Source organism: Oryctolagus cuniculus, chromosome 11, assembly GCF_964237555.1.
Source record: "Oryctolagus cuniculus chromosome 11, mOryCun1.1, whole genome shotgun sequence".
Classification (NCBI taxonomy): domain Eukaryota; kingdom Metazoa; phylum Chordata; class Mammalia; order Lagomorpha; family Leporidae; genus Oryctolagus; species Oryctolagus cuniculus.
This window is the reverse complement of record NC_091442.1, coordinates 57,889,550-58,033,728: the sequence shown is the minus strand read 5'-3', so window position 1 is coordinate 58,033,728 and position 144,179 is coordinate 57,889,550. Positions and strand designations below refer to the sequence as shown.

Below are 144,179 nucleotides of genomic sequence, written 5' to 3'. Positions count from 1 at the left end.
TTTTTGAAGATACTTATGTGTTGGTTTTGGGAATTCAGACATGGAAAAGATAGCAATTTGCATAGATTTTACTTCTTGTAGCAAAGTCTAACGATTCTACTTTATATTTAATGTTTCACCGTACCCTTTCCAAGTCCAATACAAGTTACTATTCCTTTCAATAGCCCCTTATACTACTATCTCGAGACTTATGCTTAGTTGATATTTAATCCAATTGCTCTAAAGATATATAGGTATTTGAATCTAATGGAAATTGGGATTGTTTGATAATTCTAGGATGTTAGTCACTTCCTGAAATAAGATTTTAAGATTCTTTTTACTGTTTCTTTGGAAGACATAGCATTTAAGGCATACTATTATTACAATGAAAAAATATTAAGGAATTCAGAGTACATAGTTAAAAATTATTATTTATTATTATTGCCATAAATATGTCCCTGTTGAATTACAAACATTGCTATGTTAGTATTCATTCAATACCTCTCTGAAAGTCAAATTTCAAGGTAATATTTTAAAATTACATATTATAGAGTATATATAATGTGTAGGAAATTGCTTTAATGTATGCAATCTCATATTAACTTGATTATACCTTCAAAGACCATGTTTTCAAGTAAGACTCTTTCCACAGTTTCCATGAATTTTTTAAGGGTTCCATCAACCCAGTACCAGAAATAAATACTTTGAATATCAGCATTAAAGAATATATCTCTAATAAGTCTAAAATTTATATGCCTTTACAAATTTTAGCAGGATGCACTTTGGTGTCAAAAATTTCAACAATAGGCATAGAGATTGACAGATTATAAGCAATTAAGTCTGTTCTGATTAAGTAAATAAAATAAGAAATAATTAACTCTGGGGCTGGCCCTGTGGCATAGCAAGTAAATCCATCAGCTGCAATGCTGGCAACCCATATGGGCACTGGTTCGAGTCCCAGATGCTCCACTTCTTCTTTTTTTTTTTTTTTAAGATTTCATTTATTTATTTGAAAATCAGAGTTAGAGAGAGAAGGAGAGACAGAGAGAGAGGTCTTCCACTGGTTAACTCCCCAATTGGCCACAACGGCCAGAGCCAGGAGCCAGGAGCTTCTTCCAGGTCTCCATGTGGGTTCCAGGTCTCCATGTTGGGCCATCTTCTGCTTTCCCAGGCCATAGTAGAGAGCGGAATCAGAAGTGGAGCAGCCGGGGCACAAACCAGCGCCCATATGGGATGCTGGTGCTACAGGTGGTGGTTTTACCCCACTACATCACAGTGCCGGCCCCTGCTCCACTTCTGATCCAGTTCCTTGCTGATGTGCCTGAGAAAGCAGCGGAGGATGGCCCAAGTGCTTGGGTCCCTGCACCCATGTGAGAGACCTGGAATAAGCTCCTGGCTTTTGGCTTTGGAGTAGCCTAGCTCCAGCCATTGTGGCCATTTGGGAGTGAACCAATGGATGGAAGATCTCTCTCTCCCTCTCTCTCTCTGTGTAACTCTGCCATTCAAATAAATAAATAAATCTTTAAAAATAAAGAGATAATTACCTCTTTGATAACAATTTTAACAACATTCCAGAAAAATTGAGGACTTTTTAAAACCTGTGGTGTGCCATAGAAGTTACTAATATGACCCAAAATTTTAACTTTAGCTTTCCTTGAAATTTATACCTGAGTTCATGTATTTTCATTGCAATGGTATCATTTATCACTTGGTTATCTTAAATGCACATAAAGGAAATAAAACATATGGACTTTTATTATTTATTTAACCAAATGAGAACAAAACACTAAAATAAATATGTGCAAAATTTTAAACAAGGAAATTAAAAAAGGTAAGATTTATCCATTGCATACTAGTACTTGCTTTCTGCTTTATACATACAAAATATTTGACTCTTGTGTTGTAAACAAGGCAACACTCCTTTACACACCCCAATGTCTTCTTATCTTATAAAATATTGATCTTTAGCATAGTTCTAATTCTTATTTTCTCTAAAAGGTTTATTTATTTGAAAGGCAGAAATACAGAGAAAGAGAGGGAGAGACAGAGAGATGTTCCACCCACAGGTTCATTCCCCACATGGCCACAGCAACCTGGGCTGGGCCAGGCTGAAGTCAGAAGCCTGGAACTCCACTCAGGTCTCCCACGTGGGAGCAGGAGCCCAAGCACTTGGGCCATCTTCTGCTACTTCTGCAGGTACATTAGCAGGGAGCTGGCTTAGAAGTAAAGCAGTCGACACTCAAACCAGTACTCGTACTGTGAAGGAGCTGCAGGTGGCAGCTTCATCAGCCGTGCCGCAGTACCTAACACGGTTCTCATTCTCACAGTCCTTTGCTTTAAGGAAGCGGATAAAGAAAACCAGTTTTCTTGATGGAACAAAAACTTCCAAGTAATGAAGTGGAGCTTTATCTATGTATCTGTTAATGGTGAAGTATAGTTAATATAACAATCCAGAGTTCTATGTAAAGAAATCTTGAGAATTAACAGAAGATTTGCCTTATTCAGTAAAATACATACAAGATTCAACAAAACTAAGACTACTCTGGTTTTTTATACATTGAAAATTGACTAGAAAAATAAGAAGGTGCAACAAATGAGTGGCTAAAATAATGTCATCAGGAATGTTGGCTCAGCTTAATGTATAAAATTTGTCCTGCAAAATATGTTTATGAGATAGTTTTACTGTTAACTCTACAATGAAAGTAGTTCTCAGGAGCCCAATTCATAGAATCACTGTAGGACAGAGGGCTATTGATGATGCCTCCGCAGAGTTGTGTTACAACCTTGAACTGGTCACAGAGAAGCAACCACAATGTGTAAATTGTTTCTCATAAATAACGAGTTAAGAGATATATTGTTGTATAAGAGGCAAATGATGCAGCAATACAGTAGACAGTATTTAAAAATCACTTAGGGCTACTGGGATGGTTCTTGTTTTTAGGAAGATAGGATTAGCTATGAGGTTTTCAAAAGCTTTTAATTTTGCAGTAATTTTAAACATAAGTTAGAGTCACAAAATCATACAGAATTGTTGTATTCCATTCACTCAATTCCCATGAAATGCAAAATCTTATATAACCATAGTAAAATTGTCAAACTAGAAAAATAATTTTGATATAATACTGCCGAGTATAGTGAGACTACCTCGTTATCTTTAAAACAATTACTGTCCCATCTTTCAGAATCAAATCCAAAATCCATGAAGCATCTAGATGTCATGTTCCTTTGTTTTTTCCAGTAGTGTTGGGTGGAGATACTTTGAAAATGTGCAAATATCCACTTCCTTGCTAAAACTTTAATCACAAATTTTGGTTTTCTACACTGTTCTCACCTGCAATAATGGTGATTTTATGTTACCTAATTTCTTCTGTATTTAATAATTAGATTTTTTATGAAAAAGTTATATGTTTCTTAACTTTTGTTGAATTATACAAACTTTTATTTATAATTGTATGCAATAATGCATGTTATTCTTTGGTTTATAATCTGATACAATTTATTTGATTTCCAAAATATTTGTGCCTTGGCCATTGGCTGTTCTTTCAGGTTAGGCTGCTGAGTTTTTTCAATCTGATTCCATTTTATTCATGAAGTCTTCCTAAGGCCTGCCAGAGATGAGAAATCTATGTATGCACACTGATTCATGGATGTACACAAATACACGAGTACTATGTACATGTATTGTAAGCATATATAGTTAATTTTCATTGTGCATGGTAATTAAGTTCCACAAAAATCTCCACAAACTCTGGAGTAATAATACAAATCTCTTGATTCTAGGGCAAATGAGGATTTGATTTCTGCAAGCCTCTGGTCACAGCACTTTCATCAGCCAATACTGTTTGTTGTTGCATACAGGACGCGGGTCAAGCATTCCTAATCTGATAATACAAAATCTAAAATGCTTCAAAATCTGAAAGCTTTTGGTTGCTTACATGATATCACCAGTGCAGAATTCAACATCTGGCCTCAAGTGGCAGGTTGTAGTCAAAACACAGGTTTATAAACTAATGTATAAAATTACCTTCGAGTTATAAACTTGTATATTCAGTTTATATGAAATATAAGTGGATGTTTTGTTTAGACTGGTCACATCCCTAATATAGTTCAACATGTACGTGCAACCACTACAAATTAAAAAAAAATCCTGGATCCAAAGCACTTCTGATCTGAACATTTTAGGTATGAGTTAATCAAATTCTATATAATTAGTGTTATAAAAATTAGTTTTCCAATATCCTTGTCAAACAAGACAATCTCATTAATGTTGAAAACTCCTTCTATAAAACATTTTATTATATGTCATTTCAAAACCTCTTTCACAGTCCACTTGTCTGGAAAACTTGCATTACCTGCTAATTTAACTTTTTTCTATTTTATCACTGAAGCATGTAGGTCAGTCATCACTGGTTCAACATTTTTCTCATTCTGGGTAACATGAACATGAATTTGCTTGATTTCAACCTCAACAACAATGCTTTTTTTAAAAAAAATCAATGTTCATCTCATGAATCCACAAATTTAGCTGTGCTCATCTTTTCCATAGCTTTGTTTTGCACTAGAGATGGTATTTTTGCCTTTTCATGGTAAGCTTCGCATACAGATTGGTTAGCTTCTCTTCCTCTTTCTGACATCCTGTGTTGGTGAGGTCAAGGCAACTTCAGCCTTCTGACAAGGTCACAGCAGAAGGTTTGTCTCAGCAAGGCTTAAGAAGGACAGTTGTGGTCCTCTTGATGGTTTTAGGTTTGTTAGGAAATACACTCTGCATAACAAAGCCGGAGCTTATTGGTGGCCACACTAATGATTCCTAATTTTAGGGAAGAGCGCTTAATTTAAAAATCCCCAAAATGTCCACTGCTTTGTAGAATTTTATTTTATTTTTAATTTTTTTTGACAGGCAGAGTGGACAGTGAGAGAGAGAGACAGAGAGAAAGGTCTTCCTTTGCCGTTGGTTCACCCTCCAATGGCCGCCGCGGCCGGCGCACTGCGGCCGGCACACTGTGCTGATCCGATGGCAGGAGCCAGGTGCTTCTCCTGGTCTCCCATGGGGTGCAGGGCCCAAGCACTTGGGCCATCCTCCACTGCACTTCCCTGGCCACAGCAGAGAGCTGGCCTGGAAGAGGGGCAACCGGGACAGAATCCGGCGCCCTGACCGGGACTAGAACCCGATGTGCTGGCGCCGCAAGGCGGAGGATTAGCCTAGTGAGCCGCGGCACCAGCCTGCTTTGTAGAATTTTAATCAAGCAGAATATTAGTTTAGGAGAAGGAAGGGGTTGATGCTTTACGCAAGGTTGAGCTGTTTGTGGGTAAGAATTAAAAGGCAACAAGCTCCCTTCCCACTAAAACAAAGACAGATGTTATTAAAGCTTTAATTTAATATGTGCTACAAATACAACAATGGTTAGGATGTCAAAACTGTGGCATAGATCTAAATAAACCTTTAGATAAGTACAATAAAGAAATTAAAGAGTTACAGAAAGAACTGCAAAGGAGGGAATGTATTTTAAAAAGGGCCTGCTTTGAACATTGGGGCTTTTAGTAAAGATTAAATTAGGAAGGTAATATTCTAGCTTGTGTAGCCAATTTCTGCTTAGCTCGACAGCACTCCAGGCCTTGGCTTGTGTGGGCAGCCTGTTATCTCGTGCCTGTCTATGATTGTAACCCATGCTCTGAATATGCCCTTGAAAATCAAAGAAACTGTAACTAGATGTAGACATAGAATCTAGAGGCAACACAAAACACAAGGTCAATGGTTCTAAGAAAATGGACAACAGACTTGTTATTGTAAGAAGAAAGAATCATTATGTGACATGATATAAAAATCAAGTCTGGTGCTTGAGAGCCAGAGCCACGCCATCAGCCTTGCTGTGAGTGTGTCTCTCACTTATTCCTGCACCGATGCCTCCATACCTTCAGGAACTCCTGGACTGGCTGGAGTTGGACTCAGACACTGTGTTATTGATTCATTAACACTGAGCTCATGAACAGCAGTCCCATAACTCACATCTGAGCAAAGGTTATCTGACCCATGCCTTTTTTTTCCTTAAACATTTACAAAATTTAATTAGTAATCCCTCTCAGTGCAAAACTATTACATGTACACGTATACAAAGCCTTCTGATCAAATCAGGAAAATCAATGTCTCAGTTTCCCCATCACTACCTCTTTTTGGGGTCTTAGAGTTCCTCTCTTCCAGCTATTTATAAAATATATACTATTGTAATTATTGTCCCTCATCCATGTGTGCTGTAGAATATGAAAACTTAACCCTTCCAGATGACTGTACTTTGTTACCCTTTATCCAACATCACTTTTCTCCCTTTCCCCTCCATTCCAAGTCTCTAATAATCACTATTCCACATTCAGATCAGATTCTCTTTTTAGGTTCCTCAGGTGATCTTTTTTTGTTCCTGTATCTGACTTCACTTAATGTGATAATGTCCTACAGTTTCATTTTGTTGCAAATGGTAGAATATCATATTTGACATCAAAATACTTTTCCATTGCATATATATTTTATATATGTGTATATATGCCACATTTTCCTTATCCATTCATCCATTAATGGGCATTTAAATGGATTCCATATATACCTGTGAATAGTGCAGTAGTAAGAATGGAAGTGCTGGTATTTCTCTGACGTGCTGATTTCATTTCCTTGGAATATATTCCCAGAAATGAGATTCTTGTATCACAGGGTGGTTCTATATTTAGTTTCTTTTAAAGAATTTACACACCATAATTCCTATACTCACTTTCCCACCAACAGTGGATCAGGGGTTCTTTTCTTTCAGCATTTGTTATTTATATTTATGATAATAACAATTCTAAGTGGTATGAAACAATATCTTACCGTGGTTTTGATTTGCATTTTCCTGATGGCTAATGATGTTGAGTGTATTTTCATAAATTTGTTGAACATTTGATTCCTTCTTTTGAGCCATTTTTATTCATATATTTGACCTTTTAAATTTTTTTTATTTTTTATTACTGAGTTTTTTGAGTTCCATATTTATTTTGGATATTAATCCTTTTTAAAAAAAGATTTATTTATTTATTTGAAAGAGTTACACAGAGAGAAAGAGAGGCAGAGAGGGGGAGTTCTTCCATCTGCTGGTTCACTCCCCAGTTAGCCGCAACGGCCAGAGCTGTGCTGATCTGAAACCAGGAGCCAGGATCCAGGATCCAGGAACTTCTTTCAGGTCTCCCACTCAGGTGCAGGGCCCAAGGACTTGGGCCATCTTCTACTGCTTTCTCAGGCCATAGCAGAGAGCTGGGTCGGAAGTGGAGCAGCCGGGTCTTGAACTGGCGCCCATATAGGATGCCTGCACTGCAGGCAGTGACCTTACCAACTATGCCACAGCGCCACCCCACGGATATTAATCCTTTGTCAGATAGTTTGCAACTATTTTCTCCCATTCCATTTGTCGTCTCTTCACTCTGTGATTTCTATTCAGAGGCATCTTAGTTTTTATAATCCCAGTTGTATAGTTTTCCTTTGTTGCCTATGCTTTTGGGACTTACCAAAAAAATTTCCAATCCTAATGTTTCTTAGTCTTTTTGTTACTTCATAATTGCAGGTTTTACATTTATGTCTTTGATCCATTTTGAGTTGATTTTTGTATAGGGTGAGGGGTAAGATTCAAGTTTCAATTTTTTTGTTCATAGATTGACCATTTCTCCAGGGCTGCTTAAGGAGAGGCTGTCCTTTTTCCTGCTACATTTCTTTGGTAACTTTGTTGAGAATCAGTTGGCTGTGGCTGTTGGAATTGCTTTTGGGGTTTCTATTCATTCCATTGGCTCATGTGTATATTTCTCTCTTTTTTTGTTTAAAGAGATATTTATCTATTTATTTATTTCAAAGACATAATGACAAAGATAAGGAAAAGACAGGGGGACAGAGGGAGAGACAGATGGCGATCTTCCATCTGCTGGTTCACTCCCCAGACGGTCTTGAATACCACAGCTAGGGCTGCTCTAGGCCAAGACCAGGACCCAGGGGCTTCATCCAGGTCTCCCACATGGGTGTCAGGGGTCCAAGTACCTGGGCCATCATCTGCTGTTTCCCAGGCACATAAGCAAGGAACTGAGTTGCAAGTGTAGTAGCCAGTCCTGGAACCAGAACTCTGACATGGAACAGTGGTGCACAAGCAGCTGCTTAACCCAGTGTTCCATAATGTCAGTCTGCATTGTCTGTTTTGATGCCAGATCATGTTATTTTGGTGATTCTGGGCCCTGCAATATGTCTTGAGACCAGGCGATGTGGTGCTTCCAACTGTACCGTTTTTGTTAAAGACTGCTCCTGTTAAGTCATAACACAGCCTTCTTGCTCTTATGAAATGTAGACAGCAAGTCATTTGCTGCCAATTGAAGTGAAATTACCTAGAGAAAAAAACCCCACAAAACAATGAAAAATGTGGCATTGACTGGATGATGATAACACCACTTGTTTAGCGTGTGAGAGCTGAAGCAAGAAGACAGCGCATAGTTTCATGTAACCTCAAGTGAAAATGTGCATTATGAGTAACTCAGTTTTGTTTCCTTGCTCTGTGTGTTCCTAAATGACTGTAAAAGTGGAACGAACATTAACTTTGGAGTTACAAATACACTTTTAGTCCCAAGGCAAATCAGTAAGTATGGAATCTGCGCATCATGGGTATCCATTTAAAATTTAAATTTAGGCCTGCGCCTTGGCTCAATAGGCTAATCCTCCACCTTGCAGCGCCGGCACCCCGGGTTCTAGTCCCGGTCAGGGCGCCAGATTCTGTCCCGGTTGCCCCTCTTCCAGGCCAGCTCTCTGCTGTGGCCTGGGAGTGAAGTGGAGGATGGCCCAAGAGCTTGGGCCCTGCACCCCATGGGAGACCAGGATAAGCACCTGGCTCCTGCCATCGGATCAGCACGGTGCGCCGGCTGCAGCGGCCATTAGAGGGTGAACCAATGGCAAAGGAAGACCTTTCTCTCTGTCTCTCTCTCTCACTGTCCACTCTGCCTGTCAAAAATAAATAAATAAATAAAATAAAATAAAATAAAATAAAATTTAAAATTAAAAAGTTCATAACGATATTCCAACCTCAGTGCCCAGGGACAGAGTTCAATCTGGCATTTGTCATTTACTTCTTTGTAATTTCTTTCGTTGGTAGGAAGTACACTTGTTTTGTAATATATTCATGTATTTAATCAAATATGGTAAACAGAGTAGTTTCAGAATTGCTAGCTAATGTGCCTATGAGAAATAAATTTACTTCTTTTTTTAAAGATTTATTTTATCTATTTGAAAAACAGAGTTACACAGAGAGGTAGAGAAAGAGAGAGAGGTCTTCCATCCACTGGTTCACTCCCCAAATGGCTGCAATGGCTGGAGCTGCGCTAATCTGAAGCCAGGAGCTTCCTCTGGGTCTCCCACATGGGTGCAGGGCCCAAGGACTTGGGCTATCTTCCACTGCTTTCCTAGGCCATGGCAGAGAGCTGGATCAGGAGAGGCACAGCCAGGACTAGAAGCAGTGTCCATATGGGATGCTGGCACTGCAGGCAGTGGCTTTACCCTCTGCACCACAGTGCTGGCCCCACAAATTTACTTCTTAAAATATAGTGTTCCTAATCTATTTTTCCTTCAGTCAAAGCATTGATTTCAAAATTACTTAGGTCAGTGGCTTTCCAACCCAGGCCTTTAGTATTGGTTATGCTTGTAATTTGTAAAACAATTAGATCCATTTGTTACAGTAAGCATTGCTTTTTTTTTTTTTTTATGCCTAAAGCAAATTTTCAGTCTGAAAAAAGAACACTTTAAAATGCATGCCATTTTCTGGCCGGCGCCGTGGCTCACTAGGCTAATCCTCTGCCTTGTGGCGCTGGCATACCGGGTTCTAGTCCCGGTCGGGGCACCAGATTCTGTCCCAGTTGCCCCTCTTCCAGGCCAGCTCTCTGCTGGGCCAGGGAGTGCAGTGGAGGATGGCCCAAGTCCTTGGGCCCTGCACCCCATGGGAGACCAGGAGAAGTACCTGGCTCCTGCCATCGGATCAGCACGGTGCGCCAGCCGTGGCGGCCATTGGAGGGTGAACCAACGGCAAAAGGAAGACCTTTCTCTCTGTCTGTCTCTCACTATCCACTCTGCCTGTCAAAAAAACAAATAAACAAAAAACCAAACAAAAAATGCATGTCATTTTCTAAGTGCCTTTTAAAATATATATTTCAAGAATTATAAGAAAAAAATAAGCAGAAAAAAAAAAAACCAGAAACTGTAACGTTAGTACATTTCAAACAGAATGTTCTCTCAGATCAATTTAAAAATTAATGAAAGGGCCAGTGCTGAGGCTTAGTAGGCTAAGCATCCAGCCTGTGGTGCCAGCATCCCATATGGGTGCCATTTCCTGTCCCGGCTGCTGGTCTTCTGATCCAGTTCTCTGCTATGGCCTGGGAAAGCAGTAGAAAATGGCTCAAGTCCTTGGGCCCTGCACCCACGTGGGAGACCTGGAAGAAGCTCCTGGCTCCTGGCTTTGGATCAGTACAGCTCTGGCTGTTGTGGCCATCTGAGGAGTGAATCAGTGGATGGAAGATCTTTATCTCTGTCTCTCCCTCTCTCTGTAACTTTGCCTCTCAAGTAAATAAATAAAATCTTTAAAAAATTTGGGAAGTGAACCAGCCACTAGTTTCTGAGTTAGTGCGGCAGAACTTCCCTGAGTTAATAATACTGTTGCATATCATTGTAATATTTCACTGTTGGATACAAGAAACCATTTAGAGTTAAGAAAACACTAGGGGCTGATGTTGTGGCATAACAGGTTAAGCCACTGCTATATCCCATATCAGAGTGCCTGTTGGAGTCGTGGAAACTCTGCTTCTGGTCCAGCTCCCTGCTAATACACCTGGAAAGGCAGCAGATGAACCAAGTACGTGAGCCCTGCCTCTGATGTGGGAGGCCTGAATAGCGTTTCAAACTTCGGGTTTTGGTCTGGCTCAATCTTGGCTGTTGTAGCTACTTGAGGAGTAAATCACCACATGATCTATTTCTCTCTTTTCCTGTTTCTATGCTTCTTACTCTTTCTCTCTCTTTCATTTTGCTTTTGGAATAAATAAATAAATCTTTAAAAAAGAAAGCATCAAGCTGTTGATACGCATGGGAAACTGGTCACCAAGGTCCCTCTGAAAGCTTACTGAGTGAAAGATAGCATTTTATCCTATGTATGTCCACAGTGGAGGATTGGGTTGGAAATCTAGAAAGGAGAGAGAGGTTCATATGTTGAATAAGGAGTATAAGATGTAGCTAATACTGTTGAAGGATTACAGTGCTTGTATCCATGGTTCTGAAAAATGAATCAGAAACCCAGATGTAACTGTTTGTTCCAATAATTTGTCAGAGCAGAGTCATGATAATTTAAAGGAAGTCATATTGATAATAAAAACAGGAAGTAGGCATTTTAAGACTTCCATCCATTTGTTTATTAATTTAACAAATATATTTTGAATCACTATGCTATAATAAGCCATTTGGTGAGCACAAGTGAGCAAAATTTTCTCTATGCTTGAAAAATGTGCATGGCCCATTAGTAGAGTCAGTCAAAAAAAAGGAAATTCTAATATATTCTGAAATTTTCTAGTACATTGGTGAGGGCACTGCACCATTCTGAATCACTTATGGGATCTTATGGAACAAAATATAGAAATAGATCCAAATTATCAATGGACCAAGAAAGTGATGGGCTTGGTAATGATAGCACAGGAGAGCTAACATCAAAAAAGAGTTGTAGGAATTTTCATTGTTTAAGGATATAGAGGTTTACTGTATAAGAGAATGCTTAAATAATATCTATAATGAATTATAAACTACATTTTCCATAGCTATGGCTGAGGTTGGTGGTGTGGCTAGTTCAGTGTTCAATCCCCAAATGACAGTCTTTCCCAAAAAGCATCAAACAAAACAGAATACATTGAGCATTTATCATATATGTCATCAGGCATATAACCATCAGAGGTTAGAAACAGAATTTTTGCAGTATTCTCAGTTTCTTTAGCTAAAGTAATTTTCTGCTGTTTAAGAGACTTAATGTTCAATTCCAAAGAGACAATTGCCCTTGAACATTTCATTTTCTAGGGTTTGTTAATTTGGCAGAGATATTTGCCTAAGCCAAACTTGGTGTTTTGGATGTGCTCATTTCACACTTTTGTGGGAAAAAAAAGAGGCCTAGTAGCATTTAATACTGTAATTCTAAGATTCCATTGTATATTTTTATTTTGCTAGATTTCTTACCTCTCCTGTGTGATGGTACAAAGGTTTGCTTACTGTGGCATAGCCGTGATTTTAATCACTGTCCTGGTAAGTATCAAACATCTGTAATTCCTTGTTTCTGGGGATGATGGCTTTCAGTGCATCATTCATTCAAAGGAGGAGAAGAAATACATGCACGCTTCTATCCTGATACTATTCACGGCAAACTAAAAGCCCCGTGTCTCTCTCAGGGAAAACCATTTTTGTTCTATTCAAAGTTACAATCGTCAACCAAGGTATTCTAATTCACACAAATACATTTGAATGAAACATTTGAACTTTCAAATATTTCTAAAACAATATTCAGCCTTATCACATTTATTGAGTACAACAGTGAGGGGGGTTTAATACAGAAATGGGAAAACATACACATGTAACTATATCATTGTAAGGAAAGATGTTTGGAGAGGGTGTGCATAGTAGAAAGCACTTAGAAGGATTTTGTTCTTTGGACACTGCTAATACTTTCATTTACCAGAGAAGAACATAACCTTTTGGATGGTATCCTTAAAAGCTTGCTTCACTTGCTGGTTCCTGAGGGTGTATATGAATGGATTCATCATGGGAGCAACAGAGGTGTTGAGAATAGCTACTCCTTTGGTCAGTGACGCTCTTTCTTTTGCAGACGGATTAGCATACATAAAGATGCAGCTTCCATAAGAGATGGAGATGACAATCATGTGAGAGGAGCAGGTGGAAAAGGCCTTTTTTCTCTGACTTGCAGAAGGGAGCTTCAGAATTGTGCTGATGATGAACATGTAGGACAGGATTATCAATGCCAAAGTGAAAAGCAGAATCACTATTGCAGAGTAGAAGCCAATCACTTCCAGGAGCCATGTGTCTGAGCAGGATAATTGCAACAGGGGGAAATAGTCACAAGCAAAGTGATCGATGACATTGGAGCCACAGTAGTCTAACTGGAGGAAAAGAATAACAGGTGGGAAGATGTTGAAGAATCCTGCCAGCCAAGCACAAAAGACAAGCAACATGCAGACTCTCTGATTCATGATGGTTGTGTAATGCAAAGGTTTGCAAATGGCTACATAGCGATCGTAAGACATGGCAGTCAGGAGGTAAAATTCAGTGATGCCCAAGAAGATGAAGAAAAACAGCTGAGCTGTACAATTGTTGTATGAAATAGTTTTGTCTCTGGTGATAATTGTACTAAGAAATCTAGGTATGGAGACTGTTGTAAAGGTTATTTCTAATACTGAGAAGTTCCTGAGGAAGAAATACATAGGGGTCTGTAGATGGGAGTCCACCAAGGTGAGAGTGATGATGGTCAAATTTCCGGCAACACTTAATATGTATGTGATCATTAGAAAGAGAAAAATAGCGACCTGAAGGTCTGGGTCATCTGACAGCCCGAGTAAGATGAACTCTGTGGGCACTGAGTGGTTTTTCATTCTGTCTTTTTCATTTTCCACCTTTGAACAACAAATATGTGTTTCTCCTATGGAATGTTAGCATTTCTAATAGGATATGCATTTAAAAATATACATAGCAATGAAGAAATCATGAAATAAAATTAAAATGGCTTCTCTCCACCGGTAACGCTCTTCTATTTCCATTGTACCTTGCACTGAAGTAGCAAATATTAACTAAGTTAAACATGGATCCTGGCTAAAACATTCCATTGCTAACATTCAAACAGAACCCATTCCTTTAAATTATAATTATCTTTGAAAATATCTACCTATTTTTATAAAACAGGTGAAAATATCTTAATTGATTTTAAGATTCCCTCAATATTCTGAAAACCCTCCTGTAATCTAGCACAGTCTAAACACAGAGTTCAAAATCTTTCCAGGTTGTGGAGGAGTACCTTCATGTGAAGAGAAATCAGTTCTACAGAGGTTAGTAAAGTTGGACGGGCGAGACAGTGTCACCGTGATCATCACCTTATGTAGAGACTACACCAGTGTTGTGTTGCCACTGTCTCCCAGTGTCGGTACTTCACGCTTTGGTTGATGCTGTGAGCATCCTATTTCATTCCTATTCTAACAAAAAAGCTGGAAGGAAGGCAACTGCTTTGCTAAAACCACTCATGGCCCAAACATTTTAAATCCTACATAGCGCAATTCAGATTCCCCATGCTCTACCTCTTTTTTCAGCATTACTGTGATAACTAAGTAGATGGTCAAAATAAAGTCTCCTGGGAAGCAGATATTCTTCAGAATAGAGAATGATTTAAAAAAAAATTTTTACTCCTAGATCACCTCCACCGAATCCCGAGGCCAGAGGCAGCAGCACACGGAGCAGAAGCTGACAGAATGTCCTCTGATTCTGCAGAGGTCAGATGTACGACCTGGTCCCAGAGGGCAGTCCTGTGGAGATATCTCTGTGACTTAGACTCAGTGCTGCTCGTTGTTTTTGAAATAATCATGCGATCGACCTTAGTGTAATTTAAAAAAAAAAAATTGGCAGTGACTCACAATAAGAAATATATTTTACTTTGATTTCATGTGCATTTATATACAGACATCATTCCACATAATAGAACCTAAATAAAAGGTTTTTAACAAAATATTTACTTAATGTGAAAAATGTTATTCTATCACAGCATAACATTTAATCTTAGAAAAAAAAGTGTGCAATCCAAGACTTATTATGGCCCTGCTTTGGGACTCCATTAAAAGTTTTCTCAGTAATAAATAATTATTTGATTTTTAAAATTAAAGAGGGTGACAATCCGTTCTCATGTGTAAAAATAACATTTTCAAATGTTTAAATAATATGGAATAATAAAATTATGTTAATGAATAGCAAAATTACTTACTTTCTGGTTCTTGATAATTCACTCTGGAATTCTGTTGGTCTGGCTTTCTCAAATATTAAAATAGTGTCAGAGCTGGCAAATTGACTTGGCTATTAATTTGATTTCCTTTATTCTCTCAGAACAACTGTGGTGATTTAGCTTTTTTATGGCTTTCAGGAATTATGTATTTTTTAATAGAAGATAGTGATATTTGTTCAATGATGTTCTTAGCTCCTTACAATAATTCCTGTAAAGTTGTTGGAACCTTGTAAGACACTGCAATGAGTTCCTGCTTTTCCCCTCTCACATTGGATCTGCATATCAACACAGGGATACCTGGGTTGATTAGTAAAACACGCTTCTGTTTGTCCCTTTGCAGGTAGTACAAAACACTTATGAAAATATTTTCTTGGCGTTTGCACACTTGAAATAAGTATTTTATAATCCTACAAGTATACACCAATCAAATCTGAGTAACCATTCCCAAAGCTCTAGAGAAGTGTTACACTGCTCTGCAAGTGCTGATTTGAGCAATAGAAAAAAAGGACAGTTCCTCTCTATGAATGTCAGACGAATGGCATTGAACATAGTTTATCCGAGTCTTTATTCCTGACTCAGGGGAATTCATTAAGTAAACAATGATTGCCAAGGAGAGGCATCATTAAGAGATACAGATGCATCATTGATATTGGCCTTTTAAAATATTGATAAGAAACTGTAAAAACTTTTGATTAAAATTTGTGGAGCACATAAATATGAGAAACTATGTATGTGACAAGTTGATTTAGACTTTTTGTTCTATGAGTGTATCAGTCTGTATTTTTCTCTTAGAAAAGCTGTATCTTTCTTCAGTAGAGTTGCCATACTAATTCCCTTTGCATTTTGGCAACCAAGAAAAAAATTCTATTTACTATGTCATGATGACATGGTAGCAAATGATGCTTTGGATTTCTGGTATGACTTACCTGTTTCCTGAAATGGACAGTGTTAAGGACCTGTAAGGGCCTTTATCCCTGTGTTGGTCTCTTGCACCTAATGAAATCCCATGCCTATGACTAGGATCATAGTGATATTTGAAGTTGCATTTACTGCCTTTTGACATCTACTTTTGTTAAATCATTTTTTATACTTACTTGTTTTTTTTTAAAAAGATTTATTTATTTATTTGAAAGAGTTACACAGAGAGAGAAGGAGAGGCAGAGAGAGAGAGAGGTCTTCCATCTGCTGGTTCACTCTCCAATTGGCTGCAATGGCTGGAGCTGTGCTGATCCAAAGCCAGTGGCCAGGAGCTTCCTCCGATTCTCCCATGTGGATGCAAGGGCCCAAACACTTGGGCCATCTTCCACTGCTTTTCCGGGCCATATCAGAGAGCTGGATTGGAAGTGGAGCAGCAGGAACTCAAACTGGCACCCATATGAGATGCCGGCACTGCAGGCAGTGGCATTACCTGCTATGCCACAGCGCTGGCCCCTATACTTACTTATATAACAATCTCTTAATGTGAGAATATTTGTGAATCAATAAAGTAAATAGTTGGAAATTTGGGGTTAGGAATTCCCAAAATTGGGACAGGAAAAATTTAATACTCATATTCTATATACACATATAAATTATGAACCTTATATTTAACAGTTTATCCTGTTTTCTTTGCAGGTAAAAAGATAATCATAGGGCAGCTGTGTATACAATTCCAGAAACACACTGATCCAGATCACTGATAAGATAGAAAGATGTGTTTAGAAAGTGGGGCAGAAACAAGGAAATAGGATAGGATGAGCAAGTCACTGACACACAGGAGAATACGAAGTCGTTGTGCTGTATGGGATTTATAACATCCATTTTAAGATAGACATTGAGATTATTGATTCAATGTATTTATGTAGAAATGATGAAAATAATTTCCTACATATGAAAATGTTATTTCTTTGACTTTAGTTTTTACATAATAATGATTATTTTTCTATTTTCTTTTGTAATCTCTTTAACAACAACACATCTAGCAATCTCTTTTTAAATTTTGATTACCAGGTATATACTAATAATGTAATTTATCTCATTTTTTTCCTAACAAGCAGTAACAAAAACAGTAAGACAAAAAAAGAAATTAGTTAAATGTCTTCTGTCCATGAAATGTGCATTTGTGAGCAATGTAGTCTTTGGTTTTTTTAAAGGAAAACAGTGACTTTCAGGTGAAGAACAATATTTTATTTTATTTTTTTATGGTTTTCCATTTTTTTATTTTTCCAGAAACCTTTTATTTAAGGCATACAAACTTCATGTATTTCATAAATATAACATTAGGAACATAGTGATTCTTCCCACCATACCAGTCCTCTCACCCTCTCACCCTTCTTCGTCCTCTCCCTCCTATTCCCATTCTTAGTTTTGACTAAAATCTATTTTCAATTAACTTTATTTTTATTTTTTTTAATGAATATAAATTTCCAAAATACAGCTTATGGATTACAATGGCTTCCCCCCCCATAACGTCCCTCCCACCCGCAACCCTCCCCTTTCCCACTCCCTCTCCCCTTCCATTCACATCAAGATTCATTTTATTTTAACATATCGTGTCAGGCTCATTTTTTTCTCCATGTTATTTTTTCTTAGATCTTTATCTTTGTTTTCTAAAATATTTATTGATTTTTGTATTTGAAAGGAAGGGGGGAGAAAGAGAGAGAGAGGAAAGGGAAGAGAGAGAGAGAAAAGAGAGAGAGAGATCTCATCTATCCATGGGTTCACTCTGTACTAGCCTGCACCAGCCAGGACCGGGCCAGGCCGAAGTCAGGAGCCAGGAATCCCATCTGGATTTCCCACATGGATGGCAGGATCCCAAGAACTTGGGCCATCATATGTTGCCTCCAAGGTGCATTAGAAGGAAGCTGGATGGACCTTGAGAGCTTGTTTGGAGGTTCTAGCAGGGGAGCGCAGCTACTCGTATACCCTTGACCAAAGACCGGTCCTCCTCCAGCGGGGAAGGTCGTCCTCTTCGACCGAGCGCGCAGCTTCGGGAGGGATGCACATGGAGCGGTGAGGGAGGAAGGGGACACCCGCCTAGCCAGCCAGATCAGCCGAATCTACCCTGGCGATCAATGGGGGAAAGGGGAGGGTTGCGGGTGGGAGGGACATTATGGGGGGGAAGCCATTGTAATCCATAAGCTGTACTTTGGAAATTTATATTCATTAAATAAAAGTTAAAAAAAAAAAAAAGAAGGAAGCTGGATGAGAAGCAGGAGTGGGACTTGGTCCCAGACACTCTGATGTGGGATCTAGGAACCCCAAACAATGGTTTCACACAATGCGCCCAATGCCCACCCCACCTCTTTACCACCTTTGTTTCCCTTTCACCTCTAGAGCTTTTCAGCATATCTCCTAATATTTCTCAAAAATAATATACAGAGCACAAAAATGTAATGTATATGAGTGAAATTGACATTTTGGGATTTGATTATAGTATATAGCCCTTGCCTATATTCTTGGAATAGTGGTTTTTGCTGCTTATGACTTGTTGAATTCTTTATTAGGTGGTGGGTTAATCGTGATTATAAAACAAACTGAAAGAGTATCATTGTGAAAAAAAAAGAATTGTCAATTAAAATTATTTAATTACTTAATTAATTTAGGAGGCAGGGAAAGGGGAGAGAGTGATCTTGCATTTCCATCTACTGGTTAAACCTGCCCCCCCCCCCCCCCCCCCGTGCCTGTATTAGCCCCAGGCAAGACTGAGAGTGCAGCTGGAGGAGGGTGGCCAGGAACTCAATCCAGGTCTCCCGTGTGGGTGGCAGTAGGTCAGTCACTGCAGCCATCACTGATACCTCCCAGGATCTGTGTTAGCAGGAAGCTGGAAGCAAGGGCTTGAATAGAGAGCAAAGTTGAGCATTTCAATGTGGGGAGCAGGTATTTTCACTGTTGGGCCAACTGCCCCACTTTTCACTTTTAATTTAAGATGATTTATCTCTGTTAGGGTCACATCCAAAGTTAATTGAGCGTTTGCTTTTTAGAATCTATCCAGTGGTCTCCAAAGTACACTTAGGGTGATGACTAACAGGTCTATGTCAGCAACACACAATTCTGCTACCAGATCGCGCTCTGTGAAAATAGAGGAAATTCTCAACAAGATGGTGGAATAGGACTTTGCAGAGAGCATCGTCTTGCAGGAACATCAGTATGAATAACTATCTCCACATGAAGATACCTTCACAAAGGCTAGGGAACCAGGAGGGAGATCACAATACCTGGTTAAACATAATAATAAGGCAAGACCCATTTAATGGGTAGGAAGGAGAGTTTTACATTGTCATCCTTCTCCCAATACTAAGCAATGTACCTTGGAAAGTGCTACAGTCTCCTTGAAATGGTTCTTTTCTCACATGGGAAACCGGAAGAAGCTTCTGGCTCCTGGATTTGGATCAATTCAGCTCTGGCCACTGCGGCCATATGGAGAGTGAATCAGTGGATGGAAGACCTCGCTCTCTCTCTCTGTTAACTTTGCCTCTTAAATAAATATATAAATAATCTTTAAACAATTTTCCAGGAGAAACTGATTTGTAAAATGAAAACTCAAAAATTATCATATTATTTGATATCCATTGGACAAAAAATTATGATTATTATAATTTAGTAACTTTCTGGTATTTGTAGTCTTTGTAAGGACTATTTTTTAACTGACAATTTTTGTGCTTATGGAAATATTTCAGTGCTTAATAAAAGTAGAAAGAATTAAAGTTGTTTGCTATCCTCTAAGCAACTCTGAAAGAATCTTTTTTTAAGGACTTATTTATTTATTTAAAAGACAGTGTTATGAGAGAGAGAGAGAGAGAGAGAGAGAGAGAGAAACTTCCAACCACTGATTCACTCTCCAAATGCCGCAACAGCAGGGCCTGGGCCAGGTCACAGCTAGGGCCCTGAAACTCCATCTGTCTCCCACGTGGGTGCAGGGGGTCAGGCACTTAGGTCATTTTTCACTTCTGCATTAGCAGAAGTAGATTGGTAGCAGAGCAGCCAAGCAGCTGAGAATTTTACCAGCACCTAAACAGGACATTGGCATTGCAGGCAGTTGCTTAACTCACTGTGCCACAAGGCCAGACTCCTGAAAGAATCTTTTGAAGAAATAAAATCTATTAAAAATCCATGGAGCTGGGGCCGATGCTGTGGCGTAGTAGATTAAATTTTTGCTGTGGCGCTGGCATCCCATATGGACCTAGCTGGAGTCCTAGCTGCTCCTCTTCCAATCCAGCTCCTTGATGATGGTTTGGGAAAGCAGTGAAAGATGGCTCAAGTGCTTCGGCCTCTGTATCCGTGTGGGAAAACTGGAAGAAGCTTCTGGCTTTGGGTTGGCCTAGTTCTGGCCGTTGCGGCCTTTTGGAGAGTGAAACAGTGGATGAAAGACCTCCCTCTCTGTCTCTTCCTCTTTCTTTCTGTAACACTGCCTCTCAAATAAATGAATAAATCTTAAAAAAAAAAATCCATGGGGCTGGCACTGTGGCATAATGGGTTATAGTACCAGCCCCTGTGATGTCGGCAAGCCATATGGGAACCAGCTCATGTCCTAACTACTCCACTTCCTGTCCAGTTCCCTGCTAATGGCCTGAGAAAGAGCATAATATGGCCCAAATACTTGGGCCCCTGCACCCACATGGGAGACCTAGAAGAAGCTCCTGGCTCCTGGCTTCAGCCTGGCCCAGCACTGGCCAATGTGGCCGTTTGGGTAGTGAACCAGCAGATGGAATGTCTCTCTCTCTTTTTCACTCTGCCTTTCAAATAAATAAATAAATACTTTAAAAAATCCTCAGAAAATATGAGTCAAAAATAAACCAATTTAACTCAGTGGAAGAACAGGTGTATTATGACATATATCAATGTCATGGAAAAAAACATAGCGTTGCCTAATTAAACCAAAAGGAAATCTGAAAAAATTTAATCATTTACAGTGTCACTCTATTTCAATGAGAGTTTTTGTTATGTAAATAATATTCCTTTTGATACATACAAAATAATAATCATGGATTAATGTTAACATACCCTTACCTGCTAGCCATTTGAAAAGCTAATGCACTGAGGAAAACCAGACACAAGAAAATTACTTCCTTCAGAACACAGAACATATTCCATCATCCAGTTCATAACTAGGCCCCAAAACATAATGTCCTGAAGGATGCAGAATTTATCCATACAGCGATTCATCTTGTTCCAAAAGGAACTCACTCTGTTGCAGTAAAAAATGCATACCATGAGAGTGAGACTAGCATGGCAACTGGGACTTCATTCAGTCTTGATTCCTTGTTGTGTAGCAAATTACATTTGTCTAAACCCAGATAAGCAGGGAAGAAGACACATTGGCTCAACATGCCTTGAAGGAGCACCCTTCTCCTTACCGTTAATATGTAATCTCATCGAAAGAGTTCATTGGCAACTTGATGAGTACGTGTTTACCAGGCAAACGACCTAGGCTCCTGAGAGTCCATAAAGGCTACAGACTTCCAACAAAATCTAAGCCTTTCATACCATAGACTTTTAGGCTATTTCTTGGCTTAAAAATAGTCTCTGTGTCTTTTGTAATTGATTTCACAATAACCAAATAATATTACTTTCTTATTAGCTTTGAAAAGCTAGTGCATTTAATTTTCTAAAATTCTTACTGATGGTCAAGAAACTTATTTCGTCTTGCTTATAACATGTCAGGTAATTTTAAACATGAATCCAGCAACCGATTTTAACATTTGAACAGACAGTCAAATACACATACATAGACAGTAAGTTTATTTTTCTTTTGCTAAAGCTACACAAACAAAATATGATATTTAGGGAGAATATTTGTATTCACTGAGTAGGATCAGGATCACAGTTTTTGTTTGGGCATTGCAGTTCAGTTTAAAAGCATAAAATCTAGTAAAATTATTTGTGGAACAGCATTAACAACTCTCAACATTGTTACTATTTGTATCTCAAGGTGTATTAAAGTAATTAAGCTTATGTTCTTAGCAATATGTCTGACATTTTTAAGTACTAAATAAAAGGGAGTTATTAGTGGTATACCTATTTATCGGAGACTTTGCATATGTGAGAGACATAAACCACAGGGCATGTCTTAATCTTTAAAGTGTCACAACGATTTAAAGAATAGATTCCTCAGATAAATATCACCATGCAAATTTCTCTTATTAAAATGCTTTGACTTCCAGATCTCAGCAGCTGATAGTTGAGCTATATAGACCAAATATTCTTATTTATATTAAAGGCTGTACATTTTTTATTTTACAAATATTTGAAGTAATTTTATAGATATTTGAAATTTTTTTTTGTATTTTAGCCATTTATAGCAGTCTACAAATTCAGGGAGAGAGTGTGTTAAACTTAAAACTATCTAATTAAAATCAATTCAAAGAAAAAACTGTAAACATTTGCAGTTTAAATTCTGTAACAATACAGTGTGACTTATTCCTCAAGCCAGAAGATTTGTTATTGAATTGATGTCAATATGATTAAAACAATTACATTATGACCTAATTCTATTTTTATTTTAAGTGAAGAACTAAATTAACAGAAAAAATAAAAGTGCCAGCAAACAATACATTGGAGAAACTTGGGTATGGAAGGTGACGATATGAACTAGGAAAATCTCTAATTAACCATAATGTGGCTAAAAGAAGCTGTAAGAGAAGAAAGCTATTTCTATAGATACTTAGGAATTTCATGATTTGACTTCATTGCTTTTTATCATGTCTTTTTTCTTTGACAAAAACATGTCATTTGCTTGTGGAAAATACTACCTTATGCACCACGTTTTTGAAGGCTTGCTTGACTTGCTGGTTCCTTAGAGTGTAAATGAATGGGTTCAGCATGGGGGCAACAGAGGTGTTGAGAATAGCTACTCCTTTGGTCAATGATGCCTTTTCCTTTGCAGAGGGATTAGCGTACATGAATATACAGCTTCCGTAAGAAATGGAAATGACAATCATGTGAGAGGAACAAGTGGAGAAAGCCTTTTTTCTCTGACTGGCAGATGGAATTCTCAGGATGGCCCTGATGATATACATGTATGATAAAATCACCAATGCCAAAGTGAAGAGCAGAGTAACCAAGGCAAAGTAAAAGCCCATTACTTCCAGAAACCAGGTGTCTGAGCAGGACAGTTGTAAGAGGGGAAAGTAGTCGCAGGCAAAGTGATCAATGACGTTGGAAGCACAGTAATCCAGCTGCAGCAGAAGCATAAGGGGTGGGAAGATGGTCAGGAAGCCACCGACCCAGGCGCACAGCACCAGCAGGGTGCAGAGTCTCCTGTTCATGATGGTCGTGTAGTGCAGGGGTCTGCAGATGGCCACGTAGCGGTCATAGGACATGGCGGTTAAGATGTAAAACTCCGTCACACCCATGAAGATGAAGAAAAAAAGTTGTGCCGCACAGTTGTTATAGGAAATGGTTTTGTCCTTGGTGATAATTGCCCCCAGAAACCTAGGGATACATACGGTTGTGAACGAGATTTCCAAGAAAGAGAAGTTCCTGAGGAAGAAATACATGGGTGTCTGCAGATGGGAGTCTACCAGAGTTAGGGTGATGATGGCCAGGTTTCCTGTTACACTTAATAGATACGTGATCAACAAAAAGATGAAAATCACAATCTGAAGTTTGGGGTCATCAGAAAGACCGAGGAGGACAAACTCTGTGATCTCTGTGTGATTCATCCCCTTCTTTCTTGCTGTCTCCCTCTCCTCTCTCTCTCTTTCTGTCTCTCTCTCCTTTTATCTTCTACCAATGAGGTTTACAGGGAACAATGAATTGGAAGAGGTTAAGGGTGTCATTCCTCATAGCCAGTATCACCATCAGTGGCACAGCTCTGGAATATCTTCAGCAGGGCACAACCATTTCACTTTCACCACCTTCTTTGCATCATGTAGCATCCATGTCTGTGAGAATGGCTTATTTGCCAGTTTTCTTATTTTAAATCCAGCAAGAGAAGTTAGAAAATTTTCACACAATAAACCACATCACTGAGAGATGTTAAGCAAAATCAATAACTCTTCCTATGTATCTAATGTGTGTAAAACATTATTACCTCTTTTTATTGAAACCATCATATGAATTATGCGTTTTCTTTTTTCTGATGTATACATTAGTGAATAAAGTATGTTTTTATTTTATATTTAATTTATTATTTTTAGTGTTAATATTTGGATCTAATAGTAAAGACGATGTGAGTACATACTGTGTATGTTATATTTACTACAAGATAAATAACAATTATTTCATTTAATGAATAGTGAAATATTTGCTAACTCTTGGTTTATCTTATAATTCTAACAAAATCTTTAATGTATGATATCTTGTATGACAGGCTAGAAATGTGTATACAGTATATAGACATTTTTATTTTTGAGTTTGAGGGGACATGTGGTATTTATTTGTCTTTCATTTTGCTCTGAGCACAAGTTGGAAAAGCAGCTACTTGCCTTAGATTTCAGCAGCTCCGCCATTCAGATTGCAGCAAAGTGTGCTTTCTGTTCAGACATCGTTCTTCCTGATCTGCTTCTCTTTATGGGGAACTCTTTTATTCCCCAGTAATGTTGTCCCACTGGAGACCACTCATCCTTATGGATCCACTTATCCATAAGGATATCTAGAAGTGTATAGGAAAAACCTCTCTCCTCTATCTTCACCTACTCAGTTAACCCCCAATTATTCAAACTCATGCTGGCTACGATCAGCTAAAACCTGAAAGTCAAATCCCCCTCCATGTTGGAGATAAGTTTCCACTGTGAGACAAGGAATGTGAAATCATTATTTCCTAGCCTGACACTAGCAAAGTACATGCTAACCAAATTTGGCTTTATTTTTCTCTATTTTATGAATGACTGATGTCAGAAATTAACATAGAAAGTCAGAAATCTTCATAATATGTGGAAACAGACTACACTGTTTTTCAATAATTTGATCAAGGTAGACCTTCAAGAAAGTAATATCTAGAGAGAGAAAGAGGTGGCAGTAGTGTACAGTATGAGGACAGCTACTTAAATCAGGATCTGGCTCCTCAGTGGTTGTACTCACTTCTTAAATAGTCCACGTCTACTTGCTTTGACCTCAAATGATTGAGTCTCCTGAGAATAAGAAAAATCCTGGGCTGCATCTCTACTGTACTATAGACGGGAAGGATTTCTGGAAGCCATGGTTGGATTTCCCAGCAACCTCTTTGCTCTTCTCTGTAGGTGATCTCCCTTGAGCTGGTTCCATTCATCTTTGTATTTTCTCTGAGGACCTAAAACGTTGTCTTCTACAAAATATTTACTTCCGTTAAACACAATTACATAGTATTTCAAGCTTTTTAATATTTCATGAGTAATAAGAAGTTACATAATCTGCTTTCTTACACAACCAGGACCTTAAATGGAATTGGTTTTTAATTCTCTCTTTGAAACACAAGTTTTTCTACATATATTTTTTTTACTGTTTATTCTTAGCCTTTGTTAGGTGCTGAGGTATGAAAAACAAAAGGGTATTCCATAATGTTAAGTAGAAAGTTAACTTTTATAATGTACATACTGTGCTCACAACTTCAGAATATGTTGTTATAGAGGTGAACTAATGTAATTCTCATTAAAAATTGTGATATGGAACTGGAATTTAAATTTTATCCAGAATATTGTTCATTTTGACATTTAATCTACTTATTATCTCTTCAACATTCAATTATAAAAACCAGAAAAGGAAGAGGTTTAATTTATGTGAAATTCTGGCTAGTGGATTATAACTATTATCTCTACTGTTCCTTATGTTTCCCAAATACACATATTTTGACAATAAAACATTTGTAAAAAGATAGAAATAAGATATACAATTGTAAAAACAGGGACTGGCATTGTGCCATAATGGGTTAAGTCATTTGCCTGTGATGCTGGCATCTATTTGTGTCGCTCCCCCTCTTCGTGGAGGAACGACACTAAACCCTGCCTAGGCTTCATATCCGAGTCACAGCACCATTATGTCGCTCCCCATCTTCGTGGAGGAACGACACAGGACCCTGCGCTGTTCTTTTGTCTGCTCGGCCCTCCCCGGGTTTGCTGCTGGTTCTTCCCGGGTTGGCTACCGTCCCTTCCACCTCCGTGGAAGGGCGGCTCCCCCTGCCACTTTCCCCACTTCCGCGGGGGTGCGGCACGCCGCCGGCCGGCTCTCTCGGGGGCTGCACAGGTGTTCCTTCAGATAGACGTTCCTGGTGCATGTTGTCTCTCTCCTCCTTTATAGTCCTCTTCCACCAATCCCAACTCTGCTACCCACATGCCGAGTACGCTGCTCTCCTCCAATCAGGAGCAGGTCCTACAGTTTATTGGTTGAACTGGAGGCAGCTGTGTAGAAGCTGTTTCCTCCTCTCCCAGCGCCATATTGTGGGAGAGCAGATGCATAGAATAAGTCTTAATTCCAGTAACTTAGTCTAGTCCGAGTTGCTCCCAGTTGCTCCCCACAATATGGGCACTGGTTCAAGTTCCAGACACTCTGCTTCCTCTCAGCTCTCTGCTAATATGCCTAGAAAAGCAGTGGGATATGGTCTTAGTGTCTGGGATCCTGCTACCAATGTGGGAGACATGGATGGAGCTCCGACCTCTGGTCTTTGGCCCAGACCAACCCAAGCTGTTGTGACCATTCGGGGTGTGAACCAGAGGTTGGAAGATTTATCTCTCTCTCATTGTAATTCTGCCTCAAATAAATAAATGTTTTTAAAAACTAGTAATACATTTTATACTTTAGGAATTTTAATATACAATAAATATGATATATTTTGATAGAATAACTAGGAGCACACCTGATACATAAAAATAAAATTTACATAATCAAGTAACATTTTATTTTGTTTTTCAACTTTAGGAGGTATGATTGACAAATAGTCTCTGAACTTGAGGTATAGAATATTTTGATGGGGCCAGTGCCATGCTATAGCGGATACAGCGGTTCCTGTATGGGCACCGGTTGGAATCCTGGCTGCTCCTCTTCCAATCCAGCTTCCTCCTAATGGCCTGGGTGGGCCCCTGTACCTACATGGGAGACCTGGAAGAATCTCCAGGCTCCTGGCTTCGGATTGGCACAGCTCCAGCCATTGCAGCCGAATGAAGAGAAACAAAGGATGGAAGACCTCTCTCCCTCTGCCTCTCCTTCTCTGTGTAACTCTGCCTTTCAAATAAATAAATAAATCTTTAAAAAAAGAATATTTTGATATACCTTGTGCATCAAATAATAGCATAATCATTAAAAGGAAACCCTATCATGGCTGGGATACAAGCTTGTTTGAAGGTTACTTTACTGCTTCAAGTGCACTCAGTAAAGGGTATTTTGGCAAATCAGACTGTCCATATTAAGGCATGCCACTTTCATCCACTAAATTCTTATTGATACATTTAATGGAAACAGTAAAACCAGTGTTATGTTTTTACCATAAAATCCCAATTAATAAAGAGTGAGAAATGCTATCAAGATGCTTCATGGAAGGCAGATATGAGCAGTGGCTCACTTGATTGCATCCTTTTCCTATGATTCCTTTTGCTATTGAACATAGAGACTTAATCCAGGTTTAGTTTAGGATTTTTTTTTTTTGCAAAGACTATTGCAGTATTGCTTTTCAGCACTATGATATTGTTTGGCACTTGTTAATATTTTCTATCTCTTAAAAATCTGCACTTGGGGGTACGATGCTTTGGCATAACAAATCAAGCCGCCACCTGCAACGCTAGCATCGCATATGGGTGCCGACTTGAGACCTGGCTGCTCCTCTTCCCATCCAGCTCCCTGCTAATACACCTGGGAAAGCAACAGAAGATGGCCCAGATTCTTGGGCTCCTGCACCCAACTGGGAGATGGGGAAGAAGCTCCTGGCTCCTGGCTTTGGAGCAGCCAGCTCCAGCCATTGTGGCCATTTTGGGGGTGAACCAGTGGCTGGAAGATCTCTCTCTCTCTCTCTCTTAATGTCTGTAACTCTTGCCTCTTGAATAAATAAATACATCTTAAAAATATAATAGTATTTGAAAAATTCAGTCTGAGGATCTATTGTGTTTCTTTGTTCAGAACATATTTTATGCTTATTTTAAAACATGTAATTTTGATTTTACATTTAATGGAAAAATTTATTTTGTGATGAAATTTTTACTTTATAGAAAAATAAAGGCTTGGGGGCAGGCATTGTGCACATTGGTTAAGCTGTGGCTTAGGAAGCCCACATCCCACATTGGGGTACTTGGGGTGGAGTCTCACCTTCACTGCCATTTCAGTTTACTAGTGCTGTATGTCCTGGGAGGTAGCAGATGCTGCCCATGTACTGGCAACCTCACTATGCATGGTGACACCCAGATGGAGCTCTTGGCTCTTGGCTGATGCATGGCCCAAACCCTACTGTTGCAAAAATTTGGAGAATGAACCAGTTGATGAAGGACCTCTTTCTCTCTCTTTTTGCTTTAAATAAGTAAAAATAAAGTTAAAAAAAAGGCTTAGGCTTAAGTATGTAGTAATATGGATACATGCACTGTTTTAACTATTCCAAACTATGAGGGGATTTATATATATACCTCCTAATAAATATATAGACTATATATTATTATATGATATATATCTATTAAATAAATTATATAATACATATTAGGTTTTATACTAGTTTGAACTTGAAATATATACAAATAAATATAATTATAAATATATTTATATACAAACATGCTACTGGATCAAAAAGGCATTTATTTTTATAGAATTACAGAAAATATATTTCTTTCTACATGTGTGCATGTATTTATTTATGTTTGCATCTGCCCATATATTCACCTATGTATCTATTGAGAGATCGATTATAGGATTTTAAAAGAAGGAGATCTATTTATACCTAATGTCTGTACTTTCCTAAAAACACATAAATTGAATGAACATACTACATTATATTGAGTTCCAAGTAATAGTTTCTGATTTTTACATGAAAATTCTTAAAGTTTTATTAGTTTGAATAGCATTAAAAAAATTCCCAGAGAAACTGCAAGGCAATGAGACAACTTTTGTAAAAAAAAATCACTAAATTATATTTTTGTGTACAATAAGTAACATTATCAATACTTATAAAGTGTCTCCTCCATTTCTGGAGATTATTTTCCATCTGAAAAATTAAAAATTCAACTTTATTTGTAGAGCAATTATTTAAGAAGTTGTGATAAACAAATTTTCAAAATAATGGACAAGTAGAAAAGCATAACAAAATCTAAATTGGAAGAGAAATCTATTTAACATACTTTTGCAAAATGCTAGAAATAAGAAAGAATGAGCAAGGAAGGAGAGAGGCTAAAACTGATTTGATTTGGCCAACAACATTTCATATTTGTGTTTTAAAAACTTTCCTGGGGCCAGCGCTGTGGTGCAGCCGGTTAACGTCCTGGCCTTAAGCGACGGCATCCCATATGGGTGCCAGTTCTAGTCCTGGCTGCTCCTCTTCCGATCCAGCTCTCTGATATACCCTGGGAAAGCAGTAGAAGATGGCTCAAGTCCTTGTGTCTCTGCACCTGCGTGGGAGACCCGGAAGAAGCTCCTGGCTCCTGGCATTAGAACGGTGCAGCTCTGGCCATTGCAGCCATCTGGGGAGTGAACCAGCGGATGGAAGACCTCTCTCTGTAACTCTTTCAAATAAATAAAATAAAATAAATATTAAAAAAAATAAAACTTTCCTTCTGCGGAACTCAAGATTCAGGCAACCGCATCGCATCAGGGATGCTTGAAAAACACACGCTTCCAAACCGCATTCAGGAAGGCCTGCCTAACCTGCTGATTCCTTAGGCTGTAGATAAAGGGGTTCAACATGGGGGCGACCGAGGTGTTTAGCACAGCAACACCTTTGCTCAAAGACGCTCTGTCTGTTGCTGAGGGTTTAATGTACATAAAAATGCAGCTTCCGTAAGAGATGGAGATGACAATCATGTGAGAAGAGCAGGTGGAGAAGGCCTTTGTCCTCTGACTAGTGGAAGGAATCTTCAGAATTGTTGTGACGATGCACGCGTAGGACAGAAATATCAAAGCCAGAGTCAGCATCAGAGTAAACACAGCCCAGAAAAACCCCATTCTCTCTAGGAGTTTTGTGTCTGAACAAGAAAGTTGCAGCAGGGGAAAATAATCACAGGTAAAATGGTCAATAATATTAGATCTGCAGTAGTCCAGTTTTAAGACCAGCAAGAGGGCAGGGAAGATAATGAAGAAGGAAACCAGCCACGAAGACAAGACAAGCAGTGTGCACACTCTGCGATTCATGATGGCCAGGTAGTGCAGGGGTTTGCAGATGGCGAGATACCGGTCATAGGACATGGCGGCCAGCAGGTAAAATTCAGTGACTCCCAAGAGAATGAAAAAGAATAACTGAGCTATGCAGTCATTGAACGAGATGGTTTTATCTCCTGTCATAATGGTGCTCAGGAACCTGGGTATACTGACAGTTGTGAATGAAACTTCTAGAAAGGAGAAATTCCTGAGGAAGAAATACATGGGGGTGTGCAGATGGGAATCCAGCAGGGTGAGGGTGATGATGGTCAGGTTCCCCATAATGCTGAGCATGTAGGTGATGAAGAGAAAGACAAAGATGACCACTTGCAGCTTTGGGTCATCTGACAGTCCCAGGAGGATAAACTCTGTGACTGTGGTACGGTTTCTCATTCCCCAGTGGCTGATTTTTCCTCCTGCCAGGACTCTAAGGGAAAGCACAAGAACATTGAGCTGTAGATCAGTAAACAATCATGTATGCCTAAATAGTATGCCATTGCCACCTTCAGGAGAAATTTAAAGCCACATGATCACAACAGCACAGGCTTTAGTTTCCTCTGTTTTACAGCTGAAAACTCTTTAGTTGTGGCAAGTTAAGAAATAGCATGGTGTCATACAACTTGAAGCATGTAGAACACTTCGAAGGCAGGGATTTTTATCCAGACTTTGCTGATTCTAAATAATATCCGTTGCTGTGTAGACACATCACAAAGTCTCCTTCCCAATGAGAATCACCTTTGAGTCATTTCTTAATGTGTAACACAAGTTTCCCTTTATGAAATTTGTATTTCATGAAGAATTCTAAAAAAAATGGGAGAGATACCTTATTGTTTTAAGCAACTGGTTTGTCTTTCGCTGTCTGTCAACATTTATCACACTTAGCTTTTCCAATTCCTATTCTGTCTCATGAAAGTCACAAATCCTGAAGCCACTGCCATGAGGCATCTTGAATGTCAGGGTTAGAAGAGAAAGGAGTAGAAAATTATGTTAACTGGAAGGGGTTAAAACCTAGGGCCATTGAGTGTGAAATCTTTGCAAGATATCATGGAATTTCAACCTGCCTATGTCATTGTCATGATCTTTACTCCTATACAAACCACTCTGCTATCTAGTTAAAATAACAAATAGTATAAATAGTATTTTAATGTCTAGTAATGGTTGAGATAGCCCCCAAATTAGCTAGAATGATAAAGAATTATCCTAGAACAAAATGAAATGCTCATTTTCATTATTCTAAGTAGTAAAGTTTAATTTTTATCTTTGTTTAATAAGGTTCAAATGACATTGGTATGGATGCATCCATAGGAAAGAGTGAGAAAAGCTTGCTTTGAATCCACTTACTAAGCCCGAAAATCACTGAATTTTCTGTGATTGCCTTGCTCATCCATCAGTTCACAGTTGCCTCCCATGTATACAAGTAGATCTCACCGGATCATTGTGAGAACTTAATAAATTAATATATCTGACGCAGTTATAAAATGTTTAACATTTGATGAAAGCTGTATAGGGTTTGGCTATGGAGAAAATGGTCTCTAACCAATGAATGGAAAACCCTTGGGATTAGGATTATGCTATGTGTGAAAGGTTTGGTCTAGAATCAACAGTAATCAATAGATTAAGACCAAGAGTCACATAAGAACAACAGCAAAATAGGGTAGGAATTACCTGTATGGACAGCACATGTTAGAATGTAGTCAGATGAAATTAGCTTTGCTCTTCCACCTTTTTACATGGTGCCAATATCTCCATTTTGTGCTCTCTGCCAGCTTCCATCTGTCACCACCACCACCACTAGCGCGCACACACACACACACACACACACACCCCTCACATACCCATGTGCAACTTCTCCCATCTTCAGCCAGAATTTGGTCAGTGCATTTGAGGCAGGTTAAATGTCTATAGCATCTCAATATTACTACCCAAGGCCAGTTTGTTTCTCTACTACTTTTTGGTGTAACTTTCCTAAAAGTCACCGTGAAGTCTGTAATACTTGAGAAAAAACTGACGTATCTAGCATTGGAGTGGCACATTGCAGTGACACTCCAAATCACCCCATCCTTATTTCCACAACAACACTAGCTATAAAATCCGGTGTGCAAATTCCATAAGAACCTCATACTCATCAGTCCCAAACTGAGACTGTGCTGACAATGCCTTCTAAACTACTCTGTTACTGTATCTTTCTGACATTTTAGACAGGATCTGATCAAAGCTATTTTAAAATGATCCAGTGCATCATGTAATTAAAGTTGGTTTTAAAGACACATTTGTCCGAGTGGGCATTGTGGCACAGGGGAGTAAGTCAGCCCTTAGGACACCTGTGTAACAAATAGAGTGTTGGTTGAGTTCTAGCTGCTCTGTTGCTGATGCAGCTTTCAGCTGATGTGCCTGGGAAGGCAGTGGATGATGTCCCAATTACATGGTTCCCTGCCACCTGCACTGGAGACTCAGATGGAGTACCTAGTTCCTGGCTTCAGCCTGACCCAGCCCTGGTTGACATGGGCATTGGAGAGTGAACCAGAGATGGAAGATATCTCTTTGTCTCTCTGTTTCTCTCTGTCACTCTGCTTTTCAATACATACATACATAAATGAATAACTCTTTTTAAAAAGAGAGACATTTGTTTATTTAAATAATGCTGAATTTGTTGTTGTATCACATGCAGTCACTAGGAACAGTTCTCTGGTTCTTATTTTTTAAATGTTATATTCTAGCTTGGATTACTTAGGTGTTATGAGATATATTATTCTGCATTAATTTCATTATAAAATATGATTATATGCTGGGATCTAATTCCCCTTATTAAGTATAGGAGGTAAAGCCACCGTCTGCCATGTTGGTATCCCCTATGGATGTGTTAGTGTCCTGGCTGTTCCACTTTCTATTTAGCTCCCTGCTCATGTGCTTGGAATAACCATGGATGGAAGATGATCTAAGTCCTTGGGCCCCTGCACCATGTGGGCAATCCAGAAGAAGCTCCTGGCTCCTGGTTTCAGCCCAACCAACTCTGACCATCCTGTCCATTTGGGGAATAAACCAGCAAGTGTAATCTCTCTCTCTCTCTCTCTCTCTCTCTCTCTCTCCATCTGCTTTTCTCTGTCTTTGTAAACTCTATCTTTTGAATAAATAAGTCCTTAAAAATAAATAAATAAATTATTTTCCTAAAATTTCCTTACAATGCAACCTATCAATTCACTTTGCTCCAGCTCTAGCAACTTCACTCTTACCATATCAGATACTGTTACTCATTAAAAGAATAGCTTATGCATAATACTTTGACATCACAAGGTGTTCTCTCATCAAATAGACAACATTTGTTTTCAATCTCAGGTAGAAATTTATGTAATAACTTCCTGACATTGGAGACTCAGGTTTTCTCCTAAAACATTAGAATAAGGGTAACCATTAAATTTTAAAATTATTATGTGGAAATATTTGCTTTAACTTCAGAATTACACAACAATACATTTCTGGCACTCTTACACAGACCTCACTCAGGGCCATGATACAAAAATTTCTTTGAGAATGTTGGTCAGTATGAATGACACAAAGATTCCTCAAGAGAATCCATTTACATCTGGAAGAGTTTTTTTCTTTTAATAATTAATATTATTGGGGCCGTCACTGTGGTGCAGTGGGTTAACGTCCTGGCCTGAAGCGCTGGCATCCCATCTGGCCACCAGTTTGAGAGCCGGCTGTTCCACTTCAGATCCAGCTCTCTGCTATGGCCTGAGAAAGCAGTAGAAGATGGCCCGAGTCCATGGGCCCCTGCACCCATGTCAGAGACCTGTAGGAAGCTCCTCGCTCCTGGCTTTGGATGGGCTCAGCTCTGGCTGTTGCGGCCAACTGGGGAGTGAACCAGCAGATGGAAGACCTCTCTCTCTGCCTCTCCTCTCTCAATGTGTAACTCTGACTTTCAAATAAATAAATAAATCTTCAAAAAAGTAATTAATTTTTTTACTATCTTTGTCATTGTTTATTGTGACTTTCCCAGGAGAAGTATGAATGACATATTTATTCATTTTAATAACAATGAACAGGTTAATTATCATCATTCATGCCAAGGTGTTTGGAAACAAAACCAAGAGAAAAGAGAGTTCATGAAATCACATCTAATAATCTCCTAAATAGTAATGTAAATAGACACTCATGTCAGTAGAGGTTATGGAAAATATCTACTACTACATATGGTTTCATCTCATTTTTTAGGCATCTATAATTTAAACAAGGATAATGGAGTTACGGCATCAAAGTGATATTAATTTCTTATTTATGACATTAAAGTCAATTCATGTTCTCAAAAATCATAGAAACTTAGTGAGGCAGAAATTAAAAATAACAAATGGGGCATTTAATGATTTATGGCTTTAATAAGTTGAATTTTTCTCTTTGTGTTTCAATTGCTCTGTTTAAAAAGGAGTTGAAATTTTCAGGCTATTTCAAATAATTAAATGACATTATATAAATAAATGTGCTCCATGAATCTTATGTCACTTAGTAGGCTCCAAGTAGCTGTATTAATTATTTTACTTTCTTTTAGTGGGAATTTACTTCCAATTTTGGGAAGTAAATTCTTAGTCGTTGTTATTTATTAAAGGCACTACTTATTCCATTTCCAAACACTAACATTTTATCTCATTTGACCCTTTTAACATGCATATGAAACTTTATCCTTATTTGGAATTGAAGAACTGAGGATAGCAAGATTATATAACTTAAACTAATTCATGTAGCTACCAAATGTCAAATATAATCTCTGCCTACACTAACTGCATTCCCTGAAACACAGTTCAAAATGGACTGCATTTCATTAAAAGCAGAGACAACAAATAGCAATTTCCTGCTTTTAATCCATAGAAAACGGATAGATTGCTATAATCCAAGACATAATAACCCATTTATACATTTTTCAGTATGTCAAGTTTCAAAATACAACCCAATATACCCTTCTGAATTTGATTAAAGTTGAGTTGAGTAATGAAGCAGCATTAAGATTTGACGGACTTCCATTTCCTCCCATATGTCTCTGACTTACCTCTGATTTTCTTATCATTCCACTAACACTCAAAATGGCTGCAGTAGCAAAAAAATAGCCAGCAAATTCCATTGAGGGAATTCAGGCACACAAGTGCTCTGAGCATCATTGCCTCTCTTTTCCATTGAACGTGTTTGCTTTATTTTGTCAGTAACTTTGTTCTAATTTACCCCTATTAAACAGAGTGGACATATTACTTTGAATTCAAAGGGTGTAAAACAGCCATGTATAAAATGGAGAACAGTATCCGAGGATGTTCTAAAATTGTCAATGGTGTCCACACAGAGTCTATCTCATATAAGCTACTTAATGTAGCTCCCCCATGGGCTCAGGGAATTAATTCAGTGAATCAAAATTGGCAAAGAAGGAATGTACACAAAACACTAAGGAATATAAAACAGAATACACGATAGTATTTATCTTGGAAATGGAATCTTGGGAGACAGTGCCCAAAGAGACAAAGCAAACAATAACAAATAAACAAACACCACCACCAAGTGTGGAGGATGTGTGCCCTTAGAATCACTTTCCAGGCACAGATAGCAATCAAATACCTTAATTCCCAATATAGGTGTTCACCCAGCCATCCCTACCATTTTGAATACTGGGATGCTACTGTATTACACTATATATGTTCACTATCTCAACTATCTTGAAACTGCTTTCCAACAGGAATTTTTGTGATTTTACACTTTTTTTAACTGCTCACTGTATTGCTCATCAGCAGTAGTTGAATGGTTTTTTTGTTTTCATTGGTTAGTGTTAAAATTTTTTTAAGATGTATGTATTTATTTGAAAGTTAGAGTTACACAGAGAGAGGAGAGGCAATGAGAGAGAGAGAGAGAGAGAGAGAGAGAGAGAGAGAGAGAAGTCTTCCATCCGCTGTTTCACTCCCCAATTGGCCGCAATAGCCAGAGCCGTGCTGATCCAAAGCCAGGAACCAGGACCTTCTTCCGGGTCTCCCACACTGGTGCAGGAGCCCAAGGACTTGGGCCATCTTCTACTGCTTTCCCAGGCCATAGCAGAGAGCTGGATCAGAAGTGGAGCAGCCAGGACTAGAACCAGTGCCCATATGGGATGCCGGAGCTTCAGGTCAGAGCGTTAACCCGCTGTGCCACAGCGCCGGCCCCAGTGTTATAATTTGTTTAAGATTTATTTATTTATTTGAAAGTCAGAGTTACACAAAGGTAGAAGGAGAGGCAGAAAGAAGCATAGAGAGAGGTCTTCCATCTGCTGGTTCACTCCCCAGTTGGCCTTAATCCTGGAGCTGTGCCAATCTGAAGCCAAGAGCCAGAGTTTCTTCTGGGTCTTCCATGTGGTGCAGGGGCCCAAGGAGTTGGGCTATCTTCTGCTGCTTTCCCAGGCCATAGCAGAGAACTGGATTGGAAGTGGAGCAGCCAGGACTCCAACCAACATCCACATGGGATGCCGGCACTGTAGTCAGTGGCTTTACCTGCTACGCCACAGCGCCAACCCCTAGTGTTATAATTCATATGCCCAGTATATTAGGAGTGAGTGCCTTCCCTGACAAGACTGTAATAATATAGTCAAGCTCAAATGAAGTAATGTGGCTGAAAGGAAGTCAATAAAATCATGCAGTTCCTTAGTAAAAGCTACTCAAATATTCCAAATTCTTACAGTGTCCACTATGTATAAAATCGAGCAAAGAACTATGGCCTCAGAATCAGCCCTTAAGGCACTCGGATCTGGCTAAAAAGCCCATGAGAGTTTCTCAGGCATGGAAAGCCAAGAGACTTTGGCAAAAAAATGACCTAAATGAAAGGTCTCTGTGAGCGAGATCCCAGAGAAAGAACGGGCCATCAAGGAAGGAGGTACCTTTCTAGGAAAGGAGGAGAGAACTTCCACTTTGATGATGGCCTTTTCTAAATTAGGTTGGAGTTTGTGAACTCAAGAGGCTTCCATAGCCTTGGCAGCTCATGACAAGAGCCTCAGGTGATTACTGACGTCATAAATAAGAGTGTCAATTGTTAAATCAACAACAAGAGTCACTGTACACCTACTCCCCATGCAGGATCTCTGTCTTTAATGTGTTGTACTATGCGAATTAATGCCAAAACTAGTATTCAAACAGTACTTTATACTTTGTGTGTCTGCGTGGGTGCAATCTGTTGAAATCTTTACTTGGCATATACTAAGTTGATCTTCTGTATATAAAGATAGTTAAAAATGAATCTTAATGAAGAATGGGATGGGAGAGGGAGTAGGAGATGAAATGGCTTGTGGGTGGGAGGGAGGTTATGGGGGGAAAACTGCTATAATCTAAAAGTTGTACTTTTGAAATTTATATTTATTAAATAAAAGTTAAAATACATTAATCAAGATTGCTTGTGTTTTTGTCCTTAAAATCTGGCTATCATATTGAAGACTGAATCTCAATGACCTCAGGTGCACTACTTATCTTTTATTAGCATATGTTTACATATGTATCAAAGATAATCATGTCCGTTTTATCACATGGCTCTGAATATTCACATAAGGCACAAGTGCTTTTCTGCAGGGGAGCTGTTATTAAGAAATTCCTATCAGTCTTCCATGTTTCAGAAGAGTAATGATAGTCATGTATTTTTGAAAACAGATAAACAAGAGCACATAAAACCAGACATAGCATTTGCATTCATGGTAAGTACATAAAAGAGAACACAGCGAACTTCAAATTGCTTGTGAGAGAGGAATCAAGCCCATCGGCAGAGTAAGAAGACCTGAATATATAATATAGATGATATGAAAAATATCTTTATTTGTTAGGGCCAGCACTGTGGCACAGCAGTGTAAGTGGCCTCCTGGGTTCCAGCAGCCCATGTGAGGTACATGTGGTCATGTCCAGCCTTCTCTTCTCATTCTGGCTTCTGACTAAAATGCACCTTTGGAGGTGGCAGGTAATTGCTTAAGCACCTTGTCCCCTGCCACCCACTCAGGAATGCTCATGGTTCCTGGCTTAAGCCTGGTTCAGTCTAGCTGATATTTGGGGGTGGGGTGGGGTGTGAACCTGTGGATAGATCTCCCTGTCTCTGTCTCTTCCTCTCTCTCTGTATCTCTTTTAATTAAATACATACTTAAAAATCCAAAAATATATTTATTGGAGATATTTATTTCATATAAGTTTTTAAAAGAAATTGTTGATGAAGCTTATTAAAACTGTGATTAAAAGGGGCTACTGCTGTGGCACAATGGGTTAAAACTGTTTAATTCTTTAAGTCATTATGACATAAGATATTTCTATTATCCAACACAATCAATAAATTGATTTATGTTCCATAGCCATTGTTTTCAATTTAGAATGGTAAATCCATGATTACACTTACAGATAGTTTTAAAAGAAGACACAACATAGCTACTTTCAGGTTCATAAGAAAGCAGAAGCCAATGAGCTCCACATTGCAAGTAGCTGTGAGATGGACGTAACAGAACAGTGTAGAATTAAAATTTTATTTCTCTGTTTTGAAACTCCACAATGGCATTCATTTTTCTAATTTTATTTGTTTCTATAAAACACTACTTTATGTATCAAGTTTTTGAAAGCTTCTTTTACTTGCTGGTTCCTCAGGGTGTAAATAAAAGGGTTCAACATAGGAGCAATTGAAGTGTTCAGAACGGCCACGCCTTTGGTCAACGATGCTCTTTCCTTTGCGGAAGGCTTGACATACATGAAAATGCAGCTTCCATAAGAAATAGAGATGACGATCAAGTGAGAGGAGCAGGTGGAGAAAGCCTTTTTCCTCTGGCTGGCAGATGGGATTCTCAGAATGGTGCTGATGATGCATACGTAGGACAGAATCACTAATGCCAGGGTGCACAGCAGAGTGACAAAAGCAAAGTAGAAGCCAAGCATCTCCAAGAGCCAGGTATCTGTGCAGGAGAGTTGTAAAATAGGGAAATAGTCACAGGAAAAGTGGTCGATGACATTGGAAGCACAGAAATCTAACTTGAGGACAAGCATAAGCGGAGGGAAAATCGTCAGAAATCCTCCCAGCCATGAACTGAAGACGAGGACGGAACAGATTTTCTTATTCATGATAGTGGTGTAATGGAGAGGCTTGCAGATGGCAACGTACCGGTCGTAAGACATGGCGGTTAGAAGAAAAAATTCAGATACCCCCAGGCAGATGAAGAAAAACAATTGAGCCAAGCAATTGTTATAGGCAATGGTTTTGACTTTGGTAACGATTGATCCCAGAAATCTGGGAATGGATACACTGGTGAACGTGATTTCTATGAAGGAGAAGTTCCGGAGGAAGTAATACATAGGAGTGTTTAAACGTGAGTCTATCAAGGTGAGAATGATAATGGTTAGGTTCCCAGTGACACTTAATAGATAAGTTAAAAATAAAAAGATAAAAATCACAATCTGAAGTTCTGGTCTGTCTGATATGCCCAAGAGCACAAACTCTTTAATTTTTGTGTGATTTCTCATACTGATTTTTTTTCTTTCAATAAAATCTATTGAAGAAAAACAAAACAAGAAAGAATAAGTGAAGTGCAAAGGATTGGGAGTTAAATATTGGCATTCATAGCTCCAATGAGGTGAAACAAGGGACCTTTTTCCATGTAAGCATTTTTTCAATATCCACTCATTTCTATGAAAGCCAAAAAGTTGTACACATTCTCCACTGGAAAGGAAATGTATAATGACATTCTAGTGTTAAAATTCCACTCTTCAGTGACTTTACATAAACCTCTACACAGAATCCAGTTTTCTGTTAAGTGCAATATGTCTTTCACTTATGGATTTCTACATAGTATTTATGAATTATGTTCATAGCTTGGCTACCAAGATATTGCTTTCCAGTTTCTATGACTATGATTTTAGAACATTAATTTTTAGTTTTAGCTCTTGTTTTATTTAAAAACTTAAAACCTTATTGATAGAAATTTATGACTTAATCCCTAAACATCAGCTTCATAATAGCAATGATTATTTTTATTTCTAGTATATACTCTGTCAACTATGGCCATTAAGATAAATTATTTTGCTATCAAAGAAATAATACAATGTGAGTTGTCTTGGTTGTAAACAAGAGTAAAGCTCTTAATTTATGGAAAAGACAACTGAAGTCAAATACATTAATTCACACTCACAGAGATAGGGCTCGATAAAATGGTTCTACAACATACTAATCAATTTAGGAAGACACTTCATGAAAGAGAAATCATAGTTAAGTTTATTTTAGTGCAGAAATCCATGCAGAATTTTTTCATACTTTGCAGTTTCAAGCAACTTTTTAAAGACCTCTCTATGCATGGATTTCAAAAATGCTTTGCACCAAAAAATGGTCTTTTAATTCTACTTTCCATAGATTTTTTTCACCTTAATATTTTCTTCATTAGTTTTTGAGAAAGAATGTTTCTAAATTACATTATCATTAAAGGCTTAATTTTCCATCAAGTGAAGAGCTTAAAAAATAAAGAGACCACAGTTCAGCAGGAAAATAAGCTAGGGCTATAAACAATAATCAGATGAGATGCTAAACTTCACTCATAAAAAGTAAATTTAAAATTAATCAGAAAATCACTAAAACTGTAGTGGCATATAATTCCTATCAATTGTGGATATACCTTCATGCATCATTTTTATGTTTGTTATTTAAGATTGGTTGAATTAAAAAAAATTCCACTGAGTCTTTGTATTATTATATTTACCTGAGGATGTAAGAAAGGTTTTTTTGGATGTCACATTGGCAAATGTTGCTATGCTGTATCCTTTCTTGAAGACTAAATAATCAGAAAAAGGAAGATCTTGTTTGTGATTTGCTTCACAGAAGCCACAAATCCGTAAAATGTATCTATATGATTTTATCTATCTTGTTCTCTCCTCCTCAGGAACCAGCATTCTATCTCTGTTTAAGTTATCCATAGTGTTTGATGCGTTACATTCTCTTTATGGCATGAACTGGGCATTTCCCCAGGTAATAAGTATCACAGCTGAAACGCTGCATTTTTCTTCTATTTTATTTTGTTTCATTTTTATGACAGTCTGTTCTCTCTTCCATTGAGAATAGACATATTTTTGTCATTCACTTATTGGCAAAACTGGCAAATCAAAAGGCAAAGACTGTTATGATTTTCAGGCTGAAAACATTATAATAAATCTGTTAAAGTGATACTATGAGATTTCCTGCAATTTATTCCATTAATACTAACTTGGATGAAAGAAAGACAAAAATACACTTATTAAAGCATATTTTCTCATATGTCTGATGATACAAATCAGCAATAAAATTCTGGAATTTTCTTCATAAAATATGGAATTTAATGCACTCATAATGGACTTCAGTAGTGTTTGGGAGGTATTTTGTTCACCTTTGCCTCTGTTATATAAAACCTCTCATGTGGAGCAAATACGAGTTGAATTGCATATAAAATTTCCACAGCCCTAAGTAGAAATAAATTTCTGCTTTACCTCTTTTATCTTTCATACAATCCTACACATTGTTCTGATGCAAACTCCAAGAAACTACTATTAATAATCCTGAAAGTTCTCTTAGCAGATTTCCAAGGAATCCCGCTTTTAAGAGCCAGGAAGGGAACATATTTCAGAGTTTCTGGCACATGATAAAGACTGAGTAAGACACAAAGATAACATTTACCTTGCCCAGTCTCCGTGTAAGCCCCTGAGAGATCACTCCGAGGGATTCCAGCAGGCATGAACGGCAGGGATGTGGTGATGTCACGGCTGCCCTTCTGCACAGCCAGGCAGCGCAGAGAGGTTGAAGCCAGTGAAGCAATCAGCAGAGCCTCTGGACCTGCTTTCCCTGTGGCTGCATTTAACTTTCCCAATATGTGCTTGGTCTGCACACAGGAGATAATTTGTTCCCAATTCCTCCGAGGTTGATTACACCCAGGGCTGAAGGGCTCCACAGTGGACCATTCTTGAAGGCCAGTTCCCGGGTTTTATCTATTTACACATCTCCACCACCGCATGGCAGAAAGAATAATTTAAAAACATTTTAGTGTGTTTAAAAATCAGAAAAGTACTTGAAAACTTAGCTCTTCATTTTTTAATCTTCACAAAAATCGAGGACCCGTCACAGTAGAATATAATGACACATAGAATGATCTTTCTTTTTCCTAAGCAAAACTCCCTTTTCCTCCAAACCTTTAGCCAGTGTTAAACATTTAAACTATGTTCTATAGATTTTTTTCCTGCACATACGGAAAGATTTTTCCTTTATACACTAATAGACTTTTTTTTGATGGAGGTTTTTTTTTAAGATTTATTTATTTGAAAGGCAAAGTTCCAGAGAGGCAGAGGCAGAGAGAGAGAGAGAGAGAGAGAGAGATAAAGGTCTTCCATCCACTGGTTCACTCCCAAAATAGCCACAACAGCCAGAGCTGTACCAATTTGAAGCCGGGAGCCAGGAGCTTTTTCCAAGTCCCCCACATGGGTGCAGGGGCCCAAGAACTTGGGCCATCTTCTACTGCTTTCCTAGGTCATAGCAGAGAGCTGGATTGGAAGTGGAGCGCCGGGACTTGAACCGGTGCCCATATGGGATGCTGGCAGTGCAGGTGGCAGCTTTACCCACTATGCCACAGAGCTGACCCCTCAATTATTTCATTTCTGTTTTCTTTGTAGGTAATCCAAACAGAAAAATTAAAGCCAGCAATTCAAATGTGGCATCAAATTCAATAAATGAAACATCCTATGAGGTTGATGATGTAATTCAAGAAAAAATAATGGATAGCATTCCTAATCAAGTTATCTAGAGAGAACACATCCTTTTATAACATTTTCATAGAATATCTGGAGAAATTTCTATATAATTTCATAGTTTCATTGTTGATTAATATTTAAGAAATTACCTTACTACCAATTTCACATGATTACTTAAAGTACCTTAGCAGATTCTTATGCATTCATTTACATATGTACTAGTAGTTATATAACCTATGTGAGTGCTAAATTTTATTAACTACTTCAACATTTCTCACCTGATGATAAAATAAACTTTTCTCTTCATCCTAACTAACAATGGATGTTATAAATTGCTTAAAAGTTTTAAACCAGAGAGGCAAAAAATATGACCTAATTCATCTAATGATTAAGGTGGAATATCATCGAATGGTGAAGATAGTAACAAAAAAACCAGCTATCAGTGCCTGAGTTCTCAGGTTACAGAGAGAAAATTATAATGAAAACTTGCAAAAAATTCCAGTTTCTATCCCTGTAAAATGAGAAGGACAATAGTTCTGAAGCATAACAATATTGTAAAGATTTAGAAATGATGTTTGAAAATGCTTAGAGGAGAGGGAACCCTCCCAAATTCTTTTTATGAACTCAGCATCACCTTAATCCCTAAACCAGAAAAAGATGCAGCATTGAAAGAAAAATACAGACCAATATCCCTGATGAACATAGATGCAAAAATCCTCAATAAAATTCTGGCCAATAGATGCAACAACACATCAGAAAGATCATCCATTCAGACCAAGTGGGATTTATCCCTGCTATGCAGGGATGGTTCAATGTTCACAAATCAATCAATGTGATACACCACATTAAAAAACTGCAGAAAAAACCATATGATTATCTCAATAGATGCAGAGAAAGCATTAGATAAAACACAACACCCTTTCATAATGAAAACTCTAAGCAAATTGGGTATAGAAGGAACATTCCTCAATACATTCAAAGCAATTTATAAAAAACCCACAGCCAGCATCCTATTGAATAGGGAAAAGTTGGAAGCATTTGCACTGAGATCTGGTACCAGACAGGGATGCCCACTCTCACCACTGCTATTCAATACAGTTCTGGAAGTTTTAGCCACAGCTATTAGGCAAGAAACAGAAATTAAAGGGATATATATTGGGAAGGAAGAAGTCAAACTATCCCTCTTTGCAGATGATATGATTCTTTATTTAGGGGAACCAAAGAACTCTACTAAGATACTATTGGAACTCATAGAAGAGTTTGGCAAAGTAGCAGGATATAAAATCAATGTACAAAAATCAACAGCCTTTGTACACATAGGCAATGCCTCAGCTGAGAAAGAACTTCTAAGATCAATCCCATTCACAATAGCTACAAAAACAATCAAATACCTTGGACTAAACTTAACCAAGGACGTTAAAGATCTCTACGATGAGAATTACAAAATCTTAAAGAAAGAAATGGAAGAGGATACCAAGAAATGGAAAAATCTTCCATGCTCATGGATTAGAAGAATCAATATCATCAAAATGTCCATTCTCCCAAAAGAGATTTATAGACTCAATGCAATACCAATCAAAATACCAAAGACCTTCTTCTCAGATCTGGAAAAAATGATGCTGAAGTTCATATGGAGACACAGGAGACCTCGAATACCTAAAGCAATCTTGTACAACAAAAACAAAGCTGGAGGCATCACAATACCAGATTTCAGGACATACTACAGGGCAGTTGTAATCAAAACAGTATGGTACTGGTACAGAAAGAGATGGATAGACCAATGGAACAGAATTGAAAAACCAGAAATCAATCCAAACATCTACAGCCAACTTATATTTGATCAAGGATCTAAAACCAATCCCTGAAGCAAGGACAGTCTATTCAATAAATGGTGCTGGGAAAACTGGATTTCCATGTGCAGAAGCATGAAGCAAGACCCCTACCTTACACCTTACACAAAAATCTGCTCAACATGGATTAAAGACCTAAATCTATGACCCGACACCATCAAATTATTAGACAGCATTGGAGAAATCCTGCAAGATATAGGCACCAGCAAAGACTTCTTGGAAAGGACCCCGGAAGCACAGGCAGTCAAAGCCAAAATTAACTATTGGGATTGCATCAAATTGAGAAGTTTCTGTACTGCAAAAGAAACAGTCAGGAGAGTGAAGAGGCAACCAACAGAATGGGAGACATGATTTGCAAACTATGCAACAGAAAAAGGTTTAATAACCAGAATCTACAAAGAGATCAAGAAACTACACAACAACAAAACAAACAACCCACTTAAGAGATGGGCCAAGGACCTCAATAGACATTTTTCAAAAGAGGAAATCCAAATGGCCAACAGGCACATGAAAAAATGTTCAAGATCACTAGCAACCAGGGAAATGCAAATCATAACAATGATGAGGTTTCACCTCACCCTGGTTAGAATGGCTCACATACAGAAATCTACCAACAACAGATGCTGGCGAGGATGTGGGGAAAAAGGGACACTAACCCACTGTTGGTGGGAATACAAACTGGTAAAGCCACTATGGAGGTCAGTCTGGAGATTCCTCAAAAACCTAAATATATCCATACCACATGGCCCAGCCATGCAACTCCTTGAATCTTCCCCAAAGGAAATTAAATTAAATTAAATGCCATCTCACTAGTCCAAGGGATCAATTTCAGTTCACAATTGATCATAATGATAGGACTAAGAGTCAAAGGGATCACATAAACAAGACTAGTGTCTGCTAATACTATCTGAATTAAGAAGGAGAGAATGATCCAACATGGGAAGCAGGATACACAGTGGACTCAGAATGGCAGATGTCCTAAACAGCACTCTGACCTCAGAATTAGCCATTAAGGCATTCGGATCTAGCTGAAGAGCCCATGAGAGTATTTTAGGCATGGAAAGCCAAGACACTCTGGCCAAAAAAATAAAAAAAAAATGACCTAAATGAAAGATCTCTGCAAGTGAGATCCCAGTGGAAAGAACGGGCCATCAAAGAAGGAAGTACCTTTCTCTGAAGGGAGGAGAGAACTTCCACTTTGACAATGACTTCATTTAAATAAGGTCAGAGTTGATGAACTCAAAATGCTTCCGTAGCCTTGGCAGCTCATGACAAGAGCCTAGGGAAATTACTGATGCCATAAACAAGAGTGTCAATTGTTAAATCAACAACAGGAGTCACTGTGCACTTACTCCTCGTGTGGGATCTCTGTCCTTAATGTGTTGTCCAATATGAAGTAATGCTATAACTAGTGCTCAAACAGTACTTTACACTTTGTGTTTCGGTGTGGGTGCAAACTGTTGAAATCTTTACTTAATATATACTAAATTGATCTTCTATATATAAAGAGAATTGAAAATGAATCTTGATGTGAATGGAATGGGAGAGGGAGTGGGAGATGGGAGGGTTGCGGGTGGGAGGGAAATTATGGGGGGGAAAGCCATTGTAATCTGTAAACTGTACTTTGGAAATTTATATTTATTAAATAAAAGTTTAAAAAAAGAACAAAAAAGAAAATGCTTAGAGTTGTTAGGTTACAGTAAATGCATAGTATGTAAATGTCATAATTTATATATTTAAATTTAATATCCTCCAATTTATATAAAAATAATCAAACTTTGAACTAGGCATATTTCTTATCCTATTAAAATTTGTGTTCACTTTCTTTGGCATTTATTATCTTATTTATGTATTATGAATGTGAACACTTTATGTGCTTTTGCTTTGTAAGATGTTTTTAAAGCCTAACCTGATTTCTTTTTTTTTTTTTTTTTTTTTTTTTTTTTTGACAGGCAGAGTGGACAGAGAGAGAGAGACAGAGAGAAAGGTCTTCCTTTTGCCGTTGGTTCACCCTCCAATGGCCGCCGCGGCCGGCGCGCTGCGGCCGGCGCACCGCACCGATCCGATGGTAGGAGCCAGGAGCCAGGTGCTTTTCCTGGTCTCCCATGGGGTGCAGGGCCCAAGCACCTGGGCCATCCTCCACTGCACTCCCGGGCCACAGCAGAGGGCTGGCCTGGAAGAGGGGCAACCGGGACAGAATCCGGCGCCCCGACCGGGACTAGAACCCGGTGTGCCGGCGCCGCTAGGCGGAGGATTAGCCTAGTGAGCCGCGGCGCCGGCCCTGATTTCTTTTTTTTAAAGATTTATTTATTTATTATTTGAAAGGCAGAGTTACAGAGAGGCAGAGGCAGAGAGAGAGACGTCTTCCATCAGCTGGTTCACTCCCCAGATGGCTGCAATGGCTGGAGCTGCGTCAATCCAAAGCCAGGAACCAGGAACTTTCTTCAGGTTTCCCATGGAGGGGCAGGGTCCAAGGACTTGGGCCATCTTCTACTGCTTTCCCAGACCATAACAGAGAACTGGATCAAAAATGGAGCAGCTGGGTCCTGAACCAGTGCCCATATGGGATGCCGGCACTGCAGGCAGTAGCTTTACCTGCTATGCCACAGCGCTAGCCCCAAAGCTTAAACTTATTACTTGACTTGTTTATGGTGTAGTTTAACTGAAAAGGATTGAACAGTTTATCATGAATTCTTGGAAGTATATTTTTATTATAAGGTCTGCCCCTACATAATTCAAATTTATAAAAATATTTATCTTTATTTAACACTTTTGCATCTTTAATTTGTCCATAATTTATTCTTATGTGAGATATGGGACGATTTGTATTGCTTTTTCATTGAATAGCCTAGATCCCTAATAGCATTAGGTTAGAGACAATATGAAATTTAGACAATGACTTTCGAAGAGCATCAACCTTAAGAAGTCCTCTGTTAATATTTCTAGTCCAGAGTTTTCTCTAATTAGATCCATATAGAATCCTTAGTCTGGGGATGGAACTGATCTATTTAAATATAACCTTGATCAGAGGTACTCCTACTTCTCAGTTTTCAGATTTAAAAAGGGATATTTCTACCATAGACAAAAACTGTATAATTTTTTATACACTCCATATAATTTCTATCAAATTGCCAATGATATTTTTGACAAGACCCTCAAAAACATTGCTGATATTTGTGTGGAATAACAAAAGACAGACAAGACAGAGCCACAGTGATTAAAACAAGGACCCCAAAGTAATTCAAGTAATTAAAAATAAGGACCCCAAAATAAACCCATGCAGCTATAGAGAACTGATCATGACAAATATCCTAAGAACACACATTAGTGTGACAGTATTTTCAATAAATAATGCTGGGAAAATTAAATATCCACAAGCAGGAGAATGAAACTAGACCCCTACAAATGACTAAAAATCAATTCAAAATATTGAAGACCTGCATGTCTGACCTGAAACTTTGAAACTACTAGAAGGAAACATAGGATAAATGCTTTAGGACATTAGAATGGGCTAGGATTTTTTTGGATTAGGCCAAAAAAGCATAAGAATATCCATGAAAAGTAGACAAATGAAATTCCATGAGATTCAAAACTTTGAGGGAGGGAAGCATCGTGACCTAGGAGGATAAGCCGCAGCCTATGTTACTAACGTCCCCTATCAGAGTGCCGGTTTGAGTCCTAGGTGCTCTGCTTTTGATCCAGCTTCCTACTAATGCTCCTGGGAAAGCAGTGGACTGGCACCCAAGTGTTTGGGCCCCTGCTACCTACATGGGAGACCCTGAAAGTGTTTCTGGCTTCTGGCCTTGGCCTGACCCAGTCTTGGACATTGTAGCCATTTGGATAGTGAACCGGCAGACAGAAGATTTCTTTCTCTCAGTCTCTCCCTCTCTTTGTTACTCTGTCTTGAAATAAATAAAATTTAAAAAAAAAAAAAAGCTTTGGCACAGAAAAAGAAAAAAATGAAAGTGAAGAGACAACCTAAACAATGGGAAAAGATAGTTATACATGTAACAAGGGGTTGATAACCAGTTTACACAAGGAACCCCAACAACACAAATAATCCAATTAAAAATGAACGGAAGATCTGAACAGATATTTCTCAATGAAGACAAATAAAGGACCAAGGGGTACATGAAAAACTGCTCAACATTTCTAATCATTAAGGAAATGCAAATGATAACTACAATAAGACACCACTTCACCTCAGCTCGATTGGCTATTATCAACAGCACAAATGAAAACAAAGGCCAGGAAGGCTGTGGACAAAAGTGAACCCTGGTACCCTGTCGATAGGAATGTAATTTGATACACCCATTGTGGAAAATAGTATAGAGATTCTTCAAAAAACTAAAAATAGAACTCACATATGACCCAGCAATCTCATTTCTTGGTATATATCCAAGGGCAATGAAGAGTCTATTGAAGAGACATCTGCATTCCCATGCTTATTGCAGCACTATTCACAATAGCCCAGAAATGAGAAAAAATTTAGTGTCCATCAGTTGATATGTGAATAAAGAAAATGTGGTAACTAAGCACAATGGAATACTACTTAGTTGTAAAAGGATGACTTCTTGTCCCTTGCAAACACATCGATGAAACCAGAGATCATTGGGTTAAGCCGAATAAACCAAACACAGAAGGGCAAACACCATGTGATACTTGTGATATTTTTTACTCATATCTGGGATATAGAAAAATAGATGATCTCACAGAAATTAAAAATATAATGGTGGATACCAGAGGCTGGGCAAGCAAGTGGTAGCTTAACCCTGTCTCCCCAAACACAGGCTCCCATTTTCAATATTTGATATCCCATTTTACCTCTTCCCATAAAAAGTGCCTAGATACTGGAATAATAATCTAGTCAATATTTTCTGAATTCCTTTTATTTTTAGTCTCCATACTACAATATGAGTGATCTACGCATCATGTTTACAATATTAGAGCATTCCAGCATTGTTTGTTCAGTTACTCTTGCCAGTGAGGTTGCTACCTTCTGATGTACTCTTTTTCCTCATTATCATCTCTTTCCTTTCGTTTGAAGAATGCCCTTTAGCGTTTCTTGTAAGACAATTCCGGTGATGATAAATCATCTCAGCTTCTGATAGTATGGGAATGCCTGTATGCCTCTACATATATTAAGCAATTTTGCTGAATACAGTCTTCTAGGCTAGTCTTCAGTCCAGTGAGAGTCTCACCCCGCTCTCCCCTGGCCTGTAAGATTGCTGGAGTCTTCCACAAGGAGAATTGGGACATCTTTTCTTTGCATGTTTGAGAACTCTGTGTCTTTATTTTTACGGTTGGAGAGTTTAATCATACTTTGTCTTGGGACACATTTAGTAGGGTTGAATCTCACTGTTGGCTTCTGACATCCCTGTTCATGAATACTTTTTCTTTAGACTTGGAAATTTTTTTGTTATTATCACACTGAATATAGTTTTAATCGCTTTGGCATTCTCAAGCCCTTCGTTAACTCCAGTAACCTGGATATTTGTTCTTTTTTGCCCAAAGTTCCCTTAAGCTTTTGACATTCCTTTTTTTTTAAACTTTTATTTAATGAATATAAATTTCCAAAGTACAGCTTATGGATTACAATGGCTTCCCCCTGCCATGACTTCCCTCCCACCCACAACCCTCCCCTTTCCCGCTCCCTCTCCACTTCCATTCACATCAAGATTCATTTTCAATTCTCTTTATATACATTCCTCCTGATTCCTTTCTTCCCTTCTCTCTCCTCCATCGTGTATTTTCAAATAGTCAGAGAAAACTGATTATTTCTTCTGCTTAATCTTTTAAAAGATTTATGACTTCTATCATGTTCCAAGTTTCACTTAGTGTACTTTTCCATCCAAGAATTTCTATTTAACTTCTTAAGAATTAATTCCGTCTCTCTGTCAAGATTTTCTGTTGGAGTATTAAATAATTTTCTGCGTTCTCTTGAAGCTTATTGAGTTCCCTTAAAATTGCTGTTTTGTATTCTGCATCTGAGCATTTGAAAACCTCAGGTCTTAGGTGGTTATTTTCTGACGCCTTTTTTTGTTCATTAGGGAAGTCACGATTCCCTGAGTATTCTTGATGCTTGTTGATGAACGGCATTGTCTTCATATTGAAGGATTATTTATAATATCTCTGGCTTCATTTGTGATTGTCCTTTCTGAAATTCTAAGCAGTCTGCTAATTTTCTTTGAGCCTCTAAGACTTGTCTTTTAGTTCTAAATGTTCCCTAATTTTGAGGTTTCCTACAGATCTGCTGTCGAGGTGTTGTCATTATTTCATGACAGAACATGCCCCAGGCTCAGATATGTTCAAATCTTCAGCTCTGTTGCAGGATGAACTGGGGAGCGCCTACAAATGAATTGTCCATTCCTACAACCCTATTACTGTGGCTGGGGTAGGCCTTGGTATCTAGTCTTGTGATCACCAATACAGAATTCTAGACCATGTCCAGAGCTCACAGCCTACTGAGAAGGGTACAGCATAGGAGTAGAACCAAAGCCCTCACTGTTATGATGTTTCTGGTGCCACGGTGGACTCACAGCCCAAGGCTGCTGCTATCAACTGGATGTGTGGCTGGTTGGAGGATAAAAAGGATCAGCTGAGACCACAGGATTACATATATATTACTATATGATTCCATTTATGAAGGATCCAAAATAATGCAACTTCTAGATGCAGAGAGTAGGAAGATGTTTACTGAGAACTAGGTATGTTGGGAAATGGCATTTGTATTTCATAAGGTATAACTTTTCAGTTATGCAAGGTGGATCCTAAAGATCTGCTGTGTATCCTAGTGCATACATTTAATGCTGCTATTTGTGCACAAAATATTTACTAATGGAGTAGATATGTTAAGTGTTCTTATCATAATGAAAATTGTTAAGCCCATTTTGTGTAATAGTGGTAAACATTTGATACTGTAGCTATTTAACACTTGCAGTGTGGCAAGTGGAATGTTTAATTTTATTCAATTTTAATTACTTGAAAAACATATTATACACATTAAATAGTATATATAAAATTAAAATTTAATATTAAATATATTATAGTATATATTAAATATATTTATATTTATGAGTGTACTTATATGCTCATAAATAGATTATATATACATATATCTCCACATTTAACTAAAAGCTGTCTTATTAGGCAGTGAAATCTTCAAAGCTTAAATCATCTGTTTATTTATTTTTATTTTTTGACAGGCAGAGTGGACAGTGAGAGAGAGAGAGACAGAGAGAAAGATCTTCCTTTGCCATTGGTTCATCCTCCAATGGCCGCCAGGGCCAGTGTGCTGTGGCCGGCGCACGGCGCTGATCCAAAGGCAGGAGCCAGGTGCTTCTCCTGGTCTCCCATGGGGTGCAGGGTCCAAGGACTTGGGCCATCCTCCACTGCACTCCCTGGCCACAGCAGAGAGCTGGCCTGGAAGAGGGGCAACCGGGACAGAATCCGGCGTCCTGACTGGGACTAGATCCCGGTGTGCCGGCGCCACAAAGCGGAGAATTAGTCTAGTGAGCCGCGGCGCTGGCAGCTTAAATCATCTTCTAAATAGCCTGTCAAAAACAAGGCAAATGATGTCCAAATATTCTTGGTACAAGATGACTGCAGTTGAATTTAACAACGAAGTTCACTTCTGTGACTACATGGTTTTATGAACTTTTGAAAACAGGTATAGTCAAGCACTACCAGAATAATAAAGTATAAACATGTTCGTCACTGAATAATTCCTGTATAGCGTCTCTGTATCTCTTTTCTTCCCTCACTCTCAGCCTGGAGAACCACTGATCAGATTTTTGTCCCTACAGTTTACTGTACAATATTGTTGCATGATTATGAAGCAGTTTTATACATGTTTCCTTTACTTAGTACTCTGCTTTTAAGAATCACTCATGTGTTTGTGTATCAGTAGTTCATTACACAGTTTATAGAAATCATCTTGGGGTTTTTCATTTTTTCCAGGGAGATTCAACTGTTGATATTACTGCTAAGTGATTCTTGATTTATCTAAACCACTTGTGATACACCTCTGGGACACATTCTCTTCAGCTCTTACTTAAAGTAGACTACAGTGTTTTGCTTTTTTGTCACCAAAATGATTAGTACTTTTATAACACTGATCCCCACAGAAGAGTTTGGTTTTGTTTTATTTCAATAGATTCCCTTGAGTTTATACTAAGTAGAAAGGGATAAGGCTGCAGCATTTCATAAGTGTGTAGTTGGCTATGTGGAATCTCTTTCTTGGAAAGTGTTTATATTTCAGCAGATGATTTCTTGATTTTATTTTTGTGTTTTTTTACAGTTATTTTACTTTAAATAGATCATTTAGCAGAAGGCTTTTGAATGATCATTATTTCAACCATAAGCACAAATTTGAAGAAGTTCAACTTACCTAGAATGAAAGGGAGATCATCATTAAAATGATTGATACCTGAGTTCCAAGTTACACGTGAGCATGAATTTAAGAGAACATGGAAATTCTCACAAAAGCACAGTGTGCGTGTTGCCTCTCCAAAGAAAACTCACTGGGAGTAGATCTCCTGACTGGATAGCAAAATAGGGGCATGAAAGCAGGTAAAATTGTCATCAGTTATGTTAGTATACATGTGGGGAGCAACTTGGACTAGACTAAGTTACTGGAATTAAGACTTATTCTATGCATCTGTTCTCCCACAATATGGCGCTGAGAAGGGAGTAAACAGCTTCTACACAGCTGCCTCTCGCCAATTTGATTGAGCTGCAGGAGCTGATCTTGCTCCTCATTGGAGGAGAGCAGCGTACTCGGCGTGTGGGCAGCAGAGTTGTGATTGGTGGAAGAGGACTATAAAGGAGGAGAGAGACAACATGCACCAGGAACATGTAAGGGGAATACCTGAGGAACATCTGAGCAGCCCCCGAGAGAGCCGGCCGGCGGTGTGCCGCTCCCCCGCGGAAGTGGGGAAAGTGGCAGGGGGAACCGCCCTTCCACGGAGGTGGAAGGGTTGGTAGCCAACCCGGGAAGAACCAGCAGCAAACCCGGGGAGGGCCGAGCAGACGAAAGAACAACGCAGGGTCCTGTGTCGTTCCTCCACAAAGAGGGGGAGCGACATATACATGTCATACACAAAGAGAAATGAACGGTAAGCCAAAAGATAAGTTAATTATATTTTAACTTAATTTCATATCCAGAAGTAAGGCATATGAACTGTAAATTCAATTCACAGTGTTGCATTTGAGCATGGAATTTTTAATTTTTAATTCTTTCTAAATTATAAGTTAGTTTCATTGGTATGTATCAATAGGCATGAAAATGTTTTCACAAACTATGGCACCTATGTTTCATTTTCTCTGATTCTATTCATGAAGTAGGTAGATTCTGTTCACGTGAGTGATGTGATGCAGAAAAACACTGAGGAACTCTTGCTTATAACCTAAGATAAGATAATTGTTCTAGATCAGAGTACTAAACTCTCCTGGTATAGAAATCATTTGACTAACTCCAAGAAACTCTTTCAAATAAGTAGAAGAAGAGTGGAAGTTTTAAATATAATGAAAGAGATGTGTGTGTGTGTGTGTAGATATGTATCAGAAATATATGTGTGCTATCATTTTAAAATACTCAGTAATATCTGTTTAGAAGATAATATTGTACATAAAAATATAAATGTTATCTTCTTCCAAATCAAAAATTCTAAAAGCAGTATATGGAAAAGGTAGCAATATAAATGAGAGAAATGGAAATGACTAAAGATAAGGAAGAGAGAATAGTGAACATCTCTTTTAAAAGTCCACAAACAAGGCACATGATGAAGTAGGTGGCCTAGTTAAAGTAATGAGGAGAGCGCGACACAGGACTAAATCAAATTGCTATCTGCAGAAAACAATATAGAAGTTACATTTTTACCAGGATATTGAATAGCTTAAAAAATATGGAGGAAGTAAAAGAAAACTATCAAAATTACATAGACACATAAAAATAAATTCAAAAGGGTGAATGAGAAGAGCACATAGTAATTTTATTGAAATTACAATTTATTGGTGCTGGCGCCATGGCTCACTTGGCTAATCCTCCACCTTCGGCATAGGCATCCCACATGGGTGCCGGTTCTAGTCCTGGTTGCTCCTCTTCCAGTCCAGCTCTCTGCTGTGGCCTGGGAGGGCAGTGGAGGATGGCCCAAGAGCTTGGGCCCTTGCACCCACATAGGAGACCAGGAGGAAGCACCTGGCTCCTGGCTTCAGATCCGTGCAGGGCCGGCCACAGCTGCCATTTGAGGGGTGAACCAACGGAAGGAAGACCTTTCTCTCTGTCTCTCTCTCACTGTCTAACTCTGCCTGTCAAAAAAATAAATTAAAAAAATTTTTAAAATAAAAAATAATTATTATTTGGGAAACATAGATAGACACACACACAGATAAACAAGCTGCTGACTGTTGCTTAACTAGCAATCAATGACAAGGGCTGGATCAGGCTGAAAACAAAATCTGAGAACTCAATCCAGGTTGTCCACATTACACAAGTCATCCCTGCTGTCTCCCAGGGTTTGCATTAGCAGGGAGATGGAATTGGGAGCTGGAACCGCAATGTGAACCTAGGTACTCTGTTATGGGATGTGGGTGTCTTCTTAGTCCCGTTTTTTTTTTTTTTTTTTTCATTTTTATTTGAAAGATCAAGAGACAGAGACAAATAGACATAGAGAGACCTTCATACTCTAGTTCACTCCCTAAATGCTCAAAACAGTGATGGTTGGGCCAAGCTGAAACCGGGAGCCCAGACCTCAACCCAGATCTCCCACATGAGTAACAGGGACCCAAATATTTGAGCCATCTCCTGATACATCCCAGTGTGTGTGCTAGCAGAGAGCTGCAATCAGAATCAGAGCCAGGGCTCAAACCTAAGCTCTCTGACTTGGGATACAGCCTCACAACACTGCTTTAACCAGCTACACCAAATGCTCACCAACTATTCTCCAGTTTTATACAATCCATCCCTTTTACTATCTGTTTCTAGAAACCATGACTTGAATAAAGCCCACCTGGTGCAACTGTAACTGGCTGTATGGAATTTGTTGGGTACCCTGTGGGGCTCAATCTTTATCTTTAAAAAGCATTCATTGGGGCCGGCGCTGTGGCACAGCAGGTTAAAGCCCGGGCCTGAAGAACCGGCATCCCATATGGACACCGGTTGTAGTCCCGACTGTTCCACTTCCAATCCAGCTCTCTACTATGGCCAGGGAAAGCAATGGAGGATGGCCAAAGTCCTTGGGCCCCTGCACCCATGTGGAAGACCTGGAAGAAGCTCCTGGCTCCTGTCTTCGAATTGGTGTAGCTCCGGCGATTGAGGCCATCTGGGGAGTGAACCAGCGGATGGAAGCCCTCTCTCTCTCTACCTCTCTCTGTAACTCTGTCTTTCAAATAAATAAAATAAATTTTTTCTTTTGACAGAGTGGACAGTGAGAGAGAGAGACAGAGAGAAAGGTCTTCCTTTTCAGTTGGTTCACGGCCTAATAGCCACTCCGGCTGGCGCACCACACCTATCAGAAGCCAGGAGCCAGGTGCTTCTCCTGATCTCCCATGCGGGTGCAGGGCCCAAGCACTTGGGCCATCCTCCACTGCACTCCTGGGACACAGCAGAGAGCTGGACAGGAAGAGGGGCGACCAGGACAGAATCTGGCGCCCCGATTGGGACTAGAACCCTGTGTGCCGGTGCCACAGGCGGAGGATTAGCCTTATTGAGCCATGGCACCGGCCAATAAAATAAATCTTTAAAAAAAATAAAAGCTTTCACTGCCTAAGGGACACAAACATACAGACCAAATATTGCTTATGGCATGTGATTAAGGGCATAAAAGAAATGCCTGCAAAATAGCATGGGGCAGGTAAATTGGCATCCTTGCAGTTTTTCAGAGACGAGAGGACTTTCAGCGGAAAGTATTAATAATGCTGAGGCTAAAAATATGTGTAAGGAAAAAAGACTGGAATATGAATCAGGGCAAATAAAACAGAGGTGTTAAGATAACTTCACACATTTAGAGAACTGGTATACCTAATGGTTAGAAAAGGGTTTTGAAACACTCAGCTAGGGGCCATAAAACTTTTACCAAACACTCTTTGGGGCACTGAACAGATTATGCAAACTTTTCATGCCTCAGGTTCTACATAGGGAAAGTAAAAGTGTGATCTATAACTCGTTCAGTAGAACCATTCATCCCCCAATAAAAGGTAGCATTTAAATTCTGAACAGCTCAAAAATGTGAGACAATTCATTCTTTTTTTAAAAAAAAAAAAGATTTATTTATTTGCAAGTCAGAGTTACAGAGAGAGAGAAGGAGAGCAAAAGAGAGAGAGAGAGAGAATCTTCCATCCGCAGGTTTAGTGGAGCAGCTGGGACTCGAACCCATGCCCATATGGGATGCCGGCACTGCAGGCGGTGGCTTTACCTTCTACGCCACAGCACCAGCCTCTGCAGCTAATTCTTGATGCACTGATGTAGGTAGAGACAGCAGTAAGCCTGGAGAAGTGGAAACGCCAAGGGTCTCATTCAGCAGAATAGTATTGTGGACTGTAACTTGCTATATCCATAATTTCCATTTTGTTTGTAACAATAGCCAAGATTATTTTAGAAGCCATACTTTTTCTATTTATTTTTTATTTGAAAGAGAGATAGCGAGAACTCCCATCTGTTGGTGAACTCCACGTGCACCTGTAACATGGAGTTCGGGCTGGAGGGAACTTGGGTGCCAGGTGTGCACTCCTGTTCTCCCATGTGGGTAGATGGACCCAAGCACCAAAGCCAGTACTGATGTCTCCCAGGGTCTGCCCTCATTTCAAAATCTTTTACACCAAAATAAACATCTTTATATTCCCTTTTCCAGGAACATTATGGAATACCCTCATATACATTAAATGACTTTAAGGAAGCATTTACAAGCATCTCATAGAAGTTTTGGGGCACACAGAAATTACTGACATGAATATATTGTCCAAACAGCTATATTTCTTATCAAATAGGCAAATTAAACAGCAACTGTGTTTTAGGATATTGTATTGTAGGTAATTACTATCTGCTTCATCTCTGGCTTGATAGATATTGAGGTATGTCTTAGATTCTAATTACTCATTTTTTAAATACTCCCTTAAGTCATCTACTTATTCCCATAGGGAAAAGCTGTAAACCCTGTTTTTCCTTCCATCTCTCAAACCCTCTTCCTTACTGGCCCTCCCACTCATTTCAGCAGTCAAGGTTTCCTGGGGTCCTGGTTTAATGTAATAAACAGGTGCATGGACACAAACCTTTAGAAACATCTCCCTCATTGTATTATGCACAAGAGATCTGCAATTAGCTTTTAGCTACACTCACTTCATTCTGATTCTGATTCTACACATGGACACAAACCTTTAGAAACATCTCCCTCATTTTATTATGCACATAGACACTGGTTCTCACCTCTGAGTGAACTTCCTCCTAGGATTCCAAAGCAAAGAAAAAAAGTATTTGCATTTATCAGAGCTTTAGAATTCATGCTATGAAATTTAACCAGCAGCTAATTACCAATATTCTAGTTCATTGCTCCTGAGTATTTTGTGAAGTAATATAATGTAACATAAGATAATATAACAATATAATATAAATCAGATCTTCCTGCCCCCCCCCCTTTTTTTTGACAGGCAGAGTGGACATTGAGAGAGAGAGACAGAGAGAAAGGTCTTCCTTTGCCGTTGGTCACCCTCCAATGGCCGCTGCAGCCGGTGTGCTGCGGCCGGCGCACCGCGCTGATCCGATGGCAGGAGCCAGGAGCCAGGTGCTTCTCCTGATCTCCCATGCGGGTGCAGGGCCCAAGCACTTGGGCCATCCTCCACTGCACTCCTGGGACACAGCAGAGAGCTGGACAGGAAGAGGGGCGACCAGGACAGAATCTGGCGCCCCGATTGGGACTAGAACCCTGTGTGCCGGTGCCACAGGCGGAGGATTAGCCTTATTGAGCCATGGCACCGGCCAATAAAATAAATCTTTAAAAAAAATAAAAGCTTTCACTGCCTAAGGGACACAAACATACAGACCAAATATTGCTTATGGCATGTGATTAAGGGCATAAAAGAAATGCCTGCAAAATAGCATGGGGCAGGTAAATTGGCATCCTTGCAGTTTTTCAGAGACGAGAGGACTTTCAGCGGAAAGTATTAATAATGCTGAGGCTAAAAATATGTGTAAGGAAAAAAGACTGGAATATGAATCAGGGCAAATAAAACAGAGGTGTTAAGATAACTTCACACATTTAGAGAACTGGTATACCTAATGGTTAGAAAAGGGTTTTGAAACACTCAGCTAGGGGCCATAAAACTTTTACCAAACACTCTTTGGGGCACTGAACAGATTATGCAAACTTTTCATGCCTCAGGTTCTACATAGGGAAAGTAAAAGTGTGATCTATAACTCGTTCAGTAGAACCATTCATCCCCCAATAAAAGGTAGCATTTAAATTCTGAACAGCTCAAAAATGTGAGACAATTCATTCTTTTTTTAAAAAAAAAAAGATTTATTTATTTGCAAGTCAGAGTTACAGAGAGAGAGAAGGAGAGCAAAAGAGAGAGAGAGAGAGAATCTTCCATCCGCAGGTTTAGTGGAGCAGCTGGGACTCGAACCCATGCCCATATGGGATGCCGGCACTGCAGGCGGTGGCTTTACCTTCTACGCCACAGCACCAGCCTCTGCAGCTAATTCTTGATGCACTGATGTAGGTAGAGACAGCAGTAAGCCTGGAGAAGTGGAAACGCCAAGGGTCTCATTCAGCAGAATAGTATTGTGGACTGTAACTTGCTATATCCATAATTTCCATTTTGTTTGTAACAATAGCCAAGATTATTTTAGAAGCCATACTTTTTCTATTTATTTTTTATTTGAAAGAGAGATAGCGAGAACTCCCATCTGTTGGTGAACTCCACGTGCACCTGTAACATGGAGTTCGGGCTGGAGGGAACTTGGGTGCCAGGTGTGCACTCCTGTTCTCCCATGTGGGTAGATGGACCCAAGCACCAAAGCCAGTACTGATGTCTCCCAGGGTCTGCCCTCATTTCAAAATCTTTTACACCAAAATAAACATCTTTATATTCCCTTTTCCAGGAACATTATGGAATACCCTCATATACATTAAATGACTTTAAGGAAGCATTTACAAGCATCTCATAGAAGTTTTGGGGCACACAGAAATTACTGACATGAATATATTGTCCAAACAGCTATATTTCTTATCAAATAGGCAAATTAAACAGCAACTGTGTTTTAGGATATTGTATTGTAGGTAATTACTATCTGCTTCATCTCTGGCTTGATAGATATTGAGGTATGTCTTAGATTCTAATTACTCATTTTTTAAATACTCCCTTAAGTCATCTACTTATTCCCATAGGGAAAAGCTGTAAACCCTGTTTTTCCTTCCATCTCTCAAACCCTCTTCCTTACTGGCCCTCCCACTCATTTCAGCAGTCAAGGTTTCCTGGGGTCCTGGTTTAATGTAATAAACAGGTGCATGGACACAAACCTTTAGAAACATCTCCCTCATTGTATTATGCACAAGAGATCTGCAATTAGCTTTTAGCTACACTCACTTCATTCTGATTCTGATTCTACACATGGACACAAACCTTTAGAAACATCTCCCTCATTTTATTATGCACATAGACACTGGTTCTCACCTCTGAGTGAACTTCCTCCTAGGATTCCAAAGCAAAGAAAAAAAGTATTTGCATTTATCAGAGCTTTAGAATTCATGCTATGAAATTTAACCAGCAGCTAATTACCAATATTCTAGTTCATTGCTCCTGAGTATTTTGTGAAGTAATATAATGTAACATAAGATAATATAACAATATAATATAAATCAGATCTTCCTGCCCCCCCCCCTTTTTTTTGACAGGCAGAGTGGACATTGAGAGAGAGAGACAGAGAGAAAGGTCTTCCTTTGCCGTTGGTCACCCTCCAATGGCCGCTGCAGCCGGTGTGCTGCGGCCGGCGCACCGCGCTGATCCGATGGCAGGAGCCAGGTGCTTCTCCTGGTCTCCCATGGGGTGCAGGGCCCAAGCACTTGGGCCATCCTCCACTGCACTCCCTGGCCACAGAAGAGAGCTGGCCTGGAAGAGGGGCGACCGGGACAGAATCCGGTGCCCCGACCGGGACTAGAACCCTGTGTGCTGGCGCTGCAAGGGGGAGGATTAGCCTAGTGAGCTGCAGCGCTGGCCCCCGCCGCTTTTAAATTCCTCTCTGCAGCACAGAATCTGAATGCTTTAGAATATGACACATGGATGGTGTTCTCATACCCCAGGCTCTGCACTTCACTCACTCATTGTCTGACAGCTCCATCAAGGAGTATTCCTTAGTTAAATTGATTAAAGAGAGCTTTATTCTCATGTCTTCAGTAAGCTTATGCCTTATTGTGTGTTTTCTTTCTTTCTTTTGTTTTTTTTTTTTTTAAAGATTTATTTATTTACTTGAGAAGTAGAGTTACAGACAGAGAGAGAGAGATAGAGATGAGAGAGAGAGAGAGAGAGAGAGAGAGGAGAGAGAGAGAGGTGTCTTCCATCCACTGGTTTACTCTCTAAATGGCCCCAATGGCTGGAGCTGGGCCAATCAAAACCCAGGAGACAGGAGCTTCTTCCGGGTATCCCACTTGAGTGCAGGGGCCCAAGGACTTAATTGTGCTCTGCTGCTTTCCCAGGCCATTAGCAGAGAGCTGGATGGAAAGCGCTGCCCATACTGGATTGCAGTGCAGGCGATGCTTAACCTACTAAGCCCCAGCACGGCCCCCCTACTGTACAAAACAACTGGACCTTCCAGGTGCACAACTCAGGAGGCAGAGCACAGTGCATGAGAGCTTGGATCAATTTTTACTTTAATCTTGGTCATTTTTGCTAAGGCATGCAGTGATCTGGCAATGCAGTTTTGCTTTTGAATAAGGACAATTTATTCATGTCCTTCAATAAACAATTTGCCCCAATTTAAATATTATATTGTGAAATCCATGCACCAAGATAGAAAGTGTGAGAAAATATTGTATTGGCTGCAAAACTGATACAGCCATTTCTCTTTTTTGGTTTTAATTATTATTTTTAAAATTTAAGCACTCATGTATAAGGGAGAATATGTGGTATTCTGCTTTACAATGGTTTGTTAAACTACATTTTAAATGTCAAATAATTGTTAAAATTATATATTATAATTATAATTTTTACTTAAAAATTTAAAGTATTTTTAAATATAAAATTTAAAATATAAAAATTTTAAAATTTCTATGAGTGAAATTGAACATTTCTTCATTTGATTATGGTTTATAGCCCTTGCCTACTTTCCTGTACAACTATGGTCTTTTTACTTTTTATTTATTCAACACTTTATTTAGTGGAGCATTATGGCTTTGGATTAATGTAAAGTAAAAAAGATTGTTATGTCAAGAATTTTTAAAAGAGGAAAAAAAAAGAGTAGAGGTTGAGAGAAATGACAGACACTCCTTTCCCCCCATACAGAGGAATTTGATTCTGACTAGAAAAAATTAATTTTTGAGAAAGTCTGAGATAGGTTGATTTAAATATCCACGTGAGCTCTTTTTCATTCTGTACAGAAATCTCTTCCCCGCTTTCTGAAGGGCTGGGTCACATCTTCAGACATGCATCTCAGCATTATTCGATTGGCAGTGCAGAAACGTCCTTTCAGAGGTGCACTTCCTCTCTTAGGAAAGGCGGGCCCTGGGGTCAAACTTCCTCAGGCCTGTAAGTGGTAGTGACGTCAGCCCGTTCTCTTCCAGAATGTCGACGTAGCATCACTTCCAGCACCATTATCATTGCCATTATCGTTATTATCACGTTTTTAAGACTTTCGAATGTATCAAGCAACCAATGAAAGTAATTTGAATTTTTTAGTGATATTTGAATGCTATTATTACCTCTCTTTATGCATCCTCTGATTCACTTTGGTTTAGTCCTTTTTTACCACCATGTTACCATAAGGCTTAATTTATATTTAATTCATTTATCACTCCTTTTTATGAATTATTATTAATGTTTGTAAAATATGATGAATCATTATGAAATAGGAAAGTGATAGTTATATTAGGTATGTGGATGATGACATTTGCTAAGTTGATTCTTATGATTCTGTTTCAGTAACAGGATCAAATACAACTTCAAAATTAAAATACAAATTAATTTATTTAGTTGTAACATAATAATTATAGGCATATTTTTTATAGCTAATTATCAGCTTTGAGAAGTAACAGTTTTGTACAGTATTATAATTGCTGGACAGGAAAGAGTTTGTATGCTTAGTGATGACCAAAGTAGATTATATGTAGACCAGAAGTATATTTTTTTTATTTGACAAATAGAGTTAGACAGTGAGAGAGAGAGAGAGAGAGAGAGAGAGAGAGAGAAAGAAAGGTCTTCCTTCTGTGGGTTCACCTCCCTAATGCCAATCCAAAGCCAGGAGCCAGGTGCTTCCTCCTGGTCTTCCATGTGCGTGCAGGGGCCCAAGCACTTGGGCCATCCTCCACTGCCCTCCCGAGCCACAGCAGAGAGTTGGACTGGAAGAGGAGCAACCGGGACTAGAACCTGGTGCCCATATGGGATGCCAACGCTGCAGGCAGAGGATTAACCAAGTGAACCATGGCACCGGCCCCGACCAGAAGTATATTTTGACAACTAGTAAGTGCTTATGTGGAATTTACTAATTAAAACATAATTCAAACTATTTATTCTTGAAAAGGGCTTTTAGCCAAGAAAAAACCTAACTATTGATCCAGTCAGAACTTGTCTACGGGGCCCTGTAAAACCATGTTTCCCAACTGGACAATCAGAAGAATCTGGAGCAACATAAATGGACATCATGGAGTTCCACATTGACGATGGCCTGGAACAAAAAATACTCGTATATAATGGAAGTACACGGAGCCAGTACATGCAAAATACGCTTCATCTCTTCTAATTCTCCCAAACAGTGGCGTCACTCTTGGGATAGAGCTAGTAATAGAAGCAATGACTTGCAGTTTCTGAGACCACGGCTTTGATTATTTTCAGTGAATCTGCACTGAATTATATGATGCTAAGGTAACATCACAGGGGTTATCACTTCCTAGATAACCCTTCCTGGCATGAGTCTAGCTTAGTTTATCAAGTAGACAATTTTGTGCAAAAACCCAAAATTGGAAGAGAAATGGAAGAAATAGTTCTTGAAGGTCTCTGTATTCAGACTCGTGAACAAATATGAAATCCACTTAGTTGCACTAAGTGAGAAGGACACACTTTACCACTAAGACTATTGGTGGACACCTTCGCAGGAATCACAGAAAGTCACTTCCATCTCCCACTAAGCTTACCGGAATTTTTCTTTCCAGAGCTTCACCAAGAAATCTTTAGTGTTAGTGTGCTCGGATTTCTGTCTGGTCTTTGGACATGTGATCCCTAAGTTCTTCAAGAGCAGGATGATTGCTAGTTCCTACTGCATTCAAAAAAATGAATAGAAGGAGTTAATTTGGACTGAGCTGTGCCCCTCGATGAGGAACAAGAGGCATGTTGCTTTTCCTGCACCCTTCTGTTCCGCCATGAACACACTCTGCAGCTTCGTGGCCTTGCAGGGCGGGAGTTCAGGAAGAGAGTCACCAAGACGTAAGACGGCAACTCTTTTCAATTGAGTCAGCTTTGTCAGACAGTTTACATCCAAAGGACATTATTGAAGGACAGGGACTTTCAGGAATCAGCATTTCTGAACGCGGGATGCACTCACTTTTCATACTGATGAAGGTCAGTGACTGCCTTTTGGAGAGATTACTTAGAGAATTATACCAAGGCGTTGGGAGAAAGGAGGGGAAACTGGCTGTCAAAGACACCAGACACATTGCTAAATGACTTCAGCAAAAAGATGAACAAGCACGGACACAGGTAATCATTGGGGTGAACCTCAAGAATATGATACTGAGTAAGATAAACCAGACCTCAAGTTCCTATTAGGTGGTTTCTTTTACAAGAAATTCTCTAAAAGACAAAACTGGGGCCAGTGCTGTCTTGTAGCCGGTAAAGCCGCCGCCTCTAGTGCTGGTATCCCATTGAAGTCCTGGCTGCTCCTCTTCTAATTAAGCTCTCTGCTATGTCCTGGGAAAGCAATGGAAGATGGCCCAAGTCCTTTGGCCCCTACACCTGCATGGGAGACCCGGAAGATCCTGGCTCCTGGCTTCAGATTGGCACAGCTCTGGCCATTGGGGCCAATTGGAGAGTGAACCAGCAGATGGAAGACCCCTCTCTCTCTCTCTCTCTGCCTCTCCTTCTCTTTCTGTGTAACTCTAACTTTCAAATAAATAAGTAAATCTTTTAAAAAAGACAAAACTGATCTATTATGAGTGGAAACACATCAATGTGTACCCTAGTTGAACATCATATGGAGGTGGCCTGTGGGCAAGGAAATGACTATGAAGACACAAAGTGGACTAAGAAGTACAATGCCAATGTTCTGTAGATTGCTACATGGGTGTGAATATGTGTTTAAATGTATTGGTTCAAAATGATTATATTCTGTTTTATGTAAGATACACTTAATTTGTCAAACATGATAAAAGCAGAAGTAGTGAAGAAACTTTTACTTTACAAATTATTTAAATATATGGGAAATACCCCATGTATAAAGAAATACTCCAGTTGTAGGTAAATTATACTTTGATTCTTTCATAGATTACTATCAATTGATTGTAGGCTTCAGAGCCTACAAGACAACATAAGCAATCAGAATGAAAGCCTAGAAGTCAATTATGGTATCAGAAAACAACAACTGGTAAGATGTGCAAACTGAGTCTGGCATTGTGGAGCACCTTACTTATATGCGGATTTTGTCTCATTGGTGTGAACATGACAAACTCTTTGAAGTATATCCTTGAGAGCTTCTTTTACCTGCTGGTTCCTTAGGGTGTAAATGAAGGGGTTGAGTAACGGGGCAATGGAGGTGTTGAGCACTGCTATTCCTTTAGTTAAAGTTACCCTTTCCTTTGCTGATGGTTTCATGTACATGAAGATACAGCTCCCATAAGTAATAGAGACGACCACCATGTGGGAGGAACAGGTGGAAAAGGCCTTGGTCCTTTGTTGAGCAGAAGGAAATTTTAGGATGGTTTTGATGATGTAGGTATAGGAGAGGACCACTAACAACAGCGTGACCACAAGTGTCACCACAGCTAAAACAAAAGCCATCAATTCTAGGAAACGTGTGTCTGTGCATGAGAGTTGCAGGATAGGAGAAGTGTCACATAGGAAGTGATCAATAGTTTTGGAAGCACAGAAGTCTAGCTTGAGCCCCAAGACTAACGGAGGGAAGATGATCAGGAATCCAGTTACCCAGGAGCCGAGTACAAGTTGGTAGCACATTCTGCTGTTCATAATGATTGGGTAATGCAGCGGTTTGCAGATGGCGACGTAGCGGTCATAGGACATGGCAGCCAGGAGGTAAAACTCTGTGATGCCTATTAAAAAAAAGAAGAACAGTTGAGCTGCACAGCTATTGTAGGAAATGGTTCTGTCCCCAGTCAGAATGCTTATCAGGAACCGTGGAATGCAGGCTGTTGTAAAGGAAATCTCTAAGAAGGAGAAATTTCGGAGGAAGAAATACATAGGAGTCTTGAGGCGGGGATCCAGCAGGGTGAGGAGGATGATGGCTGAGTTCCCCATCAGGCTCAAGATGTAATTGGAAAACAGAAACAGGAAAATCACAATTTGCAGCACAGGGTCATCTGTCAGTCCCAGTAGAATGAACTCTATCTCCTCTGATTGATTTTTCATTTCTCCTTTGTCTTGTCAGATCTACAGAAAATAAAAACTAATATCACCAGCAAAAAAAGACATTTCTTAACTTTAAGCCACAGAAAATTTCCTATACAGAAGCTTACATATGAGCACATACTTTTGTAAATCAACCTAGAGATCACCACAATGTCCTAGAACCCATCAATCACATTTATAAGGACAGCAAGAGAGTCTTCCGAATTACATATGTCCTCCTTACCACTTTCCAGAATGCTTGGTATCAGTCATTAGAAATGTAGCTCTGGGGCTGGCGCTGTGGCATAGTGGGTGGGGTTGCCGCCTGCAGTGCCGGCAACCTATATGGGTGCCCATTAGACTCCTGGCTACTCTACTTCCGATCTAGCTATCTGCTATGGCCTGGGAGGGCAGTGGAGAATGGCCCAAGTCCTTGGGCCCCTGCACCCACGTGGGAGACCTGGAAGAAGCTCCTGGCTCCTGGTTTCGGATCAGCCTAGCTCCAGCTGTTGCTGCCAATTGGGGGGTGAACCAGTGGATAGAAGATCTCTCTCTCTCTCTCTCTCTCTCTCTGCCTCTCCTTCTCTCTGTAACTCTTTAAAATAAATAAATAAATCTTTAAAAAAAAAGAAATATAGTTCTATATTTTGGTTAGCATTAATTTGTGATCTTTTAAACATTTTATCTCAATAGATCATTTATGTGTTAAATTTTTTGAATTTCTGAATTTAAGTGATATCTCAAATAATTTATTACCTGAACAACACAAAAGATATAGGAAATAATTTTTATCCCATTTGGCATAATAATTAGCAACTTAAGGATTAACGTAGTAGTACAAGAAAATTCTAAGAGAGAACAGTTCAAACAGAAAACTACAAAGGAACTTAAACTGAGTCTCTGCTGTAGGATGATCATGATCCCATCACCAGTGGTGTTTGTGAATATAATTGAAAATAAAGAAGATGACAACTTTAAAAAGCGAGTAATCATTTACACTGGCTGAAATAAAGACTGCTTCTCTTTTGTAGTTTCCTATTTTTGTATTCTGACTCCTACACGGTCTTAATAAACAAAACCAACAAGATCATTATAGAAAACAGTAATGACAAGTAGTATGTACACTAAATTGCACAAACTGGGGGCAGACGTCTCAATGCCCTAGGCTCAGCCAGTACTTGGGGTGCTCGCATCCCATATGGGAACACTCATTCCAGATGTGGTTCCTCCACTTCCTATCCAATTATCTGCTAATGTGCCTGTGAAGGCAATGGATAATCATGCAAGTGCTTGTGTTCCTGCCACTCATGTGGGAGACCCAGATGGCTCTTGGCTTTGGGCTGGTGCAACCATGGCTGTTGTGGGCATTCATGGAGTGAACCAGGGGATGGGAGATTCTCTCTCTCTCTCTCTCTCTCTCTCTCTCTCTCACACACACACACACACACAATTTCAAATAAAAGTAAAAAAATCTTTAAAAAACAAACTTTTGAAAATGTTTGACATATAGCAATGCAATACTAAGTCATATTTTTCAGAAAATTGTGCTTATAAGATGATCACATAAGAATAGTGACAATTTATCATTTTTGCATTGAATAATTCAGGAGCTCAAGAATCTTGTAAATGCACTTTTTACAGCATGGTTTACAAAAGTTGAAATAGTGTATCATTTCCTGATCAAATTTAGTTGTAAAGTAGAACCAAAAGGCTGCATTATAGCAATCTATATTTAATGCTTAAAATCATATCCAGAGAAATAAATCTAAATTAAGTCAATAACCAAAAATTTCTCTATTTTACTATTTAACTCCATGAACCAAAGCTCAACAACTTGATTCTTGATTTCATGATTCAGTGAAATTGATTGTTAGATATATCTGTCAATGTCAGAAATAGGGAAAATCTTTTTGCTTTTCTTTTGAGGATTTTCATCCCCTAATTTCTGATGATACATCACTTTCTGCCCAATACCATTTCATTATGAATAGTCTATCAATGCTACAGAGATAACAACAAATAATTGCTTGTTATAGAGTTACAGTTTTGAATACAGATAGGGCCTGGTAACATTTAGAGAAAGATAATGTTTTGTAGAAGCAGATAAATGTACAAATGATTCTAGAACATATTTTGAGAAAGGAAAAATAAAATGAAAAAGGAAGATAATGGGTTCTTGGAGTCTTTATATATGTTTTTTGAAATTCAGAGAATGAGTTAAAGGAAAACATAAAAAATTTAAATTGTGTAAGTAAACTTGTAATTATAGGAGTAATATAGAGAAAATGTTTCATACAGAATTTAATACAGAATCATTTCCTAAACTGTAGAATGAACACACCAAAAAGCAAAACAGAGAAGCCACCAAAAGCAAAACAGAGAAATTTGAAATTTAGTAAGTTTCAAATTCACAATGGGTGGTGGGTTCACTACTGAGACACATTTTGGATAGTATATACTATCTTACAAAAAATAATGATATTCAAATACCAGACAAATAAATTAAAATTAAGTAATAATAATACATGAATCTACTGTGAACTGAATATTTAACAACCATTATTCTCAATTATTTATATATTTTATGCTGGACAAAGTGATTAAATACAAACAGTAGACCTGTATTGAGGTTTGCATTTAGATCAGGGGAACAGATCAAGAGAAGCTATTTTCAGAAGACATGGTTTAGAAAACAAGTTATGGGACATTTCTTGTAAAAGAAATTAGCATCAACTCTAGGAAAAATTGCTTCTTCAGAGTTTCTATTATCAAGTCAAACCATTTTTTTTAAAAAAGCCTTTTAAAATTAATATCATATAAAAATGGAAACTGTAAAATCATGTGTTTATGCACTGAAGATATTCACAAAATTAGCTCCAGCTCCTGAAATATAATAGTTTAGAAAACATATCACATGCAGAAATAAATATATAAAGAACCAAAAACTAAAAGATGTGAAAGGTCTTTCCAGTGTTAGTACGGACATTTTAGGAGGAGATACCTGATTCAACGGATCCTCGGTCAGTTCCTAAAAGGATATGGAGGGATGACACGGATATTCCAGGCAGATGGAGCAGCAAGAACAAGAGAGGAGTGAGTGGCTCAAGCATGGCTTGTTTGAAAACAGTATTAGGGTTCTTCCATTTAATCATCTGTGCTAGAACCATAGACTAATGGAAAATACAGCGCACCTCTGCCTGGATTTATTTAGTCTAGCACACTTAGGTCATTGTGCAGCAATACATTACAACATGTTCTCATTTGCACCAACCAGCCCATGGCAACATTGGTACAAATGAATGATTATTTAATGTGTCAAGTAGAGTTTCATCATATCAAGCCTTTGGTTCACCCTGATTCAACAATTATGTCTGCCATCTGTCCCTTTACGTCCACTGTATAGGAAAACAATGCAAATCACATTATGAAATCAACAGAATACAAGCCAAAGAACTTAATTTTATTTAGTTTTGTTAGATATCACAAATATCTGATCAATAATTAAGATAAAAAGTCTTTTGAATTGAAATAATTATTGCATATTATTTGCAATATTTCACCAACCAGCATCTATAAGTCAAAATGTGAAAGGTGGTAATAAGATTAAACATTTAATAGTTTAGCAGATCCTATTATAAATTCTTTTTTAAATAAATATATTTATCCCTATAAAGAGAACAGCTTTCATGTGTTTCATGTATATATACAATTCTGTACGTACACACATTTGGGCAAACTATCTTCCCATCAACACTGAACTCACCATTGTGGTAAACACAGAACACTGATGTCTTTTCATTCTACTATAAAACCTGTGACTGAGTTACATGTTGTCTTACAAATATTTTCTTTGAGCAAATCATGATGCAATACTAGGAGACCATTAAGTTTCCCTCCTTTTTGCAATTTACTACAATTTGCTCATGTTAAGTATTGCATACCTTTCAGAATACGACACTGTGCAATACAAAAATTAACTGTCTGCTAAAACTGTGGAGAATGTATGCTTCCTGTGCCTTACAGGAAAATATTTAACGACAAAGAATTCTCAGGGCAACTGAGATTCAAGAACATCATTTCCTTAGGGGTTGCCAAATTGTGTATTGCAGAAGTGCAGTCTGCAGACATAAACATACACGAATGCAAGCACACATTTCCTTCTGTTAACTATACTTTCAGAGGTTTCAGTAAAAAATGCCGTGAGATTTGATTGCCTAATGCATGTCATTCTTTGGAAATCTCAGATATATAGCTGAGGATTTAGAAAGAGAAAGAAAAAAGGATTTTTTACATGGATATAAAAAGTGTGAGTAGAAGACAGAAAATGCAACCTGATGAAGACAAATCTATCTCAAGCCAAATGTGTTATAAATACTACTTTATCCCTTTTACAATACATTCTCTGAAACACTCCAATTTATAAAAATTTTTTTGTAACTGCATGGTCCTTCTTTGTGAGGATATACCAGACCTTAGTTAACTGCTGCTTATATGCAGGCTGGTAGATTGCTTCCAACTTGGAGAATTACAAAAAAAGTACAAATGAATAAAACCACATATGTATTTTTATAAAACAGTTTTCATGATGTTGAAAGTCATAATGTTAATCCTTCAAGGTATATTTCTATAATTAGATTGATGAATCAAAAGGATACCCTGCACACTTTTTTTAAGATGTTATTAAGCTGTTCTCTGTATGAAAGGACATCAAAAAAAGATTACTGACGCCATAAACAAGAGTGTAAATTTGTTAAGTCAACAACAGGAGTCACTGTGCACTTCTCCTCATGTTGGATCTCTGTCCTTAATGTGTTGTTCAATGTGAACTAATGCTATAACTAGTACTCAAACAGTATTTTACACTTTATGTTCTGTGTGGGTGCAAACTGTTGAAATCTTTACTTAATATATACTAAATTGATCATCTGTATATAAAGAGAATTGAAAATGAATATTGATGTGAATGGAATGGGAGAGGGAGTGGGAGTTGGGAGGGTTGCGGGTGGGAGGGAAGTTATCGGGGGGGAAAGCCATTGTAATACATAAGCTGTACTTTGGAAATTCATATTTGCTAAATAAAAGTTTAAAAATATAGACATAATGTAATTAAAAGATAAGCTTATTTTAGTATAAATTTTTAAATTTATAAATGAATTGAATACATAGTCATATATTGATGTATTTATAAATTGTCTATATGCATCTTAAGCTCATTTTTTTACTAAGTTTGCCCCATTTCCTTCCACTTTGGAAAAACTGGATTTCCACATGCAAAAGTTTGAAACAAGACCCTTACTTTATGTGCTACACAAAAATCAATTAACAATGGGTGATAGGTTTATTGAGTTTTGAGGAATCCAACAGAAAGTAAAAATTATACTGAGACTAAAATATGCATGAAGAAAGAAGACTAATGCATAAACATTTTTTTTGACAGGCAGAGTGGACAGTGAGAGAGAGAGACAGAGAGAAAGGTCTTCCTTTGCCGTTGGTTCACCCTCCAATGGCCGCTGCGGCCAGCGCACCGCGCTGATCCGATGGCAGGAGCCAGGAGCCAGGTGCTTTTCCTGGTCTCCCATGGGGTGCAGGGCCCAAGCACCTGGGCCATCCTCCACTGCACTCCCTGGCCACAGCAGAGAGCTGGCCTGGAAGAGGGGCAACCGGGACAGAATCCAGCGCCCCAACCGGGACTAGAACCCGCTGTGCCGGCGCCGCTAGGCAGAGGATTAGCCTAGTGAGCCATGGCGCCGGCCTAATGCATAAACATTTGAAAATAACACAGAGGTAGTAGATAACTCAACACATTTACAGAGTAAGTATTATCTAATGAGTAGCAAAGGGCTTTGAAATACTCGGCTGGGTTCAGTAAAAGCTTTGCCACACACTGGGACCCTGCAGGTGTTATGCAAATTTTATGCCTCAGTTTCTCCATTTAGTAGAAACCAGTTATTAGAAGTGTTTCCTGTTCTGTAAAAGATGACAGTGAAATTCTGAACAATTCAATAATGTGGTACAACCAGCGCTTGATCTCGTGATGTGGGTAAAGCAACAAGAAGTCTGGAGAAGTCAAAATCTCAAACCATGAAGAGACTTTGCACATCAGAATAGCATTTAAATTTTTTTATTCATATAAGGTGAACAAATGCCATGTATTCCATATATATGGATTTAAGAGCATAACGTGCTTCCCAGCCTGCCCTCCCTCCCACCCATGCTCCCATCCACTCTCCTCCTTCTTTCTTATTTTTTCGTTTAATTTTTACAATGACATATTTTCAGTTTATTTAATAAACACAGATTGATAGGGCCACTAAATAAACAATTCAACAAGTAGTAAATAGAAAAGCACTGTTCCTCAAGAGTGTAGACAAAGGCTGTAAACAATAATCGAATCTCACAATGTCAACTTTGCCCATTAAAACAGAAGAATATTTTGGCACTTAAATCTGCTTAACAGTAATTTCCAAAGATTTTCTTCACAAGAAGCACTAAGAGAGTTTCAGAAATGTTGCTGTTTCCTTTCTTCCTTTGTTTTTAATTGACACGTAAAAAATACGCATATGGATGGGTAACAGCGTGATGTGGTGTGTGTGGATATATTGCCTAATGATGAAATCAGAATATTCACTATAGCTATTGCCTCATACTTTTATCATTTCTTTGTGGAATATCAAGTTACCATCCCTAGGCTTCTGAGTCATTATCTGTATGTCTGGGCTTTAACATTCTGTTTAACATACTCCAATCTCTCCCTACATCTCTCAGCTTCTGATAACCACAATTATATTTTAACATCTATAAGATAACATATTTTAGACCCCACATACTAGTGAGATTATGTGATAAATGTTGCTCTGTGCTTGGCTTATTTCAATTAACATAATGACCTCCAACTTGAACCATTGTGCAAATGACAAGATTTCATGTTTCGTCATTTCTGAGTAATATCCCATTGTGTGTATATGTCATATTTTCCTTATCCATTCATCAGTTGATGGATGCTAATGTTGTTTCCATTTCTGGGCTACAATGGTGAATGATGTAGTAATAGACATGGGAGTGCAAACTTCTCTTCAGCAGGTGGATCCCATTCTCCTTGAACACATGCCCAGGAGTGGGACTGTTGGATCATGTGATAGCTCCACCTTTATTTTCTTGAGGAATCCCATATTCTTTCCATATTGGTTGTGTTAATTTAGATTCCCACCAACAGTGTGCAAAGTTTCCTTTTTCTCCACATCCGTGCAAACTTGAGAAGAGCCAATCTCACTAAAGTGGCTGAATATTTCATTGTAGCTTCAATTTGAATTTCTCTGATGAAGGGTGATGCTGAAAAATTTTTGCATGCTTTTGGCCATTTGTGTGTCTTCCTTTGAGAAATGTCTGTTAGATCTATTGCTAGTTTTTAATTGGATGGTTTGATTTCTGCTGTTGAATTATCTGTGATCTTTATATATATCCTGGATATTAATCCCTTGTCAGATGCACAGCTTGCAAACACTTTCTCCCATTCTGTGGTTTGTCTCTTCAGTCTCTCAGTTGATTCCTTTGCTATGCTAAAGCACTTTAGTTTGATGAAACCCCAAGTGTCTGTTTTCTCTTATTTTTCTTGTGTTTATGGAGACTGATTCAGAAAATCCTCGTCCATTCTATTGTCCTGGGGTGTTGTCCTTATTCTTTATTCCAACAGTCTAAAAGCTTCAGGTCTAACATTTAGGTCTTTAATTCTTTTTGAGGTTGTTTTCTAAAGATTTCTTTACTTACATATTTTAAGGACAGAATGAGGGGGTGAGGACAGGGAAAAGGGAAAGGGGAGGGAAGAAGGGAGGGAGAAAGGAGGGAGAGAGAGAGAGAGAGAGAGAGAGAGAGGGAGGGAGAGGAAGAGGGAGATGGAGAGAGAGAGAGAGAGAGAGAGAGAGAGAGAGAGGACAATACAGCAAGTGTGTATTTCCCTATTAGAAGAGAGCACTTCCATATGCTGGTTTACCTCCCCAACAGGCTGCAACAGTTGTGGCTGGACCAGACTGAAGCCAGCAGCCTGGAACTCCATCTAGGAGTCCTACAAGCCCTAGGCCCATCATCCATTGTCTTCTCAGGCTTATGGGCAGGAAGAAGAATCAGAAGCAGAGGAACTGGGACCTGAACCAGCACCCCTTTATGAGCTGGTGATATCCCAAGTGAAGGCTTAACCTGCTGTGCCACAACACCTGCCCCAAGCTGGTTTTTTATATGGTGAGAGATAGAGGTCTATCTTCATTCTGATGGGTGTTTGTGTCCAGTTTTCCCTATCTCATTTATTTTAAAAGACTATTCTTTTTCCAATGCAACTTTTTCTAGCACCTTTGCCAAAAATCCCTTAGCCTCGGATGTATGAGTTTCCATCGACAGTATCTATTCTATTCAGTTTGTCTGTGGATCTGCTTTTTGATCATACCATGCTGCTTTGATTATTGTAGCTTTATAATATATTTAAAGTCAGATAATATAGTGCCTCTTGCTTTGTCTTTTTTCTCAAGATCACTTTAGCCATTTGGGATCTTTTGTGGATCCTTACAAATTTCAGTAGTATTTTAACTAGCTCTGTGAAAAAAATTATTGGTATTTTTCTAGGAATTGCACTTAATCTATAAACTACTTTGTATAGTATACACATTATAACAATACTGCTTTTCCAATTCATGAACATGAAATGTCTATCCATTTCTTCTAAAATTCCTTTCACCAATAGTTTAAGGTTGTCTTTCTAACTCCTTTTCAATTGATTGATTACATTTACTCCCAGGTATTTTATTTTTATGTGTGTAACCATTTAAAACGGAATTATTTTCTTGATTTTTTAGATGACTCATTAACATAAATCAAGTAGCCATCTCAAGTGTGTTTGCTCACTCATGACTCCGAACGCCATTCATATCTACATTATGACTATAGGCAGAGATAAACAGGAAGAGAAAAGAAATCCTCTGTTATGCAAGGATAATTACTGGAAGGTGCACAAATTGTCTCTATTGACATTGTGGCCAGAATCTAGTCCCACGGCAGCGCCAAGCTGCGAGGATGGGGAAGGGAATGACCATCTATTCTATAGAAGAAGTGGAGAGTGCTGAGAGCCAGTGTTGTGGCACAGCAGGTTAATCCACCGCCTGTGATGCCCGTCATCCCATATAAGCACTTGTGCACCCACATGGGAGACCCGGATGAAGCCCTGGTCAATGCAGCCATTTGGGGAATGAAGCAGTGGATGGACGATCTCTTTCTATCTGTCTCTCCTCGTTCTCTATAAGTTTGCCTTTCACCTAATTAATAAACCTTTTTTTTTAAAAAAAAAAAAAGAAATATAAGCTTCTATTCTGTAGACAGTGTCACAGATAGCAGAAAAGAAACTGAACACCATATGAAATGTGAAATGCTAAGATGTGCATAACAAACTAGTAATGGTCTGTTTAGCTAAAAGCTCAGTTTTGTCTAAGTCCCACTACTCTCTCCATTTTATTCCCACACAAAATAACTATTTTTCTACTCCCAAATCTTCATTTAGACATCCGTGATTTCAAAGCATGAGAGTGTGTGTGAGAGGGCAAACATATTAGGGTCATTCATACTGAATTCCCGGTATCTTAGTTTAAACTAGATTCTCTTCAAATACAAATGTTGCCTTGCAAAACGCTTGCTGTCTGGGGAGAACAGTTGTATAGCATATGAATTGGTGATCCTTTGGGAGGTGGTGGTTTGGGATCTTACACGCTCCTGAGAGTTCTTCAGAGTCTTCAGATAATTTCCTTCTGGGCACAGAAAGCATACACACTCCAATAGATCAAGAGCAGATATGTTTTATATGGCACTGTGCATAATACCTTGACATGAAGTCAACCCAGAAATAAGCAAACTATAGGAACAGGGGTACTTAATGCACTAGTCTGACTGCAATAAAATAGCTAATCAAACTACTTCCAGTATTGCCAATGATAGGTAAGAAAAGGAAATTGGGATTGTGGGGTGGAATGGGATTGATTCAGAGAGGCAATGCATAGCAATGTACTCAGTTCAGCACAAGATAAAAGAGGGAATTACTAGGGCACAGATGATGCTGTCCTTATGAATTTGTGTCTATATCTTTTCAATATATTTGTGTTTATGATAACTGATTGCATTTTTATGTTTTACTATATATCTTTCTAACGAATCAAAAAATGAAAATAACTGATGTTTCTAAAATTAAAAATAGCACTTCCAATATGTTAGAAGTATTGTAACTCAAGTCTGTTAAGTTTTACCAGTTAAATTTTTCTTCCCCAGAACTTATATTTTGATTTGAGAAAAACAGAGGAAGAAGATAAATGCAATACAATGATAATTTACAGTTGGAGAGCTTTAAAATTTTTAGATGTAACTGAAAATCAGAATATCTAATACAACTGAACTTTCACAGGCCCAACTTCTAATGGTTTCATAATGTGAATTTTATTCATTTATGTAGTATATGTTAGGGGATAATTGCTGTGTATGATTGTTGAAGTCAGACAAAAGAATGTTACAACATGACAAAAGTTTATTTAGGTTTTTATCTATATGGGTTCCTATAATTTTTGCCTATTATTTTGTTTCCTAATGTGAATTTTATTCATTTATGTAGCATATATTAAGGGATAATTGCTGTGTATAATTGTTGAAGTCAGACAAAGGAATGTTTCAGCATTATAAAACTTTTATTTAGGTTTTTATGTGCATGAATTCCTGTAATTTTTGCCACTGAGCATTTTGTGTAATGCAGAGAATTCTACTGTGGATTGCTGCAGTAATCTGAAAGTGAAGAAATGCCCAAGAGAAGAAAGAGACACCGCATTCACTAATGTATGCCCATATTATTAACATATGAGTACTTCAACGGCTTTATGGAGAAATGGAAAAAATATTGATTTTGGTGCAAAGAAATTTTGTAATAATTTTATATGATGGGTCTTCATGAAAATGCATGTTTTGAAAAAAATGTGTTGGGTTTCATTTTTGGCACCAAAATAAAGTACTATTTATTTTGATTTTTTTCTTATTTTACTTGTTATTAATAAAAAGAGAACAGATCTCATGTATTTCATGGTACAATTCCACAATTTCTCTGTGAGCTTTTTGAGCCCTCTTGTACGTGGTTTACATAGCAGAGCTCAGTGTGTTCATTCTGGGGAAGCCTCGCAGGGGTCTGTACTGCATTTCTGTTCAGGCTGTTCCTCTTCTGCAGAATCTCTGTTCTTTACCTCCCTCTAGGACCTATCTTAGAATGCAGTTTTTTGCTGTAAATCTCTCTAATTGCTATTGGATATAGCTTTTATTTGTCCTTATGTGTTTAGCTTTCAGCATATGTGTGCCTTCTTAATCATAATGTGTATTTTAGAGGTTGGAAATAATCATCCCGAATTACATCCTCAAGACAGGAAACATTGTTTTTTATAGTGCTGTGTGGAGTACAAAAACTTCATTGTTTTCTGCACATGATGGTGAAGGTATCTTGAAAAGAATTTCTTTAATATGAATGTTAATCTTAATTGCTATCTCAAATTTACTGGCTCTCAAACCTGAATAACTTTGTAGAAAAGTTATCCACTATTTTTTTTTTTTTTTTGACAGGCAGAGTGGACAGTGAGAGAGAGAGATAGAGAGAAAGGTCTTCCTTTGCCGTTGGTTTACCCTCCAATGGCCGCCGCGGCCGGCGCGCTGCGGCCGGCGCACCGCGCTGATCCGATGGCAGGAGCCAGGAGCCAGGTGCTTTTCCTGGTCTCCCATGGGGTGCAGGGCCCAAGCACCTGGGCCATCCTCCACTGCACTCCCTGGCCACAGCAGAGGACTGGCCTGGAAGAGGGGCAACCGGGACAGAATCCGGCGCCCCGACCGGGACTAGAACCCGGTGTGCCGGCGCCGCTAGGCGGAGGATTAGCCTAGTGAGCCGCGGCGCCGGCCCTATCCACTATTTTTAATATATGTTTAATGGATGCCAACTGGACAATTGAACATTCTGCTAATAGGGAAATACACACTGGTAATCTTTTCAGAAATACACTTTGATTTATTACGCATTTGAAATGTTTCAAATACTCCTGTTTTAGACCATGCCAAACTCATGATTATTCATGTTTTTTCTCTTTATTATAGAAAAACAGCAAAAAAAGTTGCTATGAAGAATATAAGAAGGAAATTTCATTGGTAAGTATTTTGTCCTTAATTTATTCTTATTAATTTACATTTATTTTTCTAATTTACATTAATTTTTTCCTGTAGCTCAATATCCTATCTCTAAAAATTCTCATCTGTCTAGGTTTCCAGATAATTTTGTCTTTTTTGCATCTCTAACTTCAAACCATTTCATAAACCCATATTTCTCATCCTTCTACATTCCTGTATTTCTTTCTTCATGTTGCCTGTTCCATTCTCAGAACTGTTGAAATCTTTACTTAATATATACAAAATTGATCTTCTGTATATAAAGAGAATTGAAAGTGAATCTTGATGAGAATGGAATGGGAGAGGGAGCGAGAGATGGGAGGGTTGCGGATGAGAGGGAAGTTATGGGGGGAAGCCATTGTAATCCATAAGCTGTACTGTCAAAATTTATATTTATTAAATAAAAGTTAAAAAATACATTGTAAAAAATATTTTTAGTCTACATTCAGATATTCTCAAAAAGCAAATCATTCTTCTTTGTGGCATATCCAATTTAAAACATGGATCAGCAACATATTGCACTATCGTAAAAACCACGTTGTTAATGTTAAATTTCAATACTAGTCATCCCTGGGATTTTTCCACTGAGATGATTATTGTTATATTTCACCTATTCAGACTTGGTAAGTGTCAGAGGACGTCATGGGAAACCACACAAGACTGACAGCGTTCATCCTGGCAGGTTTGACTGACGACCCAGAGTGGAAAGTTGCCCTCTTTGCCTTCCTACTTCTCACCTATCTGCTAAGCGTCACGGGCAACCTGACCATCATCATCCTCACGCTGGTGGACACTCATCTGAAGACGCCCATGTATTTTTTCCTTCGGAACTTTTCTTTCTTAGAAATTTCCTACACTACGACGTGCATCCCCAAACTGCTCGCTGTGATGGCCACCGGGGACAAGAGCATTTCCTATAACAGCTGCGTCACCCAGGTGTTCTTCGCCTTCCTGCTGGGAGCCTCGGAGTTCTACCTGCTGGCGGCCATGTCCTGTGACCGCTACGTGGCCATCTGCAAGCCGCTGCGCTACACCACCATCATGAGCAGCCAAGTCTGCACGGCGCTCGTCCTCGGCTGCTGGGTCGCTGGTTTCCTCGTCATCTTCCCACCGCTGCTCTTAGGACTGCATCTTGACTTCTGTGCCTCCAACGTGGTTGACCATTTCTACTGCGACACCACTCCCCTCCTGCAGCTCTCCTGCACAGACACGCGGACCCTGGAGAGGATGGGGTTCGCCTCGGCGCTGGTGACTCTCTTGGTCACGCTGGCCGTGGTGCTGGTGTCATACGTTTGTATCGCCCAGACAATTCTAAAAATCCCTTCAACCAGTCAGAGGAAGAAGGCAGTTTCCACGTGCTCCTCGCACGTGATTGTCCTATCCCTGTCCTACGGCAGTTGCATCTTCATGTATGTCAAACCGTCCATGAAACAGCGGGTCTCTGTTGCAAAGGGGATCTCAGTGCTCAATACCTCAGTCGCTCCACTTCTGAACCCTTTCATCTACACGTTGCGCAATAAGCAGGTGAAAGTTGCCTTCATTAATGTGATGCACAGGGTTGTCTCCCTGGCAAGAAAATAATTATTCTCTGACTTTATATAAAGGGAATGAGGGAAGCGTCTGAAATAATACAATAGCAGCTTTCCAGATGTAATTTGTCCTTGTTGTGCCCTTTGATTGCTTTGCTATTAATCCTTGTCTTTTCAAATTTTTTTCTTTTAACAAATAATCTTTGGCAAAAGATCTTTTTTACTTGAGATCTTTTATGTTCTGTTTTTCTCTTTTTAAATTTAAAATTAGGTTACATTTGCATTAATCTATAATCTATAAAACATATTAGTTATAGCAATCCACTTCTCAGTATACACCCAGAAGTCTTGAGCATGGTATATCAAAGAGACACCTGGACTGTTCACAGTAACCAAAAAAAATTTTTTTATTTTATTTTTTGACAGGCAGAGTGGAAAGTGTGAGAGAGAGACAGAGAGAAAGGTCTTCCTTTGCCATTGGTTCACCCTCCAACGGCCGCCGCGGCTGGCGCACTGCAGCCGGCGCACCACGCTGATCCAATGGCAGGAGCCAGGTGCTTATCCTGGTCTCCCATGGGGTGCAGGGCCCAAGCATTTGGGCCATCCTCCACTGCACTCCCTGGCCACAGCAGAGAGCTGGCCTGGAAAGGGGCAACCGGGACAGAATCCGGCGCCCCCACCGCGACTAGACCCCGGTGTGCCAGCACCCCGGTGTGCCGGCACCGCAAGGCAGAGGATTAGCCTGTTGAGCTGCAGCACCAGCCTGCATTAATATAATATTAACAAGGCTGTGGCTTAGTGGGCTAAGCCTCTGCCTGTGGCACTAGAATCCCATATGTGCACTGGTTCAAGTCCCAGCTGCTCCTCTTCTCATCCAGCTCTCTGCTATGGCTTGGGAAAGCACATGGAGACCCAGAAGAAGCTCCTGGCTCCTGTCTTTGGATCAGTGCAGCTCTGGCTGTGGTGGTCAGCTGGGGAGTATACCAGCGGATGGAAGACCTCTTTCTCTCTCTTCTGTCAGTAACTCTACCTCTCAAATAAATAAAGTCTTTTTAAAAAATCACATTAACATGAGAATTGCATTGTAATATTTATCATGTCCTTGCTGTGACATTGAAAATCTGTGTTGATTAATTAATAATACATAATAAAATATCAAATTAATTTCTTAATAAAATATCCAAATTAAATGATTTATTAAAAATTTTCAAAAAATTCAATAACAACACAAGAAATCCAGCTAAGAAATATGCAACAGACAACTTAATCAACAAATTTTTCCTTTCCTTTATGTGGATATTGAAATAGAACTGATTCGGTTTTCTTTTCAAAAGCCTCCAAGGACAAAGCAGCTTACATGCTAATTAAGATGAACAAGTTCTGTTTACTAAACTATTGGTCTCCAGCACCAGTTTCTGTTCTCTGTTGTTTTCATGCATGTTCTTTGTTTCTTCTGCTTTTTTACTGGACCAGTGGCACCATGTTCATCACATTCGCCATAAAATTTCCTTGTCACCCTTGAAATTGTACCTTCCCTTTAGCAGGTTTAACCTTTTTTTTAATCTGTTACTTAAATGAGTTTTTTTTAATGCATAGTTCTCTTTATTATTCCAGATGATTCAAATATCAAAAGGAAGATTCTTCCAGTAATTTGCCTTTGTAATACAGGAAACTAATAAAAAATATATACTATATTTAAAAACCAAAAACGGTTAATTTTTTTCCTTTTTGTACCCAAAGCAGTTGAGAAAGAACTTAAATTAGTATAAATGCTGTTGATTATGGGCCCCCTACAGGTAATCCTTGCTCTTAGGCTTGCTTTCTACATTTACCTAGACTAAACTGACAATGTTAGAATAATCTCTTGTTGAGGCCATTGCTGTATTGTTGGTAAAGCCACCGCCTGCAGTTCTGACATCCCACATGGGTGTTGGTTGGAGTTCCTGCTGCTCCCCTTCAAATCCAGCTCTGCTGTGGCTTGGGAAAGCAGTAGGAGATGGCCCAAGTCCTTGGACCCCTGCACCCAGGTGGGAGACCTGGGAGAATCTCCTGGCTCCTGGCTTTGGATCTGCATAGCTCCAGCCCCTGCAGACAATTAGGGAGTGAACCAGTGGGTAGAAGACCTCTCTCTCTCTCTCTCTCTCTCTCTCTCTCTCTCTGCCTCTCCTCTCTGTGTGTAACTCTGACTTTCAAGTAAATAAATGGATCTTAAAAAAAGAAATAATCTCTTATTGCAAAGCTTTTCAATACTGAATGCAGATGGGCCAAAATCAGACTTACTGGTTGCTTATGAAAGTTGTATGGTGCTGGCAGATCATATAGAAGCTCAGTAAAACAAAAGCTAACTAGGGATAAACATTACATTTCCAAACATCTCTCACCCTTATCTAAGCAACAATGATGGTAACAAAAACAAATCACACAACACCAGCAATAAAAAATAAGCTGAGAAAGCTCTAGACATTGGTAAGCTAAACATTTTAAACCTGTCACTTTAACTTAGCCAGGTGTTGAACTGATATTCATTTCTGCTATTTTGGCCATTACTGAAGTGAGATTCTGAGGAAGAATTTACAAAGGTAAGAAGTGAATAAAAAGATAAATCCTATGAAAAAGATAGGACCAGGGTCCACACTATGGTGTAATGGGTTAGCCTCTGCCTGCACGGCCAACATCTCATATGGACACTGGTTCAAGTCCCAGCTACTCCACTTATGATCCAGCTCTCTACTATGGCCTGGGAAAGCAGTCAAAGATGGCCCAAGTCCTTAGGCCCCTGCACCCGCTTGGGAGACCTGGAAGAAACTCCTGGTTCCTGGCTTCGGATCAGCACAGCTCTGACCATTTCAGCCATTTGGGGAGTCAACCAGAGGGTGGGAGACGTTTTTCTCTCTGTCTCTTCCTCTAACTGCCTGTACCTCTATCAAATAAATAAATAAAATCTTTTTTTTAAAAAAGATAATTATTGTCAACAAGTTATCCTAATGTAATATATAATATTGGGAGTTATTCATCCTATTCTGTATAATTTATCCATTAAACATCTACTTTCTTTTTTTTTAAGATTTATTTATTTGACAGGTAGAGTTACAGACAGTGAGAGAGCGAGAGAGACAGAAAGGTCTTCCTTCAATTGGTTCATTCCCCAAATGGCCGTAACAGCCAGAACTACTCTGATCGGAAGCCAGGAGCCAGGTGCCTTCTCCTGGTCTCCCATGCGGGTGCAGGAGCCCAAGCACTTGGGCCATCTTCCACTGCCCTCCCAGGCCACAGCAGAGAGCTGGACTGGAAGAGGAGCAACCGGGACTAGCAACCGGGACTAGAACCAGTGCCCACATGGGATGCTGGTGCCACAGGCAGAGGATCAACCTAGTGCGCCATGACACCGTCCCCATAACCATCTACTTTCAATCCTTCCCTCCTCTACATCGTTTCAAATTCTAGTAATGGCTATTTGGTTCTATACTTGTATGATATCAATTTTCTAGTTTCCAAATATAAGTAAGAACATGCAATGTTTGTCTTTCTTTGCCTAAATTATTTGTTAGTATTCAGTTGCACCTGAATTGCTGCAAATGCTATATTCCACTTTTCATACTCACTTAAAATATCATTTTTTTTCTAAGTTCTTAGCTATACAGATAGGATTTTGAAAAAAGTTTATGTGGGATACATAATAATATTATGGCAAAACACACTGATTCTCTGGAGAAATATTTCTCTTTTTTTTATTTGACAGAGTTATAGACAGTGAGAGAGAGAGAGAGAGAGAGAGAGAGAGAGAGAGAAAGGTCTTCCTTCCATTAGTTCACCCTCCCAAATGGCCTCCACAGCCGGTACTGTGCCAATCCAAAGCCAGGAGCCAGGTGCTTCCTCCTGGTCTCCCATGCGGGTGCAGGGACCCAAGCTCTTGGGCCTCTTCCACTGCCTTCCCGGGCCACAGCAGAGAGCTGGACTGGAAGAGGAGCAACCAGGACTAGAAATAGCGCCCATATAGGATGCCAGTGCCTCAGGCAGAGGATTATCCTAGTGAACCATGGCTCCGGCCCCTGGAGAAATATTTCAAAGAAGCAAAAGTGTGTGTGTGTGTGTGTGTGTGTACACATGTAACATACAATTTTACAATCCCTTGGGAAATGATGCTCCTGAATTCCAGTTACCATAAGAATTCTTTGCTTGTGTTTGATGCTTTTCTGCAAGATACAGAAAGCAAAAATCTCTCATGGCTAATTTTCATGTTGTACTATGTCATAATTTGAAAAGTTATAATATGCAACATAAGTAAATCAGTATACATTATAGAAAAGGAGGTAATTTGATAGACTTTCCTACAGAGATAGATGGTGGATGTGATAGTTGAATCAGGACAAATCAATGGTTTGATTTGATAAAATTCTAGTGAACACATTGTGAAATCCTAAATTGGTATCAATGTTTCCACTGAGATGGTCTGTGTAAGTGACAAGATTATATAATGTATTCTTCATGATGACCTAGATGTGCTAGAGTCCATAAGTGCAAGTAGAGGGACTTTTTCTTTCCAATTGTCTATGATTTTATAAAGATGATTAAATAGAACAATTCAATTAATTGTTTCCAACCAAGCCATGCTTGAGCCATTCACTTTTATTTAGGCTCCTCCCATCTGCCTGGAATACCTGTCTCATCTCTTCCTGTCCTTTGAGAACCCGCTTAAATATCCACAAAAATCAGATGTACCTTCCTAGAAAGATCCATAAATAACACCAGAAAGACCTCTCATATTTTATTTGTGTTTGGTTCTTCAAAAGTTCTTTCTTTTATAAAAGAATTGTTTATTTTGATTTACAGAGAAAGAAGGAGAGAGAGAGAGAGAGAGAGAGAGAGAGAGAGGCGCGGGGAGGTCTTGCATCCACTGAATCACTCCTCAAATGGCTGAAACAACCAGCACTGGGGCAGGTCAAGCTGGAAGCCAGGAGCTTCATCCAGGTCCCCCATGTGGGCAGGGGCTCAGACACTTGGACCATCTTCCACTGGTTTTCCCAGGCCATTATCAGGGAGCTGGATCAGGAGTAGAGCAGCTGGGACTCATACCGACAACCTTAATAAAGTAAAATAAAATGATAAAACAAAAAGACTCAAACTTTTTTAAAAATGCTTTGCAGATGAAATATTTTATTTAAAAATAAAACTTGAAAACACCTAAACTTAATATCAAGGCACCAAAATGGCATTAAAAAGGCGAAATTATTGTCTTGTAACTACTATTAATGATGTTTCAGACCCTTTCCTCATTCCCTTTATATAAAGTCAGAGAATAATCATTTTCTTGCCAGGGAGACAACCCTGTGCATCACATTAATGAAGGCAACTTTCACCTGCTTATTGCGCAACGTGTAGATGAAAGGGTTCAGGAGTGGAGCGACTGAGGTATTGAGCACTGAGATCCCCTTTGCAACAGAGACCCGCTGTTTCATGGACGGTTTGACATACATGAAGATGCAACTGCCGTAGGACAGGGATAGGACAATCACGTGCGAGGAGCACGTGGAAACTGCCTTCTTCCTCTGACTGGTTGAAGGGATTTTTAGAATTGTCTGGGCGATACAAACGTATGACACCAGCACCACGGCCAGCGTGACCAAGAGAGTCACCAGCGCCGAGGCGAACCCCATCCTCTCCAGGGTCCGCGTGTCTGTGCAGGAGAGCTGCAGGAGGGGAGTGGTGTCGCAGTAGAAATGGTCAACCACGTTGGAGGCACAGAAGTCAAGATGCAGTCCTAAGAGCAGCGGTGGGAAGATGACGAGGAAACCAGCGACCCAGCAGCCGAGGACGAGCGCCGTGCAGACTTGGCTGCTCATGATGGTGGTGTAGCGCAGCGGCTTGCAGATGGCCACGTAGCGGTCACAGGACATGGCCGCCAGCAGGTAGAACTCCGAGGCTCCCAGCAGGAAGGCGAAGAACACCTGGGTGACGCAGCTGTTATAGGAAATGCTCTTGTCCCCGGTGGCCATCACAGCGAGCAGTTTGGGGATGCACGTCGTAGTGTAGGAAATTTCTAAGAAAGAAAAGTTCCGAAGGAAAAAATACATGGGCGTCTTCAGATGAGTGTCCACCAGCGTGAGGATGATGATGGTCAGGTTGCCCGTGACGCTTAGCAGATAGGTGAGAAGTAGGAAGGCAAAGAGGGCAACTTTCCACTCTGGGTCGTCAGTCAAACCTGCCAGGATGAACGCTGTCAGTCTTGTGTGGTTTCCCATGACGTCCTCTGGTGTTCATCAGGTGTGAATAGACCCGGAAAAAACTCTATGGAAAAGTAGCAGTGAGATTCAATATCCCTATTGATAAACATAATTTCTGTGTGTGGGAAACATTTGAAATTATCTCCACTGTCTATTTAAATATTATGATTAACATTCACAAAATTGTATTTCAGAGACAGGAATATGATGAATATCATTGTTTTAAGATGGTTAGATGAGAACTAAAAACAGTTTGCATTTTTAGGGTATCTAGATATAGACTACAAATCTAATTTTGAAATCGTACCAAAGAATAATCTATATTATTCTAATATTTTTATTTTTATATGAATAAATTAGAAGCAAATTAAAGAAACTTAGAAGAAAGAAATGCTTGTTTGCTCTTGTTTGCTCTTTAGGGTGATATGTCATTTAATGTTCCTTTGTAATAACTTAGTATTATAAAATTAAATGTTTTGCATACAAACCCCATGATGACACCTGTTATTCCAAGTACATCAATCCACATTTTGCACACACATGTACACACACACAAACACAAACTCTAGCTATCATTAATGAACAGTATTAGTATACATTTACCATTTTACTTAACTAAATCAGAGTGACCAGTTGTGTATTTTCTCTCTAATTCATGCATGATGAGATCCAATTTCAGATAAATGAAAATGTGGCACAGGCTTAACTTCATTAGTAATAAGAATACCACCTGGATTGTTGCTGTCATTTCCCACCCTTTCCACTCTGTGCCTCAAGTCCAAGTGAAGAGCAACACTGAGGTAATGGGTGTGTAGCAAGCCCTTCCGGTTTCCACTGAGGTTACAGTTCTGACAATGGCATAGGCAAATGACGCGTGGGTGAGATGTGGGGATATAGGAGAAGTGAGAAACGGGCTCAGTAAATGGTATGAAGCAGGAGATGCAAAGACAACCTATATGGAAAACTCGAGAAACAGAAGGATTTTTTAGAAATAGGATAATGAGAAGAAAATAATCGAAAGAAGATTAAATAAATTTAAAATTGGTAAGTACATATTATGAATAGGAAATATTTGCCAGTGAAATTTCTCTCCTGCTTTTATTCCTTATTCTTACATTTTTGTTCTTTGTCCATATATGAGGTGAGAACAGGAAAAATTTTGAGCTCAGTGTGACCTAAAAGAGATGAGCGGTATTTAGTAAATTGCAGATGCACAATGTTGACAAAATGTTAGAAGTACGCATTTCCTATCATAAGGACATTCAAATGTCCATCTAGCATCCCATCAAACAGATATCCACAGTGGGTAGCTCTTTCCTACCTCTGACATGCATTAAGTGAGACAAGGAGACTCAGAGAAAAGCTGTTGAAGTTGCACAGGTAGTAAATTGTGGACTGGGAGTTAAGATCAATGGTAATTCTAAGGCCAATTTCTTTCCCACATACGGTCACCATCAAGGACATAAAATAAGATGTGTGTGTGTGTGTGTGTGTGTGTGTGCTGGGAACGGTACTATCAAAGACAATGTTTTCTGACTTGGGGATGTCAGGATGATTATTTCAACCTGTAAAACATATTATCAAGTAGACATATGCACAAATAAGAAACATCTAAGGACAAATAAAAGTTGTTTCCAATAGTATTGAAAGAAGCTTACATAGAAGAATTGGATTCTAAGATAGGTGCTAAAGGGAGATAAAATAGGTGCGTTATTCTGGCCGGCGCCGCGGCTCACTAGGCTAATCCTCCGCCTAGCGGCGCCGGCACACCGGGTTCTAGTCCCGGTCGGGGCGCCGGATTCTGTCCCGGTTGCCCCTCTTCCAGGCCAGCCCTCTGCTGTGGCCAGGGAGTGCAGTGGAGGATGGCCCAGGTGCTTGGGCCCTGCACCCCATGGGAGACCAGGAAAAGCACCTGGCTCCTGGCTCCTGCCATTGGATCAGCGCGGTGCGCCGGTCGCAGCGCGCCGGCCGTGGCGGCCATTGGAGGGTGAACCAACGGCAAAGGAAGACCTTTCTCTCTGTCTCTCTCTCTCACTGTCCACCCTGCCTGTCAAAAAAAAAAAAAAATTAAAAAAAAAAAAATAGGTGCGTTATTCCTCAGCGAAGGAACAGCCTGAGCAGAAGCAGAGCTCAGACACCCGCAAGGCTTCATCGGAACCAAAGGCGCTTCTGCCACTAAAGACACCCACATGGGAACTTCAAAGGCTCATCGAAGAATGGAAAGAAACGATGAGTTTATTTGAATGCCAAAAATTGAAATCCAAGCATAGTTTTTCAGTCATGCACATTTTCATGACTTTTAAAGATCTCTTATAGGCATAAATGTCAAAATTTCTTTGGAGCCTTTTATGTATCCCTAAAGTCTTCGCTTATACGTAATATAATTACATAGACATTCATAAGCGAAAAGCATTGCCTTTTCTTTCTTTTTTTGGGGGGGGGCAGGCAGAGTTAGACAGTGAGAGAGAGAGAGACAGAGAAAAAGGTCTTCCTTTTCTGTTGGTTCACCCCCTAAATGGCTGCCATGGCTGGCGCGCTGCCCCTGCGCCAATCCGAAGCCAGAAGCCAGATGCTTCCTCCTGGTCTCCCATGCAGGTGCAGGGCCCAAGCACGTAGGCCATCCTCCCCTGCCTTCCTGGGCTGCAGCAGAGAGCTGGACTGGAAGAGGAGCAACCAGGACAGAATCCTGTGCCCTGACCAGGACTAGAACCTGGGGTGCCGGCACCACAGGTGGAGAATTAGCCTAGTGAGCCATGGCACTGGCCAAAGCATTGCCTTTTCTTTTTCTTGGACATTCTTTTCAAGTTCATATACTTTTAAGCAATCTATTATAGAATGTTTTTCATTGTACCAATTACCCAGCCACAACAATCATAGGAATCAGTGTATCCAAAACACCTAAATCATAATTTTATCGCATCATATCACCCCTTTGTCCAACTTTGACAAACACCCACAACAATTACCTCCCAACACATACTACAAAAAATAAATAACCTTCATGTGATGAAAACATTAGAAGTTGAGCCTACAAATGCTTAGATGTGATAAATAGTCTGAATATCAGATTAATTTAAAAAATATAAAAGCTTCCCAAATTGAAATTATCATCATATTACAATTATCTTCTTTCTCTATGTTTGCTAAATCTAAATGAAAAAGATAGGGGAAAAATAACTAATGCTTAACACATAAAAATTTAACAAACTCGAGTTACAATATATCTTTTAGGAAGCGCTATCTTTAATTTTAAAAATATTGTTTTCATTTTTGAATCTAAAAGAAGTCTGTCAAAATGTTTTCAAATGCAAATATTTATCTTAAACACAAAAATGTATTTAAAAATATCATGATACAGATTTACTCTTAAAAACCATCTACACCTCAACAATGAAGGATTTTATAGTGTGCTGAGCTGAGCACACTGCTACTCCCCTCTTCTCTGAGCCAACTCCATTCCAACCTGCAATCCATGATTGCTTTTCCTCTTGTGACTGGCAGTCCAGGAAGCGGCTTCATTAGCTATTTTATTGCAGTTATCCTAGTGCATTAAGCTCCCCCTTTACTGTAATTTGCTTATTTCTGGATTGACTCCATGTCTAGGTATTGTGCACAGTGCCATATAAAACGTATCAGCTCTTGAGTTACTGGTGTGTACACTTTTTGTACCCTGAAAGAAATTATCTGAAGACCCTAAAGAACTCTCAGAAGCATATGAGATCCCAAAACACCACCTCCCAAAGGATCACCAATTTATTTGCTACACAACTGTTCTCCCCAAGCACTAAGCATTTGAAAAAGCAAAATGTGTATTCATTGAGAAACTCTTAAAGTGAGAACTCAGTATTAACTGCCCTAATATGTGTTTGCCCTTCAACGCATTCATGTTTTGAAATCACAGATGTATAGCTGAGGATTTAGAAGTAGAAAGAAAATTTCTATGTCAGAATAAAAGATGAGAATCTATAAAATGGAGAGTTTAGCAATTCTTAGACAAATATGAACCTCAAAGTAAATGAACCGTTACTAGTTTGTTGTGTACACCTAAGCATTTCGTGTTCCATATACACTTCAGTTTCGTTTCTGCAGTCTGTGAGATTGTGCGGAATTCATAAACATATGTTTTGCATAAGCAAACACTCTCCATCTTCAATAGAATGGAAAGTTCCTTCCTTTAGTCTTCTTTGCCCTTATTACTGCTATAGGACTAGATTCTGGCAAAATTATGTAAGTGGAGATAATTCACGTAAATTCTGAGAATTGTCACTTCGTAAAAGAGGGTTTCTTTTTCCTTCCTGTTTAGGCTTACTAAGGTTGCAAAGCAGATATGAATGCAAGCCAATCAGAGTCGTGAGTGAGACAACACACAAAGATGGCGAATCAACAAGTCAGAACATAGCCACGGCCTTGATCCCATTGCACCCCCCTGCCCATTCCTCCTGACCTCTGAGACTATACCAGGTCTTTCTCTGCCTTGGTTTGCACCAAATTTGGATGCTTAATTCTTGTAGCTGTGGTTTCAGCTTTTTGTTCCCTAGTCATATATGCTTGTATTCAGACCTTTCATATGGAAGGGTCAGGAAAATGAGGCACGAGGACATTTTTATAAAAGTTAACCAGACATGGGGCTGCCGCCTGCAGTACCGGCATCCCATGTGGGTACCGGTTCGTGTTCCCAGCTGCTCCACTTCCAATCCAGCTCTCTGCTATGGCCTGGGAAAGCAGTAGAAGATGGCCCAAGTCCTTGGGCCCCTGCACCCATGTAGGAGACCCCTAAGAAGCTCCTGGCTCCTGGCTTCAGACTGTCACAGCTCCAGCTGTTGCAGCCATCTGGGGAGTGAACCAGCAAATGGAAGACCTTTCTCTCTCTCTTGGTCTCTCTCTCGGTCTCTCTCTCTCTCTCTCTCTCTGCCTCTCCTCCTCTGTGTAACTATGACTTTCAAGCAAATAAATAAATCTTTAAATAAAATAAGTTAACCAGACTTAAGCTAGAAGCCCTTAGACCTATTTCTTAGTCTGTTTTCTGTTGCTGTAACTATATATCTGAAACTGAGTAATTTATTTTAAAAAAAGAGGTTTCTTTTGGCTTCTGAGGGCTGATGTAGAACAGATAAAAGAGGGCTGAACTCCAAGGCTGCCAGCCCATTACCCAGATAACAGTATTTATTAAGTCATGAGGACTCTGGCCCACACTCAAAGCCCTTATAATAGGGCCCCACCCTCCAATATATGCAGAAAAAGTATCTGATAAAGCTCAGCTTCCCTTCTTGATAAAAACCCTGACCAAATTATGTATGAAAATTGAAAAGAAGTCAAAATTACAGATAATATGATCTTGGCATATGTATGCAATGGAATATTATTCAGCCACAAGCAGTATAAATTCTGTCATTTGTCACAAAATTAATGGAACTGGACAGTGAGTGATGTAAGCCGGCCTCGGGAAGACAGACACCACACACCCTCACCCATTGGTGGAAGCTAAGAAAGTACATCACACGAAAGTCAAGAGTCAACTAGGGGTCACTAATGAGTAACAAGCTCTGTGGAAGAGGGAGGAGGGGGAATCACGGGTACCAAGTTGCCATGGCGGTGGGGGTAGTTCTAACAGCATCACTATTACAGGCTAACTATAGCCTGTAACAACTAGTTATACATTTCAAAATAACTAGAGGAGAGGAGTTTGAAGATTTCCCACAAAGGGATGATACTATTTGAGGAGATGGTAGTGCTAATCACCCTGATTGATCATTACACATTACATACATCTTCACAGATGCTTGTACTACTGAACCTGTAACTACAGACGCTAAGATCAATTAAAATTTTTCAATGCAAACTTTTATACAAATAATCAAATTTTTTGACTGAAACACTTATAAATATATACTTAGGGGCTATAATATGAAATTTCAAAAATGTCTATGTTACATATCTAATATACATTAGCAAATTACAGTGATTAGTATATGAATCACCTCAAATATTTATATCTTTATGCTGAGAACATTAAAAACCCATCTCCTAGCCCTTTTGAAATATACAACATATTATTGTTAATTATAGTCACCATGATGAGGAAAACAACATCAGGAGGTTTCCTGCTATCGAAGTGTAACATTTTGCTTATGTACTAGACAATCCTCCCCTCCCTCCCCTTACCGCCCTATGATAACTCACTCTCTGCTCAACTTCTGTGGGATCAACTTTTAGAGTCTGTATGTAGTGAGATCATGGGGTCTTTGCCTTTCAGCGACTAGTTTATTTCACCCAAAATACGTCTTCCAGGTTCATCCATGTTGTGGCTAATGACAAGACTTCAACATTATTATTGATTCCATATCTTGGTCACTGTTGATGCTGCAATAAACATGAGAAAGTGGATGTCTTTTCAAGAGACTGATTTAATTTAATTTCTTTTGGTTATGTATTCAGTAGTGGGTTTGCTGCATTGTTAAGTGGCTCCATTTTTTAATTATTTTTATTCAATAGTGGTCTTTTTGCACAAAGTAAAACTAAAAAAGTATGTTTGAACATTTTTAATTTAAGCATTTTGATTTCACTAGTCTGACATACAAGTATTGAAATAAGGAGAAATAATCAAGATACAATGAATAATGAAGATTTCATTATGATTTAAAAATTCATTTGTTAAGAAATCTGTTGTCATTAAAAAGGAAAAGGATTAAAGTGCTTGCTTCCCACACCATCAGCCATCCTCTCTCTCTCTCCACCTCTCTCTCTTTCTCTCTCTCCCTCTCTCTTACAAAACTGATACAAGTTATTAGATGCTCTTGAAAATCATCACAAATCAGTTTTCAGCACTTCTTGAGTACAGACTGGGATTTTTTTCTTCTTCTTTTTAAACTAAAGAAAGATACTAGCAGATAATACCATACAGATTTAAAGCTTAGTTTTTAGAACAATACACAAGGGCTAGACAAGCAATGAGAAATATTACATAACTCATCCAGCTGGAATCGGTTGCATTTCATCACAATTCCACTGTTCTTAAGATCAAACAGAAACATTCAAAGCTCTAAAGTCTTTTTTTTCCTTCCACTATCAAGGTCTTAACCTACAATACGTTCTTTGAAAGAGCATAATACACTTTTATTTTTTGAATGAGTGGATCTGGAGAGGTCTGTTTTCCATGTTTTATCTGCTTCTACACAATGCCTGTCCTAAAACACATTTCTACAGATTTTGTGGAGCAAGCCTCTCCATTAGAAATCCCTTTAGATGCCTAACATTTATCTTTGTAAGTAAAGGTGAGCAAAGTAGTGGAATGTGGGCGTGGTTTAAGAATGTCTTTAGGTGAAACACCACATACACGGTTAGTCTGGCATATTTCTCCAACCTAAATTGGCTGAACTGGTATTATCCAAAGCATAAGCTTCCTGGGTAATGGGAAGCTAATCCATATACATGAAACCCTCTGTGCCTAACTAATAACTCAAGGGGCTGGTAGAGGCTTCTCTGTCCAAATCTACTCAGTATATGAAGTTAAAATGTTAACTACAGTGTAACTTAAAGGATTTTAGGGGCCATGCTGTTGTGCAGCAGGTTAACGCCCTGGCCTGAAGTGCTGGCATCCCATATGGGCACTGGTTCTAGTCCCGGCTGCTCCACTTCCAATCCAGCTCTGCTATGGCCTGGGAAAGCAGTAGAAGATGGCCCAAGTCCTTGGCCCCTGCACCCGCGTGGGAGACCCGGAGGAAGCTCCTGGCTCCTGACGTCGGATTGGCGCAGCTTTGGTCGTTGTGGCCATCTAGGGAGTGAACCAGCGGATGGAAGACCTCTCTCTCTCTCTCTCTCTCTCTCTCTCTACGTCTCCTTCTCTCTCTGTGTAACTCCGACTTTCAAATAAATAAATAAATCTTTTTTTTAAAGGATTTTAGCACAGGCATCCATATGCCGTTTTACTGCAAGATATTCTTCTGGTAGACTCAACAAGCCTGAGAAAGCTTTCTCACTGGCAAGGTCCAAATCAGTGAATCAGGCGACTGGTGGGAGGACAGCAGGAAAGTAGGGAAGCCGGCTAGAAACCAGTGGTTTGTGGTACAATGATTAAAGACAACATTTAGAATATCTCCAGGACCAAGATAGCATATCTTCACTGATGGTGAATGAAGATACAAGAGAGCAAGGGACTTGCTCCCTCACTTTAATGTTTAAGCTACATAATTTGAAAAATAAGGCAGTCTACCAAATCCCATGCGACCTTACTGTTCTATATGCTGTCACTAATTTGAAAAGTTAATAACATAGGGTCAGGAAGAGATTTCCACTTCCTATCTCTATTGAGGTACAAGAGGTTAATGGACATCAAGGGCCTGTTTATTGAAAGAAGTGAGGTGATCTATGTATCTGCTTTTGTTTTGCTTTTGGTTTAAGCCCTGTAGGCTCTATATTTTTTTCTGCCAAAAATGAGCATTGCAATTTCTGACTCATGGAGTTTTGAAGAAGCAACTAACACATTTCACAAAGGTTGGCACTTTAGTGGGAACTAGTAAATGTCAGCTGTAATTTCTATCTGGATAACGCATTGGCAGGAACAAATTTCTTTGGAGTTGCTTTATCCCATTACCAAAAACACACTATGTCTTTAAATCTGGCTAGAATTGTAAAACTATCAAATAATTAAAGACATGCCTTTGAAGTGATTTACTCTTAGGATCTACTGAAAGAAAAATTGGATTCTATGTCTGCCAAGAATAACCTCATTAGATGATGAAATCTAGGCAACGGATTCCACACTTCATAAAGAAATGACAAATTTAATGAGTATCGCTGAAGTCCAATTTTTTTCTCCACCTGAGAGAATTTTGAGGGGAAGTTTATAGAGCTACAAAACAAAAAGGCATTTTTAACCAAAAATAAGCATTTTTTTTCTATGAGCTCTCAGCAGGAGGGAAAATTGGGAGTATGGGTCAGGCTGTGTTGATTAGGTAGCCACAGTGAAAAGTGCAGGTCAAGAAACATTGTTCTGAGTACAGACATGGAAGAGAGCTGTGAGACACGCTGCTCTCCTTGTGTTATTTTACTTGTGACTGTAGTCACATCCTTAACTTGGTTCATTTCAGTGAGAAGACTTGGAGCTTTTTGGCCATGTGCTTTACAGCATCTTTCACCTGTTTGTTTCTCAGTGTGTAAATAAAAGGATTCAGCATGGGTGCAACAGAGGTGCTGAGCAGGGCTATCCCTTTATTCAACGACACCCTTTCCTTTGCAGAGGGTTTCACGTACATGAAGATGCAGCTTCCGTAGGAAATGGACACAACCACCATGTGGGAAGAACACGTGGAAAAGGCTTTCTTCCTCTGTTGAGTAGAAGGTATGTTCAGAATAGTCCCGAGGATGTGCGTGTAGGAAAGAATCACTAACACCAGTGTGACCAGGAGTGTCAAGATGGCTGCCAGCAGCATCATCAGTTCGATGGTGTCTGTGTTTGTGCAAGAGAGCTGCAGTATGGGGGAAACATCACAGAAGAAATGATCCACGGTGTTGGCAGCACAGAAGTCAAGCTGCAGACCCATCACGAGGGGTGGGAAAATGATCAGGAAACCAGCTAACCATGAAGCAAAGACAAGCAAGTTGCACACCCTGGGGCTCATGATGGTCATGTAGTGCAGAGGCTTGCAGATGGCCACATAGCGGTCAAAGGACATGGCGGCCAGCAGGAAAAACTCAGTGGCTCCCAGGAGAATAGTGAAAAACAGTTGTGCTGCACAATCATTGTAAGAAATAGACCTATCACCTGTTGCCATACTAACAAGAAATTTGGGGATACAGACGGTTGTGAAGGAGATTTCTAAAAATGAGAAATTTCGGAGGAAGAAATACATAGGGGTCTTGAGATGTGAATCCAGTAGGCTAAGGGTGATGATGAGAAGGTTCCCGGTGACACTCAACATGTAGGTGAATAAAAGGAGAAGAAAAAGGACCACCTGTAACTGTGGATCATTTGTTAGGCCAAGAAGAATAAAGGCTGTCACTGTTGTGTGATTCCTCATCGTTGGCTTCTATTTCTTAAAGAAAATAAGAAGCAATTAGAAATGAGGAGGGAAGGCCTGCACAACACATCCATTTCACTTGAGGTTCTCCAAATACACACACACACACACACACATGCACGCACACACACATTGCTCCCCACACCCAACTTCTCTGAATATTCTGCTAGTCATTAGCAGCAGCCAATAAACATTTTCTTGTAACAGTCTTGGCTCAAAATTTCAGTAACTAAATAAACACAAGTCTTTGAGCTTGTTTTCTTTCCTCCAGGTCCATAAGCCCAGCCATTGCAAAATGATAACATCTCATTGATAAACTCTTATAATGTAAAAACAAAGAAGCAGAACATCTATCCTGTTGCAAATGTTTTCTTCTCTATCATATTTCAAAGTTTTTCCAACACATTTACTTTACATTGAATTATTTTACACCACCTGGTGACTCATTCCTCCTTGCTAAACAAAGCTCCTTCATTGTTATGACTCTCTTTCATAGACATTGCTGTTCCGTCTTAAAATCAATGAAAAGTTGACATGAGCACCTCCAGGTGTGGAGTGCGAGCTGAATTTCCTCATCAAACTTCTGAACCCTCGTGAAGATTTACATCCTCACGAACACTGTCCATTCTGCTTGCCTGGTTTTCCTGAAGATTTGCATTTACTTCTTTCTTTATGTTCTGAGTCTTGACTGTATTTTGATCTTTACTTTTATTTTGAGAGATATTAGCTTTTTCAAAGCTAATATTTGTGTTTGCTTGACAAATCTTAACTCTATATATCTTACCTTGTTGGGCTCTTTTCTCTGATATAGTCCCCTGCAGACATAAAGCATGTCCTCACACATAAGGATTGTGTTACTCACCTAGTATGTAAGTACTGGGATTCCCTGAAGGTTTGCAATGACAAAGGAGGGTTTCACAAAAGAATCTATTTAAAAACTAAAATGTTGAGTGGCCACCCCTAGTAGTTGTCATTAGCACCACTGCTCTGCGTGTTTCTCTCCAGAGCAGCCTCTTTTCTTTTTATTCACATCAATCACCCCTCTACTTTCTTTCAGATTTAAGACATTACAATTCAAAATTTTGTTAATTTCTTTCTTATTGTTATATCTTCTTTAAGATCATACAAAGGCTCTCATGTTTATCCCCTACAAAATCCAACATCTGTCTTTCCTAAAGAATGATAGCCCTTTCCTTATGAAGAATATTGGGTCATATGTTAAATTGTGTTTGAACCTTACTATATTTTGCATACTCCAGCTCTGGTGTTAAAAAAAAAAAGTATGAATACTCATAGATGATTACAAAATAACTAATATTTTTGTCTTAACCTCACTTATTTTTATTTTTACTTTTTCTCCTTATTTTTCCATTCTTTTCAATTGATCATTCTATTAATGTCTCTATCCCAGTCATTTAAATATAATTCATACTCATTACCAAAATTATTCTCAGATTCAAGGCACAGTCTACATTAAGGCTAAAAACTTAAAAAAATCAATCCACAAAGATATGTTATATAGCGTGGCAGAGTACAAAAAGTCAGGAGTGAATTTATACAAATACACAGATCCTGTCAAGCCTAAATTTGAATTGCAAAGCACAACAATTATAAATTATGTGACATCATTGGTCTGTTTCTTACTCCCAAAGTTAAATTCTGGTTAGATGATAGCAAAATAACCTTATGTTTCCAACCATAATTATAATCCCAGCAGCATTTTTGTGGCTATTATGGTAATTTATATGTGAAACATTCTTACAGGGTATGAAAAGGTGATTTTACATGAAATCTTTATGGAAAGCTATGGAACTCAGTAAATGTGTTCAACAAATATGAGAGAAGATTTCTCATATTCAGGAAAAGTTCATACTTTGTGCCCTATTTCAGATGTCAGATATAATGCACATCCCCACAGACTACTGTGCAAACTCCGCACATAAACAATGATAATTATCATGAGGCAAGCATGTATTCACTTAATAAAACATCTAAAGTATGCTGCGAAGAACATCTACAAAATGAGTTTCAAAGATTTCTTATGATATAGAATTGATTTTCAATATTACTTCCAAAACCACCAGTTTAATGCTTATTTTGCAAAGCAAAGCAAAACAATAGTTCTAACTGCTTGCCTTACTATTTCTATAGTTTTACAAGAGAATGATTTTTTTTTCTCACTCCATTCAACAAAATTACTCTGATTAAAATAAAGACACATTTATGCAAACCTTAATTTCTTCAGCAGTAATTTTTTTTCTTGATTTTATTTGGATGTTAACTCCTGGAGAAGCAATTTCTGAATGTTGCATATCCATCATCTATTTTTATACTGCTTCAACCCATATTTTTATCTTGATTTCTCATCTAAAGATACGTTAGCAGCAGCAATGTTCACTTAGGATGTTTAAGCAAAGACTTATTCACGACTGTGTTTCTTCTTGTAATTTTTTGTCAAAAAAAAAAAAAAACAGGCAATGTTCTTCAATGTATATTACATTGTAACCACAGTTTCCTTGGCTGAACATAAAATATTTATCTTTAACTAGAAAGGAAAGAAAAAAAGAATTTCAGTTATGGTTACTCTGATATTTCTAGCCTCCATGAGCAATACATAGGCTTACTCTGTAGATTTGCAAGAACTATAATCCCTTTTGATACTGCAAAACTTGTCTCAAGAGGATGAGATGACTTCAACACTTCTGAAGAAAGAAATATTTCCCATGAGACCACTGTGCTGGGATGTTAAAAATGCACCTTTGTTAATAGTTTGTTGAGTTGTTAAAACTGAAATCCAAAAATTTATGTTTAAACAGGAGACAAAATTACTTTTTAAGGCAGTAAAATGTGGAACAACCTAAGGGGGTTTTGAGGAGGAGATCTGCCAGTTCAGATGTCTATGAGAAATACACATTTCAATCAAGAGAAATGAAAGTCACCTACAAGGAGTTTGGAAATACAAACGTTACTAGAATTTCAAACTCAAATTCATTCAATAATGGGCTCATAGTGTGCTTCCCTGGGTTAAGTCTCTACAGATCATCTCACTGAGTGGGATTTAGAGAATTTAATCATCATTGTCAAAGACAATAGTAAGCAGGATGACATTTCCATTTAAGGATTAGAATCAGAGATCTGAATGTCAAAGAAATAGGCACAGTGCTGAGATTCTCAGGAAGATATGTGAGAGACACAGGTGTTTGCTTCTGCTCTCCAAGTGGTCACATCCAATCTGCAGAAAAAATATTCAAATTTATTCCACATAAAAGTGGTGTTTCAAGTGCATTTATTTACCTGTCTACATTTCCACTGCTGAGTGGTTAAAGTAATACTAGCTACTATGGCAGATAAATTTTGAAGTGATTGGGGCATTAATGTAACGAAGTTAAAAGAGCATTCGGGGAAGGCAATGATCCTAATTATTCAGCACGATCACTTTTCACAAACTGGACATACATACCCATGTGAATAGCACTCAGAAGAAGAAACAGAATATTAACCAGTAATTGTAAATCCTTGCTCCTAATCCCTTCGCGTCATTAATCCTTTAATGTTAGACACCATCCTTAATTCCAATAGACCAGAGGATACTTACGACTGCACCAACAGATACATCTGGAGGCTTCTATCTCACACAGGAATGTTTACTATCATTTATCAACACCCTCAATAGCAATTTATTTTTTTGGTAACTATTTCTATTTTTTTAAAGATTTATTTATGTATTTGAAAGGCAGAGTTACAGAGAAAGGGAGTGATAGACAGAAAGAGATCTTTCATCTTCTGGTTTACTCCCCAAATGGCCACTACGGTTGGGGCTAGGCCAGGCTGAAGCCAGGAGACCGAAATTCCATCCTGGTTCCCCACATACTTGGGCCATCTGCACCTGCCTTCCCCAGGTGCATTAACAGGGAGCTGGATCAGAAGAAGAGCAGTTGAAATTCAAACCTGTGCTCTTATATTAGATGCCAGCATTGCAGGTGGAAGTTTGACCTGCTGTGCCACAACTCCTGACCCTCAACAGTGATTTCCTAACTTTTTAAATAAATTTACTCTTATTAAAAAATGAAAATATCTGTGTACAAGAAGATCTGAAAAATATTCACAGAAGTTTTATTTATAATGTCTAAACTGGAAATGCTTATTCTGCGATTAAATATTTTTGTGATTTTTGCATAGAATCCTCATGATTTAAGCAGAAATGTTAGTAATAATGTTTTTAGGCAGAAATTATAAGTTTCCTTTAAGGCTTTTTCTTTTTTAAAAACAGATTTATTTATTTATTTGAAAATCAGAGTTACAGAGAAAGAGGGAAGAGACACAGAGGGAGAGAGGTCTTCCACTTACTGGTTCACTCCTTCAAATGCCTGCAGTGGCCAGGGCTAGGCCAGCCCAAAGCCAGGAAACAAGAGCTTCTTCCTGGTCTCCCATGCGATGGCAGGGTTCCAAGCACTTGGGCCATCTTCTACTGCTATCCCAGGTATATTAGCAAGGAGCTCGGTCAGAAGAAGAGCAGTTGGGATACAAACCGGCACCCATATGGGATGCCAGCATCGCGGGCAGCAGTTTAACAAGCTATGCTTGGGTGCTGACCCATAAAGCTTTCTTTTTTTTTTTTTTTTTTTTTTCAGCGTGATAAGGTTTATTTACAAAGTGAGCACATGAGGGCTTCATTTAGGGAGATGGGCCAAAAAGTTAAAAATGGAATTTCATGCCCTGCTCTGCTTGTCCTGGGTGCACGAGGTAGAGAGCGAGAGCGAGAGAGAGAGAGAGAGAGAGAGAGAGGGCATTCCTCTCCACCAAGTTTGTTAAGAGCTTTGAAAAGGCAGAGTGGTTCCATAGTACTGACCCCAGGTTCCAGGTAAGAGGAGGTTCGTCCTGGGGCAGGGTCATCTGATTAACATATGTGTTAATAGGATTTCATGGAGGTGGGAAAGGTGTAGCCTCCAGCTCATGAACTATCCATCTCCCTGACTTTTCCCACATCATTCCCCATCAGAGATTCTGACCCCTAATCTCAAGAGGATGCTGAAGGATGTAGAGTCATCATATCTTCTGTGCCTACTTCCTGCTGACCATGGACGCAGCCCCTGCCTCTCTCAGGTCCAGAAATATCTTCCTGTCCCATCTGATGAATCCACTTCATGAGCTGGAGAATTTCCAGTCACCACCAATGGCTGTGTGCCCTACATGGTCATCATTACTTTTAGAAGTTGGTGAATTCTGAAACACAGAAGTATATCAATCAGTATGAGCAAAACTGGAGAAAAACAAATTGCAAGTGGGAAATGTTAAAGTAAAATCTTTCCTTAATTGAACCCATAAGCAGGACCTTTCAGCTAAGCATATTTGAAAAGCTTGATACATATAAAGTATTTATTTAAAGTTTGGTCAAATCACTTTTTTGTCAAGTTTATCTTTTCCTGTAAGAAAGTATCTCTCAATTGCTTTGAGAAATGAAAGAATTCATTCAAGTCTTTTTGATCCTACAAACAAGATCAAGGTAACATTACATGCTCAGATAACTCAAGCCTAGAGAAAGCTGATACAGCGTAAGATTCAGATAAAATATGGGATTCACTCAATGTGTACTCACAGAATTCCAAATATGTGCTTTTCATTAAGTCTTAAATATACAGTGTTAGATGAAGTCCTTTGCATAATAATACAATTCAGTGAGAATAAGCACATATTAATGAAATAATATAATTGAAATATAATAATAATTAAAGGTATCACGTATAACATATGGTGTGAAAATGTCATGTACAAAATATGCAATTTAAGAGTCAAGTGGAGATGGAGCAGTAGTTATGTTGTATCTGTTTCAGGGAAGCGTCCCCTGAGGAAGTTAGTTAGGTGATGTCTGGAGAAAGATAGGGAGAACAGTGTTTAAAGAAAAATCTTAGAGAACTTAAATTTAACAGAGTTTAACTGAGCAGAGCAAAAGATTCATATACCAGTTAATGATCAGGTCTTAACAGAATGATCTCTCCTGCAACTGTGTGGAGGCTATGTTTATAGCAACAGAATTGCAAATGTCATTCCAAAATGGTCAGATTGGCTTCAGGTCAGTGTTTGCCTTATTTGGAAATAGCCTTCAGTCTATTGTTGGCTGAAGACTCAGCTGCTAAGATTGACGAAGGCTCCAGTATTTCCATCTGTTCCCTTTATGGTTTTGTCTTCTTTGGTAAAGAAATGCCTTCTTAAGAAACAACCTTATTGTTTTCCTAATGGGCAATACCATTTACATCCTTACCATCAATGAATAAGAGTTCCCGCTACTCCACATATTTGCCATCATTTGCTATTTTCAACATTTTAGAACTTAGTCGTTTTAACAGGTATATATTGTTGTCTTATTTTTGCTTCAATTTGCATTTCCCTTAAGACTTGTGATGTTTGGCATCTTTTCATATGTGTATAAATCATCCATATATTTTCTTCTGTGAGGCATCACCAATGATTTATGCTCTTAGCCTACTTTCTAATTGCATTGTTTATTTATTGTTGTTGACTTTTAAAAGTTCTTATATATATTTTGGTTAACGGTCCTTTGTCAGACGTGTTCTTTTCCAATATTTTCTCCTGGTTTGTGACTTGTCTTTCCTTTCTCTAGACACTGCCTTTCACAGAGCAGAAATTTTTAAGTTTAAAAAAATTAACTTTTCAATCCTTTCTTTCAGGGATTGTGTTTTTGGGATCATATCTAAAAGGCCATCAGCACACCCAACATCATCTCTATGTTTCCTATATTCTGCATGTGGTGCCAATTTGCATTTATGTTTGTAATCCATTTAAAGTTAAATTTTGTGACAGTGTAAGATCTAGGTCTAGAGCCTCTTATGCTTAGCACGGGCTCAATGAATGGATGTTGAGCTAAAGTGAAATCCCCAATCACCAAACTGAAATGTGATCAAGGGTCCCTTTTCTTTCTTTGCAAACACATAAGACTCTGTGGCAAGAACTCCTGCTCTCCCGTGCGCCCCAGGAACACCTGGCTGTTTGGGAAATATTTATGCTGGTGACAAGGATATTTTTAATTCTGAAAACAGGTTATTTTTTTTTTTGACAGGCAGAGTGGACAGTGAGAGAGAGAGAGACAGAGAGAAAGGTCTTTTGCCGTTGGTTCACCCTCCAATGGCCGCCGCGGCCAGCGCACCATGCTGATCCGATGGCAGGAGCCAGGTACCTATCCTGGTCTCCCATGGGGTGCAGGGCCCAAGCACTTGGGCCGTCCTCCACTGCCTTCCTGGGCCACAGCAGAGAGCTGGCCTGGAAGAGGGGCAACCGGGACAGAATCCGGTGCCCCAACTGGGACTAGAACCCGGTGTGCCAGTGCCGCAGACAGAGGATTGGCCTAGTGAGCCATGGCGCCGGCCAAGTTCAGCTATACTTAATTCCCCTCAGAATCATTAAACATAGCACCTGTTTCATTAAACAGATCCAGAACAATTCACCTTGTGCAATCATATCACATAAACTTTTGCTTTTGACTCATTCCAGAAAATTGTAAAATTTAATGTAATGGACCTAAAAGGAGGGAGGGTTGCCGGCGCTGCGGCTCACTAGGCTAATCCTCCACCTTGCGGCGCTGGCACACCGGGTTCTAGTCCCGGTCGGGGCACCAGATTCTGTCCCGGTTGCCCCTCTTCCAGGCCAGCTCTCTGCTGTGGCCAGGAAGTGCAGTGGAGGATGGCCCAAGTGCTTGGGCCCTGCACCCCATGGGAGACCAGGATAAGTACCTGGCTCCTGCCATCGGATCAGCGCAGTGCGCCGGCTGCAGCACGCCGGCCGCGGCGGCCATTGGAGGGTGAACCAATGGCAAAAGGAAGACCTTTCTCTCTGTCTCTCTCTCATTCTCTCATTGTCCACTCTGCCTGTCCAAAAAAAAAAAAAAAAAAAAAAAAAAAAAAAAAAAAAAAAAAAAAAGGAGGGAGGGTGTGGAAGTCTCAGCTCAGCTATAATTGGGAGCTGGACAGGGCAAGGTGGGTGGATGTGTTCAACAGCTGAACCCAAGATGAGGGGCCACCCAGGAAGGGAGAGCCTCTGAGTGCACTTGAAAGCAGCATCCCTTGGTACTCACAGAGCTTGGGGTTTGAATCCCAGCTGAGTTCATGCCTGGACGCCCAGCCAAAAGACTGGCTGATTTTCTCACCAGTAAGATGAGTGCTGTCTGTGATTGTAACAGCCTAATTTTCTTTCTTTAAAAAAAAAAAAAGATTTTATTTATTTATTTGAAAGTCAGAGTAACACAGAGAGAGGAGAGGCAGAAAAAGAGAGAGAGAGAGGTCTTCCATCTGCTGGTTCGCTCTCCAATTGACCACAACAGCTGGAGCTGCACAGATCCAAAGCCAGGAACCAGGAGCTTCTTCCTGGTCTCCCACATGGGTGCAGGGGCCCAAGGACTTGGGCCATCTTCTGCTGCTTTCCCAGACCATAGCAGAGAGCTGAATCAGAAGTGGAGCAGCAGGGACTTGAACCAGCGCCCATATGGGATGGCCCTGTAGCAGCCTTTCTTAAATGAGATGGCGCATGTTCAGTGGCAACAAGTGCATCCCAAGTGAGTTCCCTCCCTTCTCCCTCAGGGTATCAGAATGCCTGGAAGGCAGTGGACCTGGGTCCTAGGGCCGGTCCTGCCACTATGTGCCGACATGGCATTGGTGGTCGCTGATTAATTGTCTGTGGACCTCAATTTCTCCATTAGCAAGCAGAGAGTCTGTGATTCTCATCACTGTCTGCACATGGGCGGCAGCTGGGAGCCTTAAAATGCACTGGTGTCTGGATCCACCCCAGTAGGTAGGGGACAGCCTGGGTGTGCAGAAGTGATTATCTTCTCCATGCAGTTTATACCAGGGCACGTGGTGAAAGTGTAACACATCTTTAAGGTTCCCAGAGAGTGTGAGCTACGTGTCACATGCACTCTTCAGCGCTTTTCATGTACTGCTTGTTCCGTTTTTCTGTGCTAGTTTGTTAAGCTGCACTGCTAAACTGATTTTACAACTTCACAACCCGCTCTTGAGTCACATACAGATAGCAGAAAATCATTGCAGTAGAATTTCAGCAGGTTATCACTGAACTTAGTAACAATAATTCAAGAATGTGTTGTTCAATGTGAATTAATGCTATAACTAGTACTCAAACAGTATTTTTCACTTTGTGTTTCTATGTGGGTGCAAACTGTTGAAATCTTTACTTAATATATACTAAATTGATCTTCTGTATATAAAGATAATTGAAAATGAATCTTGAAGCGAATGGAATGGGAGAGGGAGCAGGAGATGGGAGGGTTGCGGATGGGAGGGAAGTTATGGGGGGGGGCCATTGTAATCCATAAGCTGTACTTTGGAAATTTATAATTATTAAATAAAAATTTAAAAAATTGAAAGACTGTTAAAGGAGGAATACTTTTTTATTTAAAATAAAAATTTTAAATAATTTTCATTTATTTAAACAGGAGGGAGAGAGAGAACAAGATCAACTTTCCATTCACTGGTTCAATCTCCAGATGCCTGCAACAGCCAGGCTAAGCCAGATTGAAACCAAGAGCTGGGGATTCAGTCTAGGTCTCCCATGTGGGTCAGAACCCAAATACTCAAGCCATCACTTTCTGTGATCCAGGATGCATATTAGCAGGAAGCTGGAATCAGAAGAGGAGCCAGGACTCAAACCCAGGCAGTCTGATGTGGGCTGCAGGTGTCCCACGGGGCATCTTAACTGTTGTGCCAAATGCCACCCCAAGGAGAAAGATTTAGAGGAATAGAAATGACCTTCCTCAAACTCTTCTCCCACTCAAAAAATATGCACCTCAACACGTCACAATTAAACTGAAATAGTCACTGCAAGTTGCACACTTGTGGTGGCTTTTAAATTTCCTGAAATTTGGGGCCAGCGCTGTGGCATAGCAGGTAAAGCCGCTGCCTGCAGTGCCAGCATCCCATATGGGCCCCTGTTTGAGTCCTGGCTGCTCCACTTCTGATCAGGCTCTCTGCTATGGCCTGGGAATGCAATAGAAGATGGGCCAAGTCCTTGGGCCCCTGCACCCACGTGGGAGACCTGGAGGAAGCTCCTGGCTTCTGGCTTCAGATCGGCACAGCTCCGGCCGTTGTGGCCATTTGGGGAGTGAACCAGCGAATGGAAGACCTCTCTCTCTCTCTGCCTCTCCTTCTCTCTCTGTGCAACTCTTTCAAGTAAATAAATAAATCTTTAAAAATAAATAAATAAATTTCCTGAAATTTGCTAAATGATGGAGAGTATTTACTGCTTGAAGAAGTTTTATAGTTATAAGATACATTGATTAATGAAGAGTTAAAGGAAGATATACTGCTATGTACACATTGTACATTCAAATCCAATATATCATGCTACTGGACATATAAGATATTTTTCAAAATTAAATTTTACTCAATCTCAGTTTTGTCTCCTCCACTGCTTTAAAAGCCAAAATTCCTAGGATTTTACCATGACAAAAATGTATCTGGAGATTAAAGGTTTATTATAATTGATTTCAAATTCAGAAGGATCTTAATCCAGGTTATTTTTAATACTATTTATTTATATTTATTTGAAAGGCAGAGTGAATGAGAAAGAGCAGGAGAGACAGAAAGAGAGATCCTCCATTCACTGGTCACTCCTGAAATGGCCACAATGGCTGGAACTGGGCCAGGCTGAAGCCAGGAGCATGGTCCATTTGGGTCTCTATGTGTATGGCAGGGGCCAAAGTACTTGGACCATCATCCCCTGCCTTCCCAGGCCCATTAGCATGGCGCTGGATCAGAAGTGCAGCTGCTGGGGCTACACCTGGTACTCCAGTATGGGATGCCAACATCAAAAGCAGCCCCTTATCCTGATGCTCCACAACGCTGATCCTCCCAACCCCAGTTAAATTTATCGTGGCTACTTATCTTCACCTTGTCAAGTTATTTACATTTTCTGATCCTAGTTTGACTTTTATGCAAAATAAAAATACAGTAGGATCTATCTCTAAAATTGTCATAATGGCTTGTGTTAAGGCAGTGCCCCAATAAACCATGTTTTCTATTTTGCTTTACTATATCAAGATAATGCCTCCTGTTTAAATATAAGAATAAAATAATGTCTAAGAATAGCTGATTACTAATTAATTAGTAACTAATTTAGCCAATGACCAAAATGATGCAGAATCATGTCACCAAATATTAATGCCAAAGTAAGTTTATTAAATAACCTAATTTAAACATTCAAGCAATATGAAGAATTCTTGTACTTTCAACTTTTTCAGTCACTAAAGCACAGTGCATGTTCCATCTTTGCATCATATCAGTTGCAGAATATACATATAGTGATTTGTAGTGGGATTTTTATTTACCCTCTGTAACTTCTCTTACCCTTTCCACCCTGTCCTGTGCCCTAAAGCCATCTGTCTCAGATTTGGTTTGGCCAAGAGCAGAAGCCAGCAATAGATTTGAGAGAATCAAAACAGAATAAGGCTGGGGTGGCTACCTTCCTCTACTGAACGACAGAGCTCCTAATAGGTGGCTTTTTTAAATACATATGGCTCTTGATTGATAATGGTTCAACGTCTTTTTTTTTTAATTTTTCCTTTATAAATTTGTGAAGAACATACACAATTAGTAGCAACTGTACTCTGAATTCTGGTATTTTCTAAGGCTGACATAACAGTACATGGCAGCATACTCTGTGCAATGCTGGGCAGCCGGGCAGCATCCGTGATCCACAGCTCACAGTCAGCCACGATCCTGGAGGTAATCAAGCAACACTCTACAGTGCACTGGGTTGCTAAGCTAGGATGTCTGGTAGCTTAGGTGGAATCAATTCTTTTTTACCTTGTCACACTTTCAACTTAGAATGGGCTCATCAGGACAAAGCTCCACCGTAGGTCAAACAGCATCTGCAGTTGTATAAATACACAGATGCCCTCTACTTGCCCCTTCAGGCCAAGGACTTTCCATGGTGTGACTTGGGTGGCAATATCACCGAACCCTGTCCTCAACTTTTAAATAGTCCTCTCATGGCATTTTTTTCTCAGTCATCCCCATGTGAGAGTACTGTCTCCTTCTCCCTGAGACCCAAAATGACCCACTGAGATGCACTGACTACAAGAAAGTGACACTGATGGCAACTCTTCCAGTCTTAGTAAGCTTTGGTCAGTGGGTTCTGCTGCTCCTATGAACACTCTCCACCACAGGACTCAAAACACATCTGACTTGCGCAAGACCTTCTGAGTGATTACCCTTTTGACTGCCCCTTTCACTTCATTGTTCCTCAGGCTGTAGATGATGGGGTTCAGCATAGGGGTGATGACAGTGTAGGACAATGACACAAGCTTCTTGCTCTCAGAGGACTGACTGGATTTGGGTCGTAGGTACGTCAGGCTGGCTGTTCCATAGAAGAGAGATACTACAATGAGATGCGAGGAACAAGTGGAGAAAGCTTTCTGGCGGCCAGTAGCCGATGGCATCCTCAGAATAGTTGCGATGATGCGAGTATAGGAGACCAAAATCAGGGAGAAGGGAAACATGATAAATAGTAGTGTGGAAGCAAGTGCTTGCATTTCATACATGGTTGTATCCTCGGTGACTAGTTTCAACACTGGAGGACCATCACAAAAAAAATGGTCTACAGCGTTCGGTCCACAGAAAGGAAGGGCCATCATCCAAGCTGTCTGTAGCATAGACACAGGGACACCGGACATCCAAGAACCTATGGCCATCCACAAGCACAGGGACCTGTTCATTATGACTGAGTAACGGAGGGGGTTACAGATGGCCACGAAGCGATCATAAGCCATCATAGAGAGAAGGAAGCATTCGGAGCTACCAAAGAAGAAGAAGAAGTACATCTGGGTTCCACAGCCCACAAAAGAGATGGTTTTCTTTGAGGACACCAGATCTACCAACATCTTGGGCACCATGACCAAGGTGAAGCAGACTTCCAGAAGGGACAGGTTTCGGAGAAAAAAGTACATGGGTGTTTGGAGAGCAGGATCCACACTGGTAACTGTGACAATGAGAAAGTTGCCCAACAAAGTGACCATATAGATGGCCAGGAACAAGGTGAAAAGGGAAACTTGCATCTTGGGATTGTTTGTAAATCCAAGGAGAATGAATTCAGTGACTCTGGTGTGATTTTCACAGACCATATCTTAGGCCAGTTTCAAAGAGCATGTATCGAAACATCTTCTAACAGTATGGAAACAAGCTCAAAAATGACTTTAGTAAAATCCATAAAGCACACATCTGTTCTGAGATGTTTCACTGTTTGGTTTCTCTGAAGCAGAAAGAATATTTATAATAAGATAATGAAGGAAAAAGGAACATTTTGCATTATTCTTACCAATTGTTTATCACCTTAGTAACAGTTTTTCTATCATCAGAGTCATGGTCTGCAGCCCCAATTTTCCTCCAGAGGCATGGTATTTGTTAGGCTTAAGTAGAAAGAGTTTAAACAAAGAATAGAATAGGATATTCTACCGACCTTTTAGTCTGAATGCTTATTAAGTTTTTGATAATATTGCAATTTCTTTTTTAAGTATTTCTTAACAGTAGTTGTACATATATATGTGCTACAGTGTAATATTTCAGTACATGTATACAAAGTGTACTGATCCAGCCAATGCAATCAATATTTCCCCTTCGTTGACACTACCTTATCATTGGAGCCTTGGAGCTCTTTTCTTCTGCTTGCTCACAAAATGTATAAGGAGTGAATTATCATTACCCCCACTCTGCTGTGTAACACTGGAAACTTTTTCCTTTGTTGTTCTAACTCTGATTTGGTACACATTATACAAATTCCCTCAAGTAATTACTCTTCTATGACTAGATTGGATGTTTTAGTTTTCACATATGAGAGACAGCATATGGTATTTATCTTTCTGTGTCTTGTTTATTTCATTTCATACAGTGTCCTCCATTTCCATCCATTTTGTTGCAAATGACAAATTTAGTTCTTGTTGTAGCTGAATAATATTTTATTGCATACATATACTTTTTTAAATCTATTCATCTGATAATGGACACACTGCCTGATTTCATGTTTCAGCTGTGTGAATGGTGCTGCAATAAATATGGTGAAATGGATGTCTCTTGACTTCATACCTTTTGGATATATACCCAGTAGAGGAATTGCTGGGTCACATGGAGAGCTATTCATAGTTTTTAAGGAACTCCAAACTGTTCTCTATATTGGCTGTATCAATTTACATTCCCATAAACAGTATAGAAGAGTCTCTCATTTTCTGCATCCTCAGCAGCATGTGTTACTTTTTGTTTGTTAATAGCCCATAATTTCAGGATGCAACAAAGAAAATAATGGACTGGTTTGACTTTCTAATCTTTACTATATTAATCACATTTCTACTGAATGAAGTGCACCTTACACCATTTCATCCACCATACACACACATTTACATAGATCAACACACACACTCGGAGATATGTGCATGCTTATGTGAACAGCCCAGCAAATAGATGTCATTAAATAAGTAAACAATCGTATGTTGATTCATGCTTTCAGTAGTCTTCGTGGGTCTGCTAACTTACGTGATTTTTTCTATTTTCTCTCAAAGCATTGTTCGACTCCACTGAGCCCCCACTTCTTACTATGTACGTAGTTATAGTCATTTTGTTTTAGTAGACCTGAAAAAAGAAAAAAACAGCCCTCTGAACAAATATGACTTGCAGTAGAAAACTCATCCTCCCAACACTGAAGCCCTGGCATCAGAACAGTTCTGCCCGTGACTGTGCATCTTCCCCGAATGTGGTCATAGGGGGAGCTTGCTGTGCTTACCAGTCCATGCCTGCTATTATCAACACTTACTATTGAACATCTGCTGAGCCACTCACAAAACTAATTCAACTATTGTGAACTCAAGCGCTGCATCTGACTTACAGTGCAGTATTTTGGCTAACAATCAAATCATCACACAAATTTTTCTGTGCAAGTAGTTCTTAGTAATAGCACATCAAGCATTGGCAACTACAGGAGCATGTATGGAAAAGTACACATTTACCGTGCTACTCTATACCTAAGCTGAATGATATATTCTACACCTTGCTTTATTTTTTCCATGCTTAAGGAAAGTTTCATTATTTGTTTTCCAACAATGCTTTTTTGCAATCCACAAATGCAAATTTAAAATAACATGTTTAAAAAAATTGAGATATAAAACAAATCACAAATAAGTATTTGGGTATTTCTTACCAAATAAAACCTCTATTTCTTCTTTAATTACAAGTTTGTGTTTTTTCTTCTTTTATTGAATTTTTTCCCAAAAAATCATTTCTTTAATGAGTACAAATTTCATAAGTACAACATTAGGAATATAGTGATTCTTCCCATAATTAGAAGTTTTATGACTTTTCCAAAAATGGTGTGCAATATATTCAGAGAAATGATAACTGACCCTGAAATAGATCCACAGCTAAAATCTTGAGAATTAAGCAAATGACTCAGGCAGAATCACCTGCCTAATCTTGGCTCTGTGCAGTTGATGTATTTTATGATACCATTTAAAAGTGTGATGGGCCTTGGGGAAATGATCCCTGAGACAATAGAAAGAATCTATTAATTGAACAATAATTTTCATCTCATGGGGAGGGGAATATAGAATGCTCATGCACTTGTCTATATTTCCTAGTTCTCAGGTCTGAGCTCACTGTGTGTCTTTCAATGATGGGCACTTTGTTGTGAGACTATTGGATGCATTGGTCAAGTCCCTTAAATTTACAACTATTAATATGTGACAAGATTATGTGAAAAGCATAGATTTCCAGCTTTGTTATCTGTAAATGTAATTTATTTTGTTACATTGTGATTGAACATTGAGGAGAAAAATGTATACCATGCCCTTCAGACTTACATGCTTCTTAAATTTTTAAACTAACTCCTGAAAATACCACTATTTTAAACATGTATTTGATCAAAATATTTTTAAAAAATTAACTATTTCAAATTCAATTGATAATTGGAATGATGATAATTGGCATGCATTTTACTGTTGTCCTACACCTTAGAGAGTTTAGTAATATCATGTAATATATTTTAAATAATATATTTAAATTTATAATATTATATAACATTAATTACATATTTAAAATAGTAAACATATTAAATATATATTATATAGAATATAATATATATTTGTGCATATTTATATATTATGTATTTTATATATTGTATTATACACAATATATTATACACAATATATAATACAATATGTAATATATTGTATTATCTACAATATATAAAATATATTATGTAATATAATATATAATTTATATTATTATATATGTATTATATATTATATTACATAATATAAATAAACATTATATTATCATGTGTTATATTATTATATTGTAATATATACATTATATTGTTATATGTGTTTTTATATACTATATTACATAACATAATATATATGAAACATATAATATAAAATATATACAATATGTGGTAAGGATATAATATGTGCTAAGTATATAATATATGTTATTATAAATCATATAATATATAATATACACATCAAGCATATTACATCTGTCATATAATACATACTATATCATATAATACATAAAAACAAAATATTATATACCATATCTGAAACATGTAGTATATATTGCATATAATATGATATGAATATTATATATCATAACTATATATGATATATACCATACAAATTTATAATACATACTCTATAATGTTATATATCATATGATATTGAAAATGTCATATGATATATAATAATTCATATATAGCATATAACATCATATATGTAAAATCTATTATATACTATTATATTGACTTCATGTATTATATTATGCATAATATGCTATAATATATATACTATTAAGTTATAGTTGCACATAATAAGCTAAATTATATATATTTGTATCACATTATATACCTTTTATGCTAAATGGTGAATAGTATATAATATATATAATACATTATATCATATGTAATATATTTAATGGTATATATGTGATAGTGCATTGTGTGTTATATATTATATATTTTATAACTGTATAACATAATTATATAACATAATGAAGTGTGAACATATTATATTATATATGATATATTAAGTATGTGACAATATATATGAGTTATTAGATACCATATATTATATAATGGTTTATTATTTAATTATAGATAATGTATTACATGATATATGTAGATTGTTTATATATCATATATGTCACACTGTGTTATATGTAATATATGAGTTATTATATGTCATGTATCATGTATATTATGTGCAGAATATATTATGTCTTATATATGTTACATGTATTAGATATTGAGGAATATTATATAATATATAATAATAAATATATAATTAATTATATATCATCTGATATATGTTATATATCATGATACATAATAATGCATATGTAATATATTATATAATTGTGATATATAAATGATACATAATATATTGTCATATATGCTTCATATATTGCATTATATATTATATCATATATCATATACTATACATTATATAACATCATATATGTTTTTCATATAATGATGCATGTAATATTATATAATATCACATATATACTAGTAAATATAATATTATAAATTATATATTTCATTTATAATATATTGTTTATTATACACTTTATGTGTTATGTGTCACATATTATGTATTATTATTATATATTATTTACATATATGTTATATAGTATATTACAATATTACTTATATTGTATTATTGCATTATATTATTTATTATATAGTGTATATTATGTATCATTTATTATATGTGTAGATTATATGTTATATATCATATGATACATGAATATACTATCATCTTATATATCATGTATGATATATGATTTGATATATTATATATTATATGATATATAATATATTCTTTATTATCATATTACATATCATATCTTGTGTATTGCACATAATATAGTAATATTATATATCATCATAATGATATAATTATTAAAATATAACTATACCTCTAAGGTATAGGACAACACTAATATATATATAGTTATATTATAAACAATATGGGGATTCATAAGTTTCCATGACAGTAAAATCTCATAATATTCAGCATGGTCAATGACACAAAGAACCAGAATTTTTTTCTTATTTTCCTAATCTGTGAATTATTTATCCTTAGAACGTCTGCATTTATTTTCATCTCAGAAATTAACAGTATACTTTGCAATATTTTTCATGTGCTAACAAAACTGTGGAAGTAACTTCCTTTATTTATTGCCACTATATTTGTTGCAGAACCATGCAATGGGTATCATGGTAATCATCCTGGTTGAACATGTTTCATGTTGTAATATTAGACTCACCCAGAAACTGCTCTTTTCCTCTCGATATTTTGATTAGACACAGTGGCAGGGAGTAGATTTGAAGAGTAAAACAGACATGGATCCAGTCTCAAAAAGATTGCATTTTAATCATTCTCATCTGATGAAAGTTTTCTTGAGAAAATAAAGAATGAAGAAATATCAGCAGGAAAAAATACTCTCCTACAGCTGATGAAATAAAAATCACCATATGATTTGTTGATCTAGGATTTGGTCTGTAACCAAATTTCAGTTTGAGAACTTCAGTGTGGGAATTCAACCAGACCATGTTAGCTGCCGAGGCTTGGTTATCAGTTTGGAGGCTGAATGTCCCTCAATGCCCCGTGTATTAGAGGTTTGGTTGCCAAAGTCTTACATCAATGATACTAAGAGGGTGAATATTTGATATAAAGATAGTGTTTGAAGGTGGGGTCTTTGGGAGGTGATTGGATTGTGTTTGACATTAGTGTGGAGCCCCCACATTGAACAGACCCATGTTACCCTCCTCCCCACATGACACTCTGCTCCCCTCCAGGCTCTGCAAGCCAACACCATCACCAGAAGCCAAATCAATGCACCTGCTCCATCATGGATTGTACACCTCCAGAACCATAAGGAAACCTCTCTCCTTCCTAAGTAGGTTGTCTTGGGATTGCATTTCAGTAATAAAAAGCTGAGTAATACAATGGGGAATATACATAAATATAAATACACTCAAAGTGTATACATATGAAATGTTGTAAAATACTACTTGTGTAATTTAAACTGGAGATGTGTTTTTTTAATAACCTGACTACCCTTCTCTACTAACCTGGAAGTTACTTTATAGAAGTCACAGAGCTTCGTAATTTAAATAGCACTGGAATGTTTCCTTAAAAACAAAATAAAGATCTGAATCTATCTTTCTTTTTTAAAAAATTATTTATTTACTTATTTGAGAGGTAAAGTTACAGACAGTGAGAGGGAGAGACAGAGAGAAAGGTTTTCCATCCTCTGGTTCACTCCCCAAATGGTCTTAACGGCCAGAGCTGGGCCAATCCAAAGCCAGGATCCAAGTGCTTCTTCTGTGTGGGGCTCCATGGGATGCGCAGCCATGGGAGCCCCCACGTCAAGGTCGGTCTGATGGCTGTTGCTGTGTCTTTATCACAAGGCAGATGTTGCTAGTTTCGGTTAGGGCAATGCTTTCCCACGGTCGGGACTTTCCAGAGGAGTTGAAAATGTTGTAAACAACAAGATGGCGCCAAGGACCGCGCGGTGAGCCTGCCTGCTGCGTGACACCTCATCTGATTGGCCCGAGGACACATGCACACTGCGTGAACAGACAGCGGATTGGAGTGTTCCGTGCATGGACTTGAGCCCACTTGCAATTGGCCAGATATTGTATATAAGCTGTGCGCTGAGGAAGGAGGGGGCTTTTCTGTCCACTCTCCTCCCTTCATTCTTTCTCTGTCACTGTTATTTTCTTATTAAAAGTCTACTGAAGACTGATAAGCTGCAAACAGTGTCATTCCTCTGCGGGCAAAGGAGCGACACTTCTTGGTCTCCCACACTGGTGCAAGGGCCCAAGCAGTTGGACCATCTTCCGCTGCTTTCCCAGACCACAGCAGAGAGCTGGATCAGAAGCAAAGCAGCCGAGACTCGAACCAGTGCCCATATGGGATGCCGGCACTGCAGGCAGAAGCTTTACCCGCTACACCACAGTGCCGGCCCCTCCAGTAAACTTTTGCTGCCATCTAACAATGATCCCCTTCTCATGTTCCAGCAAAATTCCTTTCATTTCCACCGTGCCAGCTGTGCCTTTAACATCTGTATTTCTGCTACCAATCTGTTCATGGCATCTCAGCATTCTCTCAAGCAAAAACACAATTGTTATCCATTGTACTGAAACTTATTTAGAAGCAGGAATAGAGGACAACACAAAGGAAAAACCAACCATGATACATGTGAGACAGCATAATGTCAGACCACAGCCTTACTCCTTTGTACCTATGATACACTGAAAATTACTTAGCTCTATATCTAAGTTTTGGTCTCTCTATGAGGATAACCATAATAACTCTTCTAGGGAGTTGCCAGGAAAATTAAATAAGGTAACAGTCTTCTACATATGAATTGTCAAACATTCTAATGAAAGGTAAAAATATTAGCTGTTAATCATATTATCACTATTATAAAATGATCTTAATACTATACTAAACACTATTAACATTACAAATTTACTTACTTATTTAATTTTTATTTATTTGGAAGACTGAGAGAGGGAAAGACACAGACAGACTGACAGACAGGGATCTCCTATCTGCTGGTTCACTCCCCGAATGTCCACCACAGCTGACACTGAGCCAAGCTGAAGCTGGGAGCCAGGAACTCAGTATAAGTCTTACACTTGTATTGGATGTCAGACACCCAGCCCTCGAGTGCACGGATAGCTGAAACTGAAGTAGCACAAGAAAAGTTTTGAATGACATTACACTGGACCCTTATCACTAATCGAATACTGTAAGCAAGAGAACTCTATATAATACCTGCGTTTGTTTATAATTGCTCTATAATACATGATAATTTTGAATTAATATTTTAAATCAAGAATTGAAATTCAACATAGACTCTTTTTTTTTTTTTTTTTTGACAGGCAGAGTGGACAGTGAGAGAGAGAGAGAAAAGTCTTCCTTTTACTGTTGGTTCACACTCCAATGGCCGCCGCGGCCAGCGCACCGCGCTGATCCGATGGCAGGAGCCAGGTACTTATCCTGGTCTCCCATGGGATGCAGGGCCCAAGCACTTGGGCCATCCTCCACTGCACTCCCTGGCCACAGCAGAGAGCTGGCCTAGAAGAGGAGCAACCAGGACAGAATCTGGCGCCCCGACCAGGACTAGAACCTGGTGTGCCCGCGCCACAAGGCGGAGGATTAGCCTAGTGAGCCATGGCGCCGGCCAACATAGACTCTTCTATATCCAAGATGTGGGAAAGAAACACATGAGTGGAGACCCTCACATCAAGTGTTAAAGCTCACAATTCTGTGGCCTGAATATCACAGTGAATAGGAACAATACAAAATCTGGTCCTGTCCTTGCCTTTTCTCTACTTAGCACCCGTTCTCTTGCCAGTTAGGACCAAATGTCTCCAACCTTCTGCCCCTACTGGCTGTTGTTATTTTTTTTTTTTTTTTTGACAGGCAGAGTGGACAGAGAGAGAGAGAGACAGAGAGAAAGGTCTTCCTTTTACTGTTGGTTCACCCTCCAATGGCCGCCGCGGCCGGCGCGCTGCGGCCGACACACCGTGCTAATCCAAAGGCAGGAGCCAGGTGCTTCTCCTGGTCTCCCAAGTACTTGGGCCATCCTCCACTGCACTCCCGGGCCAGAGCAGAGAGCTGGCCTGGAAAAGGGGCAACCGGGACAGAATCCAGCACTCCAACCAGGACTAGAACCCGGGGTGCCGGTGCCACAGGCAGAGGATTAGCCTAGTGAGCTGCGGCCCCAGCCTGCTGTTATTTTTATAATTCAAATTTGCTTTCAAAAAACTTCGATGTGCTTCATCTTCTTACTTCTTTTTCAAAGTTACTGATTTCCAAAGTTACCAATGGCCAAGGTGGAGCTAAAAATGAACAGATATTGAAAGCAACTTGTTCACAACTTCTCAGAAAAGTTTGGCACAGTTAGGCATTCTCTCTTTGAACACTCTTCTCATCCCTTCAAAAATGCCATATTGCTGGGTCAGGGTTGTGGTGCAGCAGAGTAAGCCACAGGCTCTCTCCTGCAATGTTGCCAGCCCATATTGGTTATTGCTGGAATCCCAACTGCTCCCTTCCGATCCAGCTCCCTGTTAATGCACCTGGGAAAGCGGCAGAAGATGATCCAAGTACCTGGGTCCCTGCACCCATGTAGGAGACCCAGATGCAGCTTCTGCCTTCAGCGTGGCCCAGATGTGGCTGTTGCAGCCATTTGGGAAGTGGATAGAAGCATGGATGAGCTCTCTCTCTCTGCCTCTTTCTCTCCATCCCTCACCCTTTGCCATTCAAAGAAATAAAAATAATTTTTTAAAATTTGTTTGTCAAATGGGATTACCTCAAATTAAGAAGTTTCTTACAGCAAAAGAAACAGTCAGGAAAGTGAAGAGGCAACCAACAGAATGGGAGACATGATTTGCAAACTACACAACTGATAAAAGATTAACAACTAGAATCTATAAAATGATCAAGAAACTCCACAGCAACAAAACAAACAACCCAATAAAAAGATGGGTCAAGGACCTTAACAGACATTTTTCAAAAGAGGAAATCCAAATGGCCAACAGGCACATGAAAAAATGTTCAGGATCCCTAGTCATCAGGGAAATGCAAATCAAAACCACAATGAGGTTTTACCTCACCCTGGTTAGAATGGCTCACATACAGAAATCAACTAACAACAGATGCTGGTGAGGATGTGGGGAAAAAGGGACACTAATCCACTGTTGGTGGGAATACAAACTGGTAAAGCCACTATGGCAGACAGTTTGGAGATTCCTCAGAAACCTGAATATAACCCTACCACAGGACCCAGACACCCCACTCCTTGGAATCTACCCAAAAGGAATTAAACTGGAAAAAAAAGAGCTGCCTGCACCTCAGTGTTTATTGCAGCTCAATTCACAATAGCTAAGACCTGGAACCAACATAAATGCCCATCAACAGATGACTGGATAAAGAAATTATGGGATATGTACTCTATAGAATACTATACAGCAGTAAAAAGCAATGAAACCCAGTCATTTGCAACAAAATGGAGGAATCTGGAAAATATCATGCTGAGTGAAATAAGCCAGTCCAAAAGGGACAAACATCATATGTTTTCCCTGATCGGCGACAACTGAGCACCTAAAAGGAAACCCGTTGAAGTGAAATGGACACTATGAGACACAATGACCAGATCAGCCCTTGTCTTGACTGTTGAGGAACAACTTACTATTTTATTCCTTTTAGTATTTTTTTTTTTGTTCTACTTAATACCATTGATTGAACTCTGTAATTAATACACAATTATTCTTAGGCGTTTAAGATTAACTGAAAAGTGATCTCTGTTAAATATAAGAGTGGGAATAAGAGAAGGAGGAGATGTACAGTTCGGCACACGCTCACTCGGACTCACCTCCAATGGTAGAGCTAGAAATGTGCCAGGGGATTCCAATTCAGTCCCATCAAGGAGGCTGTACCAGTGCCATCTCACTTGTTAAAGTGATCAGTTTAAGTACATAATTGATCAAAAAGATAGGCTAAGTGTCAGAGATTTCACTATTAAGACCAGTGTCTGCAAATAATGAAGGATAGAATTAAAAGGAAGAGAATGATCCTGCGGGGGGAAGCAGGACACACAGCAGACTCATAGAATGGCAAATGTCTTAAACAGCACTCCAGCCTCAGAATCAACCCTTGGGGCATTCAGATCTGGCTAAAAGGCCCATGAGAGTCTCGCAGGCATGGAAAGCAAAGACACTGTGGCAAAAATGACCTGAATGAAAGATCTCGGTGAATGAGATCTCAGCAGAAAGAACAGGCCATCAACGAAGGAGGCAGCTTTCTCTGAAGGGAGGAAGGAACCTCCACTGTGATATGGCCTTGACTAAATATGATCAGAGTTGGTGAACCCAGGAGGCTTACATAGCCTTGACAGCTCATGGCAAGAGCCTTGGGTGATTACTGACGTCATAAATAAGAGTGTCAATTGTTAAATCAACAATGGGAGTCGCTGTGCACCTGCTCCCCACGTAGGATCTCTGTCCTTAATGTGTCGTACTATCAGAATTAATGGTAAAACTACTAGTTGAACAGTACTCTATATCTTGTGCGGTTGTGTAGGTGCAGTCTATTGAAATCTTTACTTAGTATATACTAAGTTGATCATCTGTATATAAGGATAATTGAAAATGAATGTTGATGAAGAGTGGGATGGGAGAAGGAGTGGGAGATGCGATGGTTGTGGGTGGGAGGGAGGTTATGGGGGGAAAAGCCACAACAATGCAAAAGTTGTACTTTGTTTTTTTTGTTTGTTTGTTTGTTTTTATTTTTTACAACTTTATTATTTGATTATACTCATTGTAGGAAACCATGAGGATACAGAAAGATTCAAAGAAAATAAAAATTACCCAGTATCTCCTCCCCCAAATACAATAAAAGATTTTGTATACTTCTAGTCTTGCTGTACATTAACATGGCATTTTAAAACAAGTACTGTAAAATGCTTACATAGTTTTTCACTTTATATTATAGAATGGTCATTTCTTTTAGATATCAAATATTATGTGAAAACATGATTTTCAGTTGACTGCTTCACAGTTCAACCACAACTTATCTCCAACTGCTGGATATTCATATTGTTTTGAAAATCTGCTATTACTAATCCTATTAAAATTCTTATTTATATATGTATATGATAATTTCTGAAAGAAATTCTTAAGAGAATGCACAAAATAAAATGCCTATATATTTTTGAGCCTGTTGATACATTTTACCAAACTGCCTTCCAAAGATTGCACCAATTTACAGTCACATCAATAAGTAGCCAGAGTCCCATTTCTTCTTCACCGTCTTTGGCAACACAGGAAACCAGTTATTACTTCCCGGCCTTTACTGTGGCAAATTTAATAGGCAGAGGGAAGAATGTATCTTGTTTAATTCTAAAATGTACGATTTTTACCCACATGTGGACGGGGCACTTGCTTTTTCTCCCATGTTTTGCAGTAGTCCAGGTCTTCCAGGAGGAGTCTTGAGCATCTGCAGTGTACTCTCTTTCCTACACGTGTTTTTCTCTCCCAGGAATGTGCATGAAAGCTGCATGTCTTTCTCAGGAATTTTTTTTCCCCAAGTTAAGCAGCAATTCCCACGACGACAGGAACTAGAAAGTCACCTTTTTTCTAGGCAGCCGTGCTATTTTAATGTCTTGGTAATAAAACAGAAAACTGGGCCATATTCTTCAGGTTATGGAGGGTTTCGGACCATTCTGTGGACCCTATCTGAGGTATGGTGGTGAGGAGCAAACTTTTGGCTTTATTGGCATTTTCTTTCAGGGTCTTTAAGACTCGGTCCACTGAAACTGCTTCCTCGTGCTCCTTCCAGCAATCATAATCTGTTGCCATGGCAATACTTGCATAGCAAATTCCAGCCTCTTTGGCAAGAACCACCTCTGGAACAGTGGTCATATTGATAACATCCGCTCCCCAGTGCGGAACATGAAGCTTTCTGCCCGGGAGCTAAATCGAGGTCCTTCAATTGTGACCATTGTCCCCTTTGAGTGGCACCGGAGTCCTAGCTTCTTAGCAGTCTCTATGAGGACCTCTCTTGTTTTGGGGCAAAATGGCTCAGCCATTGGAATATGGCATACTCCTCTGGCACAGGAATGACTTCCATCATAGAAGGTCTGAGGCCTTGTCATGGTCCTGGCAAGGAGGACGCAATCAACATTTTTTATTTTCCCCAAAATTAAGGCATCGGATGGCTTGCCAAATGGAGTATCCACATATTTTTCAGTTCTTCCTTCTAAAATTTCTGGATCATCCAGGCCTGTTCCACCAATTATTCCAATCGTGGCTGATTCCACACGACAGCAGAGGCTGCCTAATTCCTGGGGAAGCGCACTCAAACGCAGGGACTCCAGAGATGCTGGGAGATGCCTGTGGACCTTCCTATCCCAGGGCCCCAAATCCCTTCACAGCGGCGGTGGTGGCGGCACCTGAGGCCATGTCTGCGCGGGGCAGGAGGCTGCTGCGAGCAGGCTGCAGCGCACGGCGCCAAAGTTGTACTTTGTAAATTTATATTTATTAAATAAAAAATTTTAAAAAAATAAAATTTGTTTATTTATTTGAAAGGCAGAGACAGACAGACAGAAAGAGAGAGAGAGAGAGAGAGATCTCCTTCCATCCTCTGGTTCATTCCTCAAATGGCCGAAAAGGCCAGAGCTGTGCCAATCTGAAGCCAGGAGCTGGAGCCTCCTCCAGGTCTCTCATCTGAGTGCAGAGACCCAAGGACGTGCACCATCTTCCAAAGCTTTCCCAGACGCAATAGTAGGGATGTGGATCAGAAGTGGAGCAACCAGGACCTGAACCACGCCCACATGGGATGCCAGCACTGCAGGCAGCAGCTTCATCCACTACATCACAGTGCAGGTCCCATAAAAACAATTTTTAAAGAATACCCGAAACACACAAGGCTTCATTTTTTCTGAGGCTACAGGAGAAGCACCAAGAACGTGTACACTGTCTAGGGTGAGACACTACCTAAAACTCCACGCTGGGAAGCTTCATCTCAGCTTGACTGGGCCAAGGAACAGCAGGCAGCCTGGTAAGCTGGGATGCATCTGTAGGTGTCTCCAGAGATCAGTGTGTGAGGCCGAGGGGACTTGGGAAGACCCACCCTCCCTGGGAGTGGGCACCATCGCATCTGCAGAGGCCTGGGGACAACGAGATCCAGGAAGGGGACCGCGTCTGCCTCCGTCCCGCTCTTCCTCTCCTGGGAACTCCAGGCTCCATGAACTCAGGATGCCAGGGGCCTGGGTGCACAGAAGTGTGGCCTCAGATGGAGGCTTACATTATCAGCTTCCCTCTGAGGCCTCTGGATCTGGACGTGAGCCAGGATGCCTCCATCCCAGCATCTCCATCTGGCAGATGGCCTGTCCTGAGACTGAGCGGCCATATCAAATGAACCCATATCCCAGTGGTCTCTTTTTCTTTCTCTCTCTGTGTCTATAGTTTTGTCTGTCTATCTATCTATCTAATGTATGTATGTATGTATGTATGTATCTATCTATCTATCTGTCTATCATGTGTCTATCTATCTATCTTACCCTATCCTATCGCCTCTTTCAGAGAACCCTAACACAAATTGCCATCCTTGGGTTTAAGATGGGACTTGTGAGAGGAAACTCACGTCTATGTCACACAATAGCTTCACATGTGACTTCTCAGGGGCCGTATTTGCTCCTCATCTCCTGAACTCTGTCAATTTGTCAGAGAAAAGAAACTGTTCTGGTGGAGGACATGAGTGTCACTGAGAATGAGAAAGTTTTTCACTTGCTGAAGAGAGTACAAGAGTTTTTTTTTTTAACTTCTGATAAATTGTTTGCCTTAATTCCATTGGAAATTTTGAATATTCCTCACCATGCCCATTTGTGTGCTGCTGACAACTGAATCACCAATAAGAATAAAATGACTATCACACGTGGGAGTTAGGGAGGAATTGTGTTGCCTTTGCTGTACAAATACCTGAGTCATCATGTTCATTGGAGGAGATAATTATGACAAACATCCATAAAGTTCCATATTTATTTCATTGGCATGATAGGTGCATTTAAAAAAACTTACATTTTATGCATTGAAGCTTAATAATGTAATTGGCACAATAGGTTATCTCTGGAAATACATTAAAATACTAAAAAACCAAATTGCACATGTAACATCCATCCTTGTTGTTTCCAAACATAATCCTCTAGAGGCACATATAATTATGCCACACAGTGGGTACAATCCCTATGGTAGCTATTAAGAATAAAAATACTGCCAATCCCTTAAAGCCATGTTCTTTTTCAAAATTGTAGGAAGCTCTACAAAAGGAAAACAACATTTACCTTCTAGTTCTAGCTATGTTCTCCTACTCATGATTTCCTTGAAAATTCCATTATTTTGAAAAGAAGATTCTGTTAGTTTTTATTTCCTTGGATCTCACTGTCTACTTTGGTGTAGCCTGTCTAAGCCGAACTGCAAAAATGTGTGTATAAATGTAAGTGTAACTTGAAGAAAAGTTGGAGAAATTTAAAGACAGGAACATATTATCTTTGCCTTATACCCAAGTTTTATATGACCCTTTGCAAATTTACCTAAAAGCATTCTATTTGAAAGGCAGAGAGATGGACAGAAGTCTTCTATCTGATGGTTCATCTCCCAAATGCCTGAGAGCCGGAGTCCGGAACTCCATGCAGGCCTCACAGGGAAGTGTGGGAAACCAAGAACTTGAGCTGTCTCCTTTTGCCTTCCAGGGTGTGCAGTAGCAGGAATCTGGAATCAGAAGATTTGCTGGGACTTGAAATCCGGCACTCTGGAACGGGACACGGACATCGCAAGTGGCGTCTTCACTGCTGTGCCAAATACCAGCCCCGTAGGTGATGCATTCACAGTTCTTATGTCTTCATATACTACTTACAAAACACTGTTATATACAACGACAGCATTGATAGGGTAAAAACAAACCGTCAGGTGATATCACTTAAAAGAACTGTTTCTTTAAATTTTTTGTAAAATAACAAAGGATCCACCCACAGCTCAAAGTCAGGAGGAATGCAAGCATTCCGAGTAGTAATCTAGAAAGGTGGGACAAAAGGACTCTGGGTGTCGGACGTCCACCTCCGATCACAGACTCTGGGGGAGTTTCTTGCTGTAGCTGGACAGAGAGCTGTTTTAGACAGTTGGTTCATTGGTATCGTCTGCCTCCTATTGTCTCATCGTGGCTCCAAGTCCACGATGATTGGAAATCAGACCCTCTGTACCCATTTCACGTTTGTGGCTTTTTCCTCTCTAGCAGAGTTACAGCTGGTCCTCTTTGGTGTGTTCTTAGTCATCTACTTATTTACGCTGGGAGGCAACTCCATCATTATCTTCCTGATCAGCGTCACCCCTTCCCTGCACACCCCCATGTATTTCTTCCTGGTGAACCTCTCCTTCCTGGAGATGTGCTACATCACCAGTGTGGTGCCTCAGATGCTGGTGCACCTGCTGGTGCAGAACAAGACCATCAGTGTGGCAGGCTGTGCAGCCCAGATGTACACATTTACCATCCTGGGGCTGACAGAATGCTGCCTGCTGGCAGCCATGGCTTATGACCGCTTTGTGGCTATTTGCTACCCACTGCATTACTCCCTCCTGATGGGTCCTGGCGTGTGCCTGAAGCTGGCTGCAGCATCTTGGCTCACCGGGGTGGTGGTGGAGTCAGCCCAGACCACGTGGATCTTCAGTCTGCCCTTCTGTGGAGCAGGGAGGATTCAGCACTTCTTCTGCGATATCATGCCCGTGGTGAAGCTGGCCTGCGTAGATACCTCCCACAATGAGCTGGTGCTGTTCTGTGTCTCTGTCCTCTTCATCATGAGCCCCTGCCTCCTCATTCTCTGCTCCTACATGCGCATACTTGGGACCATCGTGGGAATGCCCTCAGCAGCCGGCCGCCGCAAAGCTTTCTCCACCTGTTCCTCTCACATCCTGGTCGTTTCCCTCTTCTACGGCACTGCTTTGTTCACGTACCTCCAACCCAAGACGGCACACACCCCGCGAACAGACAAAGCGACGGCACTCATGTACACAGTGGTCACTCCTGCTCTGAATCCTGTTATCTATACTTTGAGGAACAAAGAAGTGAAGGAAGCCTTTCAAAGGATAACACAAAAGAATGCTCTTAGGCAAATGGCCCAAACTAGCCGTGGTAGCTGAAACTTAAACTCCAGAGAGTGTACCCCGATGTGGTGATTCCTCTGTCAGTATGTACTATGATTTAATGGTTAATAGCTTAGCATCCAGGAAACCATTTGATTTGTTCTACCTTTTCCAGTGAGTATAAGCAAAAGGGACCTATGAAGCAGAATCATTCAATGTTTCAGTCATTTGTTTGCTCACCAATAGGAAAGACCCTCAAAAAGTTCACGGAGAATGCATATGATGAAAAGTTTGCGAGAATTTCAATTTTGCACCAAAGGAAACATCTATCACTATCATTTTCTCCACAAATATTTGAAGTAGGTTTCATGATCTAAGCCCCCCCACCCCCCGGCCCCGTGTGATAACCATCATTTTTCTATTTCTCTAGGAGTGATGGGCTGATGGTCAGGGTGTTTCCCTTCAGTTTACCAAAGAAAAAGAAATAGTGTTCTTCTTGAGAAAAAGACTAAAGAAAATAAGATGTAATAATTTTTGGTAGCACATATGGGATACTAGAATTTAACTTACTTAGAGTCTGCTCCCTGAATTGCAACATATATATGTTAATAATCACACATGTTAAATAATCAATTGTTAATAAATACTAATGAATGATATACACTGTGACACCATTTCAAATATGTAACCTTCAAGTCGGGTGAGAGACTTCGATTCTTTGGTCAAAAGTAAATTCATGCTTTGCTCTTATCTATTTGTTGTTGTTTATCTTTCGTGTGAATAAAGTGTTAAGGAAGCTTCTCCCTATGTGACTTTCTCTTTCCTTGCAATTACTGTGATCCAATTTCAATGTCATTTTCCTTTAGCACTGTAAATGCAGTCCATCTAATTAATCCTATTAGCTTGGAATCCTTAAATAGAGAACAAGGCTTCCATTAGTCTAAAATAACTTTTTTAAAGAAACATTGATTTCTTATGGCAACCTTTTCATTAGCATTTCATGAACATGAATGTTAACCTATGATGTTATCTTGGTTTCAATACATTAGAGTAAAATCCAAATTCAAATGCAATTCATTTATTTTGAAGAACTCAGTATGAAAGTTATTCATCCAAGGGGAGCCTGCCCGTAGGCGATCCATTACTATGTTGGGCAGCATAAATGAGCACTAAATTAGAATCTTGTGGGGAAAAAATTCCTAAAACTTATTGTTGGCTAGGTCTGAATCAGTGAGGAATGCATACACCATTCACATGATGCCTCGCTTAGTGTGGTCAGTCCCAGGGAGTGTGAACCCTGACACTGCAACTTTTTTGTTGACCATTGCTGACTTCTAAAAATGCTCTCTGGTACAGTGAGTGAGATATTTGGTAGCTGGAAAGCATCCGTCACTTAACCTTGAACTGGTGAGTGAGGTGGAAGAGATATAGGAGGCAACATTGACGGTCAACACTAGAAGTTCACAGAAGTGGGTGGTATATGCTGTGTAACTTATGGTGAAAAATCAGGGTGATTAGCATTGCCATCTCCTCCAGTCTTATCACCTATATGTGTTGGGAAACTTCTCACTCCAGTTACTTGAACTCTGTACCTAGTTGTTGTAACCATAGTGACCACTTCCCGCTTTCTGTGTTTGGACTCCCATTAGCTAACCTCTCCTTATTCCCTCTTTGCTCACTCTGCCCAACCTCTGGTGACATCCAGGTCACATGGGCCAGGCCGCTATCAAGCAAGGGTCAGCCAAGGCTGCTGAACTGGCTGGCCAGGCCTTCTGCCCAGGACAGCTGGAGCTTCCTCCTGGTGCATTGGCCCTGGCTGCAGCAGGCAGTGCCCACGAACCTCAGCTCCTCAATGCTAACTGCCTACCGATCCATGTCAGCATGTCCATCAACAAATGCGCAATGCTGAAGTCTCCAACTACCAGTGTCTCAGAGAGTACATCTCCCTTTACACTGAACAGTGTTTGCTTATCTTAATGAATTCGTTGTTGTTTGCAAGTATGTCTTCATTTACTTTTTTAAGATTTATTTTTTATTTATTTGAAAGACAGAGTTACAGAGAGAGGTAGAAACAGAGAGAGGTCTTCCATAAACTGGTCACTCCCCAGATGGCCGCAATGGCTGGAGCTGCACCAATCCGAAGCCAGGAACCAGGAGCCAGGAGCTTCTTCCAGGTCTCCCACATGGGTGCAGGGGCCCAAGGACGTGGGCCATCTTCTACTGCTTTCCCAGGCCATAGCAGAGAGCTGGATCAGAAGAGGAGCAGCCAGGAACATAACCGGCACCCATTTGGGATGCTGCTGTTACAGGCTAGGGCTTTAACCCTGCGCCACAACACTGGCCCCATGTCTTCATTTATTAAGATGTATTTTTTATTTATTTGAAAGGCAGATTGATATATATATATATATATATATATATATATATAGAGAGAGAGAGAGAGAGAGAGAGAGAGAGAATCTTCCGTCTCCTGGTATTTCATGTAGTTTCGGACAAGCACTCCAATATGGGACGCCAGTATCTTAATCAGCAGCTTAACCTGCTGCTGACAATGCCGGCCCCTTTCTGATGTTCTTATCATCAGGGTACAGTACAAGCAAGAATCAAATACTTCAAGTGAGCAGAAACTGAAACAACTACATTTGATAAGCAAGAAAAGAGACCACATTTCATAAAGTGTTGAATTCATATTCATATCATTATTCATCGGCTTTCTCTCTTACCTTATGCTTAGCATTTTCAGGAAAAATTTGCATATCATCCTAAACAAATAGATGAACACACACACATATATATTTGCTAGTTCTATGATAAAATACAGCACTTTTTGTACAGTCTTTTCCTGCTTATTTGATTTTAAAGTGTGATTTTTTCTTTTCTTCTTTTTTAAAGATTTATTTTTTTTAATTTGAAAAGCAGAGTTACAGAGAGAGAGGGAGAGACAGAGAGACATCTTCCATGTGCTGGTAAAGAGATGTCTTTTATTTCTTTTCCTGGGAAGCCAGCACACCCTGACCCATTCACAACAGGGAGGAGTTTGAGAATATCCAGAAGGATTGCTTCTGGCCCTAACAAGAATTTCTCAATTGTTTAGCAAGTAAATAACAACAAAAAACTTCTTTAACTGATTTTGCAGAACAACAAAAATTTTCTTAGGTGTTTAAGAATGAGAACAAAACAATATGAGATCAAATCCACTGAGACAACTGGCGGCCATTGAAATTGAGTGTGTGTGTGTAGATGTGTGGTGTGTGTGTGTGTGTAGATGTGTGTATGTGTGTGTGGGGTCTGTGTGGGTGTATATGTGGATATGTGGGTGGTATGGGGAGGTGTGGGTGTGTGGGGGAGTGTGGGTGTTGGGGGGTGTATGTGTGGTATATGTAGATGTGTGGTGTGTGTGTAGATGTGTGGTGTGTGTGGGGTCTGTGTGGGTGTATATGTGGGTGGTGTGGGGAGGTGTGGGTGTGTGGGGGAGTGTGGATGTGGTGGGGTGTATGTATGTGTGTGTAGATGTGTGGTGTGTGTGTGGGGTCTGTGTGGGTGTATATGTGGGTACGTGTGGTGTGTGGGGAGGAGTGGGTGTGTAGAGGAGTATGGATGTTGGGGGTGTTTGTGTGTGTGTAGATGTGTGTGTGTGTGGTGTGTGGGGGTCTGTGTGGGTATGTATGGGATGGGGGGGTGGATGTTTGTGTAGATGTGGGTGTGAGGGGTGTGTATGTGTGGCGGGCAGGGTATGGGTGTGTTTGGGGAGGGGTGTGAGGGTGTGTGTGGGTGTTTGTGGGTGAGAGGTATTTGTTAAGAGTACCAAAGACTAAAATAATTTTACCCATAAACACCGAAGAAGCTGATTAAGAAAAAAATCAGACAGAATTTTAATTCTGTCACATGATATCATTGTACCTAACCTCACCTCAACTCCAAAGTCCACCAATCAGTATTTTGAGTTAAAGAAATTTGATAGCAAATTATAAATACATAAAATACCCAAGTTGTACATTTACTTGATACTCCACCTACTGTAAATTAGGGAAAAATATTCTATTTATATATCCCTACACTTTTTAAAAGATCTATTTATTTATTTGAAAGGTGAACACTATACTGAATTATTCTGAATTTCTAGTTTTAGGCAGTTATTTTTTTTTACTCCATCTTTCTACACTTGTAGCAAAGATTGGTTACTATACATTCTCTCTTTAGTCTGCTGTATCTTTATATGATTATACCATTCGGGCGGCGCCACGGCTCACTAGGCTAATCCTCCACCTTGTGGCGCCGGCACACCGGGTTCTAGTCCCGGAAGGGGCGCCGGATTCTGTCCCGGTTGCCCCTCTTCCAGGCCAGCTCTCTGCTGTGGCCAGGGAGTGCAGTGGAGGATGGCCCAAATGCTTGGGCCCTGCACCCCATGGGAGACCAGGAGAAGCACCTGGCTCCTGCCTTCGAATCAGCGCGGTACACCGGCCGCAGCGCACTGGCCACAGCGGCCATTGGAGGGTGAACCAACAGCAAAGGAAGACCTTTCTCTCTGTCTCTCTCTCTCACTATCCACTCTGCCTGTCAAAAAAATAAAATAAAATAAATAAATAAATATATGATTATACCATTCAATGATTTTCCCTACAAATCTCAAGAATTAAATTTCACAATTGAACTATCTAATCAAACAAACCTAATCAGAATGCATCCTTTGAGACTAATAAGGACATAAATTTATTTCACAAATAAATTTCTTATAGTATAAGCAACGCAGTTATAAATTTATTTGATAGACTTCCTAAGAATTTTAACTTTATTTTAGGAGATTTTTCTATTTTCCTCGGAGAAAAGGACTGAACAAATTACATAATGCAAGAATAATCTTTGTGACAAATTTCATGAATTTAGAAAAATTTCCCTCAGATACAAACCTAAGCGTATGATTAGGGTCTGGACTGTTTTTCAGGTGGAGATGTCATTTTTTTAATTTTTTAAATTTTTGAAATGATGCTTAAATATAATTAAATAATGTCTCTTCAATTTCCACACATGGTTACCGCGCCGTAAAAGTAGGTGGTCTGTGTGCTAGTAATTATTGGTTGCTCTGACAACATTGCTTACTCCAATAGTAACGCTAATAACCCAGAATAGGATTTGGACACTTAGCGAATTTTCACCAAATTGCATATGTTTTCAGTTTAAACAATGCAATCATTTCAAGTTCCTGACTGCCAAGTGAATGCCGCGTATGGAAAGAAATGACCGTATGACTACATTCCTATTTTACTAGTTAAGAAATACCGCGTGGGTTTATTTCACCGCAGAGGAGCCAAGGCGTTTACATGGCGGCCGTGAAGAGCGCGCTGCTAGCGCCATCTGGCGGGCAGGATTTAAAGTGATTGTCTCTCCATAGATGTCAGGTCTGAATTACAAAAGAATTACAATTACAATTACAGTTACAATTACAATTACAATTACAATTACAAAAGAAATGACATTTTAGCTCTGGAGATAATGAGATAAATGTACTTTAATCAAACTAATTACATAGTTTAAATGGTTTAGATTGCACAGAGACACAGGATCACAGGATCGTCCTCTCCTTTACTGCTTCGCTCTGTTTTATGTGTCTACTGAATGAAAACATGTCATAAATGACTCATTTTTTTCCATCTAGTTTTGTCTATACCACTTATGATTCCATGGCATCTTTCTCTTCCATATCTTATAAGCTGCTTAGGAGGAGAAGCTGCTTCTGCCGTGGCCATCAACGACTCCACAGTCGTGGGTGGTGTCCCTATCTACGGAGGAGTAGCCAAACAAATATATACTAAATATATACTTCTAACACGGATAACCGAATTAGCTAATTCTGGTGTCAGCACATTTGAAAGGCCCAAAAAATAGAATAAATAATTGCCAGTATTGTTGAGCTTGTCCCTGACAAGTAAGATTTCACTGAAGTTGAAGTCTATACAAGAAAGCTGGAGCCATTTCCATCATCCAGGTAAGGGCTTAAGCAAGAGCTTTGATTTACTCCAAGAGCACAAAGGATAGAGCTTTAGAAAGTGAGAGGAAGTCACAGGAAAGCAACTTTCTGCTCAGCACAAAGAAGGAAAAGCTTTTTAAGGAGAACATTTTGAAAATGAAATGAACTGGCTTCAAAAAAATGGGCTTCTATGTCCAAGAAGTTTCTCCAGGGTAAGCTGCCTGCTTATGAATTTATGAAGCATGGAAACAGGATTAATTCTAAATTATTTGTCAGCTTAAATTTTTTAACAAACATTCATGGCATCATAAAAACACAAGGTCTTTCCTACCTGAACACATTAGACACTGAGAGAGAGCACCTAAAATTTAAACCTCAGTTGTCTTTCTCCTTCCTGGCCCTCACCTTCTTGTCTTTAGGTGGAGCGTGGTTTCCAGCCTTCTGATGCATCATGCATAAACTTGAATGCTATACAAGAGAATTATAATGAAACTCCTTTTTGTTTGTTTTTAATTTTTTATTTATGTAACTTGAGCAAATGTCATGTATTTCATATACAGAGATGTAGGAGCACAGTGGTACTTCCCATCCTACCCTCCTTCCTGCCCACACTCCTGCCCTCCCTCTTCCTTCCCTTTCTTTTTTTTTTTTCTTTTAATTTTTACAATGAGGTATTTTCTGTCTATTTTATAATCACAAGCTTAACCCTCCACTAAATGAGGAATTCAACATGCAGTAAACAGAAAACTCACTATTTCTCAGGAGTATAGACAAGGACTGTAAACAACAACCCAATCTCAAAATGCCAATTTCACTCACATACATGAACTTTTTTGTATTCTGCATATTAGTTACCATAAATCAGGGGTAACATATGATATTTGTCTGTTGCAGACTGGTTTATTTCACTAAGCAGAATGGTTTCTAATTGCATTCATTTTGTTGCAAAAGACAGGATTTCATTTTTTTAATGGCTGGGTAGTATTCCACAATGTATGCTTGCCACATTTCTTTATTAAGTTCTGCCCAACAATCATTTGATAATCTATTAACAAAACTGAAATTCTCTTTCCTAATGAATAATTATAAAAATATCCACTTGACACCAACATTATGATGCAATGGGTAAAGCTGCAGCCTGCAGCACTGGCATCCTACATGGGCACCAGTTGTGTCCCAGCTGCTCCACTTCAGACAAGGCTCCCCACTAATGGCCTGAGAAAAACAGCAGAAGATCCCCATGTGATTGGGCCCTTGCTACCCGTGTGGGAGACCAGATGAAGCTCCTGTCTCCTGGCTTTGGCCTGGCCTACCCCTGGCCATCTGGGAAGTAAACCAGGAGCTGGAAGATCTCTCTCTCTCCCTCTGTAGCTTTGACTTTCAAAAAAAAAAGAAGAATCTGCTCACCTTAGGAAATGCTTTTACTCTTTAAATCATCACCTCTCACAGCTAAGACCCCTCCTCATTGCTATGTGGTAGGAGATTCTGGGGAAAGTAAATGAAAGGATTTTAATTATAGCTTAATTATTTAATGTCTAAATTAGCCTCAATCCAAACATTTATCAAGTTTTATTGTTGGCCAATAGTTAACGTAAGGAGAGCACCTTGTTTTCCTTTGCAATGATTCTGAAGATATAAGCAAATGTTGTGTTGCACTGTTTCAATAGATGGCAGAGACTAGCCATTCTTGTTCTTTGGCTGTCTGCTTTTTTTTTTTTTTTTTTTGCCACTTGCATTGGTAACAGTCAAGGGATACCTCCCAGTAATTATCTCCCCAGAGTTAGCTCTAACATGACTGGAAGAAAGCTTTTCTTTTAAAAATACATGAGTATATAATAGATGTCTGTGGTAAGACTTGGACAAAAATATTTTCCATAGCCACTCCTCAAATCCTGTGTACACTCCACTGATAGTACAGATTGCATGCATTGATATTGATATTTAATGGATGTCAAGTCCAGGGAGCACTATTGGCAAAATTAATCCATATTGCTGTATTGATGCTCTGATTAAAATCACTGTCTGAGAATACTGAATTGTACCCCACAGTACCTCAGTAATTCAAAACATATCTATTAAGTCGAAGCAATCAGACCATAGCTGACAGGCACCATGTATGTCTTATAACCACACACCTAATGTGATCTGAATGGAAAACAAATTGTAGGAGTATTTTAACTGAGTGAAGGAAAGCAGCAAGAAAAATTGAAGTTAGTGGGGATAGAGTTCCAGGAAAGGAGATTTTACTTTCCCCACTTACTCTAGGCTGTCTATTACGCTTCATGAATAATACAACATTCCCCTGGAGGAGCACTAAACATAGATCAATTCTAAATCAACTTCCAGGGATTGAGAATTGTAAAATGGTGTGAACCAGGAGCTAAAATTTACTCTTGCAAACTTTTTTTTTTTTTTTTCAAAAAGAGAGATGTGATTAAGGGAAGATGTAATTCTCTATGGAAAGAATCAGAAATTGCGTTTGTAGGTAAATTAAAGTTACTTTTATGATGCGCACTGTTGGGGAATTCATCTAATGATGTCGACATCTACCCAAGAGATTCTTATGAGTGATGTAGTTGTATGTGTGTTAAGACAAGCATGAAAGCTGAAAAGGAAATCATACTTGTCTCTGGCTCTATTTTTGTGAATATTTACTGTGCCACTTGAAACTATTTCAAGCTTGAGCTGCGCTGTGCTAATCTACCCAGGGGTTTCTTAAGATTCTTTCTAATTTTGTTCGTTACTAAATTCACTTTATAATAGGGCCCAAGGAGACTGATTAAAATTACCAGTTATCTTCCCCAGGCTTTTCTTAAGGTAATTCATAGCAGGCTACGAAAGTTTCATTCCACCAGTGGGAATCATCTAGTTGCCTGGGACCAACCAAAGTTCATTATGGGAAAAACAGACCAACAGGTAAGACTGAGACATTGGCCCCCTTGTTCTTCATTGTACTTTGAGACTGGTGGGATCCCATGGCCCATCAACCTTCCCAAAGGTGCAAATCCCTCAATCTCAGTGCTCTTTCTAACCGATGCACTTATCCATGACAATGGGGCGTTAATTAAAGCATCCGCTGGGAACCACACTGTTTGGAAACCATCAGAGCAGGGCTGGCTTCCAACGAGCTAACTTGAGAATGACTTTATCTTTAATTTAAAATGTTTGAGTTAATATTCTCCAAGGGCAAAGATGATTAATAGCAATAATAGAGGAGTGTTATGTAGCTTCCTGAGTGGTACCCAGGGCTTGTTGGATTAAAGGATGTAAATATCTATTGATTGTAGACACTGGGCTACTCAGAGGAAAGAGATGTCAGGAATTTGGATCAAAAGCAGAGATGGAATAGGTCCCAGGCATCCCCAGACACAGCTACACTGCCCCACAATGCCCATCCCTCAAAGATAATTTTGCAACAAAAGTGCTTTATCTTTTAATTCATTTTTCCCGCAAATCTGACGCACTCTTTGAGCAGTTGTAAACATGCACAAGCCTAACAACTGACCATCAAAATATATGAAGGAAAAACTGATAAAATTGAAGCAAAATCTAAAAATTATTGATTAATAGCTGAAGACTTCAATACTCCACTCAAAAATGGTTAGAACAATCAGATAGGAGATAAGTAAGTAATCAGACGACTTCAGCAGCAAAATGAACCAAGTAGATCTAAAAGATATATACAGGACACATTACCCCACACCATAGAACACACTCTTTTCAAGTGCACTTGGGACATGTATTAACATGGATCACATCTTAGGTCACACTTAGAAGTCTAAATAGTTTTCAAAACATGGGTACCATAGAAAGTGTCTTCTATCATGTAGGATGAAGTGAAAAATGAGCACAGAAGACAAACTGAAAAATTTACAACACATTCTTAACCAATGAATAACTAAAGAAATCAAAATGAAAATTATAAAATACTTAGAGAGCAAGGTGCAAAATACACAACATAACAAGATTTATGGAGCATGGTGATAGCATTGTTAAGGGGGCAGTTTATAGCTATAGATATTTACATTAAAAAATAAGGAAGATCATTAAGTTACATAACAAAATAAAGTAGTAAGAAACAAAGGATGCAAGTAAGTGTTGTGGCACATTTGGTTAAACTGCTAGTTGAACATTAGCATTTCATTATCAGAGTGCTTGGTTTGTGCTCGCTTCGGCAGCGCATACACAGAGTGCTTGGTTCGAGTCCCAGTTACTTCAGGCTTCTGATCTAGCTTCCTGCTAATGTGCCTGGGAGGCAGAGGACGATGATCTCAGATACCTGGGTTTCTGTCACCCATGTGGGAAACCAGGACAGAGTTCCTGGCTCCTGGCTTTGGCCTGGCTGAGCCCAGCTGTTGTGGTCATTTGGAGAGTCAACCGGCAGATAGAAGATCTCCTCCCTGTCTCTTCCTTTCTTATGGTCACTCTCTCTTTCAAGTAAATAAATAATCTTTTTAAAAAATAAAAGAACAAACTAAACCCAATGCCAGCAGAAAGAAGGAAGCTATAAATATTATTGCAGAGTTAAATAAAATAAAGAACAGAAAAATAACACAAAATCCATGAATCCAAAACTCTGTCCAATGAAGCTATATGGACTAAAAGAGAGAAGACCCAAATAAATAAAATCAAAACTGAAATCAAAAATAGATTTCACTATTAATTCTACTGAAATAAGAACAGGATCATAAAACATTACTAGGAGCAACTTTGAGCTATCTTAGAGGAGCTGCACAAAGTTCTGGAAATACAAAACTTACCAAGAATGAAATAGAAAATGTGAATGGACCTGTAGTTAGTGAATAGATTGTTTCAGTAATTAAAAAAGAAGAAGAAAATATGACACAGAAAACTCGTGGATATTATAGCTTCGTCAATGAATTCTACCAACCATGAAAGAACTAGTAACACCGTTTGTGATACATGACAGAAGCAGTGAACACGATCTCATTTTATAAGGATTGCATTACCCTGGCACTGAAGCTAGCCAAGAACATAAGAGGAAAGGAAATTACAAACATTATACACACTGGTGCAAAATCCTCAGCAAAATGCTTACCAACCAACATCAATGAAGTACTAAGAAGGATTATACGCCTTAACCAAGTGAGATTTATTCCTAAAAAAACAAGGATTGTTCACATATGAAAATCAACCAGTAATAAACCATTCTAATGAAATACAGTGGGAAACACATGATCATTTCAATTGATGCAGAGAAAGAATTTTACAAAATTCAACACTTCAGAACAGAAAATTTCAAAAAACTAAGAATAAAAGGAAACTACCTCAACAACATGATAAAATTCATATCTGAAAAACAACACAAACATACTCATTTTCCTCTAAGATCAGAGACAGGAATGCCTACTTTTGCTACTTCTATTCAAAGTATTATTGGAAATGCTAGCCAGCGTAATAAGGAAAGAAGAATAAAGTACATCTGAATCAGAGGGGAAAAAGAAAAAAGATTATTGTTTGCAGGTGATACAATCTTTCAAATAGAAACCCTAAATAGTCAACAACAACCAAAAAAACCCTGATAGAACTAATAGACGAATTCAGCAAAAATCCTAAACACACTCATAGAATGATAATTTCCAGGGGACTGAGCAACCTATGTGCAATGCATACTACAGAAACAAATTACCTAAACCATAACCATAATAGGAAATCAACAAATATCTCACTAAAATTTTGAGAAATAAAGCAGGTCTAATACCAGAAAAAAAGTGAATAAATATAATTAATAAGTTTGATATAATTGACACATGAAAGTATAAAAAATACATATATATACAAAACATGTACATTTGTGTAGATAGTATATAGAAAGATAGATCCAAGGCCAGCGCTGTGGCTCACTTGGCTAATCCTCCACCTGCGGCGCCAGCACCCCAGGTTCTAGTCCCGGTCAGGGCACTGGATTCTGTCCCGGTTGCTCCTCTTCCAGTCCAGCTCTCTGCCGTGGCCCGGGAGTGCAGTGGAGGATGGCCCAAGTGCTTGGGCCCTGCACCCGCATGGGAGACCAGGAGGAAGCACCTGGCTCCTGGCTTTGGATCGGCACAGCACGCCTGCCGTAGCAGCTATTTGAGGGGTGAACCAACGGAAAGGAAGATCTTTCTCTCTGCTTCTCTCTCTCTCTCTCTCTCTCTCTGTCTAAATCTGCCTGTCCCAAAAAAAAATGATAGATCCAAAATGAATGTATACAGTTTTCAGTTCAGCATGTGAGCAACAATTACAAAAACGGTCATGAACTAGGCAATAATCAAGTTAGATCCATCACAACTCAAGATACTTATCATGTAGATCTCAATCTCAGTAAGGGCTGGCGGGGTGGCACAGTGGGTTAATCCTCCACCTGCAGTGCCGGCATCCCATATGGGTGCTGGGTTCTGGTCCCGGCTGCTCCACTTCCAATCCAGCTCTCTGCTGTGGCCTGAGAAGGCAGTGGAGGATGGCCCAGGACCTCTCTGCCTTTCAAATAAATGAATAATCTTTAAAAAAAATAACTTTCAGTAATGACAACACCTAGCTAAGCTAATTTTATGAGAATTTTACTAGGGTTTGAAAAACATTTTATTTTTACTTAAATTATTTCAGTGACAGAGAAAGGGCTGATTACCCACTTCCTCAAAAATTTTGTGCAACAGTGATAAGAAAACCATAAAAATAGGAGAGGGTGCTTTAAGAAAGTTCAGGGACTAACTCTTCAATAACACAAATACAGGTTTCTCAAAAATATTATTAGCAACTTGTGGGGAGCAATCCGGACTAGACTAAGTTACTCGAATTAGGACTTATTCTATGCATCTGCTCTCCCACAGTATGGCGCTGGGAGAGAAGTAAACAGCTTCCGCACAGCTGCCTCCAGTTCAACCAATTAACTGTAGGACTTGCTCCTGATTGGAGAGCAGCGTACTCAGCCGAGTTGGGATTGGCGGAGGAGGACTATAAAGGAGGAGAGAGACGGCATGCACCAGGAACATCTATGGGGAACATCTAAGGGAACCCGTGCAGCCCCCCAGAGAGCCGGCCGGCGGTGTGCCGCTCCCCTGCGGAAGTGGGGAATGCGGCCAGGGGGAACTGCCCTTCCACGGAGGTGGAAGGGATAGTAGCCAACCCGGGAAGAACCAGCAGCAAACCCAGGGAGGGCCGAGCAGACAAAAGAACAGCGCAGGGTCCTGTGTCGTTCCTCCACGAAGAGGGGGAGCGACATAATGGTGCCGTGACTCGGATAGGAAACCTAGCTCGGATAGGAAACCTAGGACGGATAGCAAACTTAGGAGGGAAGAAACGGGAAGAAGCAGGAAAATACCAGAGAGAGAGAGACTAGCAAACAGCCTAGGGAAAAGCCGGACGAAAAGGGTGCCGGAAGAAGCTATTGAAAGCCTAGGCATAGACTCGAAACAGCCTAGGGAAAAGCCGGACGAAAAAGGAGCCGGAAGAAGCTATTGAAAGCCTAGGCATAGACTCGGATACGGACTACGGGGGGAAGCTGGGAGAAATCTCTAAGGTCGAAAGCGAAAGTGAAAGCTAGAACAAACAGACTCGGACGCGGACTGTGGGGAGAGGCCAGGAGAAATGAGGGAGGAATATCGTTGGAGGAAAGCTTGGGGAAACATACCGGGTAGAGAAAAATGTTAGGGAAATTGAAGCCGCGGGGGGCAGGCCGAGGCGGAAACGAAAGCCACTTTGGGATTCTCAAGTTAGCCCGGGAATAGGGGGCGAAAAGTTAAAACCAGAAGCTGAGACGTAAGCCAGATTGGGATCCGTCTGATTAGCCCGGGGAGCAAAGGACGGGAAGCCAAATCGTGGGGCGGAGACGTACGCTGGGTTGAATTCGCCAGGCTAGCCCGGGGAACTTAGATTGAATCCTAGTGGCGGAGACGCAAGCTACGCTGTGTTACTCGCGGAAGCCGCCGCGTGCAGAGAGAGCACGGGGCGTGAATAGATAGGGAACGCTGGCGTAGGCTGTGGTTCAGACGCGAAAGGGTTAAGCGTGAAGACCGCGGAGCGCGCAAAGCCGGGAAGCTGCGCAGATGAGAGAGGCGTGCGGGCTGAAGCGGCGCAGAGCCGGGAACCCGCCGGCGGGGCGAGGTGCCGGAAAGCTGCGGGGATAAGAGAAACAGAAGTTTAGAAGTAAAAGAGAAATAGGAATGTTGGCAGACAGAAGTAAAATGAGAGAAATAGAAATGCCCGGAGATAGAGAAATAGAGAAAAATAAGGCCTCCCCTCAACATGCCAATTAGAAGGCTTGAATTCGGTCTGCCCGATTAGTGAGGCTATGAGCACCTGGGCGGCTAGCCGCAGGTCACCGAAGACAGGCACGAATTAACATCAGTAAAGCTTCCCCACAATGCAACAATTAGGAGGCTTGGATTCGGTCTGCCTGATTTAAGGCGGTAAGCGCCAGCAAAGCTCGACCAGAGTATGAGCTGCAGGTCACCGAAGATAGGCACGAACCAACACTAATAAGTCTCCCCCACAATAAGGCAATGAGAAGGCTTGGATTCGGTTTGCCTGATAGGTTTTGTAAGCCCCTGCGGGCAGAGCAGAGCATGCGCTGCAGGGCACCAAACACAGGCACGCATCAGCGCCTAAAAACCTCCTCACAATGGCGAAGAGAGGACCCGGATTCGGTTTTCCTGATTGATAGGACTTGTAAGAGCCTGTGGCAACTCTAGCAAGTAGAGCAGAGTGTGTGCCACGGGACACCGAAGACAGGCGCGTATCAACGCTAAAAAATAAAAAGAAAGGGGGATCTGTGGGGAGCAATCCGGACTAGACTAAGTTACTCGAATTAGGACTTATTCTATGCATCTGCTCTCCCACAGTATGGCGCTGGGAGAGAAGTAAACAGCTTCCGCACAGCTGCCTCCAGTTCAACCAATTAACTGTAGGACTTGCTCCTGATTGGAGAGCAGCGTACTCAGCCGAGTTGGGATTGGCGGAGGAGGACTATAAAGGAGGAGAGAGACGGCATGCACCAGGAACATCTATGGGGAACATCTAAGGGAACCCGTGCAGCCCCCCAGAGAGCCGGCCGGCGGTGTGCCGCTCCCCTGCGGAAGTGGGGAATGCGGCCAGGGGGAACTGCCCTTCCACGGAGGTGGAAGGGATAGTAGCCAACCCGGGAAGAACCAGCAGCAAACCCGGGGAGGGCCGAGCAGACGAAAGAACAGCGCAGGGTCCTGTGTCGTTCCTCCACGAAGAGGGGGAGCGACAGCAACTGAATTCATCAGAGATAAGGAATCCAAAGATGTCATTAGTGTTGAACATTAGGAAGTCTAAACATTTAACTGTCACACTCACAGTTTACAAGTCAACATTTATATATCCAAAAATTACCTAATTGATGCAGAGAAAAGCACTCATACAATAATATGCAACTTCTTTAAAAATTTTTTTTGCAAAACAGGAGTAGAAATTGCATGATTTGAACATGAGTAAATTTTTTAAAAATTTACAATCACAAATTCTTAGTGGGAAAATATTAGCAGCAATGTTTAAAATTAAAAAAAAATAAAAAGAAGTCTTCTGGTCCTGGTCAATTAGTATGACCAGAATTGAGTAAAAATTTAAAAGATAAAGCAAAATAATTAAGCCAGGTAGGGAATCTCAACAAATTATCTTGTAGTGTGAGAAGACAGTGGAAAATTACTGCAGCTGGAGGAGGAGAACGGAGAAAAACAGTATAAACAAATTCAGTCTCTGAAAAGTTCTAGGGAAATGCAATTAAATGTTAAGTTTGCTTTTAGGGCAAAAAAAAAAAAAAAAAAATCCCACACATTTCCCATGAAGTTCTTGAAGACCCTTCATTCTTGGCACTTGGAATGACACCTGGAGGCGGGCCAGTAATTGTTGCAAAGGTCACACTCCTGAGAGCACAGTTCACTTCCTTCCAGTTTCACGGTGACCCTGACCACCATCAGGTAGCAGCGGAACAGATAGGAGAGCTGTGGAACCCCAAGCATCTCTGGGAGGTACCCAGAGACGACCCAACTCTAACCAGAGTGAGCTCTCCTGATGCCGCACAGTGTCAGCTGTTACCATCCTACACAACACACCAGGCCTCCAAAAATGCAGGAGGCAGGAGACATACATATCAACAAGAAAATGCACATGCTGGAGAGACAGGGCGAGTACCAAAACCAGACTCAGATATAACTCAGACATTGGATTTTTCTAACAGATAATTTAAAATTAATCAATAGGTCAGCAGAAAACATAGATGGCCATAACTTTAATTTCTGCAGAAAGATGGCATGAACACAAAATATTGGGAATCCTATAAATCAACAACATAGCAGAAAAGACGAGAGATGCTCATGGCAGCTGAGTGTTCTGGCACTGCATGAAGTCGCCACATGGGACGCCAGTGTCCCATACAGAAGGGCCAGGAGCCCAGATCCTCTGCCCACTCAGCTTCCTGCTATCCCACATCCAGGAGGCGGCAGTGGTAGCTCCAGGAGTCAGGTCTCCCCGCCCACATGGGAGACCAGGATGGAGTTCCTAGCCCCTGACTCCTACACGGGCCAGGGCCGGTCAGTACAGACATCTGAGGAGTGAAGGAGTGAATGGAGCAATGTCTTTCTGTCTCTGTCTCACAAGGAAATACATTTTGAAAAATCTAGAGAAGTGAATTTAAAGAATAATTTGAGTTGGTTAAATCTTTAACCAGTGAAAATACCCTTCAAACAAATAACCAAAAAAAGTAAGACAAAGGCTTGAAGAGATTTACTGCCCACTACAAGAAATATTTAAGAAAATATTTCAGACCAAAGGAGTGTGGTGTAGGTCACAAATTGAAATCTACAAAAAATGGACGATTTAGAAATTAAATGAATGAATGTAAAATAAAATTTTATTTTTCTAATTTTTAATTACTCTAAAAGATAACTAATTATTTAGTACAGGAGCCTGAATCTACAGCCCACCAGCCAAATCTGACAAGCCGCAAGCTTAGGCATGTCTATAAGGAAAAAAAAAATATTTTTCTTGTATCTTTTTCTCAATTTGCAGTGAACCTAAAACTTCTCTTAAAAAATGAAGTTCAAGAACTCCAACAAAATCACAAAAAGCATTTCTGAGGAAATTACAAAAGGCCTAATTGCATGGAGGATTAATAGGAAGACTTAATGTAAGAGTTCATTTATGCCTCAAATGATCTATACATTCAACTCCATCAAATCAAAACCCCAGTAAGGTTTGTTCTTGTATAAACTGAAAAGCATATCCTAAAATTTTACATACAACTACAAAGAACCTAGAATAACTTGAACAACTTTGAAAAGAACAAAGCTGAAAACAGCCTCAAATTCCCTGCTGTCAGATAACTTACAAACTGTGTTAATTAAGATGGTGCGGACTTGACATCAGCATACCCACGCAGTCCAAGGGAAGCAGAATTCATAAACAGATCCACACTTACAGAATTAATTGATTCTCTGCAGGGGCACAGAAGTGTTCAGTAGAAAACAAAGATAATCTTTTCAACAATCAGTACTAGAACAATCGGATATCATTTGTAAAAATTCAAATTTATTCATACCTCGAACCACACATAAAAATGAATTAAAATGTATCAAAGAAATAAATACAAAACCTAGTTATGAAACTATTTGGAAATGTAGGAAAACACGTTTATGACCTGGAGTTAGGCAGATTTCTTACATTTAGTACCACAGGACAATCCAAAAGTGAAATAACAAGAGATTGTATTTATTAAAATTAAGAACATCTTATCTTTGAAACATGTTTAATATGATAAAATAATGAACTCAAATAAATATTTGCAAATCACATATCTTTTTTTAAAGATTTATGTATTTAATTTTTATAGTTTTTTTTTTATTTAATAAATGTGAATTTACAAAGTGCAACTTTTGTATTGTTGTGGCTCCCCCCACCCCGCAACCTCCCTCCCTCCCGTGGCCCTCCCCTCTCCCACTCCGTC

The 144,179-nt window shown here is 39.4% G+C and overlaps 10 protein-coding genes, 2 long non-coding RNA genes and 1 pseudogene across 12 annotated transcripts in view; 2 read left to right on the top strand and 11 right to left on the bottom strand.

The window, feature by feature from the left end:
• Positions 1-12,708: 12,708 nt before the first annotated feature.
• LOC100343962 (olfactory receptor 6C3-like) lies at positions 12,709-13,647 on the bottom strand. The gene has a single exon (XM_002711049.2). It carries the CDS (start codon positions 13,645-13,647, stop codon positions 12,709-12,711), a length of 939 nt encoding a protein of 312 aa, XP_002711095.2.
• A 9,016-nt stretch (positions 13,648-22,663) lies between these two features.
• On the bottom strand, positions 22,664-23,892 carry LOC100343296 (olfactory receptor 6C3). The gene has a single exon (XM_008256591.3). It carries the CDS (start codon positions 23,678-23,680, stop codon positions 22,745-22,747), a length of 936 nt encoding a protein of 311 aa, XP_008254813.2. The 5' UTR covers positions 23,681-23,892; the 3' UTR covers positions 22,664-22,744.
• Positions 23,893-29,708: 5,816 nt separating this feature from the next.
• LOC103344970 (olfactory receptor 6C1) lies at positions 29,709-30,647 on the bottom strand. The gene has a single exon (XM_017342161.3). It carries the CDS (start codon positions 30,645-30,647, stop codon positions 29,709-29,711), a length of 939 nt encoding a protein of 312 aa, XP_017197650.1.
• Positions 30,648-38,785: 8,138 nt separating this feature from the next.
• LOC100343711 (olfactory receptor 6C3-like) lies at positions 38,786-39,724 on the bottom strand. The gene has a single exon (XM_008256590.4). It carries the CDS (start codon positions 39,722-39,724, stop codon positions 38,786-38,788), a length of 939 nt encoding a protein of 312 aa, XP_008254812.2.
• A 25,904-nt stretch (positions 39,725-65,628) lies between these two features.
• On the bottom strand, positions 65,629-66,588 carry LOC100356791 (olfactory receptor 6C6-like). The gene has a single exon (XM_002711146.2). The coding sequence runs from the start codon at positions 66,586-66,588 to the stop codon at positions 65,629-65,631; it is 960 nt and encodes a 319-aa protein (XP_002711192.1).
• Positions 66,589-79,419: 12,831 nt separating this feature from the next.
• LOC100356543 (olfactory receptor 6C74-like) lies at positions 79,420-80,358 on the top strand. The gene has a single exon (XM_008256589.3). The coding sequence runs from the start codon at positions 79,420-79,422 to the stop codon at positions 80,356-80,358; it is 939 nt and encodes a 312-aa protein (XP_008254811.1).
• Positions 80,359-85,543: 5,185 nt separating this feature from the next.
• LOC100338225 (olfactory receptor 6C74-like) lies at positions 85,544-86,611 on the bottom strand. Its single transcript, XM_008256596.4, has one exon. The coding sequence runs from the start codon at positions 86,543-86,545 to the stop codon at positions 85,607-85,609; it is 939 nt and encodes a 312-aa protein (XP_008254818.2). The 5' UTR covers positions 86,546-86,611; the 3' UTR covers positions 85,544-85,606.
• An 8,854-nt stretch (positions 86,612-95,465) lies between these two features.
• OR6C74 (olfactory receptor family 6 subfamily C member 74) lies at positions 95,466-97,405 on the bottom strand. Its single transcript, XM_008256588.4, has one exon. The coding sequence runs from the start codon at positions 96,541-96,543 to the stop codon at positions 95,605-95,607; it is 939 nt and encodes a 312-aa protein (XP_008254810.1). The 5' UTR covers positions 96,544-97,405; the 3' UTR covers positions 95,466-95,604.
• A 3,899-nt stretch (positions 97,406-101,304) lies between these two features.
• LOC127491024 (uncharacterized) lies at positions 101,305-120,200 on the bottom strand. Its single transcript, XR_007919489.2, has 3 exons — positions 119,997-120,200; positions 111,087-111,182; positions 101,305-101,766 (listed from the first exon to the last, which is right to left on the bottom strand). It is a non-coding gene; the product is annotated as an uncharacterized lncRNA (long non-coding RNA).
• On the bottom strand, positions 107,695-109,945 carry LOC100342784 (olfactory receptor 10A7). Its single transcript, XM_002711045.4, has one exon. The coding sequence runs from the start codon at positions 109,682-109,684 to the stop codon at positions 108,734-108,736; it is 951 nt and encodes a 316-aa protein (XP_002711091.2). The 5' UTR covers positions 109,685-109,945; the 3' UTR covers positions 107,695-108,733.
• Positions 120,201-121,296: 1,096 nt separating the features above from the next.
• LOC138844490 (S-methyl-5'-thioadenosine phosphorylase-like) lies at positions 121,297-122,583 on the bottom strand (annotated as a pseudogene).
• A 2,698-nt stretch (positions 122,584-125,281) lies between these two features.
• Positions 125,282-126,393, top strand: LOC100355613 (olfactory receptor 10C1-like). Its single transcript, XM_017342160.3, has one exon. The coding sequence runs from the start codon at positions 125,353-125,355 to the stop codon at positions 126,310-126,312; it is 960 nt and encodes a 319-aa protein (XP_017197649.2). The 5' UTR covers positions 125,282-125,352; the 3' UTR covers positions 126,313-126,393.
• Positions 126,394-131,517: 5,124 nt separating this feature from the next.
• The window catches only part of LOC127491184 (uncharacterized), a 13,160-nt gene continuing 498 nt past the window's right edge, over positions 131,518-144,179 (bottom strand). The window contains exons 2-4 of the long non-coding RNA XR_007919782.2: positions 133,628-133,705; positions 132,626-132,688; positions 131,518-131,653 (exon numbers count right to left, since the gene is read on the bottom strand). This is a non-coding gene — a long non-coding RNA (uncharacterized lncRNA). The remainder of the gene's footprint in view (positions 131,654-132,625; positions 132,689-133,627; positions 133,706-144,179) is intronic.

What these genes read in the sequence shown, in the direction of transcription:
- OR6C74 (XM_008256588.4), bottom strand. Translation starts at nt 96,543, where the DNA reads ATGAGGAATCACACAACAGTGACAGCCTTTATTCTTCTTGGCCTAACA.
- LOC100343711 (XM_008256590.4), bottom strand. Translation starts at nt 39,724, where the DNA reads ATGAGAAATCACACAAAAATTAAAGAGTTTGTGCTCTTGGGCATATCA.
- LOC100356543 (XM_008256589.3), top strand. Translation starts at nt 79,420, where the DNA reads ATGGGAAACCACACAAGACTGACAGCGTTCATCCTGGCAGGTTTGACT.
- LOC100343962 (XM_002711049.2), bottom strand. Translation starts at nt 13,647, where the DNA reads ATGAAAAACCACTCAGTGCCCACAGAGTTCATCTTACTCGGGCTGTCA.
- LOC100338225 (XM_008256596.4), bottom strand. Translation starts at nt 86,545, where the DNA reads ATGGGAAACCACACAAGACTGACAGCGTTCATCCTGGCAGGTTTGACT.
- LOC100356791 (XM_002711146.2), bottom strand. Translation starts at nt 66,588, where the DNA reads ATGAAAAATCAATCAGAGGAGATAGAGTTCATTCTACTGGGACTGACA.
- LOC103344970 (XM_017342161.3), bottom strand. Translation starts at nt 30,647, where the DNA reads ATGAGAAACCGTACCACAGTCACAGAGTTTATCCTCCTGGGACTGTCA.
- LOC100355613 (XM_017342160.3), top strand. Translation starts at nt 125,353, where the DNA reads ATGATTGGAAATCAGACCCTCTGTACCCATTTCACGTTTGTGGCTTTT.
- LOC100343296 (XM_008256591.3), bottom strand. Translation starts at nt 23,680, where the DNA reads ATGAATCACACAGAGATCACAGAGTTTGTCCTCCTCGGTCTTTCTGAT.
- LOC100342784 (XM_002711045.4), bottom strand. Translation starts at nt 109,684, where the DNA reads ATGGTCTGTGAAAATCACACCAGAGTCACTGAATTCATTCTCCTTGGA.